The sequence below is a fragment of the Nelumbo lutea genome, chromosome 1, assembly GCF_056320005.1.
Source record: "Nelumbo lutea isolate HS-2025 chromosome 1, American lotus-T2T, whole genome shotgun sequence".
NCBI classification, from domain to species: Eukaryota; Viridiplantae; Streptophyta; class Magnoliopsida; order Proteales; family Nelumbonaceae; genus Nelumbo; species Nelumbo lutea.
Genome location: NC_142684.1, coordinates 61,115,592 through 61,232,500, shown reverse-complemented (window position 1 = coordinate 61,232,500; position 116,909 = coordinate 61,115,592). Strand labels below are relative to the sequence as shown.

Here is a 116,909-nt window from a genome sequence, read left to right as displayed (position 1 = left end):
AGAACAAGCACTTGAGAACTCTTATTCTCCTTTGTGGCCTCATCTAAGTGTTCACACCTCAGGCATCGTCCACCTCATACCCCTCCTAGTACTAACTTGACTGTCAAAGTCTCCGCCTTGGGTACCAACCCAGGGGCCTCTGACGTACTCCTCCCTCCATTCCTTGCAGGACCAGCTTACTAGTCCTCGGCCACCTCGGACCTCGAACCACTCAACAACCTCAGCTTGGGAGAAAATTTACAATGTTGCCCTTAGCCCATTTTGAACAGCAACGGTATTAGTGTTATGTTTCTGCCAGGGCAAAGTCACTTTGGAATGTTAAAATCAGCTTTGGGAGAGTGGACTTTAATCTATTGGTGATGACCTTGGCTACAATTTCATAGAACACATTGCTTAAGCCAATAGGTCTAAAACCCTTAGCTCGTTTTAGCTTTCTCAACTTTTGGGATCAAACTGAGGTAGGTAGGTATAATTGACAGATTTAAACCAATCCAATCTATCGAGGCTATGGCTTTAAAAAATGACCCAGAAACGGAACCGTTTTAGCCACCAGTTTTTGGATTGACGGTTCAACCATCCGGTTTGAACGGATGACCTGTTCTAACAACAAAAATTAAAAAATAATTAAAAATAGAAAACGGCCAAAAGCCATTAGATGGGATCAATGGGTTGATAGTTCAACCGCTCGAGTCAACGAATTATTAACCGATTAAACAGTTTTTGGCCGAGGACCGGGTTTTCCCGGGTTGAACAGTCTGACTGTCTAGATCAACAACGGTTCGAAGGCATGGTGGAGGCTAAAAAGCGATTTAGATGTTGACAGATGAGCATGTGTGATTGGTGCAGAATTACAAGTTTTTGTAATCATGAAGCTCTGTTCATATTTTATGAGATAATCTTCTTCACCAGGCCTCTTCTGTTTGTTCAAATGCATATCATTGTATCAATCGATACACGCGATACACATAGATACACGTGCAACTTCCATCTCAAAAATGCTATGACAATGCCACTGGCGCAATTCAAACCCAAGTCTTAAGGCTGCTCATGATTTGATTCGGTTCGATTTTATTTAAGTTTGCTCAACCAAACCGAAACTTTCTAGCTGATGTTTAGGCCAATCTAAACCGACCGGCCAAATGCAGAAACCGAGTTACATATGTTATTTAGATTGACTTCGGCTTAATCGGTCTGATTTAAACCGAACCAAAATTAATTTTTACAACTTTTAATGCAATCATAACTCTATTCTAGGCTGTTTATAGGCCTATTTATAGACCTATCTTTAAACTTAAACCCTACTTAAACATCATTTAAACCAAAATCAAATTATAGCCTCTATTTATAAATATACACGTGACTGGCTGTAAAATCAAGAAAGCCTTACCAAACACAACTCAAGAGCTTAAATAGTGTAAGATTTCAAACTTTGCAGCCTTTGAATTTTTATAAATATTATTTTTTTCTTTTTAACTTTTTGTATGGTAATGGTCATAAAGGAAAATCTTTAATTATGCCATTGTATGTGTTTATGTTGGTCGGGTCGGTTTTAATTCATTTTTTAAATGCATTACCTGCAACACTTCCAAAAACCGATCATCTTGCATAGAATCGGTCTGGTTTAATCAGGTTGGTCGGTTTATAAAATTGTACGAACAATCCTAATTTAGCGGTTTAAGCCACTAAGCCACCTTTACAATTTATGATGATAAACCAAATATAATAATTTTTATTATCTTTATACTAAACATGCAATCTAAAAGAATATTATATGTTTATACTAACAGTTTCAAATTAAAATTAAATAGAATAATATTAATAAATATAAATGTAATAAAAAATCTACCAATTTTATATTTATATCAAAAATTAATTTTTACTCTTAATAAATTTACACAAATAAAAATATTAATAATAGAATAAGTATTTTAGTACTTAAAATTCATATATGTATATATGTGTAGTGTGTATGTATGTATGTATGTATAATTTTAATATAGTTTTATAAATCATTAATCAATATTTTAATTCATACTAGATAATAACATATTTATTGTTTATAAAATAAAAAAATTTATTTGGAAAATATTCAACCATATAATATTAAATTTATATAAAAAATGATTTATTATTTCAAAAAATTATTAAAATAAAAATGTTAATAATATAGTAATTATTTTAGTAATTAAAAATTATGAATTTGCATATGATATGCATTTTAAAATTTTTAATATATAGATATCAAAAATATTTTGAGTTAAGATTATATATTTTATAAATTATCAGTTGATATTTTGATTTACATTTTATAATAACATGTTTATTTACAAAAGTAAATATATTGTTTATAAAACAATATTTAGTTGACTTTTATGTTAATGTTGAAGATTAAAAATAATAAAATAGAAAATAATTGATATAGTAATTAAAATATAATAATTGCATTTATTTGTGTCTTGAACTTAAATAGAATATAACATAATAATGGCTTTATGCATGTGTTAATTTGTAAATATCTATATAATATGAGTCTTGGACTCTTGATTAATGGATTATCAATAAAATTGTATGATATATATGCATCCCATTACATTAATTGTAATATATTTCTTTATATATACCATTAAAATATATATTTCTTATGCATTTATATCTTATTTATAGCTGTTTTAACTTTAAAACTAGTGTATTAAATGATGTATGTATGGAATTTGTTTGTATTTTACTAATGTATTTATGTGTTTTCATATCTTTGGTCTGTGTCTATGCATTTCCAAAGTACAACCATATCTGTATTTGTATCTAAGTTGTCTGATACGATACTTTGATCCTTAGACTAGACCAAATGTGAAACCAGAGCAGTGCCCTAGCAGGCAAAATATGCCAATCAGTTACATGTTTTAAGGAGGTTGTGGGCCTTGGGCATGACGATCCAGCCCTAATCCAATACGTCTTCATATTTAGGGATGCCAAACAATTGGGTTAAGTGATGAAATCTGCCTTGATCCAACTCTATTGTGTTGGGTTTAGGTCGATCTTAATTGGGCATCAGGTGAGGTTCGAATTGAGCTTACCTTTCACCAAGCCCAGCGGCCCCAGCCTATTCACATGGTGACATTGTATAACCAAGTCTATAAATCTAACATTTTCTAATAACAATTATGTTGTTCATGGGCTAGAGTTAGGTCAGCTTTGTTGGCATTCATATTTATGCACATGTATTTATGTATCAATAATTTTGGATTTAAATGTGAATATATAACACTCATAAAGAAATAAACCCTTGCATCTAGGAAGAAAGATTTCTCCCCAGGCTCAGACCTTGAATGCCATACCTATGGTGAAGGCGATTCATGAGAGAATCAGGCATAGTTCCATTTGACCAAGATGTGAATGCCCATGATCTAAACTCAATCCAATCTGGCCAATACCAACCCAACCTGAAGTCATTGGGTTGGGTTAGGGTAAAGGTTGGGGGTTGAACAACCCATCCTGACTTAAAGCCCTTGGGCACAGATCATCCTCGAGTTTCTGGATGGAGAGGATTTGATATAACAATGCTAAACTCAATTTCCTTACCTTTCCCTATCATCTTATCTTTCAAACCAAACACAGCCTTAATGAACACTGCTACCTAATCATAGGTCCATAGGTATGGCCTTTGTAAGTTCTAACCACTCTTCCCAACCTAGCTCCAGAGAGTTGCACCAAATGTTTCTATGATACAAGGGAGAAACCATGGAATGGACCAGCCTAGGTGCTTCATCTAATCGCACCAACTACATCTCACAGCTCGCTCACCCTACTTGCCAGTTGCCACCATAAAGGACACCAACAGAACCAGCATTACCACCCCTGATTGTCTTTACCCTTGCCATGCTCATCTTCATCTCCCTGTATCATCTTTTAGTTGCTATCTATGGATGAAGAGAAGATGAGTTCTTCCACTAGTTTGCTTTTAAGGTAGAAATCCTGAATAAGGGCATCTGAAGCTATGGAGCTACCCTTCGCTTAATCCGTACATTCTTTCATTCTCAGTTACAATTACGATCTATTTGTTTTCTTCGACATCCATCTGAAAGTGCAATAATTACATTAAGAGGTACATTAGTATTGGTGAATTTTTTTCTCCTCTAAACTCTGAATGCAAAGAATGTTGTTCTGAATTCTAAATTCTGAAAATTGTCAAATATCCATTTTAACCCCATATATGAAAATTTTTGTTTGTTTATGTAATTCAGTAAACAATAATATCAAAAATTATTATAAAGATTAACAATTATCTAATAAAAATTAATAATCATGAATAAACAATTATTGTTAATTAACAATTAATTATTAATTATTAATTATTACTAATTAATATAATAGTTAATAATGCATTCACAAATATTAATTAATAATTATTATTAATTAAAGATGAATTATAATTATTAGTAATAATTAATTGTAATTAATTAATAAAAATAATAATTAATAGCAATAATAATTATTTTTTATTTTTTATTTTTTGTAATTCAATAAATAAATAATATTAAAAAAATTTATAATCATTAATACTTATTTAATATTTAATAATTATTATTATATTATTTATGAATTAATTAATGATAGTTACTATTTATTAATTATTATAATAATAAGTAATAATCATTAATTATTATAATAATAAGTATTAATTAATTAATAATTAGTTATTAACTAACTTTTAATTATAATAATAATAACTATTATTATTGCATATGAGGCCCTTGAATTAAAAGGAATGAGAAGTGTTTTGTGTTTTAGAGGTGTCATTGGAAAAGGCCCTTACTATTGAGACCGAATCAGCCCCCCACAATGTCCCACACCACATTCCAGCCATGTATTGGGAACATCTCCCAATGATGACATCATCATTCTGGATATTATCATCGGGAGATGTTTCCAATACACTGTGGGGATGTGCTATAGGACATTGTGGGGAGCTGATTTGAATTCCTTACTATTACACAAGACCCTTTAAGAGATAACAAATAAGAGACAAGAGGAAACAATTGTAAGATTTCTCTTAAGAGGTAAGAATTAAGAGGAAAAGAAAAGGCCCTTACTATTGCACAAGGATTTCAGCCAAGGTTTAAAAATCGCAACATAGGGCCATATTAGCTGATACGTATCGTTATGACAAGAACCCAATACACAAAACATGTAACATTTATTTGTGTTGTTTCTTTTCATAGGCATCACACAGATAAAAGCCCCTTCTTAATCTATATTTAATACTGAATTTTCCCTCATTAATTTCGTTAGTTACTCTACCTAATTCAAATTCTTTCATTAATTCCGTTAATTAATGATCTCTCTCTCTTTCTCATTAATTTAGTTTTTTTTTTTTTTTTTTTGTAAAAACTACAAACTTTAGGCAATGGCAATACTTGAACCTTAGTCACTAAACTTTAACAACCATAAGTTCGTCACCAAGTCACCCCCACTTGTTTATTATGAGTATACGCATTTTATTTAAAATAAATATTCTCTTTTCTTAGTGGGTGTTTATTAATAAATAATAAATGCTAGAATTAATTATTAAATTTTATATACTAAAAAATATTAAATAAATTATATTAGTTATTTGAAAATTGATGTATATACATCTATATTTTTGTTTTTTTGTTTTTTTTCACATTTTAATTTGTTTTTTTTTTTCAAATTTTAGTTATTCCATCATTTTTCAATGGTTACTAATTGTGTCCCAATATCTCACACTTTATATAAATTATTAAATTATGATTTTTTACATCTAAATGACTTATTTAGAATCATATAAAACTTGTAATTATTATTAATAATATATTTTTTAAGATTTCTTTTAATTTCTTAACATCTTTATGTATATTTTGAGTTTTCGTTTATATCCATGTGTATCCAAAGCATATCCCAATACATCTCTTAAAATTGTTTTTTAGATTCACCTTGCATTTCCGATACTTTGAACCTTGATTTCATCCTCTTCACCGAAAGTATCGTTAACAGAGTGCTCCGTGTTGTAGTCCATATTGATCAAAATTTGAAAAATAAGCTTCTGGACCTGGTTTCAACTTTCACGTTGCATTATGAAATGCAGTTAGAGACCTTCAGTCATATTGGGGGAACCTTAAAACACTTATAAGATGGTCCTAAAGATCTTACCCATCTAAAATTGGATAATGGACGTTATATTTCAAAAGCTATAATTTGTTTATATACATAATATAAAGAAAAAATGATGAATCAAGTAGTCACCTCTCTTGTTTTGTGGCATATACCAATTGGCCTGTTGATCAGGCACCCCCTTGGCTTAATCATTTCCCTTCGTTACACCATATATCATTCTGTAAACATATCTTTCTTTCTTTCAATAGAAAATTGAAGAAACAAAAATAAGGCATTCATGGATAAGGAATTTTGTACAAGAGGTCAAACTTCAGTTGTCGTCACATTGGGTTCCTCACAGGAAGGTTTCCCGAATTAAGCGTGCAAACACCCGTGAAGATAACCGACTGAGCACCTCAGGGAGAACTCGTGCTGTGATGCCTGGCAACACCGGAAGAAGTTCTTGGATAACCTTAACAACGTTTACATTCTGCCAACACCCAAAACATAGGCACATGAATGGAACATCTTTTATATCAAGTAAAAGATAAACAATGTGCAGAAGTTCTGTTGGTTCTTCCCCACAAAAGTATGAGCTAGAACATTCATCAAATTCCCTTCAAGAATCCAAAGAAATTTTGGTCTGTGGGTTTGACCACTATGACATAGCATTAGCAACAACTGAAAATAATATATTCATAAAGGTTTCATTGAAGATGGTGTATTCAGTACTTCACAGCTAAGCAGCGAAGAATATACAAGTCTATATCAGATTAAAATTCCTTTGTTTCCTGAATGATACTGAGAAAGGAAGAAGGGTGGTAATGGATGCAAGGCAATACCTATAGAATCTAGAAATTTCCAATTTTGATTCTTGGGTCATGCATTACCAAATCACGGTTCTAATATACGACACTAACTAGATTAACATACACCAAGACCCTACTATAAATCCCTTTCCAGAAGCTATCTAAGCGAAACAAAGTTCGCCCAAGACAAAGACAAGAATATATTCAGACAAGCTTCCCTTAGTCAAACAGAGAGAAATTAAACTTTCTAATACAATAGCCAGTACCATTGGCATAAATAAGTCAACTCTGAAACAAATCGAATGTGCAAACTTTGATCTACTTCTAGACACAGAAAAAGCAAGCTTTATTGATAACATCTAAAATAATCTTTTTAATTTTCTTATGAGATTTTTTGCTGGGACTCCAATGCAAGGAAATAAATTTAAGCATACCTGATTTGATGTTGATTCTGAAGCTCCAGCAGTTAAGAATTCAACAACTTTCTGAACATTGTTCAATATAACTTTGTCCTCTTCTGTGATAGTTGGTACAAGGGTTGAAGGCTTAAGAGGACCTAGAGCAGGCATCACGCTAAATACTGGGGCTGAATTTTGCAATCCTACAGTTGCCATTATTTGAACCAACTGATCTCTTGAAATTGCATCAATCCCTTTCACAATCTGCCTCATATGCCGAAACCAACAGTTGAAGATTAGAATCATGACAAGCAATGTTGTCAAATCTTACAAGTCACAATACAAATTAAAGATTTGAATACCCTAAGGGTTTAAATTTGAACCTTATGTCTGAATCCTTCTTTTGCAAAAAAAATCTTACAATTTTTGTTTCAATCTCACAATTTGATTCATAAATCTTACATTTATATGATTCATGAGATTCAAATCAATTCAATTAAGAATTATTTCTCTATTTTGTCATTTCTTTTTTCTATTTAGTTTGTTCAAGGGAGACTAGTTTTAAAGCCCTTGTTAGAAATTGATCTATTTGGTTATTTAAGACCAGATTTCAATCAGATGTAGATTAAATAGCCACTGTGTGGATTATTTCACAAGTTTGTAAAAAAAAATAACTTATCTTATGATTTAAGATCCGTTTCAATTCAACTTTCTCCATGGTTTACAATACAATTACGATTTTCAGAACATTTTGACAAGAATTGTGTCTCAAACATCCAGTATACATATCTACAAGCAGCAACATCTTCACTCCATTACAAGAATATTAGTTAAGTTCCATACAAGAGTACCAGAATGGTGAGAGACGAAACAAGTGTTTGTGCATTCACACATGCAATATTTATACAATGAACAATGAATAGACAAAAATACCTCTGAACAAAATGAAATAATCATCTTAAAATGGTATAATTGCTTTAAAAGCATAACTTTTATCACTTTATACTGATATAATTTTAAAAAAAGTATGACCTTTTATAATTTCAAAAAATATTAACAGATATTTTCGTAAATATTTTACATCAAATCAACATGAAACTTACAATATTTCTAGAATATTTCTTATTTTTATTTTGAAGTGGTCAACATTTCAACCAAAACTGGTATTTTATACCTTGGTTTGCAAGGCTCCAAACCTCAGTCTGAGCAGCAAGGTTGATTTATGCTTTTGCAACTAGTGTATGTCAGTTTTATATACTTTGGGTCCCCTTCACTTTATGAGTGGAGGATTCCTCTTTCTCTTTAGTCTTTACTTTATTAAAATAAATTCTCTTTGATGCCGGTTGATGATCAACAAGGTAGACATAATACCTCATCTAGAAGGAATTCTCGGAAAAAGTTCCCTTTGTCAGACAACAAAAAAGCCAGAGCTGCTCTTGTTTGAACTGGCTGGACTGGCTGAGATGTTCCAGATAGAGAAGTTGGGATGATAGCACCTGTCTGGCTTTGTAAAAGGCCAAGCTCAGCCATATTGCCATTAAGGTTCTCTCCACCTCCACTTTTAGCTGCAGTTATGAAGTTCTCAAAAGCTTGCATGACATCAATGAACCTTTCAGCATCAAAAACTCCAGATTTTCCATATATTGTGTAGCGCAATGCATTCCTAAGACGCGGGGATTCATCTGTTAGGAGTCTCTGAAATGAAAAGAAAGAAAGGAAAAATGAGAATAGAATAAATCTTAACTTGGAAGTATATGGGCTAGATATAATTTAAGATTATAGACTTTGAATTTCGAGAAAAATAGCAAATATTCAATTACAATACATGTGTGAATGAAGTCTCTACTCCCATAACACAACAGTTTGGGTGTGACTCTGAGGTGCAGGTATGCATCTAAGAGTTGAACCCATGTAACCCCAAAATTTTGGGATATACCAAACTCAGCTATGAATGATCCACCAATTGACATATGGTGTGTTGGATAATAAATATTAATTCCAATCATTTAGGTTATGCTTATTATTTAGACGTATTTCATTATTAATACTAAAAAGAAAAATGTTGGAAATAAATGATGCAACAAATAAACTTGAAACATTATATTTGAATACCCAAATTGAAATAATATATTGAAACTCCAAATTTTATGAGGTTTAAAGATCTCTTCTAGAGACTGCATAAATTCAAGTTCTGGCCTGTAAGTGGAATCTTCACTTTACCAACATTAATTTACCACTAGTGCATATCCAATTGAGTGGATATGTACCCACCTTATCACACCAAGTCTTAGAAAGTAGAAATAGATTGACAGATCCTACATATCTCATGCCCATATGCAAAAAATTACATATATATGTAGGAATGTGTATAGTTGGGCCAGGCTTGGGTCAAGTTCGGGCTACCTAAGGTCTAAGCCCGGGCCCAACCCAAAAAATAAAAATGTCTGAATTCTTGGGATTAAGCCCAACCCAAGGACCAAAAGTCCAATCCCATCCCATGTAAAATTTTGGGTTGGGTCAGTTCGGGCTCGGATTGGGCCTGCCCAAGTTGTACCCCTAACTAAGAATGCTTGAAAGAGTTCCAATGTCTTTACTCAATGCACAACTCTGACATCTTGTGGCTTCTATAAGTAAACCCTAGTAGATTCTAGGTCGAAGCAGAGAAGAAGAAAAAAAAAGAGAAAGAAGAAGAGAAAGAGAGTTCGGCCAAACTAGAAGAGAGTCTAAATCACCTCTCCCCTAGCCGACCCACTTGTATTTATTCAAAATCATAGAGTTACGAGAAAGACCATTTCGTCCCTCATAAGAGATGAGACACATAACTTAAGCTCAGATACAATAGACCTTTCACTCTTAAGCAAATAAACCAGAATGACCAAAATACCCCTGACTTGAGCATTCTAACACTCCCCCTCAAGTTGGAGAGTATATCATATAGTCTCAGCTTGTTACAAATGTAATCTATTCTTCCCCGAGACAATCCCTTTGTGAAGAGATCTGCCCACTGATTTCCTGAGCTCACATGAGATGTGGTTATCACCCCACTTATTACTTTCTCTCTTACAAAGTGACAATCAACCTCAATATGCTTAGTTCTCTCATGGAAGACGGGATTGGAAGAGATGTGACCAGCAGCTTGGTTATCACAGTATAGTTTCATGGGTTTGTCAACTGAGAATCCCATCTCTTGTAGCAAGTTCTTCAGCCATACTAGTTCACATGTGGTATGGGCCATAGCCCTGTACTCTGCTTCTGCACTACTTGCCACCACTGTTTGTTTCTTGCTCTTCCAAGTTACAAGATTGCCACCAAGGAAGGTACAATACCCTGTAGTTGATCTCCTATCTGATATAGAACCAGCCCAATCAGCATCTGTGTACCCTACTATCTCAAGAGTTCCTCCATTGGTATAACAAACCACGACCTGGAGCACCCTTTAGGTACCTAACAATTCTCAGAACAGCTTCCCAGTGAGGAACCCGAGAATGTTGCATAAACTGACTCACCACACTCACAGCAAATGATATATCTGATCGGGTAATGGTCAGGTAGTTCAACTTTCCCACCAACCTTCTGTATCTTCCAGGATCATCGAACTCTTCACCTGCATCAACACTCAACTTGGCATTGAGTTCCATAGGAGTCTCTGCTGGTTTGGCACCTAACAACTGGTCGGGTAATGGTCAGGTAGTTCAACTTTCCCACCAACCTTCTGTATATTCCAGGATCATCAAACTCTTCACCTGCATCAACACTCAACTTGGCATTGAGTTCCATAGGAGTCTCTGTTGGTTTGGCACCTAACAACCATGTTTCTTAAAGTAGATCAAGAACATATTTTCTCTGACATAGGTTGATCCCATGTTTTGACCTCGCAACCTCTATTCCCAGGAAATACTTCAGCTTCCCCAGATCTTTCGTATTGAAGTGGTCCTGTAAGAATTTCTTCAACCTGTCGATTCCATTGTTGTCACTCCCAGTTATGACAATATCATCCACATACACGACTAGCAAGATTTTCTCATCCTTTGAGTTATAGCTGAACACAAAATGATCAACCTGACACTGTTTCATCCCAAAGGCTTTCACCACTTCACTGAACCTGCCAAACCAAGCACGTAGAGATTGTTTCAGTCCATAAATTGCCTTTTTGATCCTACACACCTTACCAGCCTCTCCCTGAGCAACAAACCCTGGTGGTTGCTCCATATACACTTCATCAACGAGATCACCATGTAGGAAGGCATTTTTTATGTCAAGTTGTACAAGAGGCCAATCAATCGCTCCACACTGAGAATAACCCTTAGCCACTAACCTCGCCTTCAATCGCTCCACACTGCCATCAGGAAGATACTTCACTGTGTAGACCCATTTACACCCAACAGTGTGCTTACCGGGAGGAAGAGCGGTGAGTTCCCACGTGTGATTATGTTGTAGAGCAGAGAGTTCTTCCATGGCTTGCCGCCACCCTGGGGAGGTAAGAGCTTCCTGGACAGTCTTGGGGATGGGAACATATGAGAGTAATGATATAAAATAGCAATGAGCAGTAGAAAGGTGAGCAATAGAAACATAGTGTGAAATGGGGTGAGAAGTACAAGTACGTTTACCTTTCCGCAGAGCAATAGGAAGATCAAGATCTGAGGGAGAAGGAGCAATAGCAGGATCTGTCGATAGGGGCTGAAGTGGAGGAGGGTCTGATGCACTTCTACGGGTATACACTTGAGTGATCGGCGGCCTCTCAATAGTAACAAGCATAGGATGTGCATCTGCAGTAGAAATAAGAGCTACGGGAAGGGTGTCCACAATAGGTACAGGAAGAGGAACCACTGAGGGAGAGGAAGAGACCCCAGCATCTGAGAAAAACGGAACTGATTCAAAGAAGGTGACATCAGAGCACACAAACGATTTATGGAATTTAGGGTTATAACACTTATACCCTTTCTGAGTCCTCTTAAGATGGGCAAAAACTTTTTCAAGTGAAGGGAGAGCAGACCCCCCCCCCCCCCAATATTTGTGCTCTAACAGGCTCATACTCAGCCTTCAAACCCACAAGAAACCTTGTCGCATTAAGCTGCTCATGTTGCTGTTGTTGGATTTAAACATCTGATGTTAGAGGGTGATACACATTGAGCTCATTACGGATGTTCCTCAAACTTGCATAGTACTCTTCTAAGCTTTGACTCCCTTGCTTCAAATTGAAGTACTCTTGGTACAACTGATACACCCTAGTTGTATTGTATTATCCAAAGTACAGTTTCTTAGCATGATCCCAGATTTCCTTAGTTGTATCTAGGAACATGAAGTTCAACTAACCTTTGGTTCCATGCTATTCTAGAGCCATGTCATTATCTGTGCATCTTCTTGTTCCCAGTCACTGAACCCAGGGGAATCAGAGGGAGGTTTCTCCTCTCTCACATGTTTTACCTTCCTCTTGGCCTTCAAGAACACATCCACAGATTTTTCCCATGGTACATGATTCTCACCATTCAACTTGATGGATGTCATTTGAACACTTAGATAGTCTGGAGAAAGCATGACACCTGTTTTGTTGTCATTCCCATTTTCAAATGAAGCCATCTTAATTATTTCACCTTCAAATATACAACACAACCTCACACTCTTTCACAAGACTTATCTCACTTATAACACCACCAACTCCAACTTCTTCAAATGCACATTACACACCACACACCAAGGCTGGAATCACTCAGTCATCACATCAAACACCTGGGATGCACACTGCAGAACCATTCACCATCAACACACTAAGGCTGAAATCACTTAGTCATTACATTGGACACTTGTTCTTCATACTACAGAACTGATTACACACAAGGTCTAGGAGTTCACTTTTAAATATTTAGAATCATAGATACACCAATTACCACAACACAACCACCACACTACTGCTGTCGTGAACTTCAGTAGTCGACAACTCTTCTTTCAGCACACAAATGAGGAAAAATGCAGAGAAACACTACTGATATGTATATCAGTCACACCGAGCTCCACAACAACCAACTTTTGAAGCAAAAAAAAAAAAAAAAAAACATTCATAGTCCCTTACTTGGACAAACAACAGCAGTGTTCACACCTGTCCACCTTCAGCCCTCTTCATACACTGGATAGAGGGTTTAGTATACCACTTCAACGACCACCACAACAGCGACCGGAGGCATTCTCACCTCCAGGCCCACGAAACGACAGCTCCTTTTCAGCCCCTTATCGAACCTCCACTCAGGTCAGTCGAAAAATGAAGATGAATGTGAAAGTTGGCGGCGAACCCAGAAAGAGAACAGCGGCAAGAAAGAAAGGAGGATACGACGTTACAGCTCTGATACCATGTAAGTAAACCCTAGTAGATTCTAGGTCGAAGCAGAGATGAAGAAAGAAAGGAGAAAGAAGAAGAGAAAGAGAGTTCGGCCAGACTAGAAGGGAGTCTAAATCACCTCTCCCCTAGCCGACCCACTTGTATTTATTTGTTACGAGCCCGGGAATAGGATCTCGTTACGGGTCGGTCCATGGGAAAACCTCTTGTTTTCCCTTGTTCCTCCCTGCTCTTGATGAACCTATCTTGGCGCCTTAATGGTGATTTGTCCAAGAGATCACCTAACTCTCCTTGCTCTCCTTCTTGACTGAAATTTTCAATACCTTTATTGAATAATATCAACTCCTTAAATATGAGATTACAAGAGGTAGAATCCTACTTTTAAGAGGACTCCTTGCTAATCTACTACTCTATCCTATTAGCTGATAAGAGAAGATAAGACTTCCTTAATCTATCCTACTAATAAGATAAGATAAGATAAGACCCCCTTAATCTATCCTATTAAACTGATAAGATAAGATAAGACTCCTACTAATCCATACTACTGAACTGATAAGATAAGAACACTGAATAGATAAGACTCCTACTAATCCCTGCTACTGAAAGCAGATAAGGTAAGAATACTGAATAGATAAGATAGGATGAGAACACTAAATTGCTACTGCTGAGAACACTAAATTACTGTTGCTGCTACACTAAATTACTGTTGTTGCTGCCGGCGCCCCTGGACTACGAGCTTGTCCTCAAGCAAGAATTCAGGATGGGTGTCTTGAAACACAGTCAAAGGAATCCCGGATAGGTGGAATGATTTTTCCCTCCTGGATCGGGTTCCAATGAAGAGGGTTCATCCTCAGACAGCTATAGTGAGATACCAAGATTTGACCATGCGTAGCTGCATTCTTTGTCGTGGCCAACTGCAGCCTTAAGGTACTTCTGAGATGTCTTGAACTGTAGAGTACAAAGACTGTGAAGGCCAAGCTGGTGCCACTGAACCGCATCATCTAGATCCTCTTCTATTGCCTGCTTTAGTGTGTACAGAGCTCGCTCTTCCACTTCCGTCAAATCATTATGTCCAGTTCCAAACGTTGTTGCAATTTCATGTTGAGTCTTGTGAACCATGGCAAGTCCTGCCCATGCTATCCGAAGCTCAATTGTTGTAGAGTCCCCTTCTCTGAGTATTGAAGTCATTCCATTCGCAGCCCATGAAAGTTGTTCAGTGGGATCTTGAGACCTTTCTGCATCCTTGATATGATGAAGCGCAACAGCATATCGAGTTGACATGCAATTAGGCTCCAATTTTGTTGTATTCTCCAGGCACCTTCCAGCACTTCTATGATCACCAGCCAAATAGTATGCATTAGCAAGACTCACCCAAATATGTGCAGCCCTAGGATCTTATCTGACTGCAGCTAACAAACACTCTTTTGCAACATTTGCAGCCGCAACATGAGGCATACAAGCTCCTTCACCAGCACTTGCCCCAACACCTGCAACAACTTGAAGATATGCAATCCCAAGATTCTGCAACACCTCGACGACACCAGATTCCTGCTTAATCGGGACATTCTGGGTGTTGCTAACCTGCGCTAGGGCAATGACCTGTTGCTCGCCCGACGATTCTGCCACATCTGGTCGGTGCCCGGTTGTGGTTGCAGCCCCTTCCGGGTTCCTTTCCTTGTTGGAAAAGTACAACTCCATCAAGCGCCTTAATTCTCGGACGTCGTCCTTGATCTCGCACACCTCCATGCTATTTTCCACAATCTTGAGCTCCAGATCCTGAACCCTAGTCTTCAACTGCTCAAGGTCACCCATGACGCCTTGCTCTGATACCAAGTTGTTATGGGCCCACGAATAGGATCTCGTCACGGGTCGGTCCACGGGGAAAACCTCCTATTTTCCCTTGTTCCTCCCCTTTCTTGAGGAACCTATTTTGGCGCCTTAGTGGTGTTTAAGAGATCACCAACTCTCCTCACTCTTTTCTTGACTGAAATTTTCGATACCTTTATTGAATAATATCAACTCCTTAAATAGGAGATTACAAGAGGTAGAATCCTACTTTTAGGAAGATTCCTTGCTAATTAGGAAGACTCCCTACTAATCTATCCTACTGAACTGATAAGATAAGATAAGATAAGACTCCCTTAATCTATCCTACTGAACTGATAAGATAAGATAAGACTCCCTACTAATCCATACTACTGAACTGATAGGATAAGAACACTGAATAGATAAGACTCCTACTAATCCCTGCTACTGAAAGCAGATAAGGTAAGAATACTAAATAGATAAGATAGGATGAGAACACTAAATTGCTGCTGCTGAGAACACTAAATTACTATTGCTGCTGTCGGCGCCCACATCATTATTCAAAATCATAGAGTTACAAGAAAGACCATTTTGTCCCTCATAAGAGATGGGACACATAACTTAAACTCAGATACAATAGACCTTTCACTCTTAAGCAGATAAACCAGAATGACCAAAATACCCCTGACTCGAGCATTCTAACAGCTTCAATCAGCTCCCCCTTAGTAGGGGTGATCATCGAAAACCAAAAAACCAAAAACAGAACCGAATCAAAAAAACCGAACTGATAATTCTGGTTAGCCAAACCGATCGGTTTAGTTTCAGTTTGGCATTTTTGAAAAACTGAAGGTATCGGTTCGGTTTTTCATATACTTTATATTACCTATATACTATAGATGAATATATTTGCATCATATTATAAATATATAATATAATATATTATTTATTATTTTAATATAATATTATATGTATTTCTAGTATTTTTATTATCTATTTATATATTTATTTACAATATATATTATAAATATAAAAAACTGAAAAATCGATGAACCAAACTAGTCAAAAATTGAACCGATCAACCAGTTAACCGATTGGCTTCAGTTCGGTTTTGGTTCACAACTTTCCAACAACTTGTGATACCGGTTTGGTTTGGAAAATAGGCTCATGGTTCAGTTAACCAAACCATGAACATCCCTACCCCTTAGACCTGCTACTATCATTAAAGATTCTTTGGTTTCTTTCTTTCCAAATTAACTACACCATTGTGGCATTGCCCTTACTGCCCTCCATATAATTCTCCCTCTCCTTTTTGGCTGCTTCAGAAAGTTGGGGTTGAAAAGGCTTACCACATCTTTAGGGGAGAACCCATTTGCAACCAAAGAGAGAATAGAAATAATCCCAAATAAAAGACACGATAAGACAGGAGATTAGTAAATGAGAAATGGTCTCACCACAAGCTTTGCACAATATACACACATGAGGAGAGAGGCACAAATTAGGCCTCCTCTTATGCAGCATGTCATAGGTATTAATCTTTCCAAGAAACACTTCCTAACACAAAGCTTCAATTTTGGGAGAGACAGGCTTGCATCAAATCTCTTTAACCAGAAAGTTCACCCCCAAGGAGTCAAAATGGACAAGTAGGTTAAAAAAGAAGCACAAAAAAGAAATCATCAGGGGAGGGGTGCCAACTTCTACTATCATTCAGACTTTGATCCAAGAAGATTATTTCCAGCTTGGCTAGTGAGATAACAGGGGAATCACACTCATTATACCCCAAGCCCCTCCTAAAACCAAAATCCTAGTTTATCCTAGAAGGGGATGTTGCACCAAATTCTGAAATGGGTTCAAATTTGTAGTTGGACTGAGTTCAACCTGAGGAGCATATCACCACTCCATATATCCTCCCAAAACAAAGCTTTGTTCCCACACCCCACATCAAAGAGAGTAAAGTTAAGAAAAGTTGGGGGTACTACCTCTTTTATTCCAAGGAGAGTTTGAGGAAGAAAGAGGAGTCACCTTTGCATCCCAACCATGTTCTGAGAAACCATGAATGCTTCCAATGACCATGTGCCATAACCGATCACCTTATAACTTATAAGGGAAATTTCCACAACCACTTAGCTAACAAAGCCATATTTCTTACTTATCAAAAAAAAAAAAAAAGCCACATTTCTTAGGATCAGGTTCCCAATACCTAGCCTACCTTGTTCCTTGGACTTACACACCTGTTTCCACTTCACCAAATGGTCCTTCCTTTCATCACCCGATTCTCATAAGAAGTCCCTCATCTACTTTTTTTAACTGCCTAACCTCTTTAACCAGAATGCGAAATGTGGACAAGTAGTAAATGGGCAAATTGGCAAGTGTAGATTTAATTAGGGACCTAAGAGTAATTCACCCTCTCATTGGGTAATTCCTTTTCCAAAGAGCCAACTTTTTAGCAAATATCTCCAAAATAAGTTCCAAAAGCCTTCTATTCTCAAATTGCCCCCCCCAGTGGTCCTAAGTACTCTAGTGGCCACTCTTTAACATTACAACCTAGGATTTTTGCTAATAATTGAACTTCTTACTCTCCCAAGTTAATTCCCACAATACAACTTTTCCCCCAATTCACTTTTAACTTAGAAATCCTCTAAAAGGTATTGAGTAGATCCTTTGCTCCTCAAATCTCTTTCATCACTCCCACCATAGAAAATAATTATATCATTTGCAACTTGTAAATGGATTATCAACAATCTTATTTCTACCTACCCTTCAACCCCTAATCAGATTGTCCAAGTCAGTCCTAATGGTTAATCTACTTAGAACCTCAGCAATCAATGTGAAAAGGAAAGGAGAAATAGGGTCTCCCTGTGTCAAACCTCTTTTGTTGGGAAAAAAAGTCTAGCAGCTCCCATTTATCAAGATTGAATAATGTATTGAGCTAATACATCCCTTAATCCATTTCCTCCAAAGTGCCAAGAAGGAAATACCAGTCCACCATATATTATGCCTTTTCTAGGTCCAACTTACAGATCAGACCCTTCCATCCTTTCTTCTTCTTTTCAACCACACATTCATTTGCAACTAGGATTTGATCCAAAATCTACCTCCCTTCCACAAAAGCAACTTTAAATTGTAAAATCACTGAAAGCAGAAAAATCTTCATCCTTCTATCCAAGACTTTGCAATAATTTTGTAAAGGCTACCTAGAAGACTTGTGGGTCTAAAATCCTTAGGGGTTTTGGTCCATTTCGTTTTTGGCACCAGGGCTAAGAAGGTTGCATTTGCTCCTGGAGAAATCTCCCCTTTTTGGTGAAATTCAATAAATACATCCATCAAATCCCCTTTTATTATTTCTCAACAATCCTGAAAAAAAAAAAAAAAAAGCCATAAAGAAACCATCAAGGCCAATGGCTTTAGAATACTAATTGGGCCTCTAAGACTATCCCACTCTAGCTCCTGGAGGTCTAACCTCCTTATCCTGAAGATCTATCCCAATTGAAAACTTTTACATGGTCAGTTAATATTTGCACTAAGGGCTATTCAGATTTGAAAATCGAGAGACTCAAGTAGAAGACTTTGGTAAACGGAGTATCTATTTTACACAATGTAGTCAATACTTGGTAACGAATTTTTTGGTCAAAACTCAAAAACCCACCTTTTCTTTTTAATTTGGTGATTGATATAGAACCTTACAAGCCTACAGCTAAGATGTTAGAAAGCCATATAAAACCAACTAGACATTACCAAGTACAATCTTAAATTAACAAGGCATAGTACATTTGAACTTAAACCATAAAAAACACTCATCCAGATCATTGTTTTAAAAGGCTTAAGCCTTGAGGCAAGGTGCACAGATTTTGCCTCAAGGCTTAAGCCTTTGTCAAAATGAGGCATAAGCCTCAAGCCTCAAAGCGTGAGGCAGTGCTTGACGCGTAAAAAGGCATAAGTCTCAAGTATCAATGATTATTTAGCGATTTAGTACAAAAATATATATTGTATGCATTTTTATAGTTCAAAATATATGAAAGAAGCATTTCAACAATGATGAGACATGTTAGAGCTGGCCGAATAAGGGTAGATTAGTCAATTTGTTTCTGTTAAGTTATGTGCTTATGTGGCAGTCTTAATAGAGACTTCCTGTCCCATACTTAAGTGGGGGCAGTTTAGTCTTTGTACCACTAATTAGAGACTAATCCATATTAAGGGTCGACTGATAGGGTTTAACCTATTAAGTTCGACTGTTCTCTTCATCTTCTTCTTCTTCTTCTCTTCTCCTGGTTCGGACTACTGTAGCTACAAAAATAACATGGTATCGAAGCAGGACGTTGCTCTCTAAATCTCCTCGCAGATTCGTAACCTGCTCCTTTTCTATTCGTAACCTAGGTCTGAGAACACCTCAGTACTTCTTTCTCTGTGCAGAACCAGACCTTTTTTTTTTCAAGAGAACAACTTCAGAAGTGGATGGTCGACTGATGCTCTCTATCGAAGGTTGGTTACCACCTTTTTTTTTGTGTTGCTTGTATTTCTGGGTTGAAAGCCTTCAAAATCTGTGGAGACTGATCAGAACCTAGAGAACTAGGTTGTTTGTTGCCTTGGTTCTTGGAAAAAGGTCCAAGAACAAGCTGTGTTTACAGTGGCTGAATGGTATAAGGGTTACTGCAGTGGCAGTGGTTGCTGTTTTCTTTGGACTTGTAGTGCCCTCTGAAAAGGTCAGACAGACCTGTACCATGTGTGACAGTTATGGTTGTGTAGTGGTGCTTGTGATGCTCAATCTCTATTGAGAAGCTTTAAGAGGGCTTGTATGCAGTCAGTGAGTTGCTGAATTAATGTCAGTGTGATCCATGATTTTGTGAAATCAGTAGTGGTGTGAACAAGAACAAAAGTTTGTGTACCTATCAACCGTGTTTGGGGACTATAGTGTCTGGAACATCAAACTCCTGACAGCAGTACTTGGTTGGCTACCAGGAATTCAGATTAGAAGTAGCATTGGAAGAGCATCATGCAGCAACTGGAAATGGTTGTAGTGATCAGAAACCTAGTGTGGCTATTCCCTCTGACTATCTGGGTGTGCAGATGACTCCAATTAAACTTAATGGTGAAAACTATGTACCATGGGCCAAGTCAGTGGAAGTTTTTCTCAAGGCAAAGAGGAAAGTGAAGCATGTGAAGGAAGATAAACCGCCTGCTGACTCTTCAGGGTTTGATGACTGGGAATAGGAAGATGCCCAAATCATGACATGGTTATGGAATAGTATGGAACCCAAAATAAGTGCCAACCTTATGTTCTTAGATACAGCTAAGGACATATGGGAACATGCCAAGAAGCTTTATTCTGGGCAAGATAATACCACAAGGGTATATCAGCTCAATCAGGAGTATTTCGATCTGCAGTAAGGGAATAAAACCCTAGAAGAGCACTATGCCAGTATGAAGAACCTCATAAATGAACTCAATGTCTATCATCCCCTCGCTCCAGATGTTAAGGTTCAGCAACAACAGAGGGAACAACTAGATGTCACGAGGTTCTTAGTGGGGTTGAAATCAGAATATGAACCAGTTAGGGCCAAAATATTAGGGGGCTCTAGTCTTCCTACACTTGAGGAAGTGTTTGCACGACTTCATAGGATTTCTTTGGGGCCTACAGAGAATCCCACACAGTCTGACAGATCAGCATTTGTGATAGCCAGAGGAGGTGGACGTGGTACTAAAGGGGGAGGACATGCCTCCCGAGGAAGTCATGGTGGTTCCGTATTTGGCCGTGGTGGAGGTCGTGACTCAAGGGGAGGCCGTGGTAAAGGAAAAAGTAACTCTACAAGGAAGTGTACCCATTGTGGTAGGGATAGACATTCGGTGAATTTCTGTTATGGTCTTCATTGCCCTCCTTCTACATGGGCCAATCATGTAGTAGTTGGTGAGGTTGATGTCAGTGATAACCAACAGGCAGGTCTAACTCCTACATCTACATCTGTTTCCGGGAAGGAGATGGTGAGTGTACCGCATGATGAGTATGAGCGGTTCCTCCAGACTACTTCACAGCATACTACTACCACCCTTGCCCCCTCAGGTATAGCTTGTCTATCATCCAAACCCTCTCCCTGGATTATTGACTCTACAGCCTCTGATCACATGACCAGGATTCCAGGTGTGTTCTCTTCCCTCTCTGAAACTTCCACATCTCAAACTGTTACCCTTGCCAGCGGTTCCTCTTCTCCCATCTGTGGTGTTGGTAATGTTGACACGGCTTCTCTTTCTCTATCATTTGTTCTATATGTCCCCAAGTTTCCATTCAATCTTATGCCTGTTAGTAAATTAACCAAGACTCTTAATTGCTCTATTACATTTTTCCCTTCCTTTTGTGTTTTTCAAGATATCAAGACGAGGAAGAAGATTGGTGGGGGGCATGAGGCTGGTGGATTGTATTACCTTGACGGTAGTGGATCGTCAGTTGCACTTCAGACTTCACTCACTCCTCTACAGTGGCATTGTCGACTAAGACATTCATCTCTCAAGGCACTCAAGATACTGGTTCCATCTTTGAGTCATTTGTTGTCTTTACAGTGTGAGTTGTGTCAGTATGGAAAACATCGTCATGTTCCCTTCAGTCCTAGAGTTGAAAGTCGCATGTTGAGTCCTTTTGCTTTGGTTCATTCAGATGTTTGGGGCCCGATTAAAAGTCTTATAATGGTTACAAGTATTTTGTCACTTTTATTGATGATTGTTCAATGATGACATGGATTTATTTAATGAAAGAAATGAGTGAATTATTTTCCATTTTTCAAAAATTTCATGCTGAAATACGTACACAATTTGGTGTTCCAATCAAAGATCTTCGTTCAGATAATGGTTGTGAATACTTTCTTACTTCCTTTCAACAGTATTTAGAACAGCATGGCATCATTCATCAAACTTCATGTGCATCCACTCCTCAACAAAATGGGATGGCTGAATGAAAGAACCGTCATCTCCTTGAAACTACTCGGTCTATTCTTCATCATATGAATGTTCCTAAACGTTTTTGGAGTGATGTTGTACTTACTGCATGTTTCCTTATTAATCGGATGCCCTCCTTCATTCTTCATGGCCGGTCTCCCTTCTCTATCTTGTTCTCCACCTTGTCTTCCTTTCCATTAACACCCCGTATCTTTGGCTGTGTGTGCTTTGTTCACAATCTGAGTCCTGGAATAGACAAGCTAGATGCACGCTCTATTAAGTGTGTCTTTCTTGGCTACTCTCGAACTCAAAAAGGGTACAAGTGTTACAATCCCATTACTCGGAAGTGCTATGTCTGTCCTGATGTCACCTTTTTTGAGTCTGTCCCCTTCTTCTCGGGACCTGAAGTATCCATATCATCACCTTTGCTTCCTCTTCCTCTTCCAGTCAGTGATCCTGTTTCGGGTGCTCCAGTTGGGGTTGACCCTTCACCTCCTCCAGTGCAGATCCCTATTGAACGACCACCGATCCGGCACGTGTATACTCATCGAAAGACACCGGCTCCTCCTCCAGCTTCTACCTTGTCTGCAGATCCTGTTGTCCCTGAGCCTTCAGGACTTGATCTTCCCATTGCTTTACGAAAAGGTAAACGTAGTTGTACCCTCCATCCCATTTCCAATTTTGTTTTAGTATCTCACCTTTCCGCTCCACATCGCCAGTTTGTTTCACTATTGTCATCTATTTCGATACCTAAGAATGTCCGAGAGGTTGTTAGCTCACTTGGGTGGCGGAACGCAATGGAGGAGGAACTATCTACCCTTCAGCATACTCACACGTGGGAGCTTACTACTCTTCCACCTGGTAAGCATGTTGTGGGTTGTAAATGGGTGTATACTGTTAAATACTTGCCAGATGGCAGTGTGGAGACCTCTTCAGTGGCTAAGATTGGCTCTGTCAGTGTCTTAATTTCCTTGGCAGTTATGTATGACTGGCCCTTGTTTCAACTTGACATTAAAAATGCCTTCCTTCATGGTGACCTTATGGAGGAAGTATATATGGAGCAACCACCTGGATTTATTGCTCAGGGGGAGGATGGTAAGGTGTGCAAACTGAAAAAGGCAATTTATGGGTTGAAACAATCGCCTCGTGCCTGGTTTGGGAAGTTTAGTGAAGTGGTGAAGAATTTTGGAATAAAACAATGTCAAGTTAACCACTCAGTGTTCAGCTATGATTCAGAAGCCGGAAAGATTTTATTAGTGGTTTATGTGGATGATATTGTCATAACTGGTAGTGACAAATTGGGGATCGGATAAACTAAAGGTCTTTTTGCAAAACCACTTTCAAACAAAAGACTTTGGAACATTGAAGTATTTCTTGGGTATAGAAGTTGCTAGATCAAGACAAGGTGTAAACCTGTGCCAAAGAAAATATGTTATTGATCTGTTGGATGAAACAGGACTGTTAGGTGCAAAACCGGCTGAAACTCCAATGGAACCAAATGCTAAGTTGAGCAGTGATACAGGGGAAATATTTGATCCTGGAAGGTATAGACGGCTAGTGGGGAAGTTGAACTATTTGACTATCACGAGACCAGACATCTCCTTTGCAGTCAGTGTGGTGAGCCAATTTATGCAGAACCCTCGGATACCTCACTGGGATGCAGTTCTTAGAATTGTAAGGTACCTGAAGGGAGCTCCAGGCCGTGGGATATTGTACAAACCAGGAGGAAAACTTGAAGTAATTGGATATACAAATGCAGATTGGACAGGTTATGTGTCTAATAGAAGATCTACTACAAGTACTGCACATTTCTTGGAGGAAATCTTGTGACATGGAGGAGTAAGAAGCAGACGGTTGTGGCAAGTTATGTGCTTATGTGGTAGTCTTAATAGAGACTTCCTGTCCCATACTTAAGTGGGGGCAGTTTAGTCTTTGTACCACTAATTAGAGACTAATCCATATTAAGGGTCGATTGATAGGGTTTGACCTATTAAGTTCGACTGTTCTCTTCATCTTCTTCTTCTTCTTCTTCTTCTTGTTCGGACTACTATAGCTATAGAAATAACAAGACAAATAAATAAAAAGAGTAGAAAAGAAAAACCAATAGGGGAAATCAAGTTCTATTAGTTTCTCTTAGTGTTTTAGGAGAGTTCAATGCAAAAAGGACCAATCGAGTTCTTAGTTTCTCTTGATATACCAAGTGATCTTTCTTATTATTCTAAATTTAACATCCCAAGTTTGTTTTATTTCTCATTTCTTTTCCTAATGGATTTATTTTCTTTTTAATGAGTTGTTTTTTTGCATAGATCAAATTAACTAAGTTATTTTCTTTCTTCTATACTATTGAATGACCATAAATCTAACATCTAGTTATATGGATGATTGATTCTTCATATGTTTCCTCTTCTAAATTGGTCATTTGAATTATTTGAGAACTTTGCATTTTGAAACATTGTTAGTCGATTTGTTATTATTTTATTTTATGCTTAGCTGCTGAAACTTATTACTTATAAACTTTTATTTTATGGATATTTATACATTTTATCATTCTAACCTGTTATATTTTATATTATTTTTATCAATTTATAAACTTTAATTAATTTATTCTTAAGCTTTGAGACTTAACCTTGCAACACCTTGAGGCTTACACCTCACCTTTTTGGGTCATTACGCCTCAACTACGTGTTTAGCCTCTTAAAACCGTCATCTAGATAACAAAAAACATTTATTAAGCATATGAACCAAAATAAGCACTATTTGAACCCCTTTTTTAATAAATGTTGAATTTTATTCACAAAGAGGAGGGAATGAAAAGCATCATAAAAACTTTTTTATCTTTCGAAAGACCATTTCTATGGTACTGAAAAGGTACCATACCTAAAACACTTTAACCAATCAAAACCTCATGTGTAGGGCTATCAACAGACTCCAAAAGTCCAAAACCCAATTCGACATCCAATCCTATTATCCCAGATTTGGATGTTAGAATTTGCATCCAAATAATAATCAGAGCCGAGGAGGATTTGAACCCATCCAATCCAAGTCTAATTATGAGAGAGAGAGATTATATACAATTACATAAATCTCATAACTAATACATTTAATATTTTATATTTACATAATTTTTTATATAAGTTAAAAAGTAAATAATTTTTAAGACTTTTTTCTCATTTTAAGCACAATAAGTCAGACTTGGATTTAATCTGAATCCGATCCAAGTCCTACATATCGGATTTCAGATCGGGTTTTGGATCTAACTTTTGGTAAATGGATCATATTCAGATATAGCTGTATCTGATCTGAATCTGGCCCAATTACAGCCCTACTCATGTGAATTTAAATGGAGATACCCTTGGATTGGTTCTGAATTTGTGAAGTGCCATACCTTTTTTATACCATAGCAGCACTCCTTACAAATAAGCACTATTTCAGTGACAGTGGGCCAATCAGCTTAAAGCTATTGCATGACATGTAATGTAGCAACTTTCTGTTCAAATACCCACACAACTAAATAATGAGCTCTAACAATATATATATACATATATATACATATACATATATATATATTCTGCACGAAAAAACACTAGAAACCCTTAAAAGTATCATACATTCTAGAGAAAAAAATACCTGCGCAATATATGGATAGGCTTCATCTACAATAGCAAAATCAGGGTTTCCCACTAATGCGATGCCTTCTAGCACCCCAATGGCTCTGATTATTAGTGCAAAATATGGTGGTATTCGGAATGGATAATCAAATGTTATTTGAGCTAAATCTGATGCCAATTCCTGAAAGTTTATATTTTTTGCCCCACCACCTTCAAGTGCTTGATCAAAAACTTTGGCCAGAACTGGCAAGATGGGTTCTAAATTAACACCTTCTGGAATGAAATCAAGCTTAACAAAATCTTTGACTATAGCTTCGTAGTCACGATGTATAAGGTGTGCAATTGCGTCAATCATTCCATACTTTTGATCATCAGTTAATTTTGTCACAAGGCCTGCAGTAGTGGTAGTAAGCATTAGAAAAAGTTAACCTTAAACACTAGAATATATATATATATATCAGTCCAAAAAGTACCATTTAAAGATGCATGAAATACAACATAAACTAAGTAGAAGAGAGCTCGCTTGCAGTGAATGTGAATACAAAGCAATAACAACCTATGATACCTGGATACCTGTGCATTCCTAGCATACCAGTGTCAAACATGATGCTTACAGCTTACTGGATACTACATGGACACTTCCTGACGTACTTTACTGCATTAACACTTATAAAATATGTAGAATGATTTTTTATTGTTGTTGTATAGCCCCATTTCAAATTGTGCTATTAAAAAACTATACATATCTTGAGAAATGACTTATCAAAAAATAGTCATGAGAAATGACTTATCAAAAAATGGTCACGAGAAATGACATCTAGTATAAGCATATCACATACGTGTACCCATATCCATGTCCAGGATTTTAGGAAATGGTATGTAATGCCCCTATTTCCCATATCCATGTCCGTGTCAATATCCATATCTGGGCATCATAGATGACATCTATATACAAATAAAGTAGCAATGTAATGCACATATATGACATGAAGGAGATGAAGTATAAAGATCAACAAATAAACCTAAGGCTAATAATAATGTATTTTCTATCTGGGTTATATTGCATTTAATAGATTATAGAAACTGATGATTACCATGAACAAATGATAAAATGGTACTCTGAATCAATAACAGATAACTTCATCAAAACATAATATTGAAACAAAAATACAATAAGCAAGGAGGTAGCTAGCCTCAGATAGCCAACAAAATTACATTAACCAATCCCCAAGACATTTCAGATTTTTCTGCCCCTAACCTAGCTAGCCCATCAGCCATAGAATTTGCAGTCCTTGGAGTCCAAACAAACCTAACATTTATTTCGGTAGCTTGAATCACCCTATACCAATATGTTCCCCAGATTGGATGCTCTAGGCATTTTCAGTCCCTGAAAAATGACATTCACTTTTGCTGTGGTTGAGTCTCCAATGCTTAATGGGCCCAAATATACAGCCAAAATATTGCTTTCAGAACCATAAAAACTCCCCCAATGCCTGAGGGCCCAGGACTACCTTATCATTAGCCAACTCAAAGCATTGATTATCCCTACACTACTTGGAGTTTGCAATCACAAACAGAATGGAAATATTGTCCTTTAAAGGCCTGTCATTACACCATGAATCAAGCCAAAATCTGATCCTGGAGCCACCTCCTAGCTTGTAGACAATGATTGAAATAAACAGATCCCTTTGGCTAATATCCCACCCGACCAACCAACCAACCATGGGGCTGTGTGAACGTGTTTGAATCCTAACCATTCTCACCTATCCCAAACTTAGTTTCAATTAAAACTCTCCAGATAAATCTTTGAGCATCAAAATGCCACACCCGCTTACATAGAAGGGCCTTGTTGAGGCTAATCATCTTTTTGATACCCAGTCCACCATTAGTCTTGGGTAGACAGACTCACAGACCTGGTCCGAATTTACCAATTGGATCTTATCCTCCCCTTTCCAGCCCTCCCACAGAAAATCTCTCTGAATTTTCTCAAGTCTGTTTGCCACCTTTGCCAGAATTGGGAATTGCGAGAGATAGCAAGAGGAGAGATTGGACAAAGCACTCTGAATTAAAGTAACCTTACTCCATTATGAAAGATACTTAGCTTTTCACAATGCAAGATTCCTCTCCATATGTTAATGACAGGTTCCCAAACTGTTTCTGACAAGTAGTGTGCTCCAAGAGGAAGCCCCTAATATTGGTTCAAAGGGAAGACATACCACATCCTTGCATTTCAGCCAAGACCTTTATATTGTCTACCACCCCATCTGGAACAATCAATCTCTACTTTAGATTAACCTTCAGACCTGACATAACTAGAAACCATCTAAGTATCCCCAGTACATGCACCATGCATTCACGAGTGACCTCACAAGAGAAATGGGTATCATCAGAAAACTGCAGAAATTGATTATTGGAGATCCAGGTTCGATTTCGAAGAGACCGGATATAGTCCTAACAAGGGTCCCAACAGCTATTGCAGCTGTACAATTGGAACACCTCACCATGGAGGACAAGGGAGGTGTTCCCAATGCACAGCTACAAAAGCTGTTCTGATCGGCTGTTGGGATCTGATCCGAATTCAATTTCAAAGCCTTCCCAGTATCTGCCATCTGTTGTCATTGCAACTAATTACCATGACAAATATGAAAAGAGGTGACAGAGGGTCACCCTGCCTTCAAACCGCTAGATCTTTTGAGAAAATTCATAGGAACCCCATTAACAAAAATAGAGTACTTTGGAGTGGCCCATCTTTGTCTTTTCTATCTTCCACTTATCCTAGTTCAACACCTAATCTCCCCCAATTGAAACCAAACAAGGCAAAACTTCCAAGTAAACAAAGACCTCTTTGGAGAACCCCACTGAACAACCCAGAAACAACTAACATCCTTAAAAGCTCATAGTGATTGAGAACCCATTGCTTGACCCAAATAAAGAAACTGACAATCAGTAAGTGTATGTCAGTGCTGTCAATAATCTTAGATGGGAAATCAGCTGGCCTAGTGGAAAAACAATGTGCATAACTAGACATTGAAACCATATCATGAAAAATCAGAAAATATAGCATTTATTTGTGCATACAGAATTCGGACTTGTTCACCAAGTATAGCAAGTCACCCTAACTTTCTTATTTATATCACTCATAAAATCCTGCTATGAAGCCATAAATACCAAACAATGCTAATGAATATGTAGAGAAACTGATGTGGGCCCCACAGCTGTGGAGCCACTCTGTCCGTAGGGTAGAATGTATCTTGTCTATTTGTTATGTTATTCTGTTATTTACTTTTCAGTTTTATGATGTAAACACCAAGGGCAGATATGTCCTTTCATGTAACTAGCATAACATATAAATATTAAATTGAAGTGGCAGCGGCAGATTGTTGTGAATCTGTCCTTCCTTTTCAAACCTGTGTTCTACTGCTCTCTCACTACTCTTTCTTCTTCTTCTTCACTTTCTCTTCTATTCGAACCTAAATTTTCTTATTGCTCAAGACTGATAGTAGTCTTGAACATCTTCATGGTATCAGAGCCAAGTTAGGGTTTTTCATGTGAGTCTAATACCAGCCGACCACATGAGAATCCCCTAGGACTGAAAGCTGAAAAGGAGGAGTTCGCAGACTGATTCTTGGAGATCGCCAGAGGTGCTAGCAGCTGTTGGAAACTTGCTAGGGTTGCAGAGTGTTGGTGGTTAGGAAGGATCAGAGAAGACTAGGGTCCAGGTAACCCTAGAAGGCAGCAAACTCCATAAGTAAGTTTTTTTTATTGAGTTTCAGAGACTGCAATCAGTCGAGATAGGTTGGACCTATCTAGAAGGAGAGGCCAAACTGTTTTAAGTTTGTTTCTAGGGTTTGACTGTTGGGCCGAACCCCCCCCCTCTCAGAGGTGATTAGTTTTTAGGGTTTCATATTGCCCTACAACATGTCCCACTTGTGTGGACTGCTTGGAGAGTGCAGCTGAGCACTTATTTCAGACCTACAATTGAAACCCTAATTTTGCTCTCGTAGCAGTGGGCCCCATAGTAGTGATTTCAGAAAATAGGGTCTCAGATTGACAGGCTGCCTGGTACTGTGGATGCCGATTGATTTCAAATCAGATTTGAGTTGATTTCTTGCATATACTGTGATAGGCAATCGAATTCAGATCAGATTTGGGCTAGTTTCAGATCAGATTTCAGACCTGCTTATTTTATTCTGTTTTCTGGTATAGTGGTTCCAACAGTTTGTAGCCACTGATTCTAGCAAGGGCGGCCGAACCACTCTAGGGTTTGTCTTAACTCTGCGGCAAACCCTAGTACAGGACTGAACCTTGTGATCTAATACTGTGGCAAACCCTAATAGTTATCTCCTTAACATTTATCAGTTTTAGGGTTTCATATTAACCCTAATACAAGCCTTATTCGTACAGTACTATCTGGAGTGTACGGCTGAGAATTCACTTCAAGGACTGATTAAAAACCCTAATTTTGCCAAGCATATCAGACCTACTTCTAAGCTGTTTTTCAAAGTTTTTTGGGGTTTTCGAACCCTCTTAAGGGGTTAGAGCTCTACGGACAGCTACTGTTGTGGTTGCTAGTTGATTTCAGATCAGAGTTATCCTAGTTTTGTGCACATACACTGTGAATACAGATCAGGCCTATACTGTTTTTTATTGTGATTGGTAATTCAAGTGTTGTTTTAAGACTTGCCCGAGATGGAGTTTAAAAATCAGGCAGAAGGCAGCTTTGGAAACATCAGTTATGGTAGTGTTTCTGAGATGGGTGGTCAGATTACAACCGTAAATTCAGGTACTCTAGCTTCAGCCTACCATGCCTCAGCTCCAGGTACTACTGAAACTTGTTGGGAAATAGATTCAGGTGCATCCGACCACATAACTAGCTTGCCTTCACTATTTACCACTTACCATTTGTCATCTGGTAGGGATAAAGTATCTATTGCTGATGGCTCCCTGATTCCTATTTCTAGGAAGGGGGGCATTAAGTTATCAGATACGACCTCCTTGTCTTCTGTCTTACATGTTCCTAAGCTTGATACTAACCTCATTTCAGTCAGTAGTATTACCAAACACATGAACTGCTCAGTAACCTTCTTTCCTAACCGGTGTGTTTTTCAGGACCTGGAGACGAAGAAGGTGATTGGGATTGGCCATGAGACGAATGGGATCTATTTGCTCGGGGAGAGTTCTCGTCGGGAAGAGTCCGTGGGTAAGAGGTCACTTGCTTCCCAAAGTGTGAGCTCGGTTATGCCAAAGCATAACCGATTGGGTCATTTGTCTTTTCGGTCCTTAAAGAGTCTGTTTCCTAATTTGTTTGAGTCTGTTGAGTTGTCCCAGTTGCAATGTGAAAGCTGTGAGTTTGCTAAACATTGTAGAAACTCTTATTCATTGAGTAATAAAAGGAGTAATCGTCCTTTTGATCTTGTGCATACAGATGTTTGGGGGTCATATCACATTCCTTCTATGGGTGGGTACAGATATTTTTTGTTATTTGTTGATGACCATACCCGGTTTTCTTGGGTTTATCTTATGCATTCACGAGATGAGGTTCCCGTCCTAACCCAAAACTTTCACCAAATGATCCTAACCCAGTTTGATGCCAAGATCAAAGTTCTTAGATCTGATAATGCAAAGGAATACTTTGCTAAGCCATTGGCATCTTACCTTCTTAATCATGGGGTTATCCATCAGAGCTCTTGCCCTCATACACCTCAACAGAATGGGGTTTCCGAAAGGAAGAATAGGCACATCTTGGAGGTGGCTAGAAGTCTTATGTTTACCTCCAATGTCCCTATTCGCTTCTGGGGTGATGCTATCCTCACGGCGGTATATCTTATTAATCGGATTCCGTCCCGGGTTCTTCATTTGAGATCTCCTTTTTTCCCTTCTATACCCACATGAGGAGTTGTTTTCTATTCCCCTTAAAACATTCGGTTGTACCTTCTTTGTTCAGCTTCTCGGACCCCATCACTCCAAGTTTGAACCCAAGGCCTCCAAATGCATTTTCCTTGGTTATGCACAAACTCAAAAGGGGTATTGCTGCTATGATCCTGTCTCAGGGAGGAAGTTCGTCTCCATGGATGTCACTTTTTTTGAGGAGACACCCTATTATCCTCGGGTTTCTCCTCAAAGGGAGAGCAGTGAGAGTAGAGGTTTAAGTCTTTGTCCTCAAGGGGAGAGCAGTGAGAGTAGGAATTTAAGCTTGTCAACTATCAAAGCAATGTAGAACCACATATTTTGCAAATAACAAAAGAAGTATTATTGCTTTTTGTTTTGACAGCTGTGTTTAAGTAGTTCGAACCAGTAGAGAGTAAGGGAGGAAGAAGAAGAAGGAAGAAGAAGAAGAACAGTCGAATCTAATAGCTTAAACCCTATCAGTCGACCCTAATATGAATTAGCCTCTAATTAGTTGTACAAAGCCTAAACTGCCCCCCCCCCCCCGACTTAAGTATGGGACAGGAAGTCTCTATTAAAACTGTCACATAAGCACATAACTTAACAGAAATAAAATGACTAATCTACCCTTATTCGGCTAGCTCTAACACTTTTCATTTAATACATACCAATGTTTAGGGACCTTATTCTATTGCTTGTATGGGTGGCTACAAATATTTTATTCTTTTTATTGATGACTACTCGCAGTATGCTTGACTGTATTTGATGAAAAGTCGGAATGAAATACCCTCAATTGTAAAAAACTTCTTCAGTGTGGTGGAGACCCAATTTGAGAAAAAGATTAAGATTATCAGATCTGACAATGACAAGGAATATTTCAATAAGCACTTGCAAGCTTTCCTTGAAGAGCAAGGAATAATTCACCAAAGTTTTTGTCCTTATACTCCCCAACAAAATGGGGTATCAGAAAAGTAGAAACCTGCTAAATTAAAAAATATGAAAGAAAGTAATTTCTTGAAGAGAGAAGGAAGAGAGAAGTTGAAAGAAAAGAGAGATATGATTTGGCCGCCCCCTTCACTTATTATTTATACTAAAATAAAAGAACAGTACAAAGACAACTATGCCCTTATAGGGCGGCAAAACATAAAACAGCATATATAATACTCAAAAACATAATAAAACTTGGACTCACAGAACTACTGTGGTCCCCACCTCCTATCTAACAACTAATATAAAACATCTACTCAAAAAAACATCATAAAACTAATTAATCTTCAACACTCCCCCTCAAGTTGGGAGTAAATGTCACACATTCCCAACTTGCGTAGATCATGTTCATGCATGTTCCTTTCCATCCCTTTAGTGAGAACATCAGCCAACTGCAACTCTGAAGAGACATAAGGCAAACAAACTTCTCCGGTTGCTACCCTTTCTCTTATAAAGTGTCTATCAAATTCAATGTGTTTTGTCCTATCATGCTGAATTGGATTGTGGGCAATATTGATTGCAGCCTGATTGTCACAGTATAACATCATAGGTTCCTTTGCTTTCACCCCAATTTCACTCAAAAGAGATCTAACCCAAAGAAGTTCTAAGACACCATGAGCCATAGATCTATACTCAACCTCTGCACTTGACCCTGCCACAACCGCTTGCTTCTTACTCTTCCAGGAGATCAAGTTTCCACCTACAAAGGTACACACTCCTGATGTAGACCTCCTATCATCTAAGCATCCTACCCAATCTGCATCTGTATAGGATTCTAGCTTCAAATTCTCATGATTTGAGAAAAGAATGCCTCTGTCAGGGTGCTTTTTCAAATATGCAAGTATTCTCTCAATAGCTTCCTAGTGTTGAACCCAAAGTGCATGCATAAAATGACTCACAACACTAACAGCATAAGAAATATCTAGTCGTGTCATACACAAATACAGCAGTCGGCACACCATTCTTTGATATCTCCCCACATCCTTTACCAATTCACCATCCACACCATTAATTCTATGATTTGGATCAACAAGAGTGTCTACTGCATTCTTTGATATCTCCCCACATCCTTTACCAATTCACCATCCACACCATTAATTCTATGATTTGGATCAACAAGAGTGTCTACTGGTTTGGTCCCCAACTTCCCAATCTCTCGCAGTAAGTCAAGTACATACTTTCTCTGCGAAATGAAGATCTCATGCTTGGAACTTGCAACTTCAATCCCTGAGAAGTATTTGAGCTCACCAAGATCTTTGATCTCAAATTCTTGCTGCAATGATTTTTTGAGATCATCAATCTCCTCCAGATCATTTCCTGTCACCACTATATCATCCACATACACAATCAGAATTGACACCAAAGCATCTCTCCTCTTCACAAAGAGGGTGTGATCAGATTGTTTCTGTGTGTATCCAAAACGGATGAGTGCCCCTCTGAACCTGTCAAACCAAGCCCTAGGTGATTGTTTCAGCCCATACAGAGATTTTCTTAGTCTTCACACCTTTCCTTTACCAACATTTTCATAAAAGCCTGTTGGAATGTCCATATATACCTCCTCTTGTAAGTCACCATTGAAAAAAGCATTTTTGACATCAAGCTAGAACAAGGGCTAGTGGTGCAAAGGTTTCCAAATAATCAACACCATAGGTCTGAGTATACCCTTTTGCTACCAACCTTGCCTTGTACCTCTCTATCTTGCCATCGACCTTATACTTCACTATGAATAACCATCGACATCCGACTGTCTCCTTGTCTGGGGGGAGATAAACTATTTCCCAAGTTTGGTTTTTGACCAAAGCATCCATCTCATCTTGCATGGCTATTTTCCACTCAGGTTTGGAGAGATCCCCAATAACATTCCTAGGTATAGACATAGAATCCAGGGAAGAAAGAAAAGCACGGTAGGAGGGTGATAAGGCACTGTAGGAAAGATGGTGGGAAATGCAGTGGATTGTACACTTTCTCTTCCCCTTACGAAGTGTAATGGGAAGATCAATGTCAGTGGGATCAGCTGCAACAATGGTGTTAGGGACAGAAACATTATCATCAGAAAACATAACAGGCTCAGGCTCAAGAGAAATACTCGGAACTGTATCTACCAAATCTAGAGTTTCAAAAGGACTAACAGAGAGTGGTGTGGGTCGAGGATGTGTGGAATCAACCATCATCTGTCGACGCTGATATTGCTGTGAGGCTGCCCGTAGTGGCTCAGGTAATGAAACTGGAGGTGCAGGTACTGGCTGAACTGATGGTGCAGGTGGTGTTGAACTGATATGGAGGCACCACTGAAACAAAAAGAGAAACAGATTGTGAGTTCTCCTCCCCAAAACTCTCCCCCTGAGGAGAACCACTCGAGAAGAAGAATGTGGATTCAAAAAAGGTAACATCCATAATGATAAATCTGCTCCTCGACACTGGGTCATAACAGCAATACCCCTTTTGGTTCTAAGCATACCCAAGAAAACACACATTTCTTGGCCTTAGGATCCAAATTCTTGCGATGAGGACCAAGAATTTGAATAAAAGAAACACAACCAAAAACCCTTAGAGGTATATGAAATATCTCTCCATCTGGAAAAAGAAGGCTAAATTGCACCTTAAACCCCAAATTCTGTGAAGGAACATGGTTAATCACATGTACGGCTGTAAGAATTGCATCTCCCAAGAACTGCACAGGAACTGAAGCACACACCGTAAGGCTCCTTGCCACCTCCACAATGTGTATGTTTTTCCTCTCAGCAACTCCATTATGTTGCGGTGTATATGCACAACTACTCTGATGAACTACACCATGTTCTAAGAGATACGTTGTTAGGTCCTTCTCAAAGTACTCTCTGACATTATCTGATCTAAAAGCCTTAGTTCTCACTCCAAATTGTGTGAGAACCATCTGGTGGAATTGTCGTACTAAGTTAGGAACCTCATCACGTGATCTCATCAAATATATCCAAGAATATCGTGTATAATCATCCACAAACAAGAGAAAGTAACGGAACCCTCCCATGAAAGGGATTTGATATGGCCCCCATACATCAGTGTGAACAATATTAAAATCAGTACTTCTTTTATTACTTGGTTTAAAAGACTATCTACAATGCTTTCCCAACTGACAACTCTCACACTCCAAAGTAGATAATTGAACAGACTCAAACAACTTTAGGAAAAGACATTTCAAAGAACTAAAAGAAAGATGTCCCAAGCGATTGTGCCAAAGCATAATTTGGTTTACTGACTCTGACCCACTACTACTGCTACTACTAACATGATGGCCCTGATGTCTTGGAATCTCATCCAAAAGGTAGACTCCATTCACCTCACGACCACTCCCAATCATCTTCTTTCACTCCACACTCCAAAGTAGATAATTGAACAGACTCAAACAACTTTAGGAAAAGACATTTCAAAGAACTAAAAGAAAGATGTCCCAAGCGATTGTGCCAAAGCATAATTTGGTTTACTGACTCTGACCCACTACTACTGCTACTACTAACATGATGGCCCTGATGTCTTGGAATCTCATCCAAAAGGTAGACTCCATTCACCTCACGACCACTCCCAATCATCTTCTTTCACTCCAGATCCTACAAAACACAATTACCAAGAAGAAAGGTCATAGAACAATTCAAATTTTTTATCAAAGAACTAATAGACAGTAGGTTGATATAAAGTCTAGGGATATGTAAAACAGAGGACAGAGTTATATCATTGGTCACTCTAATTGTCCCCTTCCCAGCAATGGGCATATGTGAACCATCTGGTGTAGAGACTCTGTCTCTACCAGAGCATAACTGATAGGAACTGAAAATGGTAGGGGCATTAGTCATATGCTCAGATGCTCCTGAGTCTATAATCCAGGGAGGTCCCTCCTTACTTGAAGCGGATGCAAGATTCGCAGTTGCATATGAACTACCTATATGTGCAAAGGAAGTGGTGTAGTTGGCTCCTGCATTCTGCTGCCCATTTGGAAGGCTAGAGCTGGGTGGATCTTTCTTACCCATAAGCTATCCAAACGTCTCCAATTTTGTTTTCACTACTACTACTACAATGGATTCCCAATCAGTTTGGGAGAGAGAGGCTAAAGAGTCTCATGTAGTGGCTACATTTGCATTTCCCTTCTTGTTTCTTATCCGAGCAGGCATAAGATTTGGATGAAGCTTCCAACAAGTGTCCCTGGTATGCTTACACTTCTTGCAATAATCACACACCAAGCCCTTCTTATCTTTCCTTCTAGTTTCACTACTCCCCCTATCTCCATTCGGCTTAGGTTTTGTTGTACCAACCATAGCCGACTGGTCAATCCCAGGCTGTCTCAACATTACATTCCTCCTACTCTCCTCTCTAAAGACAAAAGCATAGGCCTGAGAGAGTGTCACACCCTCCCTAGAAAGAATATGTTGCCTAGCAATGTCAAATTCAGGGTTCAGCCCTACCAAGAACTCAAAATCCCTATTCCTCTCTACCAGTTTGTGATAAGTTGTTGCATCATTTACACTTTCCCATACCACAGTTTTTAAGTGAACTATTTCCTGCCATAGGGTTTTCAGTCACCTGGTTTCATACTTATCACCTGGTTTCTTAACTGATAGTCTCTGGCTTCATTTTGCTTCTGAGAGTAGGTTTCAGTCACTCCATCCCAAATCTCCTTAGCAGTATTAGCCCATAGGAAATTTTATGCAATATGAGGTAACATAGAATTACACAGCCAAGACATTACCATGTAATTCTCTTGCGCCCATCGGGAAGAGTCTGTATCAGGTTTCTTCTCCTCCCTAGTGAGATACCCTGATTTTCCACAAGCACCAATAGCCATCTTAGCTGATTGTGCCCACTCTAAATAATTTGTGCCATCAAGTTTTACTGTATTAATGATCCCAGACCCAAAAATATAACTACTACCTCCAACACCCAGTCCCATAGTACCGGTAGATTTCATCTCGGTATTCCAACTCTCCATTTTACTTCAAATAGTTCAACAGTAAGAAAAAATAGATTGGAGACCTTCAAAAAATAATTTAATACCACACACACAGAAACCAACCCTTCTGGAAGAAGAAAACCCTAGATGGAGGGAAATCTCTCTCCTCCCCATACCTCCCAACAGAGAGAAAAGTGAATCGATCACTCTGAGAGGCCTAGAAAATTTCAGAAACCAAACCGCCCTCTTCAGAAAATCAAAAGAAAACTAACAATACCTGGGCGCCCAAGATCAAATCTAAAACAAAGAGTCCAACTTTTCTGGGACTCTTCCTCGTACTCCAGTTCTTCCTGATTTTAGTGTCGAACAATAGATCACCTTCCTAATGTCTAGATCCCACCAAAAACTCCAAGAACTGGGCAATCTATAGCAGATCGATCAGCCCTTTCCTACTTAATGCAGTCGACTGATCTAGAGCTGCATGAGAATGCTTCAAGAAACCCTAGCCGATGCTCTGATACCAAGTAGAAATATGCTGAATTAAAAAAATGAAAGAAAGTAGTTTCTTGAAGAGAGAAGGAAGAGAGAAGTTGAAGAAGAGAAGAAGAGAAATTGAAAGAAAAGAGAGCTATGATCTGGCCGCCCCCTTCATTATTATTTATACTAAAATAATAGAACAGTACAAAGACAACTATGCCCTTATAGGGTGGCAAAACATAAAACATCATTTATAACACTCAAAAAACATAACAAAATTTGGACTCACAAAACTACTGTGGTCTCCACCTCCTATCTAACAACTAACATAAAACATCTACTCAAAAAAAATCATAAAACTAATTAATCTTCAACAGGAAAGAAAAAACAGACATATTGTTGAAGTGGCAATAGGATTGTTATTCCATATGCATATTCCAACTCGATTTTGGGGAGACGCTGCTTAAACATCCATAGATCTTATTAATAGACTTCCCTCGTAGACCATTTTTTTTTTTTTGAGAAAAAGTTAACCAGATTTCATTAAATAGAACCAGGAATACATGAGCATATGTACTGAACAAAGGAAAGAGAACTTAAACAGAAAATTTTAATTTCTGTTAAGATCATTGAGAGAGAGGCCCTGAAACATCTCAGAATTAACAGCCCAAAAATTAAAACAAAAAAAATATATCTAAAATTAATTCTTCTAGAGATCTGATTTTGTTTTCAAATATGTGCATGTTTCTTTCCTCCCAAATTCCCCACAATACTGCATGTACCACAGTTTGCCAATACACTTTACATCTTCTGCTCAAGCCTGACTCATGCCACTGATTGAGGAACTCTTGAATATGCTTTGGAGAGATCCAACTATATCCAGCCAATCTTAAGAAATGCCACCAGATCTTTCAAGAAAAATTGCAATGAATGAGTAGACCCTTCATCTCCAGTGAAGAGCGAACTCCTTTTTGTATGCCTACTTATTCCTGATATTGTTGTCCCCCTCTTCCTCTCCTCTTGCTTGTGGTAGTGGTAGTGCTCCTCCTATGCATCCTCCTTTGTTTGCTCATATTCCTTGGTCTTGACACCAATGGTTTGTCAAACAGAAAAAGATGATGACTCCAGAGTTTGAATGTCCATTACAATCTAGCTTCCTAGACTTGGGTAATTTAGAACTTGAATCTCTTCTTATTTCTGATGCTTGTGTTGAATCTGTTACTGAGCTTCCTAATGTGAGTTCTGACCTTGATCTCCCTATTGCAGTTTGTAAAGCAAAAAGGACATGTGCTAAATATCCTATCAAATTACTCTTATGATACCTTATCACCCTCCTATTGTGCCTATATATCTTCCATTTCTTCTGTTTTTATCCCTCACAATGTTACCGAGGCGATGTAGTTTCCTCATTGGAAGGATACCATGAATTAGGAAATGGAGGCCCTTGAGAAAAAACAAACATGAGAAATTGTTTCTCTCTCAAAAGATAAAGCTCCTATTAGATGTAAGTAGGTTTACACTGCGAGGCATAAAGTTGATGGCTCAATTGAAAGGTATAAAGCTCGCCTTGTGGAGAAAGGGTACACTTAGTCTTATGGTATTAATTACTATGATACATTTGCTTCTGTAGCCAAGATAAACTCAATTCGAGTTATTATGTCTCTTGCTGCCCACTTTTCTTGGCCCTTGTATCAAATGGATGTTAAGAACGCCTTCCTTAATGGCCACCTTTAGGAAAAGGTTTACATGGATCTTCTTCCAAGAGTGAACATGGTTTGCCATTTGCAAAAATCCCTTTATGGCCTTAAATAATCACTTAAAGCTTGGTTTGACAGATTTAGAAAAGCAATCTTGAAAATTGGCTTCACACAACCTCAAGCTGGCCATACCTTGTTTATTAGGAGAGTCAATGGCAATGTGGCTATGTTGATAGTACATGTGAAACTGTCGATGATATTGTTTTAACAAGGGATCGACATCTTAGGAATTGTTGAATTGAAGTATTTTCTTGCTACTAAGTTTGAAATTAAGGATCTTGGAAATCTCCGATAGTTCCTAGGGATTGAGGTCGCAAGGCCAAAAAGGGGAATTTATATTTCTAAAAGGAAATATATTCTTGATTTTCTTCAGAAAGTAGGAAGATTGGATTATAAAGAAGAGACAGAAAGATATGAAGAATGGGATATCACATTATGCTTCTGTACATCGAAATTTATAGCTCTCTCTAGGAAACAAACTAGGTAACAAATCTCCCTAATTAAAGGATACAAACTAGGTAACAAATCTCCCTAATTAAAGGGAAGATAAAGCTGATTCCTAAAAAATTTGTACAGCTCACAAATCTCTCAACTACTTAAAATAGCACAAAATCAAAAATAATACATAATTACAGAAATCTTCCAACACTCCCCCTCAAGCTGGCATGAATATATCACTCATGGCAAGCTTGCTAACTAAGTTCTCATACTGTGCCCTAGGAAGCCCTTTGGTGAGAATGTCTGCTACTTGGCTCGTGGTGGGTATGTAGGACATGCATATCACACCACTATCTATCTTCTCCTTGATGAAATGTTTATCCACATCTACATGCTTTGTTCTATCATGTAGAACTGGATTATGAGCTATGGAAATAGCTGCCTTGTTATCACAATAGACTTTAATAGGTGTTGGTGTAGGAACCTTCAATTCTTCTAGGAGCCTTTTGATCCATAACACTTCACAAAAGCCATGTGCAACAGAGCGGAATTCTGCCTCTACACTACTCCTTGCTACAACACTTTGTTTTTTGCTTCTCCAGGTGACCAAATTCCCTCCTACCAAAGTGCAGTAACCTGAAGTAGATCTTCTATCATTTATATCACCTGCCCAATCTGCATCTATGTAGGCTTCGACTTGGAGATGACCCCTATTTTTGAACAAGAGTCCTTTCCCCGGAGTTCCTTTCAGATATCTCAAAATCCTGAACACAGCTTCAAAGTGAGTAGATCCAGGTGAATGCATAAACTGACTTACTACACTTACTGCAAAGGCTATGTCAGGTCTTGTGTGCAACAAATAGATTAGTCTTCCAACTAATCTTTGATAACATTCTCGATCAACCACCTCATTTACTGTTATTGCTTTTAACTTCATATTTGGGTCCATTGGAGTTTCTGCGGCTTTACAACCTGTCATCCATGTCTCCTTAAGCAAATCAAGAATGTATTTGCGTTGGTTGATAAAGATTCCCTCCTTGGACCTTGCAAACTCCATTCCGAGAAAATATTTAAGTTTTCCCAGGTCTTTAATGTCAAATTCAGCCTCAAGTTTATTCTTCAACTTGTTGATTTCAAATAAATCATCCCCAGTCATGATAATATCGTCTACATACACTATCAAAATAGCTATTTTACCTTCAGTGGAGTGCTTGAAAAATAAACTATGATCAGCTTGACTTTGTGAGAAGCCGTGCCGCCTTATTGCATTCCCAAATCGTTCAAACCAAGCTCTTGGTGATTGCTTTAGCCCATATAGGGATTTTTTTTAACCTACAAACTTTGCCTCTTCCAAGACTTTCTTCAAAACCTGGTGGTAGGTCCATATATACTTCTTCCTTTAGGTCTCCATTCAAGAATGCATTCTTGACATCGAACTGACGAAGTGGCCAGTTAAAATTAACTGCAAGGGAAAGAAGTATTCTGATAGAGTTAATTTTAGCAACAGGAGCAAAAGTCTCTTGGTAGTCTATACCATGAGTTTGGGTAAATCATTTTGCTACGAGTCTTGCTTTGTATCTCTCCACACTTCCATCAGCCTTGCACTTTACTGTAAACACCCATTTGCATCCGACTATCTTCTTGTCATGGGGTAGATCAGTAATACTCCACGTATTACTCTTTCTAAGAGCATTCATCTCTTCCATCACAGCTAACCTCCATTTCGGATCATCTAATGCTTCCTGAACAGTTCTTGGCACATACAGATTAAAAATCCTAGTCACAAATGCTTTATGAGTATGTGATAATTTCTCATATGACAAGTATTTTGCAATAGGATGTTTTGTGCAAGTTTGGGTACCTTTTCTTAATGCAATTGGAATGTCAAGATCTGAAGAAGACAGATTAGGCAAATCATTAGATAAAGACGGAATAGGGGTAGAAGAAGGATTACTCTGAGTTGTAGGATCTTCACTCGGCAAATTGGATTGGACTTCTGCTGTAGGAACAACTGGAACAGTAGTACTTTTGTGAAACTTCTTCCTGGTATAAAACTGAAGCTCAGGATGAGGATTGTGATCTGTTTGAAGTACTTCTCCCCCTGTCTCTGATAACGTAGTATCTGGCAAATTTGGATTAAGAGTACCATCACTAGGTTCCATTCTTTCAACAATTGTTTCCGAACCTTGCTTATCAGAATTAATCAAAGGTATAAATTCTTCTAGAATAGGTAAAGTTTCCCAAAAATTATCTTCCTTACTTATGTTCTCCCCCTGAAGAGAATTTTTTTGAAAGAAAGGTTGGTCCTCAACAAAGTGTACATCCATACTCTCAAAAAGGTGCCTATTTTTTCTTTCAACAATTCCATTCTGTTGTGGTGTGTCACGACAAGTTGATTGATGGATAATACCTTTTTCGGTTAGAAATGCTCCTAAGTATTTGTTAAAGTATTTAGTCCCATTATCTGATCTTAGAATACCAATTTTGGTTTGAAATTGATTTTCAGTCATTAGGAAAAATTCTTTAAATCTTTGTTCAACCTCTGATTTCCTTTCCAACAAGTAAACCCAACATACCCTTGTATGGTCATCAATAAAAGTCACAAACCATTTTTTTCCAGAAAGTGTGTTAACCTTAGATGGGCCCCAAACATCACTATGTAACAAATAAAATGGTTTTGAAGCAGAATAAGGTTTTATTGGAAATAAAGCACGATGATCTTTAGCCAAATGACAAGACTCACAATGAAGTTTTGACCAATCAACTCCTTTAAACACTTTAGGAAACAAATGTTTGAGATATGGAAAACTAGGATGTCCTAATCTTCTATGCCATGATATAACTTGATCACAGACAGGGATTGAACTCGTACAACTTAAACTATGAACTTTTTTATTACCAGTAGAGGTTTCATCAAAGTAGTAGAGTTATCTCTCTAGCAGTTCCAATCGTCTTCCCCGAGTTCTGGTCCTGAAAAACACAAGTGAAAGGAAGAAAAAGAATGGAGCAGTTAGTATCTTTCGACAATCTGCTGACAGAAAGAAGTTTGCAGGCAAGTTTTGGAACATGTAAAACAGATTTCAGAGTAATTTTTTCTGAAATTTTAATGTTTCCTTTGCCTGCAATAGATGAAAGACTACCATCAGCTATTCTCACTTTTTCAAAACCAGAACAAGGATAATAGGAACTAAATAGGTTAGAGCAACTTGTCATATGATCGGAGGCCCCTGAATCTATGATCCAAGGGCCAGATTTTCCTAGAATTGAGAATGCCAAAGAATTGCTACCTGTTTGTGCCATAGACCCGACAGGAGTATTAGGTGACGAATAAGATTTTAGAAGTTTAAGTAGATGATCTATTTGCTCTTTGCTGAATGGGGATGATTCAGCCTCGTTTGCTGTAGGTATATTCTGTCCACCAGGTTTGTTCACCCTCCAACTGGGTGGTCTCCCGTGCAGTTTGTAGCAATTTTCCCAGGTATGGCGAGGTTTCCCACAGTAGTCACAGCATAGGTTATTCTTGTCTCCAACCTGCAGATTTTGGGCTGACTTTCGACTGACTTGGGCCTTGGAAATAATCAGGGTTGACTCTTCCACAGGTCCGATTGTACCTATAGCCTTCTTTCCAAGCATCACTTGTCTCCGGCTTTCTTCTCTACGTACTTCTGCAAATACTTCACCAATTGGGGGCAGAGGGTTTCTTCCAATAATTCGGCCACGAACCTCATCAAATTCAACGTTTAAACCTGCAAGAAACTTGAAGACTCGGCCAACATTCACCATCTTCTTGTGATAATTGCAATCATCGGGTGACTTCCACTCGTAATCGTTGAATAAGTCCAGGTCCTACCAAATTCTCTTAAGAGAATTAAAATACTTAGTCACAGAGTTCTCACCTTGGCGAATATCTCTGAGTTGTAGAGATAATTCGTACACTTGGGATTGATTCTCCAAATCATAGTACATCTATGAGACATTGTCCCATAATTCCTTGGCTGTAGAATAGCAGAGATAATTTGCACCTATATCTTCAATCATGGAGTTAACCAACCGAGTCATCACCATGGAATTTTCAACATCCCAAACAGCATAGGCTGGATCCTTCACATCAGGCTTCTTCGTGTCTCCTGTGATATAGCTAATTTTCCCTCTCCCTCTGAGATGCATGCGAACAGATTGTGACCACCGGAGAAAGTTGTCACCATTTAGTCGGATTGTAGTGATCTAAATAGAGTGATTTTCAGGCAGATTCCGGACAATCTGGGGCTCAGGCTGAGAAGGTTGAGAACTGGACGTGACTTCAAACATTTTTAGGGACAGAAATGCAGAAACAAACCCTAGGTCTTTTATGCTCTGATACCATAAAGAAGAGACAGAAAGATATGAAGAATGGGATATCACATTATGCTTCTGTACATCGAAATTTATAGCTCTCTCTAGGAAACAAACTAGGTAACAAATCTCCCTAATTAAAGGATACAAACTAGGTAACAAATCTCCTTAATTAAAGGGAAGATAAAGCTGATTCCTAAAAAATTTGTACAATTCACAAATCTCTCAACTACTTAAAATAGCACAAAATCAAATATAATACATAATTACAGAAATCTTCCAACAAATTATAAACCAGTTGAAACTCCAATTGATCCCAATCATAAGTTGGAAGCTAATGATGGAGATGTTCTTCCCAACAAAGGTGTGTATCAAAGATTTGTTGTGAGTGTGGTTAGTTAATATATGCATAAGCCCAGATCTTCTCATATGTAAGTAGTGCATAGCATACTTGCCTATTTGAAGAAGTGTCCAACAAAAGGAATGTTGTATTCTGATCATGGGCATCTCAACGTTAAGGCCTATTCTAATGCTGACTAGGAAGATTCTATTGATGATAGGTGCTCTACTTCTACTTATTGTACCTTGATGGGTGGTAATGTTGTATATTGGAGAAGAAGCAATCTATTGTGGCCTGATCTAGTGTAGAGATTGAATGTAGAGCTATGGTTCATAGGGTTTTTGAATTGTTATGGTTGAAGAACTTGTTGATAGAAATGGGAGTACAAATTGATACTCCAATGATGTTATATTGTGATAACCAAGCTGCCATAAACATAGCCCCGCAGTCCTATCCAACAAGATCGTACAAAGCATGTAGAGGTTGATTGGCACTTCATTAGAGAAAGAGTTGTCAGTGGAGAAATTTGTTTACCTTTTGTGAGGTCTATAGATCAGTTTGCCAATTGTCTCACTAAAGCTGTTCCCAAGCAAAAACTTGACAATAATTTGGACAAGCTAGGCATGATAAATATCTATGCTCAGCTTGAGAGGGAATGTTGAGAGTGTAAGGGCATTTTTGTCCTTTTATACGTCTTTGTATTTGGGCACCTTGTCATGGATTTTTTTTTGTAATTTACTTATTATGTTTAAATATCAAATTTCTAGGTGTGAACAGTAGCACACCTCATTCTCTCAACAAAACACTTCTCTTCTTTTTCTTTTTCTTTTCTTTTTGTTCTCATCTCTATCACATAGTACCTTGTAACTCCACCAAATCCTACAAGCTGACTGGTAGTGAAAGAAAAGACGATTAAAACTCTCCTTGTCCAGGTTGCATAACTCACAACACTGATATGAAATCTCCAAACCTCTGTTCTACAAAGAAGCCTTGGTAAGACACTTCTCTAAGGCAGCAGCAGCAGCAGCAGCTGACCACAGAGGAAGCCCACGTTAGATGGAACCAGAGAGCGCTCTAAATCACTCTTGAGGGGAATGACTGGTTGTGGGGGCTTCTTAAAAGTTGTCATACCTCCACTGCATTCCTAAATAGAGTTTGTGATCCATCTAAACAAAAAGATATTTTCGTATTAACTCTTCAGCTAATCTTGAATAAACCACTAAACAGTGGAGAAAGTAGAAAGAAGAAAAAATAAGACATAAGAAAGAAGTTAGGAGAAGAGGAAGAAGAATGGAGAGATCTAGAAATTGTGGGACTTCAAATCTAACAGTCCTGTCAACCTAGACTCCTTTGTATCGATGGTGGTAGTTATATTACATGCTGGACCACTCTTAAATTAAAGAAAATTACAATCATACACCTGATTAAACACCTTTAACAGTACCATGACAGAAACGATAAATATGTTACTTAACATAATAGAATTAGAAGATGAAGAGAAAAATTTTTAGGCTCTATTTGCAGCACAAATCTGGACTGGATGCAAATTCTGCACTCAGTTCAGCTTTGCATATATATTTTTTTTTGTAACTAATATTTGCTACTCCTACCTTATGCAAAATTTAAACTTTTTGTCTCATTTGCATTCATTGGCAATGCAAATTTTGCATCCAAAAAACTGATGCAAAATTTGAGCCACTTTCCTTCTCTCTCATGTAAAGTGGGAACCACATAATCTTATTTCCTACTTAACTCCCCCCAAAGATACAATCTTCCTCCTACCTTCTTTCTCTTTCATATAAAGTGGGGAGCACATCATTTTACTTTCCATTTTACTGTTCAGAAACAAACAAAACAAAGTCAAACCTAAATTAAAAGTAAACCAAAATCTACACTATCCATTTGCATTCCCATGCACACCAATAGAAACAAAATTTGCACTGCAAACAAAAAGAGCCTTAGGCTCCATTTGGGAAGAGTGCAAATACAAATAATGCACAGGTCATGAAAATGAAAGCATTTGTAATTGCACTCTTCCCAAACAGAGCCTTAGGGGAAAAGAGATCAACTCAAACACGTTTACACCAATTTTGCTGATAGCCATGTGAAAATATGAACTTTCACCATATAATCATATAGATTAGATTGTTACCAAAGTCAAGTATAGCCAGCTTCCCCTCTGGAGTACGGATTAAATTCCCAGGATGTGGATCAGCATGGAAAAAGCCAGTATCAAGTAACTGCAAATCCAAATAGCAGCACCTCAATAAAATAAGCAACATATTAAGGAACTTCTGAGCAATCAAAATTAAATGACATTATTTTCACTGAAAAGTATCCCAAAGATGGAAAGTTGAAATTGAGAGGAATAAGTACCCAGTGAGAATGAGGTGTAAGATGATAATCAAGGCAAGGAGGTTCTCAACATTACCAATAAAAAAATGATCATTTAATACCAGAAAAGACTAATTTGATTGCAGTTGAGGCCTGAGGGTTCTGAAAAATACTGAAGGTTTAAGAGTAAATGGTTGAAGTAGTGGGAAAAACACTTGGAAGACTCGTGATTTCGTTCAAGAATATGGATCAGTGAAATTTTCTTGCATACTCCTTAGTAGTTCTTCGAGCTCAATTACCTTACCTTGCTTCAGAATGAACTTGATTGAAGAATATGACTCAATAAGGTAGAACAGCAGCCTAGCCCAACAATTTGGGATAAGGCTTTTTTAGGTGAGTATCTTTATGCAAATTCTTGCATGAGTGAATGAATATTGTAGTTTACCTGCTTAAGATAGCATATTACACCAACATTGACCAGTTCTCCAACATCACTTTCAGTACTCTGTGATAGCTTTTCTCCTTCTACCCATTCTGTTGTCAGAACCCTTCTTGAAGTATACTTTTGGTACGTTTTAGGTACGACTACCTGTATTACATATTTCAAGAGAATTAAATATCTATAAATTGTGTGCCATAGAAGATCAGAAACAAATTTACAAATTATTTATTCCTGGCAATGTCCTTTAACAGATTATATCTTTTTTCTTTTTTTCCCCCTTTTTCTGCTAGGAAGAGAACTTGGTCAGTAATCTGTAAAAAAAAAAAAAGAGAAAGGAGAAGAAGAAAGAAATAAGGAGAGCAAGATACAAGGAGATATTATAAATTTTTAATGGTTCTTTTTAAAAAGGAAATTGCAGAAGATTATTGAATTATTCAGAAACAGTAGTTAGCTCCAAATAAATGTGACAAATTGACACGGATCAAATGCATCTCAATCTATTCATGGCAGAATAATGTAAGACAATTAGTAGGATAGGAGTTCACCTGTGGAAGGTCCTTTCTCATCATTTCAGCAAAACGTGATCCATTTTCACCCTCATTAACATAATCAAGTTCCTCAAAAAAACGAGCAGCCCATTCATCTACTAGCCCAACAACATCAACAGAGATCTGAAAAGGTTGAGAAACAAAGAGGAGAAGACTAAGAAAAATAAGAAAAAAGGATAAAAGTAGGAAGACATTTTTTTTTTGTTTTTTTATCAGTAAAGGTAAACTTTATTAGAAGATTTTGTTAAACTTGAGGTTACAATTCTGTGGGTAAGTTACCCACATCATAGGATTATCCAGCTACAATTACACTGCAATCCCCAAACCCAGCCTTACAATTTAGCGCAAAATAATGGCTGCCTATTTGCCCCCTGTTTAGCTAAAGCATCTGCTTATTTGCCATCTTCCTACCTAAGATAAGAAGACGTAATTGGCACTACATTCTTTGTTTCATAGGCCTTTTAACTATTTATTTTATTTTAAGAAAACAAAAACAACTAGTGAAAATTGTTGAATCTAAAAAAAAATTTGAACACAAGTTACCTGAGGAAACCTTCGAAGAAACAAACCCAAGTTCCGGATGACGAAAAGATCAACTGTCACAGTCTCAAGAACAAAAGGCCGTTGTACCTTAACGGCCACTAAATCACCATTCTCTTTTAGGCGGCCCTTGTATACCTGACCCAGAGATGCTGTATAAAGACATCCCACAACAATAGGAAAAAAATATCAACAATTACCCATTTTTGCAACAAATCAAATAAATGCTAAAATCAAGTTGACCAAACACAAACAAAAAGGGAAAAAACAAATAAAAATTTCTTAGAAGTGAAGCTACCAGCAGCGATAGGGGAGGAAGAAAGTTCAGAATAGATTTCATGCCATGGCTGACCAAGCTCCTCTTTGATAAGGGACATAGCTACATCATCTGGAAATGACGGGACCTTCAAATATCACCAAGCAGTGTTTAATCAACAAAAAAAGGAAAAAAAGGTAAAGAAAGCAGTATGTCCAGTTGTCCACAAGTAAGCTATAATATAACCAATATGATGATTATTGCAGATTTTGGGTAAACGATTCTGGTAGTATACATTCCTAACAAACTAATGATAGGTCGGAAATAGATGCACTGTACCATAATGAGTACATTATCCTTTATAAGAGATTTATTTACATGCAGAATCTTTACATGGACACCTCTAATAGGGCTATGCCCCATAAGTTCACCCAACCACTTCAAAGGAAGACCTTTCAACAATAGTACCATGAAAGGTCAAGGGATTACTATAAATTTGTAGAGAACACTGATGTGGGCCCCACTGCAGTGGTCCCCACTGTGTTCGTAGGACAGCAGTATTTGTTTCAGTTATAGTAGTGTCAGTTTGAGTCAGTTTGCTAATTCAGCTGTTATTTATTTCAGTTTTATTTACTTTCTTTATTATATAAGTACCAAGGGCAGATGTGTCCTTTCATCATGTACTAAACATAAACCTATAAATATTAAGAGAGTGACGGCGGCAGATCTGTTAGAATCTGTCCCTCCTTTCAGCAACTTGTGTTCTCTTGCTTCTCTTCTATTCTCTCCCTTTTCTCTCATCTTCTTTTCTGTTTTACAAACCTAAAACCTTTTAGGATTCAAGACTGATTACAGTCTTGATCTTCTACTTGGTATTAGAGCCTATCTAGGGCTTCTCATGTGTATCTAGTCCAGCCGATCACATGAGAACTAGCTAGGGCTGGAAGCCTTGAAGAAGTTTTTCGGCAGCTGAATCTTGGAGATTACCAGGAGAGGTTCGCAGCAGTTGAAGACTTGTCGCAGCCTGCAGAGAGTTGGTAATCAGGAAGAGGCAACGAAGGTTAGGGTTCAGGTAACCCTAGAAGACAGTACACCGAAGGCAGGTAATCAGTAAGTAAGTTTGTTTCTTTACTGATTTTTAGAGATTGCAATCAGCCGAGATAGGTTGGACCCATCTAGAAAGAGGGGCCGAACTGTGTTCAAGTTTGCTCTAGGGTTTGGCTTGCCGAACTGTGATTAAGTTTGTGTCTAGGGTTTGATTGTTGGGCCGAACCCTCCTCTTCAAAGGGGATTAGTTTTTAGGGTTTCACAGAGCCTTACGACAAGTCCCACTGGTGCGGACTACTTGGAGAGTGCAGCTGAGCACTTTAGTGATTTCAGATCACTAATTTTCTTCAAACCTACAGTTGAAACCCTATTTTTGCTCTCACAGTAGTGAGCCCCACAGTAGTGGTTTCAGAGAACAGCATCTCATATTGATAGGCAATTGATTTCAGATCAGTTTTGTGTTGGTATTCCTGATCGGATCAGACCAGTTTCAGATCACATCGGTTTTGTGTTGGTATTTCTGATCGGATCATATCAGTTTCAGATCAGATCAGTTTCGGATCAGCTTTCAGACTTACTTCCTTGACTCTGTTTTCTGGTATAATTGCTCTAACAGTTTGTAGCCACTAAATCTTGATCAAAGATGGAATTCAAGGGTCAGGGAGATAGTAGTTTTGGAAACCACAGTTATAGTAATGTATCTGAAACCGGGTTTCAGATTACAACTATGAGATTTGATGGGTCAAATTATTTGGAGTGGGCACAATCAGCCATGATGGCTATTGGAGGAAGGGGAAAACTGGGTTACCTCTTGGGAGAAGTGAAAGAACCTTCCAAGGAGGACCCAATATACACCAAGTGGGTTCAAGAGAACTATTTAGTTATGGCATGGCTGTGTAATTCCATGCAGCCACATATCAGCCAAAATTACTTGTGGGCAAAGACAACCAAAGAAATATGGGATGTTGTGAAAGAAACCCATTCCCAACCCCTTAATGTTGCCAGAGCCTATGAACTGAAGTGTGAGGTGAACAGCCTTAAACAAGGAGAGAAGCCAGTTTCTGTCCACTTCTCTACCTTGAAATCCTTGTGGCATGAGAATGACCATCTGGAGACCCTTGAGTGGGAGAGTCCCAAAGATGCACAGACTCACAGAAAACAAGTTGAGACGAATAGGGTATTTGAGTTTCTGGCTGGTTTGAATTCAAAATATGACATTGTGCGACAACAGATATTGACAAGAGATAGTGTGACCCTTTCTCAAGCATACTCCTTGGTGCATAGTGAAGAGACCAGGAGGAAAGTTATGATGTAGCCTCAGCCTTCTTTCCCAGCCTTGACAGTTATTAAACCCAAGCCAGGGGGTGACTCAAAAAGGGACCGGAAGAAGGAAGATAAACGGGATCTGGTATGTGAACATTGCAAGAAACCCAAGCACACAAAAGATACTTGTTGGAAGCTACATCCTCACTTGGTCCTAGCAAAACTGAGAAATAAGAAGGGTAATGCTCATATGGCAGTGAACACTGATTCAACATCCTCATCAGGTACATCCCTGGAGACTTTAGCTGCTGTTCGGGCTGCCCTCATACAGTTGGAAAAGGAAGTTGGAAGTTCAGCTCAGCCATCCCAGTCCCCATCAGCTCCTGCTACATCTGCATTTGCACATTCAGGTACTCGAGCCTCAGCTTACCATGCTTCAGCTCCAGGTAATACTGATCACTGTTGGGTAATCGATTCAGGTGCATCTGACCATATGACTAGCTTGCCATCTTTGTTTACTTCTTATCACTTGTCCTCTGGCCGAGATAGAGTATCCATTGCTGATGGCTCTCTTGTTCCCATTTTGGGCAAGGGGGACATCAAGTTATCGGACACTATCTCTTTATCTTTTGTTTTGCATGTTCTTAAGCTTGATACCAACCTCCTTTAGTTAGTAGTATTACCAAACACATGAACTGTTCAGTAACCTTTTTCCCTGACCGATGTGTTTTTCAGGATTTGGAGACGAGGAAGGTGATTGGAACTGGCCGTGAGACGAACGGGATCTATCTGCTTGGAGAGAGTACCCGAGGGGAAGAGTCAGTGGATAAGAAGTCTTTTGTTTCCCAGTTTGTGAGTTTGGTTATGCTTTGGCATAACCGATTAGGTCATTTGTCTTTTAAGTCTTTGAAGAGTCTGTTTCCTACTTTATTTGAGTCTGTTGAGCTATCAGAGTTGAGGTGTGAGAGTTGTGAGCTTGCCAAACATTGAGGTGTGAGAGGTGTGAGAGTTGTGAGCTTCCCTTTTGATATTGTGCATACTGATGCTTGGGGGCCATATCATATCTCTTCTATGGGTGGGTACAAATATTTTCTACTGCTTGTTGATGACCATACCCGGTTTTCTTGGGTATATCTTATGCGTTCTCGGGATGAGATTCCTGCTCTGACCCAAAACTTCCATCAGATGATTCTCACTCAGTTTGGAACTAAAATCAAAGTCCTCAGATCTGATAATGCAAAAGATTACTTTGCTCAACCATTGACCTCCTACCTTCGTAGCCATGGAGTTATTCACCAGAGCACTTGCCCTTATACACCACAGCAGAACAGCTTTGCTGAAAGGAAGAATAGGCATATCTTGGAGGTGGCTAGAAGCATTATGTTTACCTCCAATGTACCTATTCGCTTCTGGGGTGATGCTATCCTCACGGCAGTTTATCTCATTAATCGAGTTCCTTCCCGGGTCCTTGATATGAGAACCCCCTTTTCCCTTCTTTACCCAGACAAGGAGTTGTTCATTGTTCCCCTTAAAACCTTTGGTTGTACCTGTTTCGTCCAGTTTCTCGGGCCTCATCATTCCAAGTTTGACCCTAAGGCCTCCAAATGCATTTTCCTTGGTTATGCACAAACTCAAAAGAGTTAATGCTGCTATGATCTGGTTTCAGGGAAACGGTTTGTCTCTATGGATGTCACCTTCTTTGAGGAGACACCCTATTATCCTAGGGTTTCTCCTCAGGGGGAGAGCAGTAAAAGTGGGGCTGTTTTGAGTTTCTTTCCTCAGGGGGAGAGCAGTGAGAGTGGAAGTGGGGCTGTTTTGAGCAGTGAGAGTGGAAGTGGGGTTGTTCCTTTACCTATTCCACTGGGTAATGAAGGTTGTAGTGGTGAGGGTGGTCAGAGGGAGCCGGAGTTGAGAGTCCATCACAGGTGATGCAGGCAGGTTGATCCTAGTCTTCGGCAGTCCCGGCCAGATCCAGTTCCTTCTGTGGCTCCAGATCCAGAGCCTACTGAGATACCTCTCGCTGTTGCCACTTCCCCTCCTGTGGATGACCTTGATCTCCCTATTGCCATTCGCAAAGGGAAACGACATTGCACCACTTCTACAGCTCACAGCATCTCACAGTTCTTATCCTATGATTGTTTATCACCATCTTACCGGTCCTATCTCACTTCCATTGCCAATGTCCCTATTCCAAGAACAGTGCAAGAAGCCTTATCGGTTCCAGAATGGAAAGATGCAATGCAAGTCGAAATGGATGCCCTGTTGAAGAATAATACCTGGACACTAGTTGACCCACCAAAAGGAAAGAAACCGGTGGGATGCAGGTGGGTATTCACTGTGAAGCATAATGTTGATGGCTCTATTGAAAGGTACAAAGCCCGGCTGGTTGCAAAGGGATTCACTCAGACTTATGGTATAGACTAGTTTGAGACCTTTGCCCCAGTAGCCAAGATGACCACCATTCGAGTTTTGTTATCCCTTGCAGCAAATCATTCTTGGCCCCTGTTTCAGATGGATGTTAAAAATGCCTTTCTGAATGGAGACTTACAAGAAGAGGTTTACATGCAGTTGCCTCCTGGATTCTATGATACAGAGACAGGTAAGAAGGTTTGCCAACTGAACAAGGCATTGTATGGTTTGAAGCAGTCACCTAGAGCCTGGTTTGATAGGTTCAGATTAGCCCTTGGAAGGTTTGGTTATGTACAGGCCCAGTCAGATCATACACTATTCATCAAAAGGATGGAGTCCTCTCTGACAATACTAGCAGTATATGTAGATGATATTGTGGTGACAGGAAATGACAGTCATGAGATTGAGTCTCTCAAGCAGCTCCTTCATCAAGAGTTTGAGGTAAAAGATCTTGGTGCACTACGGTATTTTTTGGGTATTGAGGTTGCTAGATCCAAGCAGGGGATTTTTATCTCTCAAAGAAAATATGTTCTAGATCTGTTGGCGGAAACTGGAAAGCTGGGTGTTAAGCCGGCCGATACACCCATCGAACAAAATCACAAGATTAGTGCAGAGGGTGGGGACCCTCTTGAGGACAAAGTTATGTTCCAACGGTTGGTTGGAAAGCTTCTATATCTCTGTCTCACTCGGCCGGATATCAGCTATGCAGTTAGTGTTGTCAGCCAGTACATGCACTCCCCTAGAACTTCTCATCTTCTTGCGGCAGAACGAATATTAGCATACTTGAAGAGATGCCCAGGTAGAGGTATATTACTCAAGAACAATAATCACATGAGGGTGGAAGTCTATACAGATGCCGATTGGGCTGGAAGTGTTGATGACAGAAGGTCTACCTCTGGATATTGTGCCCTTGTGGGAGGTAACCTTGTCTCTTGGAGGAGTAAGAAGCAGAGTGTTTTTTCCGCTCCAGTGCTGAAGCGGAATACAGGTCAATGGCTAATGGAGTGGCTGAGGTCACTACTTGAAGAGTTGGGTATTGACTATGAAAAGCCATTAATGTTGTATTGTAATAATCAGGCAGCTATTAATATAGCCCACAACCCAGTGCAACATGACAGAACTAAACATATCGAAGTTGATCGACATTTTGAGAAAGAGTTATATCACAAGAAGTGTCTTCCGTACATCACATCCAATATGCAGCTCGCGAATATCCTCACCAAGGCTGTACCAAGGAAGAAGTTAGAGACAGACCTATCCAAGTTGGGCATGATAGATATCTACTCCCAACTTGAGGGGGAGTGTAGAGAACACTGATGTGGGCCCCACTGCAGTGGTCCCCACTGTGTTCGTAGGACAGCAGTATTTGTGAGAAGGAAGAATCAGGTAAGCATTGACAGTAACCAATGAATGGCTTTAATAGGATCAGGAAAAGAAGAGGCAGAGTACTTTAAGATAATCTGTCTAAAGAGAAATGTCATTGCTGGAACCCTATAACAAGGAATGCATCCATACAGGACAAGGGACTCTTTTTGTTTTTCCTTTTTCTCTAGGAGGTAGTCAAAAAGGATATGGATTGAGGCATTGAAATAAGAATTTGAAAGCATGTTAATTTACTAGCTAACAGTGGGAATGGTGGTGATTAAATTCATAATTAGCACATGATAACAAATGCCTAATGACAAGCAAAAGCAACATGCATGGAAGCCGAACAAGCAGAGTATGAAAATAAAACACTCTGAGGGTTTAGCTCCTTCATTTTCTTTTGGTTTTGACCCCTTCTCTCTATTCTTCTAATATCTTCATAAAAACTCTTCCAGAAGTGGATGTCTTGATCTGATCAAAAATATCATCACATGGAACTACTATTCCTATGAAAGAATCTCTAGGTCAGGATTGCTTCAATATTTCACATCATGATGAAAATAGAAATAGAAAATTTTTCTATTTTTATGTCAGAAAAATATCATAATAGAAATTGAAATCTTCTTCACTTCTCTGCTTAGAACTTTATGCCAAAGTTTTAAAAACCAACCCCGAAACGGAACTGTAGAGAGACTGGGCCAAATGGGCCCTAGTCCTTTAGTGTCATTCTTATTAGTTCCTTCTTGTTATATTTTCTCATTGGACCTTCTTTTTTATGGGCCTTTAGCTTCTGTTTTTGTTTTTTAAGTGTATTGCTGGTGTGGATGCCTACTTAAGGGCCTCCTTGTAAATTATGTAACTTAAGTAAGTTTAATAAAAAGATTAGAGTAGGGGAAAGAGGAGATTATCAAACTCCTCTTTTCTTTCTCCTTTCTTCTCCATTTTTCCTTCTTCTTCTTTCTGTCTTCCTCTTCTTCCTTCCTTCTTTCTGCTCTAATCTAAATATTTCTGCTAATTTTATTGGTCTGAATCACATCGAACTTTATGCCAAGGTTAGCGGTTCAACCGTCCAGGTCGAATGGTTTGACCCGTAACATTAAATTTCTGAGAAATAAACCCCATATTATATTCACATTTTAATTTATAACTTTTGTTCCAGCGGATTTGATTAAAATTGATGCTTAAAAGTGGGTTCCATTAAAATTGATGCTTAAAAAAGCCTTAAAAGCCTATGTGTTAATTGTATTAGGAGATAGGGGACTAGGGGGGGAGGTCAGAGGTGAGATGTGAGAGGTGAGTCAGGTGACAGAGAAATAGCATCAAAGTGTCAGAATAATATAGGGGGGTAGGGAGGAAGAGAGAGAGAGAGAGAGGAGACATTAATATTTGATACAATAGAGGGTAGGGAGGGAACAAGGGAGGGAGAAAGAGAGAGAGTGTGACATTGATTGATAATGCCCAGCTTTTATAATGTGAAAGGAAATTTTTCAAATTGTCAATTTTACAAATAATTCATATCAACCAAAAACCCACAAACCACTGCCTGAGGAACGATTTAGCGGTTCAACTGCCAGGGTCAGCGGTTTTTTGACAGAGTCAACATTTTTTTATAAAAAGCGGTCCAACCCAAAATCGGACCCGGAACTATGACTGGTTCCTAGGTCGAACGGTCCAACCATCCGGTCCGGTCCGGTTTTAAAACAGTGTTTTATGGTATAAGTAAACTAAACCCTATTTAACATAATAACTTTACTAACAAAATTGATTCAAGTTTCATGCATATAGTCAAGACAATGTAATACATTTACCTTATCACACAGTTTTTGCAACTCAGTCATTGCTACAGGTGATAGTATATCTGGTCGAATGCTCAACGCTTGTCCAAGTTTTATATATGCTGGACCCAAAGAAGTTACAATCTCCCGTAATTCAATGGCTCGTGCAACTTCATTCTAGCACAAAAGAAGAAGAGAATATATGAAAAAAAAAATACAAATTGAATGGGCACAAACAGGAATGCGGTTGAAATAGTTAATGGCCTAATTAGTTGGGTGCATGGATTAAAAAGCACAAATTGAAATAGGAAGGAAATCTTGAAGGAGGTGAAATGCTCATATTCCACCCCCCCCCCTCACACACACAAACAAACACACAAAAATAAGTAAAGCCTTTCTACCATTGTTTTCTTTTTGTTTTTTAAGTAGCAGAAACTGTGAAGTACAAAGTTAGTGTCATCTTGTATATATGCATGTTGAGATATGGTTGCATCTGGGTTTTCTTTCAGAAAGGATATTGGAGGAAGTTTTGATATATTTGTAATTTCTGGGTTTATATCCAGAATCTTATATTGGGAGGTTATCTATAATTACAATTGTTTATATGTGGCTTGTCTAGCAAGCCAGATGGCATGGATTTATCCACCATTCGTCTCAGGTTATGGTGAGAAGGGAGAAGTTGGGGCGGCAATCAGTTCTCCAGTTATTGGCTGGGTGCTGCTGCTTCCAGATTTTCAAGGACTAAAGAAGGAAAACTTCAGTGCCAACTTTTGGTGTACTCTGAATGATTAATAGAAGTTTTTTGGTTATGCTTTTTGTACTTTGGAGTTTGATATCTTATGTTTCCTCTCCTTTTGTATTTGAGGGATGGGGTGACCACGTGTCACCTATTTTAGATGCATTTTCCTTTTTAGCGATAAAACTTTCTTCTTTATTTATCTTCAAAAAAAAAGAGGGGAGAAATGTAGAGTACGGGGTTACTGGAAACTACAGGGGTTATAGATTCCAATCCAGATCTATTCCATGCTTTCCTTTCATAATGGGTTCATGTTTCTGTGCAAGAGTATTCATGCAATTTGCCCCTTAGGATATATAGGTTTAAACGAGAGCTATTATATAATTTCAAAATTTTTATTTGTTGAAATTTATTTAAGCCATCATATGTTTTTGGCTATTGTTAAGTAGAGAAAGAAATAGGGGAGAGGGGGAGAGAGAGAGTAGACTGACCTTTAAGGACAGATATCTTTCTATTTTTCTGATGCTGTGAAGTCAAGCACCTTCTACTGTAGATGTAGGCTACCAAGCTAAACCATAAAATTTGTGTTTTTGTTCTTCTCTGGTGTGTTCTTCCATAGCCATAGTTCCAGTTATGCTTTTTTGTACCAGTTAGTTGGTCTCTAGCTTCTGCTTGTTAACTCTGTGTTACCTAGATGACTCATTCATTCCAGGTTAAGATGGTTTTAAGTTGGGGATTCGGATTCCGATGTGTCAAATACTTTGGTTGCTATTATAGTGAAGCTCAGTTGGTTTGATGTAGTATTCTGATGCTTACAGGATCTTTCTGGGCCTAAAGTTGACATTGTGAAAGACTAAAGGTGCAGCTAGATTGAGTAGAAATAAACCAACTTTGCTATTATTGTTTGGTCAGGAACATTATTCTAAGTATTAAAAAAACATGTTTATTGTAAATTTCTGAAGTGAGCCAAGAGATGGTTCGGTCATTTTTAACGTTCAGGAGCTTCAGAAAATCCGACCGATTTTAGTGTAAAAAATTGATCAGTTGGTGCTCCAGTTTCAACAGAAGGGTCTGTAGATTTTGTGCCACCTCAAAAGCACTAAATACCAGGGAATTTTTTACCTTAGATGCATCTTAAATCACGACAGTAAAGTGTTTTCTGGGTGTTGTTTAGGGACACCATTTGGATCCTCTATTTTTCTCCAGAGTTCTTATTTGACTGCAGAAGAAGACAAGGTATTAATCTAAAGTTCTGCTTGGGCTATATGGAATCAGAAGACAAGAAAATGACTGAAATGGACAGTGGGCACTAATCCGATGGTCAGTTTTTATTTTCATTGTTGATAGGTTAGTTTATGAGTTACTCATTCAGCAAAATGCCTAGAAAGTCAGCAGCTAATGAACAGGTATATTTTTTGGTGTTTTCCTTGAAAGTACTTTTGAAAAACTTCTTATGCGTACAGGAATATCTTAATCAAGCTATCAACCCAGGATATGAGTCCTCAATTGGCTGTAATGTGTTCAACAAAATGCCTAATATCCCTTCTGATTGGAACCCAGCTTTACAGAGGAAGTTTGATGGTATATGCTGAAGAAGAATCCCCAATTCCCCATGCAGAAATGGATTTAAAGTTCACAGTTGGCTCTTGGGTGGGTAGCTCCAACTGGGTGACTCAGTTCTGCTCTGCCCTGGCCTTCTGGCATGATTGGTTCCCTGTATGATAATTCATTGGACTTCTTGTCAACCTACTCTGGTTCTCCGATCTACTTTGTGATTATACAGTTGGATTTTCATGGCCAACTAAATTTTGCTATTTGGTTTACTGAATTTTATGGTGGAACCTTCTCTTTTTTTTTCTTTTTTCTTCTTTTTCTTTTTTCTTTCTTTTTTTTTTCTTTTTTCTTTTTTTTCTTTTTTCTTTCTTTTTTTTTTTTTTTTGAAAGTATCAAGAGTGAGAAACAAAAGAAGGCTTGAGGATAATAGAAGTCCTTCAAGTTAGGAGTTTCTTATCTCTCTATCCTAAGGAAATGGTGCTTGATGCCTTCATGCAGAAAGAATTTAAGTGTGTTGAAATAGAATTTTTGGAAGGGGTTGGTTCCCTTTATTGTGAAAGGGATAAATCACATTCTGTTTTTGTAAGGATGTTCAATCATCTTATGTTTGTATGATTTTTTCATTGAATACAGATTTTATTGATTAAAGAATATATTGACAGAACCATATATTTGAGCTACTACCATATCAGTTTCTTCCAACTTATGTTGCATTGATACAGGTAATGGACTATTACACAGTGTCTCTATGCGTTCATTAGTGTCACACCATAATCGGAAACATGTTGCAACGCAAAAAGGTCTTTATCCAGTTAAACAAGTCCATGCAACACAGCTAGCATCACTGAAGAAGCTTACAGATGACTAGAAGATTCATGAAAAGTTGGTTACAGGCATGGTTTAAACTTTAAAGTATTGATACACCCAAATGTATCAGCAGGGGCGTATCGATACTTTTTCAGCCACGCATTTTTTTAGTTTTTTTTCCAATTTTCATTTTTATACATGTTTTTATATTCTTTAATCAATAAAAAGTTGGGCTCCTGAAAACACTTATAAACAGGTGTATCAGATACCCAACAATACACGTGTATTGTATCAATACTTCGAACCTTGGTTACAGGGGAGGGTAAAAAATAATTTTTTTTTACTAGAGTATTTAAAGTCATAATCAATAGTAACTTATAATACAACACAGCACCAGATTAAAAATGTGATATGATATATTAAATGTAAGCTGAGAAACCACAATTTGCTAGAAGCCTAGAACATGTCAACTGTTCCAATGGAAGCATCAATAGATGAAAGCATGCAAGCATGGCATCAAACACTCACCTCTTTGACCTTGTTGTTTATCACATCCAAGAGAAGACGGGAAAGAAAACCACCAGCAACAGAGAGTAGCTGGACAATGCGTGTTGCAACAGCACGAGGCCGCTTTCCCCAGTATGAAGAAATGCTAACAGGATCATAAACCAAAGGCAAAGAATCACAGCTTTCGTCAACCTGAAAAGCAAAACTCCCTTAGCTTTACCAGAAAATTGACTCCTTGTCTAAAAGAAAAAGAACCTGGTGATCAGAAAAAATCTTTAAGATTCCCTGTTCTCACAGGAAAGCATTAAAATGATGTGCAAGAAAATCTCGCAAAGAGAGCAACCTACAGGATGTCATAGGAAATCAACTTGCCCTTTGGATCAAAGAAGAGAGTACAAAGCTTTACAGCCTCAAGGTGAGACGACACTGAGCAAAGACCTCAAGGAGGCTAAGCCCAAAACAAAGAAAACCTGTCTTCATAACAATATTACTTCAGTAAGAATGAATTCAGATCAACTCATTCCTCCCAACCCATAGTCTAGGCATGCTAATGGTTGACCTTGAAATCCATATGTACAGGTGTTCACGGTCGGTGCCATGGTTCTACCTCCCTAACAACAAGGAGTACATGTTGCTTCTCCACAGTCATCCTTTAAGCTAATTTAGTTTCACAGCAATTTCCTTAAGTAAGAAGGTAGAAGATCTAGGTAAAGAAATCACATCTCCTTTCCAATATCAGTAGTACCCAAAACACATAAAAGAACAAGACCCCAGAACTTTTTCTCAAATTCTTTCTTCAAAGTTTCAACCAAACCTAGAAATTCAGAAATAAATGCATATACCAATTCCCACTGAAGAAATAAAATGAGATCTAAACGGGAAAATAAAATAAAATAAATAAATAAATAAATCATATATCCAAAACACAGACGACACGACACAAACCTCGACTAGCCGAAGCTTAATACTGTCATCCGCAAATTGCGAATCTGTCAAATTCTGACCCCTGAGACCTCTCATAAGTATCGCCAACTGTTCATTCTCTTCCATTTGTGCTCTTACTCTCTTAATCTCCTGTGAAACATTCCCCATTTTCTGCCGATTCCCAGAATCAAAACAACAGTAAAATCAGTAACAAAGCAATAAACATTAATCCCAGAATCGTTTAATCTCAGAACTATACTCCGACATAAAATTCACTTTTCAATTCAATTTACCGTAGAAACTCCATTAACCGGCTTCGGCGGTGGAGTTCTGGAACTGGAAGGTCTGGTGTCGACCGGCTTGGGCTCAGTGGCGACAGCAACAACGAAGCTCCGTCCCCGAGACGCAGTTTTGGCGGGAAACAAGCATCGGTTATTACTGGTTCTCTTCTTTGAATGGGAAGGGCCAGTGCGAGACGTTAGTGTGCGCCGGAGCGGCTCGATTCCACAGTAGACGAGCTGAGCTGCTGCGTCCATAGCAAAACCGAAAATCCAACAATCAAAACGCCCTCTCCCTTTCTATCCGTTGAGAACTAAGCTAGAGTACAATTGCAGGAGAGAGAGAGAATGGTGAAGGTCAGTTGGTCAGAATCAGAATCTGAGAGGCTTTCAGTCGCCCTGTGAAGAGTTTTCGTTGAAAAGGTTTGGACGGTGGACATGCACGTGGCGCGATATGGTGCTGTAAAAGCTAAACTCCATTTAATTATTTAAACAAAATTGGTTATTTGTGATGAAAAACAGCAGACGTTAGATTGGGATCTATAACATACGTGTCAAAATGATGAAGGCAGTAGTATGTAATGTTCCTGGACGACCGTCGAGAAAAAGAAAATAAGGGAAACATTTGAACGTGGAGTCTCTTCAGTGATCCGGCGATTTCCAACCACATGAAAGGAATGGAGATTGCAAAGGCGTAGAATGTATATAGACCAACCATTGATTCTACAGTCTACATCAACCCTAATTCTCTGTATCCATTTGAATTCCTAAGGCTGTGTTTGGTTTAAAGGAGAAAATAGGAAAAGGAAGGAAAAGATAAAGAAATGTATACAAGATTTGTAAAGGTTTTTCTACCTTTTCTTTCAAACCAAACATAACCTTAGGGAAGGCTCAGTTTGGAAGCAGTATAAATACGAATATATAGAGTGCAAAATTATGTATTTTATATGTATTTGTACTGTACATATTTGCATTTGTATTCCTTCCAAACTGAGCCTAAGGGAAAGAGTGAAGATTTGTTCTTGTTCCTAATTTGTCAACTTTTGGAGATTATGTTATGTGCTTGCAGGGGAGAGAAAGGAGAAAAAGAGTTAAAAGCTTAGCAGTCAGCATCCACTAGACCTGTTCAGGGGCCCTGGCTTTACACAATATTAAGCTTGGGCTTCAGGCCGAGCCCATTCAAATTTTGACAAAAGCAAGTCTGGCCCATGAACAGGTTTAATACCCACTACCTAGGAAAGGCAACAACTGGCCAAAGAGGGGAAGCTACAGCTTTTGTATTCCTTTTGTTACATGATGCTCTCCAAGGACCTATTTGGGATGGTTGAAGCTTTGATTGAGCTGATTTGAGCCAATTTGAAGTGTAAAGAAGTTACTAGGTGCCATTTTGGGAGGGCTGAAGTGCAGCAGCTTCTAGCTTTCTGAGGATCCCAATAATGACAAACCATAAGCCATGTTTGGTGAAAAATCCAGAGAGTCTGTATCAGCTGTTAATCAGCTTAGTGAATCTTCAATTCAGTCCTCATAAACAAGCCCTTTAGTAGCTTCCTTCAAAATGGCTTACTGAAAGCAGCTTAATCAAAGCTCCTTGCCAAATGAGCTCTAAGTGATTGTCTGAAACGGCTTTCATACAGCAACTTCTTTGAAAGGTGCAATGTCAGCACATGAAGGCCCCTAGCCATACCATAGAGAGCCTACAGTTATATGGACTTGATCTTGCTTGTGCCTCTTTTTCTAGAGTTAATGCGAAGTGACTGTCTCAACTAAGGGTGCTACAAATCAAGCTACTACGAGCCATTCGAGCTCAGCTTGCAAAAAGTTCATTTTGTCTCAATCCAAATTGAGCCTCGAAGCAAACTTGAGCCCAATCGTTAATCCAACTAAGCTCAAATAGTATGATTTATGAAGCTCATCTCGTGAGGATTATGAGTCTAATCAAGCTTATATATAATATTTTTAATTCTGTATATGTATAATAATAATAATAAATAATAGCAAGTAGCCCCTATTTCAACCTAAAGCATGAAATAATAATATGCCATGGACATAATTCACATGAAAGAAGGTAGGCCACAATTGAGAGGACACAACTAAGGGATTAGCACCAAAATCAGCATTACTAAAAGGAGAGTGATATTAAATGCCAACCTAAGGATATATATATATATATGCTCACAAGAATGAAGTTGATATTCCATATATGCAAGTAATCTATCTATAGGTAAGATTCCCTATTCTCTAATGTTATGCATCAACAATATGGGTTTCATTTTCTCAATGTTTACTTCCTATTGTCCATGGTTGTCTTGTTGCTAGTAGAGGCATAAATCGGGTCATGCCACCCGCGGCCCGGCACATTGGCACGCGGGCTGTGCCAGGTTCGGCGTGATGGTCTACGCCGTGTTGGGCTTGTGGTTTTAGGTCCATGGGTCGGGCCGACACGACACGACCAAGTGGGTCATGTCACTCGCGGCCCATGTGCCAGCATGGCCCAGCACGGCCCATATATTTATATATAATATATTATATAAATTATAATTATATAATAATATATAGTATATAATATATTAAAAATTTTAACAATTGTTTTCAATTTTATTATACTAATTTTTTTTAATTATTGTATATATAATAAATTATATAGATCAAAATTCATATAAAATAAAATTTTAAGTTTTTTTCAATTTTTTTAAATAAATAAGCAAAAATTACTTTGGCCCGGTCCATGACCCGGCTTGGGCCAAAGCTTGTCCCATGGACCAGTCAAGCCTGCAGCACGACATGGGCCCACACGGGCTTGGGCCATGGGTCGTGCCAAGCCTACCTCCAAACTATTCACTGGAGAGGGCAGCATGGCCTGGGGGCAACACGGCACGGCCCACTTTACACCTCTAGTTGCTAGCAAGTTTTCATCAAGTGACTTACATTTTCACAAAGTACTTGATGAAGTTAATTTGAAAGGAGTAAAAAGATGCCTTTTGTTTGTATCTTACTAAAGTTTGAAACATTGAATTGTTGATATGGGACCATGCTATGCTCATCCCAACTGGCATCATGATGCCTATGTGGCATTCAACCTCTTCCTTCTATTTTGGCCCATTTGATTGTGTTATCCATTTCCTATCGAAGGATCAACGTTCTAATTTGTAGAACTAGACCTAATTTCCTTTGGGTTAAGGCCCCCACTCCATGCTATGGAAGACCTTAGCCACCCCTCATGCATTTAGGTATCAAAAGAAGAGGTGATATACAAAACTTCTTTCTTTCTTCCTTAAACTCATAAGCTAATTTTGGAGGAATCATCCATTATGATATTTTGATGCTAAGATTTTCATATATTCCAAGTATTTTAAATCACAACAAAGGGACTAAACAGCTATTTTGATAAGTTAGAAACCACTTTATTAATTCTTGAAGTGGTTTCTCTCGCATGCCACACTCACCAAAAATTGCAAACGTACTAATAAATAAATGAAGTAAAGATGGATCTTATACCATTCTTTGGCTAACAGAATAGGTTATAATACTTTTTAAGGAAGGTGGTCCAATTGGTTTGATTGAAAATGGTGGTATCATCACCATAGATGTTATGAAGAGAAGAATGGATGCCCAACTAACAAATGAAGAATTGGGTGAGAGAAGGAAGAAATGGGCTCCACCACCATAGAAGGCTAATCGTCAATAATTGTTTGAGCATTGATGTGAGAAGACTGCTTATTGAAAGAAAAACTACTCTTTCATTTTCAGTACATCAAGACTATTCAACCAACTTCAAAGGGTTGTAAAGGATTTCTCAACTTCAAAGGGTTGTAAAGGATTTCTCAATTTCAAAGGGTTGTTGTGAATGCATATATTAGTAGAAGTGATAAAGGTTTTTGCTGAAGCTTCTTGTACTTGAACCTCTTTAAATTCATCAAATACATGCAAGATGAAACCTCTTCCCTGTAACTTCTTAATTGTTGCTATCAAGTCATTTTCTTCATGCTTCATGCTTTTTGATCCAACAACTGTGGAGACTACATTAAGATATTCTTGTAAATCAGCTGGTGGAAGAAATTATTCCTTAGATTTTGTCAGGACTAAATCAGTTGCCCCTTTTATATTGCCTTCTTTTTATGTACTCTGTAGGGAGCATTTTCTCTAGAGCCAAGGGCACTTCCTAGGAGATTCTTGGTACAATCTGAACAATAGAAATGATGAGGATATCTCATGGTCAAGGCTTCTGAGATTCTTACCTATAGACAGGTAACTTGCATATATGGAATCTCAACTCTCATTCTTGTGAGCATATATATATCCCTCTCCTTTTACTAATGCTGATTTTGGTGCTAATCCCTTGGTTGTGTCCTCTCAATTGTGGCCTATCTTCTTTCTTGTGAATTATGTCCATGACATATTATTATTTCATGCTTTTAGGTTGAAGTAGGGGCCCGGGCTACTTGCTACTATTATTAAAAAAAAAGAAACTCTAAGCTAGCGGTCTTATAAACCGCCGCCTTTAACAAACAAATATACCTAAGGCAGCGGTTCTTTTGTGATCACCAACCTATATCATTTTTCTTGTATTGGATTTCTAGGATAAAACCCTAGCTACTAGATATCCCATGCAATCCCATTGATCTTGTTGCAAGTGGAAGATGGAATCATCCATATCGCCATACAATAAGATGGGATGGAGGTAATAGTGGATTTATTCAAAATTAACTTCTCTTCCAACATGTTATAACAAGTACTCTTCTAAGACTTCAAATTTTGGGCACACCTATCAACAATGAGTTTATACCAATTGGGAAAAACAGCCACGATTCCAAACATCCCCTACAAAAGTAACAGAAATTTGGGAAAACACTCATACCTGAATTTCAATCAAAGAGGGTATTTCTATAACTTCTATAAAATGGATATCTCACCTTTAGTGACCTAGTTGGATTCTAATCTGCATGATGTAGCACCACAAAGCATCCTTCTCCCTCTTCAAAACATTTACCACTTCCCCTATCTCACTCCAATCTTCTTAACCATAGAGCTTTTCATCTGCTTTGATGGGACTCCATGAAGTTGTACCTAAATGTTGAAGTGGGTAAACTTATATTCTTCCAACACCCCTATTTTCACATACATTTGAAACAAGATAAGATTGTTCAGAAAGTTTCCTGAACTTTTGTCTATGAAATTGTGTAGGTTGTGCTTCGAGGCAAAAGTCACCAAGAAGCTCCCCTCCTTGCATCACCAACTTGAAACTCCTTATGATAATCCCACCACCACCCTTAACCCTTGCAAGTACACTTTAAGGTAGTAGACCCCAATTACAATCCAACCAACCTAGGAGAGAAACTTTCATCAATCAATTTATAGTATTTTTTTTTTCATCTATCTAGCCACAAGAGTCTAGGCCCAATATGAACTTACCTGGTTTTAGTCCAAACCACTAAGTCTAGCCTATGTAAAATTTCAGTTTGGGTCGGTCAAAGTTGCACCCCTATTAGCAAGATCTATTCTAAGGTTTGCCCTTTATGGGCCAATAAGCCCAACTAGGTCCAATTTGTAGCCATGGGTTAATGTATATATTTGGGGTTTTTATTGATTCCCACGCCTCAAATTCTTATTGGTTTGTACAATAGAGAACAATGATAGATGAGGGACCTTATCAAAATACAGGGAGAAGGGTACTGAATCATGAGGGGGGGGTTTGGTGAATAAAATTAGAAAAGCTGATAAATACTCAAATTTGTCAACCAAATTTGTCAACTAAAGCACCTATTATGAATGCACATAGTACATCCGTGGTACTTTTGCTGGAAATAGTAGCATTTTTTTCTCTAGTAGTTAATGGTAATAGTTAATGCAAATTGGATATGGCATTAGATCCCATAAGCATATTCAAATAAAGAGTCACAATTCAGTTTTGGATTCTTGGGTTCACACAATAGTAAGGAACTAGTGATGCTTAATTTTTTCTTTGTAAAATAGAAGCCTAGAAGAAAAACCTATAAATTCAATTTTGCATTGATTAAACATGAATGCTACTTATCTATACTATTGTTAAAAGTGTGAATGATGGTGTGAAACTTTTGTTTCACTAAAATACCCAACTTTTGGAATTTGGACCCCCTCTAATTGTAAGAACAGAAATTTAATTTTAACAACTCATTTTCTCCTCATTGAATTCCCTCTCATTAACTCCTTTACTCAAAGTATTAATTCTCATTAATATTCATTGAATCTTCTTCTTGAATATAATACCCCTATTTTTGAATTGGTCCCTCTAATTGTGAGGGCACAAAATATAATTTGAACTACAACATTTCTCCTCATTCAATTCTCTCTCATTAATTCTTATACTTAGGGTATTAGTTCCTATTATTTCACTGGATCCTATATTGATTAACTATATTAAATAAAATGTGTAACAAAAAATAATTGTTTTTAGGGTAAAAGACTTAAACATACCATGGGTTTTCATGAATTGGACTTAAACATACCTGAGTTTTTCAAATTGACATAAGAATACCTTGTGAGCTGACCCCACTGGACTTAATTATACCCTCTTTTGATAAAACTTTAACTACTATTTGATAGACCTCTTTTAATATTTTAGAAATCCTATTGTACCCATAAAAAGAATAAACCTCCTTTCTTTTTATGTTTCTACAAGCCAATGGAACCTAATCACTTTTTTTAGTTGCATTGATTTTGATATTGAATTGTTGAGATGTGCAGGTTGTTGGGTTGCATTGGTTGTGATTTTGAGGATTTGGTTCATAGATTAGATTTTTTACCCACTCTACACTTACAAAGCAATACCATGTAACAATGTAGGAAGATACTTAATAGAGATTCCAAGCATGCCATAAACCCCAAACCTTAGCAACAATTGGTTCATCCCCATCTATAGGTCCTGAGCAAGCCACTATGAACTTACATATGCTTGATAAAGAAAAACAAGGCATCATAGACCTTGTATTTTCAAAAGTACCATCAAAATAAATAAAAATCCCACCACTCAAAACTTGAAAAGATGGAAAAGAATAATCGGCAATTGTTGGCACCTCTAGATGAGTAATTCTCATCACAATAAGAAATACATAGTGGGAATACAAGACCAAAACCATAGAAGCAAACTCATAGACTAAGAACCAGTAGTGTGCATGTGACACAAACCTTACAAATAAAAACGAAGGAGATGTTCAATATCCACCTCCAAGCAACTAAGGCCTTATTTGGCAATGTTCCGTAAGAACATTCCATGCGTTCCAGGTGTTCTCACGAAGCAAAAACACATTTGGTACAAGAAAAAAAAGGTATTATTGCGTGAGAACAACACCCAAAGAAGAATGCATTCTTTGGGAGTGAAAAATTGACACTTCCAAAGAACGTGTGGTTCTCACGGTGTTAATCTCTATTAACGAATACGTGTTAATGATTCCCACGTGAGAGAAGGGATATTTTGGGTATTTCACACTAAATGATAGAAAGAAGCCTTACCAAAAGTTTTCATTCGACAATGAACTCCTCCAACTTGCTTTTACAAATCTCAAAGGAAGGAAGGACTCCCTTGGTTCCAACCGAACAACGAACAAATGGTAGAAAGCACTGACAACATTTCCGGCCAGGAACACGTCAATAGGTATGTTGTCTTGTCACCATACCTAGTTTTGTATCGTGTGCTTTGCTTTAAACTCACCTTTTCTCTGGCCAGATTCACTTGAAATCATTTTTGCTCCCATTTGAAAGATGAGCCTTAAACAAGCAAGCACACGAAAATGATTTCATTTGGATAGACCAATTCATACCCTATGACGGTGGCAAACATGTTGAAGTGCGAAAAGAACCAATTGCATGAAATAGGGATCGATTTGTAGCCATTATTGCTTGCGGGTGTTGTGGCATCATGGCATGTTGGGCTTTTGTTTTATTGCTTGTATGTTTTGTTTTGATCCTCAAGTGATCAAGGATTAGGTGGTGACAACATGAAGACATTGTTATGACAATGACGTGTGTTTTTTATTGTTAATTTTAAACTTAATGTGGGTGGATTTGCAAAACTAATGTTAAGAAATAGTTTCATTACCTAAACGATATTTCTGTTCTTGTAGAACAAAAATTCATTCTCAAAGAATAATTTGCCAAGCGTATCAGTTACTCCTGAAGAGCAAGAAATAAAATTCTTGTTCTAGAACATGAATTTCTAAAAGAGCAAGAACATATGGGAATATTGCCAAACATGGACCAAAGAATATAACAATTAAGTGTTAAATCCATTCCATCCTTGCATAAGATAAAGAATAGATCTACAATAAAATTTGTACAAACGAGTTAAGATGAAAATGGGCAAGTGAAGGTTGGATGGAGATGAAAGCCAGGGTTTCATTTCTTTTTTCTTATTTCATCTTCTCTTTGGTTTTCTTTGAAAATTTGAAAATTGATGAAGGGCAAAAAAGCATTTTAATTGATTCCATCAAATCTAACACCTAGAAGGTATACCTAAGTCTGTTTTGAAAAACTCAGGATATGTTTAAGTCAATTTATGAAAACTTAGGGTATGTTTAAGTCTTTTATCCTTGTATTTATTGATGATAGGAATAAAATACAAAATTGAAACCAACCAAAAAATGAAGTTGTTTTATTGTTTGGTGACAAGTTAACAATTTAACCTTTTGGATCAAATGTGTCAACCCTAGATTCCATAATTAAATAATATTATAATAATAAAAATTAAAAAGATTAAAACATACAAAATTATAAAAAATACAAAAAAAAAGGTTAGATATTTGATTTTAAAACGTGATTTAGGACCAATATTGGACATATCTATGGAACCATGGCTATGGCTGCAAAATGGAGTGAATTTAAATCCAACTTGGATTCAAATTTGATCCATTTATGTTGAACTCAGATATCCATTTAGCCATATATAATAAGGTTGAGTCATATATGAAAAGAAACATGGTTTGTTTATTAACTAGAGATTTTGTTCAGATATTGCTGCATCTAATCCTCTAATATATAACATTTTTAGTTTCAAAATTCTTTAGAATCAATTTGGATTTGAGTTTTATATAAAATTACTTTCATTTATAATACATTTTTATTTTATATTTAATTTTATAAATTTATGCCAAGTTTATATTGATTTGTTGATATTCTTAATTTCTTATTTCATATTGAGCCATATATATATATATATATATAATAAGTCAACTTTGAGTTTGTGTTTTACATATCTTCTTAGATAATTGATTGAATTTGGATATCTTGGTTTTTATTTTTATTGGATAGTATCCAAATCCAATTTGATCCATGATCCATTTGCAGCTCTACCCATGGACCGGGCTTGGGTCTAATATTTACTTATGAGAAAGTTGAGCTTGAGCTTAGTAGGGCTTAAGCAGAGAAAATACTAGCTTTTATAGCTGTTTTATTGGTTGTGGGATCAACCATTTTGCTCCATGTCAGCTATAAAGTGTATATGGTCCATGATCACTCAATCTCTCAATTGCATTCTATGGCTGATGCCAAGCAAAATGATTGGAGTTTAAATCAGCCCCCCACAACATCCCACAGCACATCTCCGCCGTGTATTGGGAACATCTCCCGATGATGACATCATTATTTCTGATATTATCATCAGGAGATGTTCCCAATACACGGCGAGGATGTGCTGTGGGACATTATTGGGAGGCTGATTTTATCTCAAATGATTGATCCCACAACTAGTAAAACAGCTATAATGTTAAACTAATATCGGTTTAAGCTTGGCTACATAAAACATAACCTATTTACAAACCACTACTTACAATCACAAGCACAAAAAAGAAAAAAATCACAAATTAATATTTTTTGGCAAAATAAATCACTGCATTAAAAGTAAATTAAAGCATAAATCAAATTTATATAGATAAACAAATTTTCCTTGTCTAAATAACATCATCATCATCTAAGCCTTCTCACAGTCATATGGAGTTGACTACATGAATTGTTAAATTATGAACTCTGAAATCATTTCTTACTAAGGTTCAAAGTATTGATGTACACCAATAAGCCAGATGGGATGTATTGGGTGTTTTGACCCTACATTCCCCTTTTCTTTATTTTATTTTTTCAAAACATGTTCAAAGGGTCAGTATAAGGCTCCTCTACCCCCTGAAACAGGTCAAAATATCAAAACATATAAAGTTGACATATCAGTGACAGAACGAGCGGCTAGCCCTTCTAGCCCTTCTAGCCGTTTCAACTTGCAACGGATTTCTTCCATGCATGTAATCAAACTATCTTAGTTTTATTGCTCTCATTTTATATTTTTATCACCTATTGGAACTAATCTAAACATGCTTAAACAATCTAAGTGTTAAGACATCATCATCTAAACCTTGTCCCAATTATATGGGACTAGCCTCATAAAACTTATTTTGCCATTTTGTTTAGTGTCATGTATTATTGTTAAAACATGGGCCCTTAAATAATTTCATATTATTTCACTTCAACCCTTATTCTTTCGATCAAATTAAGACATTAATGCTGTGTTTGGTTTGAATGAAAAAGTAGGAAAAGGAAGGAAATCTATATAAAGTTTGTAAAGGTTTTACTATCTTTTCCTTCGATCCCTACCTTTTCTTTTCCTTCAAACCAAACATAGCTAAGGAGTTGTTTAATATTGTGGCTTAATAAATTGCTTGTGGAGTGTTTCAATTCATTGGACCCCATTATGACATGGTTGAATATGATGTATGAATTGATCCATGAAATTTAAGCGTGGACTATAAATGGACTATGATGTGAAAGAGTTTTGACCAATTCATTGGACCCCAATCAAAACTCTTAAATTACTATATGATCCAATTCAATCTGCTTTATAATATGGATTGAACCGAGCTATGTCTCAATGCTATTTCTAAACGAGCAACAGTATTCAATGTACAAAAGAAGTAGGTATTCAAATTAAAAAATGGTTGAAAGATATATAGAGGGCTAAAATTAAGGATTTGTTTGGTTGGGCAGAATGGGAATGGCCATTCCGTGCCTCTTCCTTGGGAATGAAATCCCATTCTTGCTGATTTTAATTCTTATTCCTATCTGAACCAAACAAACTATGAGAATGGATCATTCTGATTCCGATTCTAGAAGATTTTGATTTTGATTCCAATTTCAACTACAAACCAAAGGGACCCTAATACCAATAAATGCAGGATTTTGCCGAAATGCAGGATTTTGTATTTTCAAAAACAAAACCAACTCCCTCAACAACAAAATCACATGTGTTAATGAACATCTAAATTAATTAAAGAAATGCTTCATGGAAAAGTATCCCAAATGCTTACGAACTATGATGAAGTTTTGAATTTTGGCAAGCATTTTCATGATCAGTTGGAAATGAAATCCAAGGATGAGCCTTGAAGTTGATCTAAAAAGAGCATACCCAACTCAACATCTGACTCTTATACAGCATTTCATGCCTAATTGAAAAGTGGATTCTCTTTTTTCCTTTTTCTTTAAAAAAAGAAAAAGAGAAGAAAAAGCTTTCATTTCATCCTTGGCTTGCGTCAATCTCATTCTTGATTCCCAAGTCACTGATTAGTTCTCCAATTTCTATTTTTATCAAATAAATAAATAAAACCAAAGAATAATATATCACAAAATATTTATTTATTTTCACAAAATAATAAAGATAATTTATCAAAAAAAAAAAGAGAAATGGGGGTATTAAAGGGATGTGTGGGTCCCTTTTGCTGGTCAGTGGCCTCACAAGTCACAGCACTGAATGCAGAACCAAAGCTAATTCCCTATTGTCCATTCTCTGAAGATGTCGTTTTTGGTGCCGATTTGTGTATTTAAACGTGCCCTAATCCATCTCACGCAGCCGTTTGCAAGCGTGTTATGGGGTTGGTTTGTTTGGATTCTTCGAGTCAAGTATCAGCTGCTGAGGTTTTAGCCCCTACCTGCTTTCTTGTAGCTATGCTGCCAGGGTTTTAGGGTTTCCCCCCATTTCCTCTTCTTCTGCTTCGCCTCCCAAGAACGGCCTGTAGCCCCACCCTCATTCAGAACCCTTCTCCATCGGAGCCATGGATAGATACCAGAGGGTCGAGAAGCCGAGGCCCGAGTCGACCATCAACGAGAATGAGATTCGGATCACCACACAGGGTCCGATAAGGAACTACATCAGCTATGCAACCAGTCTTATCCAAGTAATGCCTCCTTTCTCCCAACCCTTTGAACTTTCTGTAGAGTTCACGTTTTTTCTGTTACATTGATGATTGATGATAACCATCTATGTTATTGTTTCTCAATGTAGTATTTTTGGTTCTCTTTGATGGGTTTTGGAGGTTTGTCATATCTATATCAGTTGCCTTTTGTTAATAGATTGCAATGGTTGGATGATGGGGACCCTTGTTTTGGTTCTGATCTGTTGTTTTGCTTGTTAGTTCGTCTTCTGTTTCTCTGTTTGTAGGCGTATATGCATGTATCTATGTGTGCATGACGATCTCTCTATTCATTCTATATTAGCTTATTCGCTTATTGGGTTTCTACACAGGGCAGAGTTATTTTGGTTGGTAATGGTAATATTCTCATTGACTGGAAGAGATAAAGCTGTTTTTTTTTTTTTTTCTCATTTTCTTTACTGGATACCTCTGTTCCCATTCTAATCACATTTTCTCTCTCTTTATTTTAAATTATAATCTGATTTGAGTATTTTTAGAATGCTTGTTGGTAGTTATGCGTATCCTATGTGTTCAGATTTTTTTTTTCCCTTCTGAAACATCCTCATTTCGTTTTTGACTTGTGATTTATTTCTTTTTTTAGAGGCATTTAATTGAAGGGCATGTGATTTAAAACCTTTTATTATCTTAAATTTCATAGAGGGATGGGGTTTCTTTGACATCGTGATGAGTGCAATTTGACCACACCTTTGTGTTCATGTGCTTGTTTTCTTGTTATACAAATCTTGAAAGAACTAATAGAGGTCTTGCTTCCATTAAAATGTTTAGATCCAAGGATAATGCTCATTTCATTTAATTTTTTGGAGTGTGGAACTGAAAATGTATACCAGCTATTCATCCAAAATCTATCTATTTGTTGTTGAATATATTCTGTACTAAAAGTCATGAAAAGGAGAATAGAAGCTATATACCTTCCTTGAAATGCTATATCTTTATTTACTTTTGTATTGATATCCCTTTGTTTCCCACCTCAAGGAGTTTTCTTTCAACTCATTTCTCATCATCAAGGAATAAAATATCAATGGGATATTCCCTGTACTGGGCATATTGATATGACCAATACACCCAATACCTGAAAGTGGGTATCAGTGTGTATTAATATGACAGCTCCTTTTTTTTACTTTTTATTTTAACAGCATGAGGTATGCTCTCTATCATCCCAAACAGCCAAAGTTTCAAAATTCTTTGTGTATCGGGGTATCCAAGCATTTTAGGGTCCACCGATACGGACATGGAGCATATTATATTGATACTTTGATCTTTGGAAAAATGGTAAAAAAGGTCAAACATTTTAGGTTAAGAAACATAAGCAATACGGGCCCAATTTGTGGTGACCCCAGTTTAACTTGTTGTATCATTGTATGTCATGTTAAGAATAACAGATGGTTCATATTCTTTCAAACATTGATTATTGGTATAAGAAATCTAGTGGTATGCTTGATGCTGAGAGCATCTTTTTCTTTGCAAAATATAGATGTTTCCTGTTTCATACTGCATGATGCAATTATTTGTTTATGCAGCAATTGTAGCTTTTCACCATTCCACTGGTATCTTACATCGCATACCTAAACTTTTGCTTTTTCCTTTGCATGTTATCATTTTTTTTAACGTTTTTTTTTGTTTTCCTAGGTGAATGGGGGTAACCCTCCCCAAACCCCCCAAACCTGGTGAAGGTGGGATTTGGCCCTCTAAATTTATTGCCTCATCTAAATTGGAGGAATTTATATGCCTTGCACAAGAGTCCAGTTTTGGGATGAATTTGTCTTCCACTGTATCATTGGAAATGGAGAAATATGAATTCTTCTAGGAGTATGAATTGCTCCTAAATGAGTATCTTCTGGGTCCTTGTTAATATGGTCCTTAAATGAAACACTTGAACTATGGATGCTTGCATTTTCTTGATTTCTTCTTCTTGAAAGGGTCTTCTGTCTTCAGCACTGGAAAATGATAGATCATCATTTTACTTTTACTGTATATTTCTACCCACTTTCTTGTGAGACATTAGAAAAGACTCAATGGAAGTCTTTAGGGAATTCCATTAGAGTGGAAAGAGTAACAAGGTCATGTATGTTTATAACTTAATATTTGTGATAAAAATTTATACAAGGTATAAACCCCAAAGGCTTCAGACAAGTCAGTTTGGGAAGGAGTCTATAGAGAAATATTGCCCAAGTACTGTCAAAAGAATTAGGTGTAAAGAACGAGTATGAAAAACATGAGAAAGCCTTGTGTCCATACTAGGAAGACTTCTAAGGACATGAAAAACATGAAAAGGCTGCTAACAGAATTTGGACTAGATGTTAATTGCAAACAAAGTATGAAAACATGAAAAAAGTTAGAAGGCCACTAAGAAATAGAAGTTAAGAAGAAAACACCTTATGATACAAGCTTTGGGGAAGATAACAATCATGTTGATTGGAGGTTCTTGGAATCCAGCCAGTTTTGGGGGAAATATGCAGAAAGTAGGATGACTTTACCCAATTTTGGTCCAGGCCATCCAGGGGTCTTTGTGGGGACGGATTGGAACTGGGTATGGACATTGCCTTCAGCATTTTCTTGTATTAAGTGGCTTCTTTAAGAGTTGAGCCTTTGTTCTCATGCTTGTCAGCCTGAGTTTTTGCCATTGACCAAGAAATGGCCCCTGGGATTGTACCAAGCAAGAAATTAGAAAGGGGAGTAGGAAGAACCAAAGGTAGAACTCAAAGTCCTCTCTTTGTTCTTCGTCAGTTCATCCATTTCATATTGACGTTTAGTTGCTGTGTCAAATTTTGCAAAATGCTGACATTTATTTTGTTGATTTATTTTGTGAGCATGTCCACATACACAGAAACCACAAATAGACACATAAGGCAAGGATGAAAAGCTTAAGAGATCGAGATGGGGATATGGGTATTTTGGGCTTTCTCATGGTTATGATAAATGTTTCTGCTAATAAAGTTGTACTAGATATACTGTCCTTTCCTCTCCATTTGAAATCATACGATACATTATATTAATTAGAATGTCTATGTATTCAGGATAAACGGGTGAAGGAGATTGTTCTGAAAGCAATGGGACAAGCAATCAGCAAGACAGTGGCCATTGCAGAGATTATAAAGGTTGGTTTGGCTATTTTATGACTTATTGTTTCCCTATGTCTCAATTGTGTAACTGTAAGACAGATTGATACTCAGTCATTTTCATACAAAAACAGAAGAGAATCCCTGGATTACATCAAGAAACTGCCATTAGCTCAACAAGCATAACTGATGTTTGGGAGCCCATTGAGGAGGGTCTTGTACCGTACGTCTCTATTTTGTCCTTTTTGTCTCCAAATATATTCAATATGATATGCTTGTGATACCACTGGATATAATTGTAATATGCAGGTTGGAGATGACTCGCCATGTTTCAATGATTTCAATCTCTTTGTCAACAAGGGAGCTAAACAAGAATTCTCCTGGGTAAGTCTAGCTGTTCTCAACATTTCTGGGTTAAGATTACCCTGATAACACTATATGCTGTGACCAACTTGAGTCATCCTTAATTCTAGCTCTCTCTCTCTCTCTCTTAGTCCCCAAACTTCACTCCTGGTGGAGGGGCGGTCAACGACTGATAAATTTTATTAATAAGCATACGCAGAAAGAAACCTATGGGGGGGGGGAGGTGTGTAGATGCCTTGCCCCTCTGGAGAAACTATACACTAGATATCCAGCAAAAGGAAAAAAAAGTCTACACATTACTAGCAAGCAAGGCAGGACACCACTCAGTGATTTAAAAGGCGCGCCTAGGTGCATTTTAGGCTAGGCATCTCGCCCAAGTCCAAGGCACATCACTTTCAAAAGGTGCATGCCTGGTGTGCCTAGGCGTGCGCCTTGTCTCAGGCGTGTGCCTTTTAAAAATTGTACTCTTTTTTTCTTTTTTTTTTTTGAACCTAGCGGAGAACCCCCTATTTGCTAATGTTGTTCATTTATTCATCTTAATAAAATATCTTCTTAAAAGGCAAATAGAATTATAAATCATTATTTTTGTGTGAGAATTAAGAATTTAAGACCCTAACATGGACTTGTTTGGGCTTACCTCGAGGGGCGTGGCACAAAGGCGACTCGTAGAATTAGGAATGTAATATGTTTTACATCACATTAGCTACTTGAAGTAATGCAATTGAAGAAAAAAAGAGATTGTGGGCTTTATGTGCTTGAAAATGTTTTATATGTTTGATTTTATTTTTAAATTTTCATTTGAATATGCTTTACATGTTATGTTTATGTATTTTAAGATAACCATTAATTTTAGAAATTAAGTTTATATTTCTTATTAATATCATGTTTAATATTTTTGCATTTTTTGAATTTTTTGACATTTTTTTTTGATTTTTTAGCAATTTTTTTGTATTTTTGTGCTTTTAAAAAGGCGCGTGCCTCGTCTCGGGTGCAAATTGGCCCTGGCGCCTTGCGCTTTTAAAACACTGACACCACTCAAGAAAGAAACAACTAACCAACTCTAAGAAAAGATATGCCAGATCCATCATCAGCAACCAATTGCCTTATATGCACAGGAAGACACAGAAAGTTATCAAATACGCATTGCCTTGAGCATCACATGCCAAGTTTGCCAAGCTATCCGCAATGTTGGCTTTTCTAGTTGATTCTTTTAGACATTGTTCTTTAGGGATAAACTTGAGAGGAAGCTGTGTTTTAATAGGTACCAAGCTCCATTACATGTAGAGCAGCTAAAGCCACAATACCAGTATCAGCAACAGCACCAACCGAGACAAACACCTGCTCCAGTTGCAGATCCTAATGAAGGTATACATCAACTAGTGGTTGGAAATGTTGGTTATCTAAAATTTGAGTATGGGTTTTCTGGATGAGTCCTGTTGCAAAGGTATCTATATGATCCAGGGACCTCACAGGCATGATTAGCTATCTCATCCATCCATACTGATGGAAGAAGGGAATGCTTTTTGTATGTTAGTATGTATTCTGGATGATCTTTTTATACAGCGAACCTTGTTAAAATTATAACATACTTTTTGACCATGTGATATTTAGGTTCATATGGCCGGGGAAGAGGTCGTGGTAGAGGAAGAGGGAGGGGCTGGGGAAGAGGTGGATATGGCAACAATCAAGGTATTATATATGCTGCTGTTGTTTTTGTTCTGCATCTTTTGCTTCCTCATCTGTGCAGTGAACCTTTTCTTTTTTTTTCTTCTCTTGATAGAAAATGGCGGATATTGGAACTGGGGTTGGGGAGGTGGACGAGGCAGAGGTTGGGGCTATCATGGTAAGCAGCGTATAGTTTAACCTATCTGTTGTAGAGAAAAATGCATGTGAAAAGTTAATGATTTGCACACTGGTATGAATGTTTACACCACCAACCATGGAAACAAATAAATAGAAAAAGATAGATGCTATTTATAAAAAAAAGATGCCTTGCATAATCGTCACTACCCTTCCTAGCTCTCTCATGTTGCCATTATCAGCAGCCATCTTTCCTCCTTTTTCCTATGCTTTCTCTCTCTCTCATGTTCCCAATCACATCTCCCTCCTAAAATTTCTCCTATACTATTCCCCACCTAAAGCTTCCTCCTAATCTATCTCACATTGCCTAATAAACCAACTAATTCTAAGTTTCTAACATGTCTTGCCCTTTACCTCTTCCTCTCTTTATATCTATATCTATTTCTACCTCTCTTCACCTTCCATATGCATGCATTTTATTTTTCATCAATGTATTAAAATATTAAAGATAAAACTTAAATATTGAAATAAGATGAGTGAAAAATATCTAAAATAAGGGAAAAATAAATAATACAATAAGACAAATAATAAAAGTAAAGTAATAAATAAATTAATTAAAAATTTAATATAGTTATAATTAATTTTTTAATATTGTAATTATAAATTTTTTCTCCATGAGACGGTTTTGGCCCCATACATCATTATTTGTATTGACACTGAAACACTATTGTGTTTGCTTAGCGAACACTAGAAAGAAGATGACTCTAATGGATTGGAAAAGTGATGAGCTTAATTTATCTGTCTTGGTTTACCAAAGTTGTTATATAGAGTTTTAGAAAATATATCTTGAAAATAAATATTAGGAACACTATTAATTAAAATTTCAATAGAATATTTTTCTGTTATATTTTGAAAAAAATTCTGTTAAATTCACTAAAAATTGTCTATAAATTATGTGAAAATTTCATAGCTAATTTACTAAAAATATTTTCTGTGAACATGAATTCTCTCCTATGTCTTATATCTCTATTGTAACGAATTTACTTTTTTGAAGCATTACATGGTAGATCAAATGGATCATGTTGTTTTCCTTGCATTGTCAGTTCTCTAAAATGAGCCAGGGGGCCTAAAATTCGCTATGCATCAAGCCTATGAAGGTCATGGGTTGGGCTATTCAAATGCCTGAAAACCGTCCAGTTCACTAGCTTCAATTATCAATTCACATTGAACTGCACTGGTTTTATCAGTTTGACCTGGTTATGCAATTTTGAAAACAGAGAGAGTAGGGTCAGGTTATTTGAATACGGGAAAAGTAACCAATTCATACTACTCTGGACTGATTTGGTTTTATTGGTTTGTTGCAATTTTGAAACAAAAGGAGCAAATAAGGGAAATTTTCACTAAAAACATAAGTTGTTAATTGTAAAATAACATAGAAAAATGATGGAAGATAATGGAAAAGAAAATTTTAACAAATTTGTTAATAAACAGAAAAAAAACTACAAAATAAGGGAAAGTTTCTAAAATATAAAATAACAAAAAAAGAAAAATATTTTTTTAATTAGCTGATAAAATACGAGAATTTCACTAAAAATAACAGAAAATTTTAACATATTATAAGTAATATTTGTGGAGAAAATATTAAAAATTAGAAAGTATTAGAAAAATAAAAATAAGGGAAAGTTAAAAATCAGCAGCTTACTTTACATGATTAACTTATTAAGTAAATCATTAATTAAAATAAGTTAAATAACGTAGTTTTATGAACGTACTCAAATTAGTAAAGTAACTTTATTTTGATGTAATTGTATTTTACCTTAATGAATTAATTTCATTTATCAAAAAAAATATTTTACCTTAATTGCATTAATTAAAACTCTTATATAGTTTGTCGTCTACAAAACCCCCTCATATTTGAGTTTGCATGGGCTCCCCACTGAGTGCTTCCCACATGTGCCAGCACCCCACATGAACATCCAATCGTGCAGTGGGAACATCTCACCATATTTGTAGTGCAATTTCCTAAATGCCCTTGTTAATTATTAAAGTCAATGAATAAAAATTTAAAATTAATTGAAAAGTTTAAATCATGAAATTCCTTCAATTTCAATTTTTGTTCACAATGTCCATGCATTGTTGTTGGTTGTTTAAACATCTTTCTTTTGATAGGTGCTGGATATGAAAGAGGCAGAGGTGGCAGAGGCTATTATGGTCGTGGCCGGGGAAGGATGGGTGGCCGGATGGGTGGCCGTGGGAGGGGTGGTTACCAATCCTAAATGGGGGTATGGTGTTTGCTCTTGCTAAATGCTTGCCTTGGCATCATAATATGGAAACTATTCGAGGACTGGATTTTGGAGCATGAGATTGTAGCTTATGCTCATGAGTTGTTGAAGCAGTTATTTTGTCCTTGTTCTCTATGGTATGAACGCGGGCGGTCTTCCTTTAGGTTTTTGTTGGTTTTATTCAGCCAAGAGCAAGAGTCATTGCTGTAATTTGTTTTCACTCTGCTTCCTCTACATTGTATCTATATCTCATTTTTCTTAGTGTATCTATTTTCTAAGCCTCTTGTCCCACAGTTCTTGTTTTATTTGAAGCCGAATTGCTAAATTTGCATGTGTTAAGATGTTTCCATTGGACCAACCATGACAATTAGCAAGGTATTCTGCTCTAACTAGCTCCACTGTGTTCTTGATCAGAGGTGCATAGACGGCTGGTGCATCCGGCAAGGGATTTGTTCTGCTTTGCATTGGAGATTAGTTAGAGCGTGCCATCAGCAGCAGTGCAGTAGGGTGGTCCTTGGGAGGAACGAGACTGTTTTACTGGTTGTGGGAGAGTTGTTCTCAAGCTTGTCCAACCTAGAATAGAGATTGAAGGGGGTTCTTCCAGCCTTTCGTCTTGCTGTTTTAGTGGTTTTGGGAGAGATTTTCTCGGACCTGATGGTTGTCGCCCTTGTGGGCGTGGCAAACAAATAGGCTGGAGCCTAGGGGTTTAGCTTTGAAAGGTTAGACCAGTCCATATTTCAAATCAGAATAAGTTGAATTCTTCAACCCTATACAGTTAATTCTCTTGAAAATTTCAAACAGAGCTTAAATTTAAGCCTGGCATCATCAAATTGGTTCGTTAAGGGATTCTGGATTCACTTATATTCACTTTGGTTGGTTGTTTGACACAGATTTGGAGACGCATTCCAAGGATGAAATGAATCTAAATCGACAGATTTATCGGTTTAAAAGGAATGCTGATCAAAACATAGCGAGATTCTGAATACTTTGGTTCGTTTTAACGCTGTTTCTTCACTTTTAATTGTCACAAACGGCACCAGTGGACTGGAACTGGTGCAAGAAACCAAGAACACTTGAAGCCGAATGCATCAATATTACAAGTCTTCGATAAAGTTCAGGCTGCAATATCGTGCATTAGGTTACTGTAGCGAAATAAATCATTAAATGTAACTTTATCAACTGGTCAAACCTAGTCTCAAACCAGTCCAAACTATTACGTGCTCCGTATCTCCATCTAACATCTTCCAGTTAATGGGCTAAAAAAAAACAAGGGGCCAGTGGGCCTAATTGTCTTCAGAGCTGGTTCAGCTGCTTTGATGCGCTTCAGATAAGCTTATCTAAAGAGAGGTTGGAGGAGAAAGCCAAAAAAAAAGACTGACTCAAGTCGATTTGGGTTCTCTGGGTTATGCACCAAGCATAGCTTAGAGCCCGTTTCGGAGGGCTTCTGTGTTCTGATTGAGGCCATTACAGAGAAGTGACGTGGTTGAGCATGCATGTTCTGAATAAACTACTTGGAGTAATTTCACTCAACAGTCGTAAAAAATGGCGTTCGGAATCTGTATGTCTGCATACTGGATTTTTATCAAACAACTTCTGTATTTTTCATCTTGAAATGCCAGAAGCCACCGTGTGAAATCCCGCCCAAATGGGCACTTAAAGGCTGTAGAGGCCCACCTTGAAAAGACATAAGCTGCTGTGCTTCATTGATCCCAAATGGGCACTATAACCCCACTGTTCAAAATATAATGTTTAGGAAGAGTTGTGTACTTATGTCACATCACTTAGGCCCCTTATGGTTCGTGGGAACAGGGTTCTAGTATCAGAATTGAGATGGGTTATTCCGATTCCAACTGTTTGGTTGGGCGGAATTGGAATCCCATTCCCATTCCCATTCCTGCTGGAATGACATTCTCCCATTTGAGGGAATGTCCATTCCCTGCTTCTTTCTTTGGGAATGAAATCACTCCAATTTTCATTCCCGTTCCTGTCTGAACCAAACAGATGATTCCAAAGAACTTCAATTCCGATTCCTATTCCAACTGCGAACCAAATGGACCCCTAATAACATATAAAACAAATGAAATTCACCAGTAACCAGTTGTTAGTATTTTGAGTAATGGTGGCTTGAAAAACTAATACTTAGGATTGATATGATATTTTAATCCTTGACTATATATATAACACTGACGTCCAAATATAAGAAGTTTCGTTCCATTTGGAGAGAACAAGATGTCAAAGCTTCAGTCATTTAGAAAACCTTGATCTATATATAATTATTGAAATACTTTCTCCTTGTACTTGTACTTTTGGAATTACTTGTACAAACAATTCGGCGCAGAAATGTAATGACTTCAAAGGTAGAGAGAAAAAAAAAAAAAAACGTTTATTAGATCAACTAAGGGACCAATCTGGCCGAAATTGAAGTTAGTTTAATAGGATAAGAAGATACGATTTTCTTCATTTCCTGACCTCATTGTTCTGCAGGAAATACAAATGAATGAATGATCCACCATTTTTTAGTACTTCTGACATTGACTTGCCACTCATTTAAATTACTGTTTACATGTAAACAATAATACAAAATCCTTTTCATTGATCTTCTTCTTGGCTTCATTATCTTCAACGAATTCGAGTCACATCCAAGGCACATAATTAAGGGTATAACCGAAATTTTAAATTTGACCCGGAGGGCTTTGTTTGTTTGCAATGCAATTTTATTTGTAGTAATAGAAATGCATGAAAATATATAAATCAGGAGAGGGTAAATTCTGATTCACTTTTGCTTGGAGTTTTTAATTTTATTATGATTTTAAGTTTTAATTATCTCATTTACACTGCAAACAAACAAAAAAAAAAGAGTAAAATTTAAAATCAGAAGTAAATCAGAATTTGCATTCAACTCATTTGTACTCCCATGGTTTTACACTAATACAAGTGAAATTGCATTGCAAACAAACTAGGTCAACATGAAAAAAACCCCACATCTTCTAGCAATATTTTTATTTTAATAACTTGAGAAGACTTTTTGGTAAGAAGAATCGTCATTTGCACTTTAGGCTGCATTTGGAAACAATGCAAATAGAGTGTAAATCCTGGTTCAGGGTAAATTTGGACTCTAGTTCACTTTTGGGTGTGTTTGGAAATATTACATTTTTGCATTGACAAATGACAGACCAATGCATATTTACATTGATAATAAGATGCAAAAGTACATCAATAAAAAAGAAGTAAATTTGCATTCAAGTGGGCTTTTGATAAAAAAAAGGCATATGCTTTATTGGAATTCCTGTTTGCATCCATTACAACTAAAAGCCTGTTTGGTAAGAAGGTAAATTTCTCAGTACAAAACTAACCCAACTTTGCAATTTATATGAACCGTTTTACACTCTACATATTTGCATTTACAATTATTTGCATCGTTTCCAAACACAGCCTTAGGCTCAGTTTGGAAGGAATACAAATACGCAGAGTGCAAAACCTTGTATTTTATATTATTTTGTATGTATTTATATTGTACATATTTGTATTTATACTCTTTCCAAACGGAGCCTTCCTTCCAAATGGAGCTTTGCATTTGGGGAGAGTACAAATACAAATATGTCTGGCTCAGAAAATGAAAAGTTGGTTTACCTTTTATATTCATAATTTTGTCTTCTTGCCAAATGATTTTAAGTTGTGACAGGTACAAACACTAAACATGCATTTGCACTAGGGATCAATTTGGGAAGAATACTAATCCAAACGTGTACAATGCAAATACAAGGTTTAGAAATATAATATACAATGTTTTGAATTGTACATATACATATTTGTACAGTTTGAGAAAAATGCAAATACAAATACAAAGTTTAGAAGTATTATATACAAGACTTTACATTGAACTTTCTAATTGCACTGTCCATGATATGACGCATATCCAGATTCTTGATTTAACTCTGCCCTAAAACCATGTTATAACAAAAGCGAATTCCATGATATGATGCAGTAGACAATTCCTGGGTCACAAGCTTGGACCTGATCATAATTGGGTCCAACCCAGGTTCATAAATTTAAGATCCTATAAAAACTGGGTCCAATTATGGACCCGGTTAGTGCACATTATATGAATTTTTGAAATATATAAAGGGAAGGAAGTAAATCCTCTTTTTATATCTAATTGTATAATGTTTTTAAATGAAGTTTTTTGTCACTCAACAGTCATCATGAGCCCGCTCAAATTGCTGTCCTAACTAGAAGAATATAGGTCTGTGATTGGATGAATTGTAAGTTTTTTTTTCCACTATTTATTTAAAAGTTTTGATTTATTGATTGGATTTATAAGATTAAAATATTTGATCAACTATTGGTTGTAAGCATTGATATTATTAAAGGAAAAAGAGAAAAAAGAAGATACTAGTCAGCCTCACGTATGGAGATTATGAGCATGTGTTTTTTGATCAATGATCTTTATGCTGTGTTTGGTTGCAGTGCAAAATTATTTGCACTAGTACAAATGCATGGGAGTTCAGATGTAAAAAAATGTAAATTCTTGTTTAATTTTGCTTTAGATTTTATTTTATTCTGCTTCATGTCTTAATTTATTTCATTTGTATTGCAATCAAACAAAATAAGTTAAAAGTTGAAACAAGAATAGGTCAAAATTTACACTCAAATAATTTTGCACTGCCATGGTTTTGCATTAGTGCAAATTTATTTGTATTGCAACCAAACACAGCCTTAGGCTCAGTTTGGGAAAAGTGCAGATACAAGGTTTTGCACTGTATGGCACTCTTTCCAAACTGAGCCCTAGTTTGGGAAGAGTATAAAGACAAAAATGTACAGTACAAATACAAGGTTTAGAAATTCCATATACAAGGTTTTGCACTGAATATATTTGTACTTACACTCTTCCCAGTACTCATATGTAGATTTGTTTGATTGGAAGGATGTAAATCTTGTTTGGTTTTATACTTCATAGCATCTTTGGTTGTGATGGGTGCAAACACGAATCTCAATGTTAGAATCAACTTAATTTATATTGGCCAACTTTGAGTGCAAAGCTTGCTTCCACTTTATTTCAAATGCAAATACAGTTGATAGAACAGATTTGCTTTCATTTTCATTATACAAACATATTTTTTCTAAGGCTACATTTAGAAATGATGCAAATAGAGTGTAAATGCATATATGCAGAGTGCATTTTGGTTTATATAAATGCAAAGTTGGGTTAGTTTTGCATTGACAAATTTATTTTCTTACCAGACAACTTTTAAAGTAATGGATACAAAAACAAATCCCAATAAAGTAATATACCTTTTATAAGAAAAGCCCACTTTGAATGCAAATTTACTTTTTTTTGATGTAAAGTTACACCTCATTTTCGATATAAATGTCTTGGAAATTGTGTTTTTTGTCATTACCGATGCATAAATACATTCTTGCCAAACACTAGAAAAACGGAACCAGAATGCATATTTGAACGGAATTGACATTTACACTCTATTTGCACCGTTTCCAAGCACAGCCTAAAAACCTGCAAAACTGAACTGGAGTGTTAAATTTGCTCCAATTATACATTTGCGCTCTTACCAAACACAACCCTAATTCCAACAACCCAATGAACTGGTTTTGTGCAAAATCCCACTTGTTGAGTGTTGGCCATTATAAAACTACAATAATGGGTTTTTTCAAAACTAACCTGTGCATCAAATGGGTTCACTGCTAGTTCTATCTAAAACAAAGTTCATGGTTTCCTAGTTCCTTAGTTTGTTTGGTTTGAATTTTGAGTACAAATTCACAAGTTGCAACTTCTGTAAAACCTTCTCATTAAAAAAAAAATGAAACAAGCTGGTCGTCATATATATATATATATATATATATATATATATAGATCAGCTAAAAAAATATTATTCAGTTGTAAAATTGACCTGGGACGAAATCTAAGACTTTCTTTTCCCTGTTTCTTTAGTTTTTTTTTTTTTGTGAGGTTCTGAGCAAATGGATTCATAGGTTAAGCTACCTTGATTTGCATACTGTCTACATGTAAAACATTCATAATTTTCAAACAATATATAATATAATTTTTTTATTAATTCCTTTGCTTTTTATTCGCTACCTTTTTTTCTTTTCTTTTCTTTTTTAATTTTTATTTTTATTTTGGAATGAAATCAAAATATGGATTAACAACCTTTGGGGTACATCACAACCTTGTTAATGAATCACATTTTCTTTGGGTTGGGCCTAGGACAACACAACATGGGCCATTGCACAGTTAAGTTTAGATAAGAAACTACAAAAAAAACAAAAAAAAAAACAAAAAAAACAAAACTAGATACATTATTGTACGTAAGTATGGACAGGGAGTTCACATCTGCACCCCACAAGGGGGCGTCCCACAACACATCCCCGTGCCGTGTATTGGGAACACCTCCCGATGATGACACCATCAGTTCTGGTACTATCATCGGGAGATGTTCCTAATACACGTCGGGGATGCTGTGGGACATTGTGGGGCGCAGATCTGAACTCATAGACAGGCTGCATTATTTGGGCGTAGGGGTCTCAATTGGACTGGATTTGGTCCAATCCGATCCAGTTCAATGTGAATCTATTGCAAATGGACCAGGTGCAATCCAATCAAATGAATATTTTGTACCATTTTGGACCTATCAAATTCAATGTTTGGACTGTCCAATCTATTCAAAATTGTTTTAGTTTAGAATGGTTTCAACCTAAATTTGGTCCATTGACACCTATACTTTTATCTTATATCAATAGACCAGATATTGGCTTAATACAACCCAATTCAATATAAATTTATTACGAACGGACTAGATCCAATCTAATCTAATAAATATTTTAGACTGAATTCATCCAATCCAATATGTTTTATTGGTCCATCCAAATTGATTTTAAACCGAATAAAGTCCAATCTAAAATCATTCCATTCACACTCTTATTTGGGCCTACCCAAATTATAATTAACAAGTATTTCTTTACGTTCACATAATATAGTGACAATCATTTGAATTTGTTACCAATTTTTTGAGTTATTGATTATATGAGTGATATGTAAATATTTATATATAGGAAAAGCATTTCACATCAATACATGATACGATGGCACGCACATGCATTTTTTGTGTATATAAACTTGGGCTGGCTCACGATGTGGAACAATGTCTCAGTTTAGGCTGAGCCTTGGTCCCTTTAATAATGGGTTTGGCTTAAGAGTGTATCGGTTTGTATGCATTTTTTTTTAAGTTTTATTTATTTATTTTTTAAATTAATTCAGAGAGGTTGGTTTAAGTCTTGACTATTCTTTGAATCATGGCCCGACCCGATACAATTCCTGTAAAAACATATCGGAAAGACCCTAATACGATATGTATTAGCCGATATGGGCCAATACATAACGATATTTTGAACCTTGATTTGACCTCAGTCCAGCCTACCAAATGCGCTCTTAATATTACCTTTGAAATGGTTCACTGATGGAGTGGAATTTGGTATCATATTATGTTCTATGTGGAGAGCAGTTCCTTCTTCACAATTCCAATGTTTTCAATGGACCGATTAATCCATTACCTGCCAAGTTTTTTTGGGTTTGCGTCACTTCTAAATTGTTTACTTGCAAAAAACTGAGTTCGGATCTTTCTCTCACAGAGCACTACATGTTCTGGCCGTACATCGGAAATATCTCACATACTTATATGTTATTATTCATAGGGGATATTTCTAATAACACGGTGGGATGCGTTGTGAGGTTGGTGAGGTATGCTCTGTGAGGAGTAAATCCCGATTCCAAAGAAAAATGTTGATTCAATCGACAATGTGATGACTTGGCCAGTTGAACCTTTAAACCATTTGATTGACTCAATAGTTACAGGTTAGATACTAATTCTCTCCATATGCCATTTTTTTTTGTATTTTTGTTTATATACATCATAAATAATAATTATTCTCATCTATCACACTTTCTTTTTTCAAAGTATGATGAATATATAATATTAGATATGTCCATTTTTCTAAGAAAATTCTATAATTTTATCTATTTTGTATTTTTATTATGTAACTTGTGATGCGGTAGATTGAATCATTTGACCCAAATGTTTGAACCGCTGATAGCCAGCCACCGGATAGAAAAATGATTCTGTTTTGGTTTTTAAAACAGTGGACAATCAGCACTAGTATTGTACTGGGTTAGTACAATACTAGCTATATATTCCAACTGTTTTTTTTTTTTCCTAGAGCAAACACAGCACGAGATACAAAATTTGAATGATCCACTTCAACAAAGTTGCAGAAAACAAAACATTTAAAATAATTTAATTTGGTCATCAGAAAACAAAACATCAAAGTCGAAGAAAATTTCCTTCAAAAAGCGTTTAGATTGGTTGATTGATACCTAGTTATTAATTTCGACCTTGGTTTCTTCTAGCCTTGACTTCTTGCTCACGTTGAGTTATTATTTACATGTGATGAAGAAGAAATAACATCCTTTCATTCTTTCTTTCATTGATGAAGACTCTTCCTCTCTCCTTCATTTAGTCTTCCTAGATTTAATTCTTTCTTATTCACATTTGAAAACTACATGACTTGGTCGGTATATTTAATATGAACATCATCACCCGAAATGGCAATAGCATATCTTAGACCAGCTGAGACTCTTAGTCTGTGTTTGGTTTGAAGGAAAAAATAGGGAAAGGAAGGAAAAGTTAAGAAAACCTTAACAAATTTTGTATAGATTAATTTCCCTATTTTTTCCTTCTTTTCCCTACCTTTTTCTTCAAACCAAACATAGTCTTAGTTTGATACTGCCAACTTTCATATCCATGACTCCTTGGTGAGAAAAAACTGCACTTTGGAAGAACCCAATGGGCGATTCTCTTTAAACAAATTGATTTTCCTCCCTTCTACTAGGGCTGTGTCTTGGGTTGGCTCGAGTTATAAAATTTTATGTTGTTTTAGGTTCAAGTCCATTCAAAATTTGATTAAGTCCAACCCAAGTCTGCCCAAGTTGCACCCACTAACAATCTCCAATATTTTGAAAACTGATCCAGAACGGGAACCCATTTTGCCACCGGTTTCCAGGTCAGCATTCGGCCATATATCTGGTCTGAATGGATCAGCCCATTACAATTTAAAAAAATAATTAAAATAAAAATCAGCCAAAACTGTTGCTTGAATCGAATGGATCAATGGTTAAATCAACTGCCCAGGTCTGTGGATCGCTGATCAAATTAACAGTTTTTTTGCAACCGAACGATTCAAGAGTGAAACAAAACCGATTATCTGGCTGGTTTCCAGGCTGAATGGTCTGACTATCTAGGTCAATGACAGTTCGAAAACCATGATCTCCTCTTTAAGCCCAGAAGCTGGTTTCTATTCCCTTTTTCTTTTGTTGTCATGACAATATGGGTAATTAATCCGAAACCTTACCACAAGCTCACTCAAATTAGAGAGCATATATCTCTTATATGAAAGGCCCTTCATACAATCAAACATATTAAAAACATAAGAACACTTACCACAAGCTCCCTCATTACCAAGAATACATGATAAGATATTCCATCACCTTGGAGTTTGAAGTTGACTTGAAGTCTTTATCATAGGTTGCATTTGGTAATAGTGCAAAATGCATATGTATCCAAGTGAATATGGCTTTGGTTTGGTTTTGCACAACTAAAATTTGTATTGTATTTGGTTGTGATGGATAATGACAAAATTTCAAGATTAGAAATTGGAACCTATCTATTTTAATTACATTAATCAAATTTGAACACAAAATTTGCTTCCGAATTTATTCCCATCTTGATTACAGAGTGCCAGAAAAAATAAATTTACCTTCATTTTCATTTTAGGCTCAGTTTGGAAGGAATACAAATACAAATATGTACAATGCAAATGCAAACAAAATACAATGACATGGTTCACATAGAATAAGTTTTTTTCCTCTTTTTTACTTCATCCACAATATGGTATTCTGATTTCAGTGATTTCTAGAATCGATTTGAAATAATACCGATCTCCAAAAAATTATATTCCCCAAATTTTAGTATCAACCAATTTTACTATATGAGTTCCACTTTTTTTATTGATTTTTTGTTCATTAATGTATGAGACCTAAAAAAAAGATTAGAATGAACCTACAGTGAAGAATGCACATGCACTGATGATGATTTTTTTGATTCATGAAACTATTTGGAATCAAAATAACTCTATGCGGCCCAAGTTTTAAGGGAATTTAAACCAGTTCATGTTGGCAAACACCCCCTTTAGGATGGAATAGCGAAAATTAATTCCATGTGGGAGTTCAATTATTTGAAAAGCGCTTAGGCTGAATTTGGGAAGAGTGTAAATGCAAATATATTTAGTGCAAAACTTAGGGATGGCAATGGGGTGGGTTCGAGGAGGGTTTTCTAAATTCTAGGCCCTACTCTCTTCCCTAAACCTCTCAACCCATACCTCCTCCAAAACCCTTAAGAGGTTGGATTTTGAGAATCCAGACCCTCCCCACACATGGAAATGCAAAACCCTCCCTGTCCCTACCCCACATTCAGAAGGTGGGTTGGGTTTAGAATTCCACATAATTTCCCATTATTTCCTATTAAATATAAGCAATACATAATTAAAATAACATAAATAAATAAAAAAATTCCAATTATTTGATTAAGACATGCGAAAACACATAATATCAATTATCCTTCACATAAAATTCAAAATATTATTAAATTCAACACCTAATACATAAAGTTTATATGTTTTCAAACAATATGCGGGTTGGGGAGGGTCAGGTTTATCCTAATACCATACCTATCCGTCCGTACAGGTTGTAGAATCCCAAAACCAATCCCCACCCCAAAACATGCCCTATTGGGGAGTGTAGGGGTGGGTACCCATTGGGTAGGGCAGAAATTGCCATCCCCAGCAAAACCTTATAAATGGTATTTTAAACTTGTATTTGTACTCTTCGCAAATTGAACCTTAGGCTGCGTTTGGAAATGATGCAAATAAGTGTGAATGCAAATATGTAGAGTGCAAAATGGTTCCTATAAATTGCAAAATTGGGTTAGTTTTGTAATGACAAATTTACCTTCTTACCAAACAGGCTTTTAGCTGTAATGGATGCAAATAAGAATTCCAATAAAACATATGCTTTTTTGTTTTATCAAAATCCCACTTGAATGCAAATTTACTTCTTTTTTATTGATGTGCTTTTACATCTTATTATCAATGTAAATATGCATTGATCAATCATTTGTCAATGCATAAATGAAATGTTGCCAAACATAGGCAAAAGTTAACTAGAGTGCAAATTTACCCTTGTGAACATTGGGAAAATTCCCCTGGCAGTTCACTTCATGACCGGATATATGGAGTTGCCACCCACCAGAATACATAACTGGGAGTGATGGGCCTCCCAGATTTAAATTTCACAAAACTTTCAGAATTAACAACTCCATATCAATCGTCTAGGGTAAGGCTAATTTGGGTAATGTTGATAGAGAGAGGGAAGGGGTTAGGCACCCCTTTCTCTAGTCAGTGTGAATGCCAAATCCCTCTTTGTTTTGTGTTCGAATTTGAGCTGAGAATCTACTTTCTCTAGCAACTAAGAAGGATATGAATAACACTCCTCTCCACTTTCAGACCAACCCCTTTTGGATGCAAGGTTCTAAGCAAAAGGATAGGAAACCCCACCACTTTTCTATCAAAACCCTCACATCCGGAGTTGGTTAGTTGGTTGGACGTGTTGATGGAGCATGCCAATCCCTTCAGATACCGGAAAGCACAAATGTTCTCGCACTGACAAGGATAAGGTACGGAGGATGCAATCAGAAGATAAAGAAAAAAAGAAAAAAATAAAGCTAGAAAAGAAACTAAACCAAAGCGAATGTAAATGTCTGAGTGTGAGGTAAGGTTGTTACCTCGATGTAGCCTTAGAATGTTGAATGCTGTTGGGTTGTTAGGAGATTTATAGGAAATTAATCGCTTAAGATCGGACTGCACATTCTTGGTTCATTCGGTGAAGCAAGGAAGTTGTTTTGACTGACACAATCTGGGAACGCTGTTGTTGGCTGGGTTTAAACCCACCATTGTAACTTATTGCAGCGACGAGAGAGAGAGAAGTGGTGGAAGGGACTGCCATCGCCATTGTTCAGGTGTCACATGGTTGGGGGAGGTGAACAACAAATCTTCAATGGGAGAATATGGGAGAGGAAGAAATGTGAGGGAGGTAGTGAAGAATGCCGCCACTACTACGAGCTGCAATGGCGGTTTGGGTGGGATGACAATGGGGAAAAATGAGGGCAGCAACCAGTGGAATAGAGAAGAAGAAGAAGAAGAAGAAGAAGAAGAAGAAGAAGAAGGGAGATAGAGGTGGGGAGGGAGAGGAACTCGGTAGTTAGTTGTCGCCATTGGTTCACCACCGCTCTGTTGAGAGGAAGGGGAAGGTGAAGAGTCCCTCCTTCAAATTGAAAATTTAGGGTTGTATTTATAATAGTGGTAATGGTAGTTTTTTAATTTTGGGGTTTTGAGGGGTATTTTTGTAAATTTGAGAAAATGTGTCAAACCGGGTCTTCTGGTTCAATGGTAGGGATTTTTGGGCCAAATATTGAGGGTTGAGATGGGTTTGACTGCAGAGTGGGGTCGTGCATGTGCGGACCAATGAGATCGGTTGAAATGAAGTCTTTTAAGTAGAAGGGTAAATGAGGGTATCCCTGGCTAAAATTTTACAAGGTGGGGTTTTTGGACATTCTGAGTTGATCGATGGGGTCAGATTGGGCCAAATGGGCCCAGTTCTGGAAGGTCTGGAAATGGCTTGATTTGGTTAATCTAAGGGTTGAAAACATAAACTTTGTGTGATTGAGGGGTAAACAAGTTTTGTTTTGGATGAAATTTCAGAGGGTAGGGTTTTTGGGTAATCTAAGGTGATTGGTAAGGTTAGATTGGGCCAAATGGTCTCGGATCAGGTGGATTTGGAATCTGGTAATTTTGCAGCCTTGAAATGGAATATTGGTATTGATTGAGAGTAAATGAAGGTGTTTTGGGCTAAAATTTTATAGGTGGGTATTTTAGGGTATCCATGATCTGGTGGTAATGTATGATTGGTTGAGGGGGGTCAAGTTCATAGAAATTTAGGTCAACGGGATATTTCAGAACGGAAACTTTGTTTGATGGTCGGATAAATGGGGAAATCTAGGGTTGAAACTTTATGGGTAGATGTTTTGATGTATTTGGAGTTCAATGGTGTGGTTTGATCGGCTCGAATGTGTTAAGATCAAGGGAGTCTAGGTTCCAAGTGTTTAGGCCAAACGAGAAGTGTTGGAATAAAATCTTAGTTTAATGAGGCGGTAAGTATAGGAATCTTGAGTTGAGATTTCATGGTTAGGTGTTTTGGGTGGTCTTGGGTCTGATGGTTGTGTCTGATCTAATGGTGGAGGTATAAGTGGGGGTTGACGGGGCCATCGAATAGGTATCAAGCAGGTTTAACGATGGATCTGAGGGCTCTTGGGGTGAGATTCAGGATTTTTGGGTGTTTTGGAGAGATCAAAAGTATTTTATCGAGAATTTGGGGTGAATTGGAGGTTTAGGCGGCAAACTAAACAAAAATTGGCAGCTGACAACCCTGAACTGGGATTTACACTCCATTTGCATCTTTTCCAAATGCAGACTTAGGGATTGTTTGGTAAAAGATGAATTGGCTGAACTGAAAAGCTTGCTTTGTCTTTTATTGAATATGTTTTAAAGGAGGTTGTGAGCTCCTTAATGGATAAGGCTCAATTTAGATGGATTCCCATGCTCTTTGAGTATTTTATTACTTAATTATTATATCCATTAAAAGACAAAGCAATGGCTCATTTGGTTTACGAGAATAGGGGTTTGGAATTGGAACTAGAATGGGCCATTCTGATTCCAACTGTTTGATCAGGCAGAATCAGAATCCTATTCCCATTTGTGGTGGAATGGCCATTATCGGCCCCACCCTTCCCCTCTCCTTGGGATTGAAATCCTATTCCAGCTGATTTCAATTCTCATTCCGATTTCTATCTGAACTAAACAGACTATAAAAATAGACCATTCCAATTCTGATTCCAACTAAAATTGTTAAACTTCGGCTGTTAAGTATGCAACGTTCACTTAGTGACAAAGAACATTTCACACTCAAACTTTTTGCAAATTTAATGGGTTTGAAGTTTATATACTGCCCACTGCGTTGAAGTTTTGAGATGACTTGCAACTACCTCCTACACGCTTTGCATTTTGACCTTCAAACCCATTAAATATCATCTAGCAAGAATAAGTTCTATTTGGACTTCTCATGCTTATAAAAGTCAACAATTTTGAATTGCTAGAATTTCGGGGTTAAATTCCAATTAAATCATTACATGAAAAATCAATTAATCAGACTATATGAAACCCTCAATAATTATAATTTGTAGATATTTTCCATTACCAAATATAAAGGCCATTTTCTTACAAGGCAAATAAATTAAAACTAGTAAATTGCCAAAACAATGAACAAGCTCATTACAACAGATGGTTGAACTGGTTGACTTGGGAATCATCAATCAGGCAACTAGATTCTTTTTCACCCTAAAACCGCTTCTGGGGTAAAAATCATTGATTTGGTCTTTTCACCCTAAACCCACTGACCCAGGTAATGGAACCATCCACCTGAATAACGGTTAATTTTTAGCTATTTTTTATTTTAATTATTATTATTTATTATTTTCTATTTTTTAAGCTAAAATGGGCCATTCGTTCAAATAAGACGGTCAGACCGTTTAACATGAAGTCGGTCCCCAAAACAGTTCTGTGTCCGTTCAACATGGGAACCAGTCCCCAAAACAGTTGTGTCCGTTCGGACCATTTGATTTCTTGTATTATCTTTAAAGCTTTCAAAGAGTTTAATACTATATATATATATGTGTGTGTATTTGTTTCCTTGGATGAAGAAAGCTAGAAAGACAGTTGTTAGGAATCCTTAGCAATTAATTTTAGCTTACGTTTGGTTTGAAGGAAAAGGTAGGAAAAAGAAAGGAAAGGGAGCAAAACCTATACAAGGTTTGTAAAGGTTTCCCTACCTTTCTCTACTTTTTCATTCAAACCATAGAGTAGTTTGTTGGTGTTGGGTACAAATTATATGCATGGATAATAAAGAATGTTGAACCTAATAATAAGCATGTGTCAATTTCTGGGTTACTCTCTTCATGGCTTGGAGCTTGGAGCTTGGAAGTCTACACAGACCATCTGGAGAAACATTTTCTGTGGTAGAAGCTGTTCCAACAATGCTCATAAGTTCAATCACTTTGACTTGTTCTTAGTCTACCTTGCAAGATAAGGCTTAAAATTAAATGTTTTGATTCTTGTTAGGACTTTTAGATGTCAGTCTGATCCTATAGAATTGGAAATTAGAACAAATTGACTTCTTGACTTCTTGTAAAAGTATGAAGATCAACACACCATTAAGGAATGCCTCGAGAGGTTTTACCAAAAATTTCCCAATATCTTTTTTTTTGGTTTAAGGAACATAACAAAAACAAACTCTTCAAAAGCATGAATGTTAGATAAGAATTTTTTACTTGATTTTTGGCCCAATTAATCCTTAGGAGCGGGACTCAATTAAATGGGGCTCTGTCCTATTCTTCAGATCCCAGCTTTTTGTTGTTTTTGTACATTATCCCAAGTTTACACACGCTAATGGACCCCTGTTCATATTTATCTTCCGTTTTCCTATCTTTGATATCCAGCCTTTCCCTACTTGGTACAATATTGGAGTTATTTTTTTTTCTTGAACTTTCAAATGACCCTTCAATATCTTATTATTTTCTTTAAAAAATTAAGGAAAGGTGATCATAAAGAAGATTTTTGTTTTATATATGGTGGAAAAAAGTGACAATAGAACCTCTCTTTACAAGTACTGAAAGAGATAATTTGAATCAATGAAGTGATTAGATATATATTTAGTACCACAACAAGCTATATTAATGGCTAAAGTTTCAGTTTCATTTTCCATATATATTTTTTATGTTTTAGAAATCAGAGTTTCTCAGTTTCAAGAGACTATACATTGTTAATTGTAGAGGTTTTGATTATCAACATGTTTTCCACAATGGTACATATAAGCTTGTTCAAGTGATTCAATTGGTTTAGATTTAAATTTGCAATTCAGCATGTCCAACCTTTCAAGCAACCTGGTTCTTCAGTACTGGAAATAGGCTTATGTAATTCATGCCTTGTATTAATTAAACATAGAATGATTGTTAAACATTATATAGGGCAGACTTAGATGGGGCAACGCCACTTTTTATTGAAGTTCTTCTCAGTTTCACACAGAATAATCAGTAGTTCTTAATTTTCAAATTCATCTACTGTGGAATTTTAATTCCAATGATTTCTGAAATTGGAATCTTTCAAATCCTTGAGAACTTATTCTCAAACATGTAATTTCTGGGATAAATTATTTAAAATAATCCTGGTTTCCAAAAGAGAGTATTCCTCCAATTTTAATATCAACTCTTTGATTTTTTTTTTTTTAATGAGGCAACTAATTTTACTCTATGTGATTCACTCTCTTTGTTGATGTTTTATTTATTAATGTATGACTCCTTTTTAAGAAGATTATAATCAACCCACATTGATGAGTTGAATAAAATCATGATTATTCCTCTGATTCACTAAAACCACTGAAATAAAAATAACTCTATATATGGGGCCCAATTTCATAGATCAGTTCATGTGGCAAATACCCTCCTTTATTATATATGGATGAAATGGTGAAAATGCTATTGGGGAGTTCAATTAAATCATTTAAGTTATGTTTGGTTTGAAGGAAAAAGTAGGGAAAGGAAGGGAAATGTGGAAAAATCTTTATAAATATTGTATAAGTTTTTCTAAAGAACATTTCACACCCAAACATATTGAATGCACAACAAACCCCCTTGAAATTGGGGAGATGGCTTGCAACTATTTCCTCCACAAGTACACATCTCCGCCCCACAAACTCTCATATGATCACATTCCTGCCTGTGATATCATTGGTTCTGATACTATATATCATGGGGAGATGTTTCTAATACACGGTGGGAATGTGCTGTGGGATGTTATGGGGCATCGATGTGATCTCCTCCTCCACACATTGCATTTTGACGTTCATACCCATTAAATATCATATATATACATATATATATATATATATATATATATATATATATATATATATATCTGAAACCTATAAAATGATATTAGAAGAATAATTTCTATCTGGACTTTTCATCTCGACACATTGCATTTTGAAGAATAAAGGCACAACCGCACAAGGCGTTATGGTTGAACTGGCAGCTGAAATGGTTATGGTTATTACTTATTAGAGACTACCTGGGTCTAAGAAATGTTGATTTGGTCGAACCTTCTTATTTTTCTTATCCTTCTCTACATTTTTATTCAAATGAGCTAAATGGTGGAATCAAACAATTGGATCACTCAACCCATGACTTAGCCATCAAAACGGTTCTATGTCGGTCTGATTCTGAGAGCAATTATATTTGGGGAGACGAGTTTGGCTGGTTGAGGAGGTGAACTGTCACAACCTATATTATTTGACAGGTATTTAGAAGATGAAGACTCATATATTTGATTGTTCAAAGCTAAAGAGGTCTTTTGCCTGTGCTGAAGAATCATTCAACCTAAAAGCTTAAGGTATTTGGTAAGGTTCCTTAATAGGTTTTTATTCTTTAACCACAAAAGCGCATCGGGCTTAAAGTGTGGAAGCACAAGCTCACTCATACCTTGTACATAAATTTAATTAATTATAATGAAGGTGATGATCGAACACTAGACCATTGGTCAAACAGATTCTGGTTTCATCTCAAAGAACTTTTAAACTTAAAAGCTTAAGTTATTAGATGAGGTCTCTGAATAGGATTTTATTCTCTAGCATCTTAAATAACTAGTGAGAAAGAGAATAGTTAGAAGTTAATTTTAGGTAACGTCTCAAATGATCCTTTTGAAGATTAATAAAAATTAAAATTTTATTAAAAAGGAAAAAAAAAGGTATGGAATATATACAAGGAACGAACACAAGTGATAAATCCTTCTACTATGAACGACTGACTATATGTACAAAAGCATGCATTCTTGACTTGATTTTTGGCCAAATTAATCTTCAAGGTGGGATCCATTGATAATGAAACAGATGGTAACAGGTATATGGGGCTCTGTCCACACCAGTTTTTGTTGCTTTAGTACATTGAATAAGGATATTTCTTCACATATAGCAGCTAAGAGAGCTCTTAATTTCAATGATCTTTCCTTAAATTTGGTTGCTTGAATGAAGTAATGTAAGTACTGAACCTTGAAATGAAAGTTTTCCATTTGGCTTAGAAAATAGAGATCAAAGTTAATGCACATAATACTTAATAGTCATAATGAAATCCAAAATCCAATATAATCCTTCTTTTACCTTTAAATTCAAAATTGTAGAAAAGTACAGCAAATTAAAGTTTTCTCCATTTGATTGCATGTTTGAAATGAGCAACGCTGTTGCATTGAAAATTGATAATGATGATATTCATTATATCTGATGATTTAACCTGATCTGACTTCATTAACCCAATTTGTGGTTTGGACTATTGAAGAGTTATTTGAGAGAACAAAGAGATATTATAAACTGATACTTTTTTAGGGTAGGCAGGTCCATAGTTTCTTGTTGACCACTACTAGTTTATCTTAGATCATTTTTGGGAGTGCTTAAGTTAAAAGTAAGTGCTTAAAAACAAGTGTTTATTCAAATAAGCATTTATTTGTATTTGGTAACCAATTTTTTCAAGTGTTTATTTTTTGAAATAGCACTTATTTTATATTAGGCATTTGACGGTCGTTTTCTCCAATAAGCACTTGTGACTATTTTGTCTTTTATTTTTTTTTTCAAATTTTCAAAAATATACCTTTTGAAAGCACTTTTAAGAAAGTACTTTATGAAAGCATTTTTATAAAAAATATTTTTACGAAAGCACTTTTATGAAAGCATTTTTATGAAAGTATTTTATGAAAGCACATTTATAAAAGCACTATTGTAAAAGTGCTTTGTAAAAATGCTTTCATAAAAGTGCTTTCATAAAATTACTTTTATAAAATTCAACCAGGGATAATTTTTAAGTGGTATTTTAAAATTCAACTAGGAATAATTTTGGAAGAAAAAAATTGAATAAATGCTTATTATATAAGCACTTGAAAAAAGCTGGAAATTAATTTGGACTTAAAAATAAGTTCTTATTTTTAAAATAAATACTTATTTTGAATTTATTCCCTAAATACCAATAAGTGCTTAATGGCCCAAATAAACACTTATTTTAAACAATCACTTGTTTTAAAAATTCCCAAACATGGCCTAATCTTATAACTTAATTTCACATTATTTAATACATGCATAATTCAACAAAAACTGGAAGAACACATGAACATGCTGACTGAGTCACTTTTCCTCAAGCATTAATTGATGCTTTAAATTCTTTTCATATTAATTCATTCACTACTTCAACTGATTGCCATTGGTGGAATTTAAACTGGTTAGTTCATGTCAGCCCCATTCAGTAATAAAGGTAGGAGAGAACCTTGAAAAGTAGTTTCAAGTGGGAAAAGAGGACTGAAATAGATCGGGTGGTCGGAATCTCCTCCATGTGTAAGGGATGATAAATTAATTAATTATTTATCAACTGCAGTCTGCAACTATTCAATGAGTCAACTGCCAAAACTCCCACGAAAACTGGAAAACATCCCCATATCTCTCGGTCTATCTACTGATCAAGAACTCAATCATGATCAAGTCAACAGATAAAAAATGGGAAAATCATCAAATCAATTTCCTCATCAATTAGCCAATAAATAATAAAGGTAATTATAAAATAAAGGGAAGCATTGTTGGCACAAGGAAAGCCTCAAAATGAAGGGAAGCATTGTTGGCACAATTTCCATCACAAAATGATGTTTTTAGATGAATGGTCTATGTAAACTTTTCTTCTAGTGGAATTTGAATTTAGAACATATCCTTGTAATTTGTTAGAAAGCAATTTGATTTAGCTTCCCATGCATCAATATGGAATAATAATACTGAAATTAATGTAGGACCCCATAAAAAGAACTTTTGGACCCATTTTTGTTTTTGCTAAAGTAGTAATTAGGCCCTCCTAATTAATGATGCGATTTGAGCAAATTTCCATCAGAAGTTTTTGGACCTTCTTGCAAGGAAAACTAAATGAAAACATGTCAAAGAAATTAATGAATGAAATTAAGAATTGTTTATACACTTTGCATCAAAACAAGGAAAAAAAGGGTTTTCTAGATAGAATGCTAATTAACTATATATATATATATATGGGTTTATTATATTTTTGTCTAATTAAATTCTAATCATCTGCCAACTGACAAAAGAAAATTAAGTAAAAAACTGCAAACTACATAATGAAGTAGATAGCAACCATCTAAATTAATTTCCTAATAACCCCTTCTATTTTTTTTTTCTTTCCCCCCACCCACCATCTGCATCTAGCTATTGACGTACGTGTTCATTAATAACCCTGCTTAATTAGCTTAGAATTCCACATGCCACGGAGTTGTGGTTCATCTCTTTACACGTTTGCAGTTGACCCACTAGAGAGAGAGAGAGCATGGATGACCATATCAATTCAAGTACTTTTCTTTGAGTGGTTATATTAATTAAATGCACACAATGAATAGCTGAAAGTATTAAATATTCATTTTAATTAATATATGAGGGTTTTTGTTTGTCTTTTAGGGGTATTATTGAAAAACAAAATGTTGTATGATTGCACTTTAGATTGTGTTTGAAAACGATGTAAATAAGTGTGAATGCAAATTTGTAGAGTGTAAAAAGGTTCATATAAATTGTAAAGTTGGGTTAGTTTTGCAGTGACAAATTTACCTTCTTACCAAACAGACTTTTAGCTGTAATGGATGTAAACATGAATTTCAATAAAGCATATGTTTCTTTTTTTTTGTTTTTGTTGTTTTTATCAAAGGCTCACTTGAATGCAAATTTACTTCTTTTTTATTGATGTACTTTTATATCTTATTATCAATGTAAATATGCATTGGTCTATCATTTATCAATTTATAAATGTAATGTTGACAAACACAAACAAAAATGAGTCAGAATACAAATTTACCCTGAACCGGGATTCACACTCCATTTGCGTTGTTTCAAAACACAGCCTTAAGAGATAAGAGATAAGAATAAATGAACAACCATTAAATTTGGTACCTGACTATAATTACATTAAAATGTATATTATTATTGGTGAACTTTTTTTTTCCTAAAATTATTAAATATTCATTTTAATTCATATATGAGGGTTTTTGTTTGTCTTTTAGGGGTATTATTGAAAAACAAAATGTTATATGATTGCACTTTAGATTGTGTTTGAAAATGATGTAAATAAGTGTGAATGCAAATTTGTAGTGTAAAAAGGTTCATATAAATTGCAAAGTTGGGTTAGTTTTGCAGTGACAAATTTACCTTCTTACCAAAGAGACTTTTAGCTGTAATGGATGCAAACATGAATTTCAATAAAGCACATGTTTCTTTTTTTTTTTTTGTTTTTGTTGTTTTTATCAAAGGCTCACTTAAATGCAAATTTACTTCTTTTTTATTGATGTACTTTTATATCTTATTATCAATGTAAATATGCATTGGTCTGTCATTTATCAATGCATAAATGTAATGTTGACAAACACAAACAAAAATGAATCAGAATACAAATTTACCCTGAACCGGGGTTTACACTCCATTTGCGTTGTTTCAAAACACAGCCTTAAGAGATAAGAGATAAGAATAAATGAACAACCATTAAATTTGGTACCTGACTATAATTACATTAAAATGTATATTATTATTGGTGAATTTTTTTTCCCTAAAATTATTAAATATTCATTTTAATTCATATATGAGGGTTTTTGTTTGTCTTTTAGGGGTATTATTGAAAAGCAAAATGTTGTATGATTGCACTTTAGATTGTGTTTGAAAATGATGTAAATAAGTGTGAATGCAAATTTGTAGAGTGTAAAAAGGTTCATATAAATTGCAAAGTTGGGTTAGTTTTGCAGTGACAAATTTACCTTCTTACCAAAGAGACTTTTAGCTGTAATGGATGCAAACATGAATTTCAATAAAGCATATGTTTCTTTTTTTTTTTGTTTTTGTTGTTTTTATCAAAGGCTCACTTGAATGCAAATTTACTTCTTTTTTATTGATGTACTTTTATATCTTATTATCAATGTAAATATGCATTGGTCTGTCATTTATCAATGCATAAATGTAATGTTGACAAACACAAACAAAAATGAATCAGAATACAAATTTACCCTGAACCGGGATTTACACTCCATTTGCATTGTTTCAAAACAATGCAAATTTGGTACCTGACTTTTGTAAGGAAACTTCAGAGGTTGTTATTAATCAGAGAAAACTCAAACTTCAGAGGTTCACATTTTCTCTTGACTTTTATAAGGAAGTACAATCCCTACTTCATTTCATGGTTCAATAAAAGTCTTGATTTCTTGCCTTCAAAAAAAATAATGACCTTTCCAAAAAAAAAAAAGAGCAATTACTCAATAATATTCTGTTGAGAGTTTGTTCATCAACTCTCTGAAGCATTTTGAATTTTCACTGCTCAGAACTCAGAAGAAGAATCTACCATCTCAGGGTTTCAGAAATGTCAACATGGCTCTTTACCGCCCTTCATTGACTGCCAACGAGAGAGTCTGTTCCAGAGTTCCTCTATTCAAACAAAGAAACTTCAAGTACAAATTGAACCGTCAGCATCAATGAACCAGTCCCACCCATTTAATTAATTATCAAATGCTAGAAGCTGCATGGGTTTGGATCTCCATCTTTGATATGTTAGACTGTTCCCTACAAGAGATGATCCCAGAGCAACAATTAAAGTCTTGATTGGATCAGACTGTTCTCCTCTGCTTGACACTGGTTTCATGTAGATACATCTGCATGATCAAATGGCTTTTACCCATCTTAAATTAATGATCAGTATATTGTGAATACATGGGCCTCTTGTCTTAGAGTTTGGAGCTGTATAGATATTGATAATGATTCTCTTAATAGAGCTCACCACCCAACACAGTTTGTTTAGCATCCATCCGGCCATGGCCACAAGTTCTGGAGTTTCTTGATGACTCTATTATTGTTAATTATTTACTTTCTTATTCTAAAGATTATTCCAAGGATTGACCATTCAGTACTATTGGATGAATGGATGTTGAATAATAGATCAAACGTAGAGAACTAAGTATGTCATAGCCCTAGAATTCAGCTTCTCATTTTTTAACACATGTTCGTTATCTGTTTATCTCAGTCTGAACATGGCATTTGTCCTTTCATGAAATGTCCAGGTTCACTGAAGATAATAGGCCCAGTTGAATCTGGCTGCTTTTGAGGCCAGGTTAATAACTTAAGTAGTCAATGTTCCAATTTGTATATCATATGTGCTATGTGAAATACTAAACTAATTAAAAGCATACTAATGATGCCACACTCCAACTAACTAAGTTCTCTTAATATATATTTTGTTATGACCAATTAGCCATCTGTTCATTAATTAATTAATACCTATTGGAAGTGATAACAAAATTTGTATATTTTGTTTTTCTGTGTATATATATATTTTCCTTCAAGAAGAAAAAAATGGTTGCTTATGCAAGAACAAGTAGTCCTATTTTAGAGAACACGTTTAGGGTTTTGTGGGTTCGAGATTCGCCGAAGCTTCATTTTTGTGCAAGAATATATAATTTATAGCAGGCTAGTCTGAAATTTGATGCAAATGCCACTTGCATAGGACATGAATGAAAAAGAAAAAATAGTATTAATTAGTTTGTGTAGAAAGTAGATACAAACCCTAATTGGTTGTTTAAGATATTATTTAGCTTTGGAGAACATTATCTTACTATAATCATATATTATAACGTTGACCTTAGCAAATTGATCAGAACTTTGCTTCAGTTTTTTGCACTTCTAACCCTATAAATGTGGACATGTATGTCTCTCTGGTGTCTAATTAAGTACTTATTCCTGCAGTAAATAATCATCTTGATCATCTATCACTAGTGATCAAATTTTCATTCAATGGTAATTTTGACAGATATATATATATATACTCCTAGAAGTTAATTGAATGGTCTACATGACCCCTACTTTTAGTTGGCTATTTGAGCCTAGCTCATCAAGACAGTATAAGGTTTAAGTTCGAGTCAAAAGTTCAATTCGAGTCAAAAGTTCATAAGCTTGATTTCGGTTCAAACTAGAGATTTGAGTTCGGCTCAAAAGTTCATAAGCTTGAGTTCGAGCTTGGCTGGGCTGTGTTGATACATGGGTCATAGGCATCATGACACAAACCCGTAGACCTGAAACTCCAGGCCCAATACGACCCTGACCATCGTGTTGGGCTTGGCACGACCCACGTGCCATCATGCTGTGTCATGCCATACTGGCCCAAATTTGGGCCAGGCCATGGCGAGCCACGGACAGCACGACCTGATTTATACCTCTAAGTCAAGCATTTCATGAACCAAACTCGAATGACTCATAAAAAAGGTTGACTCGTTGCCACTCCTACATGATTCCCATATTGGACCGACTAGCATATTCAATCATAAGAGGTCCCCATTGGCAAGGAAGATTTTGTAGATACATAAGATAATATCTTTTTAATTTACAATTACCTGTATCAATCTTAAATGTGTAAGCTAATTAAGGATTTCATCATGGTATTAGTCAAGAAAGCTCATTTGAATTGGGAACAATTGAAGGTAAGTTTCTAACTTAAAAAAATGTATTTTATTTTTAGCCTTAGGAAAATAAAACCAAGTGATAAAAAAGCCTTCTATTTTATATATATCTTCTGGTGTTTTAAAATTCAAACCAGAGCTTATGACCATTGAAGCAGGTGATGGAGAGGTTTAACGGTTCAAATCTCATCAGCATGCCGGTCAAAACTATAAGGGAAAATTATGTGATGGCTTAAAGTTTTAAATATCGAATTACCCCCAAAAAGGTGATTCACTTTATTTAAGACAACAAAAGGCAAGTTGGGTTGAACATAAACATCCCCTATGACATCATTGATTGCTTTTTCATTGTTCACTTTACACATTCAGTATGTGAAAGGAGGTTTAAGTATTTTTCACAAAAGTATCTAAATCACCCGTCGTGATTTCATAAGCAAAACGTGTAAAATTCTAGAAATTGAAATGTGGGGGAGAGAGAGAGCAATGGTTTTAAAACATGCACACACAAGATTAAGAAAAAGGGAAAAACAAAAAAAATTTGAAGCTAAAATAATTTTTTTTGTTAAAATGAAAAGAAAAAAGGGAAGAAGATACATGAGATAGGTTTCTAAAAATAATATTTTTGTGTTTACAAACACAATTGTTTCACTGTGAACTAATCGAGTAGGAATTCTTGCAAAGATGAAATCTAAATCTCTCACGAATCTAAAAATTAAGGAAAAAAAGGAAAAGAAAAAAAAGAAATTAATTATATAGCAAGCACTGATTAATATTAATATGTTTGGAGAAATTACAATGGGGGAATTGAGAGATGAAACTGGTATAGTAAATTTAGAGGAATCAAAACTACAAGAAGTTTATTGGTAATAAAAGTAAATAATCTTCAATTGGAGCCACATTAGAATTGTAAGAACCATGATTTTCGAACGGCAGTTGATTAGGATAGTTGGACCGTTTGGCCCGGAAATCAATTCCATTTTACCTCAAACCCGATTCCTAGCAAAAAATTATTGAATTGATCAATGACCGACTGACCCAAGCGGTTGAACTGTTGAACAAACCATTCATTTGAACCAGATGATTAAACCGTCGACCTAAAAACCGATGCCAGGATAAGAACCACCATCTCTCTAGCTCACGTGGACCTTCCCAGAAGGTTGTAGTTGGTAACTAGTTTGTAAAGTCCGAGATTGAATTCAAATCCCACCTTCACAACTAATGACTAATAACTAACCTAGTTGTTTATCTGAACAAGACAAACAAGTATCAGGCTTCATAATCTACAAGATGTAAAAGATATCGCTAGATTATACACTTGACCAACAACTTTGATTTGTTCCATGGTTTGACTAATGGTTTTGTTGAAAAAGAATGATTTTTTAGGTGTATGCTTTGTAAGGCTGTGTTTGATTGCAATGCAAATAAATTTGTATTAATGCAAAATCATGACAGTGCAAATAATTTAATTGAGTGTAAATTTTGACCCATTTTTGTTTCAAATTGTAACTTATTTTTTTATTGCAATACAAATGAAGTGAATTAAAACATAAAGCAGAATAAAGTAAAACCCCAGATAAAATTAAATGAGAATTTGTATTTTTTTTTTCATTTGCACTCTCATGCATTTGTGATAGTGCAAATAAAACTGCACTGCAACCAAATACAGCCAAAATAAACCACTTTTATACTGTTCTATGGTTCAACTAGTACTACCTGATTCAATTTAGTACAAGTACTCAAGCCTTAATTTTAGCATTGCACCTTGTATTCTTTAATGTACTTTCTGCTTTCCTAGGTTGCACCTTAAGGTTCATTTGAGAAGCTCATCAATTTACTTTTTACCTAATCGCGCGAATAATATAGCAGCTTTCCCAAAGTACTTCCATACTTCCATGGGAAGTATAACCTAATGGAGGAAATCAAGAGCCAAGATAGAAAGATTTTCCTATACCCTAGCAAGAGCTGCAAAATCCATTTTCTGCAAACTGGTGATTAGGTTCAGTCTTTTTTGATCAAGTGGGTAAGTGGATATATGAAAACTTTTGGATATAAGACACCAGCCTCAACATGATAAATAAGATTCATGGTGTTTGAGGCATGTTTGTCTTGTGCTTATAGTAAAAATTCATTAGACAGGGTTCCTTGTACCTTTGAAGTTTTATATTAATTAGGGTTTGCTAGAAACCTACTTTTATAATTAATTAGGAGTAATAAATTATTGCTACCATATTGCAAAGGCAAGGACAAAACTGTCTCTCTCCCAAGAACAAAACATGTGCTAAGCTTGAAAATATTGTAAGTTTTTTACAAACCTTATACAAGATACCAACAAGTTTGAACCATTCAATGGTTTGACATGAAGGCCAAAAATTTGGTTTTACTCAAAATTGAAGGTTTTCTTTTTCTTTTTTTATTACATGCATTTTGGAAATTTAGGGATTCACTTATATATTAATCCATATATAAGCTCCTTTAATTGACTATTCAATGTTCAAAATCCTGCCCTTCTCAAACCCTATTTCAGCCTAAAACTCACCATGATGAATTTTCAACATTTCTCTTAAACTCACCACAACTTTTCAAAATGTCTAAAACTCACCATGTCGGTAAGTTTTTATTTTCCAAAACTCACATTCCTTTTAGGCACCGTTAATGCTTCTTAACAGAGGTGTCCATGCCAGCACAAATAACAAATTTCATGACCAAATTACCCTTGAATGGTGAGTTGTTAGAGGAAAAGTGGTATTTTTTCAGTTTTCAATTTTCTTGTTTTTTGAATTTTTAGTGTTTTGTTATAATTTCCAATGATTTTTATAATTTTTGTTTTTTTACATTTTTCTATTTTCTACAATCTATAAATTTTCCTGTATTTTATTTATTTATTTGCAATTTCTGTATTGTTCTATAATTTTTGATGTTTTTTCTACAATTTTCATTTTCTGATTTTGCATGTTCTAAAAAAGTACTCTATATAATAATCAAGTGATCTAGAAAAAAATGCTTAATCTGGCCATTTAATTTGTTCATCATATATTGCTATTATTTGCTACCTTTCCTTTTTTTTTTTTCTATTCTTTTACAGTCTAAATGGAAGCAATAAAATATATATCTAATTGAGCAATCAATTAGGTTGCTTAATTTTGAGTACTAGTTCTATTTATCAACATTTTTTCCTGCCAAAACATGAAACCAACAGTATGTCTAAAAATTTGGTAGTCTCATTAAAGTGAAAATCATGCAAAATTTGATGATAAATTTAAATTTGTAAAAATTTAATAAATATAATTAAGTTGTTGGGTGTAACACATGACTAACAGCACTAAGGTAATATATCTTTATATAGGAATTAATGAAGCTATACTGAGCTCATGATTTTTTATATTAACAGTTGGAAAGATATTTTCACTTCCATTTTCAGCAAAAAGTATATAATAATAACTATAAATGTAATTAAGCAAATTACAAATAAATACCCTATACTTAAAGAAGTGGTAACACTCAACCCCCAAACTTTATTTGCTACAAAGGCCCTCCTGAATTTCTATATTTTAATTCGGGTTGATGGTGAAAGTAAAATTACTTGATTGCCTATTCAATATTTTATGTGCTGACAACAACAAATATCAAAGTGATGATGAAAATAACCATTTTAATATAAAAGAAACGTATAAAAGTTAGATTTTAGAAATACTAATATGAAAGGACAAAATTGTCTCATGAATTATTAATAATATAAAGGTTAATTTGAAAATTTAAAGATATTTAAAGAAATATTTCTGATAGAGTGCCAAAATTGAAGCAAAATGTAGGAATAATATATTATTCCTAACCATAAATAAGGTTTTAAATTCAGAAATCAGAACTACCCTAGATTTGAAATGGAATTTTGGGTATACTTTTTTTTTTCAATGAAAAAAATATTATTTTTTATTAATAGTTGATTCTATATAGCATAACTATATAATTTATCTTTTTAATTTTTACAAAAAAAAATCTGAAATTTTGGAATATGAGTTGCACTTAAGGAGAGCCGTCGGATTGGAAATGAGTGATTGGGTCATAAATGCAGTAGATTCCAGTATTCCACTCCAGTAAAATACTGTCAGAGGAAATTCCATTCTTATCAGGAACGCACGTGCGAAGAGCCAAGCGGTAGGCCGGTAGCCACCTGAAATAGGAAGAAGTCACACGCGTCAAAAGAGTCTACGTGGCTGGAGGAGTTAGTCGGTAGCTTTTGGGTGAGCTGAGCTGGAGAGAGAAAATCCCAAATAAGTCGAAACTGGACGCTGTTTCGTCCAGATTCATTTTTCCCCATTTCCCTCTATATATTACACCCCCTCTCTCTCTCTCTCTCTCCAGAGCTTCCTTTAATTTCTCTCTCTGGAGCCTCCAGCTCCCGATTCGACGTTCCACCGCGCCCGAAGTTACAGTAGAGAGAGAGAGAGAGTGCGCTTTAGGAGAGAGAAAGAGTCCGGTAGGGAGAAGAATGCAAGGAGGAGGGAATTCGAAGATGATGAGTCCGAGGAAAGGAGAGAAGGATACTTTCCACGTTATTCACAAGGTTCCCTCCGGTGACGGTCCTTATGTTCGAGCTAAGCACGCTCAGGTATGGAGATTGGAGATTTAATGACCCTGTCTGTTTTTCTCTTGCAATATTTTTCATTCGATCTGAGTTCACAACCGGTTGAATCGATTTTCCTGTGTTGAAATCTGCAGAGTACAGAGATCAATGTTTTCTTCCATTCTTCTAATATTGTTTTTTTTTTCAGATTTTTCTCTTCGTTCCTGTCGTGATTTTTAGAATTATTCCCTGAGTTTTTCGAAAAACAGAGAAAAATAGAGATCAAGAAAAGATGAAAATGGAGTTTTCACGGTAAATTCCGCGAAAAAGAAAACAGTTTTCAGATTCTCCTTTCAACTCATTCGTCAATCTGGGCGGTTCATGTGGTGGACGAGTGTGCTGGCTGGGGACCACTGAAGGCAGATCCAAGTGATCTGGATCGTTAGATCTGTATTATCAGGCTTATCTACTAGGTGGCCCACTTTACTCACTCAAATGAAGGATCTCTCTCTCTCTCTCTCTCTCTCTCTCTCTCTCTCTCTCTTGTCGTTAATTTCATTTCCGGTGATTTTGGCGGATTCTGGAGTTGTTGACCGACTCGTCCAAGACTCGGCGTCCCGGCCGGTCGACGTATCCCCTCAGCTCAGTTTTCTTCGGATCTCATTCTCAAAACTTCAATTCAATTTTACCTTGTACCGTCCGTCAATCTCTTCTTGACCACTTCTCTCTGCTCATCATTCCTTTCATCTTTTGCCACTGTTGCCCCCCGTTTTTGTATTATATTACTAAATAGCCCGATAAGAACAGCGTAGATTCCTGCATATCGGCGCACGAAGCACAAAACAGGATTAAACAGAAAGAACGACGATTAGACGCCCATGGTTCACGAACTGGTACGCAGAAATTTAGAATGGGAGAAAGAACAGTTCTTGTGATATCCTTCTCCGGGTAAACTGTACAATTCTATGGGCATCAATGGTCTGAAATGAAAGAGAGACGACGAAACAAAAGTCTCCAACATCTGCGTTTTGATCTTGATGCAACCCAGCAGATCGCATTCGGTGATTTTTCTCAACGTGGGTGGTGGGATAGGAGATCTATGTGTCTGCTTACGTGTTTTGGACGATACGCAGTTTGTCAAAGGCTTTATTTTCTTCTTTTGTTTTTTTTCTCTTCTTCGTACCAATCTGAATTAATCTCTTGCATTCACTGGTCTTCTATTTTCCAGCCGTCTAATTTCCGTAGAAACTGGATTTAGAATGCATTAATTGATACCTGTTCTAATTGATTCTCTGCTTGCTTTTTCAGCTAATCGAGAAAGACCCAGAAGCAGCAATAGTTTTGTTCTGGAAAGCGATTAATGCCGGAGATAGAGTAGACAGTGCTCTCAAGGACATGGCAGTGGTGATGAAGCAGCAAGATAGGGCTGAAGAAGCTATAGAAGCTATTAAATCCTTCAGAGATCGTTGTTCCAAGCAAGCCCAAGAATCACTCGACAACGTTCTCATTGACTTATACAAGGTTTTTACCTGAATCTCCAATGCATGTGATCTGATAATTAATAGCTTTGCCATGCACAATAATCCGCTCTGATTTTCTACGAACTGAACCCACTTCTCGATGTGTATGATCTGCCAACTTTAAATCGATTACATCTTTCACTAATGGTCATCACGATAATGATATTTGCAGAAGTGCGGGAAAGTAGACGAGCAGATTGAGCTGCTGAAGCGGAAGCTTCGGATGATTTACCTTGGAGAGGCCTTCAATGGCAAGCCCACCAAGACTGCCCGTTCCCATGGCAAGAAATTTCAGGTGTCCATCAAGCAAGAGACATCCAGAATACTGGTATACCTGCAGCTAGCTTAAATTCCTTACCAGTAACTAATTAATTAATACTAGATCTCAAACTTGCTTCAATTCAAACACCTGATCATGTGTTAGTAATCTTCTCCTTCCAATTTAACTAACCATGCATATACGTACACTGTACACAGGGTAATCTCGGTTGGGCCTACATGCAGAAAACAAACTACATTGCAGCTGAGGTGGTATATAGAAAAGCCCAGCTGATAGACCCTGATGCCAACAAAGCCTGCAATTTGGGCCTCTGCCTAATCAAGCAGGCTCGATATGATGAGGCCAGGTCTATTCTAGAAGATGTTCTTCAAGGTAGACTACCAGGATCAGACGAGATTAAGTCAAGAAACCGTGCAGAGGAACTGCTGCAGGAACTGGAAGCACAACAGTCAGCCTTTTTGTTATCAACACCTTTGGGCCGCCGGGTGGAGGAGCTGCTGCAAGATCTGGAGTCATCGCAGCCAGCAGTCTCATTATTTTCAACTCCTTCAGATTTCAATATAGAAGATGACTTCCTGGAAGGGCTAGACAAGATGATGAACGAGTGGGCTCCATCTAGATCAAGGAGGCTGCCCATCTTTGAAGAGATCTCTTCATATAGGAATCAGTTAGCTTGTTGAATTAATTCTTGTTTAATTTCTTTTCTCTTTCTTTTGATTTTGTGTGTATGTTCGGTTGGGGGGAGAGAGGAATGGATAGATCATTTTAGGTAGGGGTGCCTGTGTAAATATCAGGCATGTTGAGATACATAACTGTTTATACAATGTATAATCAAACATGCAGGGTACCCCCTTGTTCTTGTCGTAAGACTCCTGAACAAATAAAGGTAAGATGGTTATGGGTTTGGATTGACCTCACCCATCAAAAGCTCTAAACTTTGATTTTCCTTGGACAGTTTGTGTATTTTTTTTTTGTTTAATTCTACCTCTATGCAGTGTGCAGGATTCAATAGATCAAAAGGCTAGTGATGTTGTTCAGCCAAAAGAAATAAAGTAATAGAGGATGAAACAAATCAATTTTGGAAGAGATTTGAGCATTAATTTCAAAGTTACTAAAATATATGAGAGAAGAAACTAATGGCACAAGGAGAAATCAATGGCTGCATTAGATTTAAAAGTTGGAAATATATGATTTCCAAATTTATAGCTTCTAATCAGCTGTTATGTTCTTAGGGGATCTCTCATTTCTTAGAAAATCTGCAATTAGTAGTGTGCTATTCTGTTTAGAACATTGTTAGTAATTGAATTTCTGTTTTTAGGAGCTTCTCGAATTCTAATTTGGAGTACGTAATCTGCTGCATTTTTAGTAATTGCATGGTAAATTTCGGTTTCAGTTAAAGCTTTGAAGAGTTATATATACATGCACATGTATGGTCCTGAACAAGAGAAATGAAGGAGAATTATGTTAATGAATTTTGTTCTTTCCTTATAATTGTTCTTTTTCTTCTCTTGAAATTAGTGTTTGAAGAATCATATAATTTCTTATTTTCTCTGTTATTTTTTGGTAGTTTTTGCGCTAGTATGGAAAAACCAACAACTATTCTCTAGATTTTAACCTAGATCTAGATTTAAAACATACTTTGTTGAATTCTTGAAGTTTAAGGCAAATTAAGGTTGTCCATTGAATTTGCCTTCTATACTTTTTCTAGTCCCTATATTATCACCAGTGTGCTCAACACCCCCCTCTAGTTCAATTATTAGTTAGGTTGGTCAAACTAGAAGTCAGTCCTAGCTAGTAATCCACCTGGTTGAACCATCAAACCCCTTGACCATTCATTGGGTCATAGGTTAGACATTAAATCTTTTTTTTTTTTTTTTTGGTATTTTGTACATTGTGTGTTTAGCTAATTTAATCATTAATAACAAAATCTTCATTTATCATACTTACTTTTATTTAATATAATATAATATGATAAATATTATGATACCACAAACATGGAAATTTTTTTATTTGAGTTTTTGTATGTATGCATGTTTGTAATATAAGCATGTATTATTTATATAGATATCATATATAATTACATAAAACTTACAATTAATAATTTCAATATTTTGTATTTATATAAATTTATAAAACTTTTCAATTTTTTCTTTACTTTATAGACACAAATTATAAAAGAGATATGGATTAAATCCAAATCCGATCCAAGTTTGATATATTGGATTAGAATTTGAATTGCTAATGTGGACCTAACCCTTTTTTATATGAAATATAGATTGATGCTATGTTAGTCATTTATTTTTTATAGAGATATCCATGGGTCCTTTCATAAAATATTAGATTAATTAATATAAAGTTAAGTTTGGGGAGAATCAATAATAATATAAAATATATTGGTTAAGAATGAGCCAGCCAAATAATATAAAAACTATGTATATATGTAATTAATTTTCTTTTAATATTTCTTTATTTTAAATCACAGGGACAAGGCTTAGATGTTGATGATGATAATATTGTTCTTATTATCTTCTAAAATGAGATTTTGGTTCATTAATGTAGGCTCCAAAATGGCAATTAACCTTGATCTCCCTCAACACGCACACACAAACAGAGATCCATGTTTCAAAATATGCATGAAAATCCTAATTAAGCAGGGGTTTTGGCTTGTTTGAACACAAAATGTTTAATGAAAACTTGGACCAACTTGACAGTGGTCTTATGAACACAAAATGTTCATAAGGGTAATTTTAACTGTAAAAAAAGAGATAAATCATTAAAATAAGGAATGTCATGCAGCCTTAATGTCGTTGAGATGTTACAAACGCTTTCATTTATTATGTTTATTCATTCTTTTGAGGGGGCAAAACACTTGTATAAAACTTCTTTTATTTTCTTATGATGTCAAGTTCGAAGAGAATCAAGGAAAAAATAGTCTTTCACTGAAAGAATGATTGATTTTTAAGATAATAATTAGTACTTTAATAATGTAAATAAGTATTGAATATCAAGGTATTAATGGGAATTTTGATGCATCCATTCAATCCAATGGGAAAGAATTGATAGGTTGTATTGTATGAGAATTGTTATAAGGTTCAGTTTGGGAAGAATATAAACACAAATATGTTCAGTACCGGGATTACAAATACCATATGTAAGGTTCACATATTTGTATTTGCACTCTTCTCAAGCCAAGGCTCCATTTGGGAAGAGCATAACAAACGTTGATTCAATGCATTTATGCACTTTGGTTGAGATCGGATTTGCTACTCACAGATCACATCTCACACCAACCTCATAGTGCATCGCGGCTGTGCATTGAGAGCATCTTTTCATGAACGATAACATCAAGTCCAGGAGATGTTAACAATGCATGGCTGCGATGTGCTATGAGGTTGGTGTTAGGCACACTCTATGAGGAGCAAATCTGAATTCACTTTGGTTAAGTCTTGCATCCCTTTAACAACAGTACATTTATTATGTACTGAAAATGGCAACAATTACAAATTTCAAGACATATACATTTAAAATAAGAACTAAGTTTGCATTCAAAATGAATGGGGTAAAATATTTAAACATACCCCGAGTTTTTATAAATTGACTTAAAAACGTACCTTGAGTTTTTCAAATAGACTTAAATATACCTTGTGGGTTAACCTTTTGGGACAAAAACATACCTTTCATAATTGAAACTTCTTCCATTTAAAATTTCTAAAATCCTATTTTTCTCTTCTATGCATATGCATGAGACCTAACTTCACATTCATCTCCTCTCTCATGAATACTTGTGATGTGGGGTTTGTTTATGTTGGTCCTTCTAGAGAAGTATTGGATGCCTTCCACATAAAGATCAATATGGTCTAACCTAATGGTATTCCTCATTAATGCCGTATCCAAAGCGTATCTCGATACGTATCTTAAAATTGCCTTCCTGATACACTAGACGTATCCGATACTTTGAACTTTGATAAAAGACTCTTACTCTGCAATCATCAATAATTAGCTCAAATCTTGTTTTCCACTTCCATGGAAGCTGCTTTGTATGCCCAATAGATTCCTAGGTTTCCATCAAATTAACAAAATTTGAAAGATTTTTTCCCAATATACCCGCTACCAACATGAGTTTGGAAAACTTAGGA

The 116,909-nt window shown here is 36.5% G+C and overlaps 3 protein-coding genes across 5 annotated transcripts; 2 read left to right on the top strand and 1 right to left on the bottom strand.

Moving 5' to 3' along the window:
- Nucleotides 1-6,178: 6,178 nt before the first annotated feature.
- On the bottom strand, nt 6,179-62,358 carry LOC148874820 (Protein kinase superfamily protein). The gene is made up of 13 exons (XM_088964306.1): nt 61,914-62,358; nt 61,642-61,791; nt 60,718-60,888; nt 57,126-57,269; nt 49,276-49,381; nt 48,981-49,129; nt 48,435-48,560; nt 47,893-48,036; nt 47,266-47,353; nt 25,998-26,371; nt 8,690-9,013; nt 7,355-7,582; nt 6,179-6,601 (listed from the first exon to the last, which is right to left on the bottom strand). Exons 1-13 carry the CDS (start codon nt 62,154-62,156, stop codon nt 6,467-6,469), a joined length of 2,382 nt encoding a protein of 793 aa, XP_088820432.1. The 5' UTR covers nt 62,157-62,358; the 3' UTR covers nt 6,179-6,466.
- Nucleotides 62,359-73,446: 11,088 nt separating this feature from the next.
- On the top strand, nt 73,447-81,895 carry LOC148874819 (uncharacterized). The gene is made up of 8 exons (XM_088964462.1): nt 73,447-74,080; nt 77,131-77,211; nt 77,307-77,395; nt 77,482-77,556; nt 78,797-78,900; nt 79,147-79,224; nt 79,316-79,378; nt 81,505-81,895. Exons 1-8 carry the CDS (start codon nt 73,958-73,960, stop codon nt 81,609-81,611), a joined length of 720 nt encoding a protein of 239 aa, XP_088820588.1. The 5' UTR covers nt 73,447-73,957; the 3' UTR covers nt 81,612-81,895.
- Nucleotides 81,896-110,760: 28,865 nt separating this feature from the next.
- On the top strand, nt 110,761-113,708 carry LOC148874818 (protein SULFUR DEFICIENCY-INDUCED 1-like). 3 transcript variants are annotated; one of them, XM_088942211.1, is made up of 5 exons: nt 110,766-111,018; nt 111,182-112,049; nt 112,282-112,494; nt 112,666-112,821; nt 112,971-113,708. In XM_088942211.1, exons 2-5 carry the CDS (start codon nt 112,011-112,013, stop codon nt 113,451-113,453), a joined length of 891 nt encoding a protein of 296 aa, XP_088798337.1. In that variant the 5' UTR covers nt 110,766-111,018; nt 111,182-112,010; the 3' UTR covers nt 113,454-113,708. The 3 variants fall into 3 exon arrangements, with proteins under 3 accessions (XP_088798339.1, XP_088798337.1, XP_088798338.1); XM_088942212.1 differs by having other exon boundaries at nt 110,770-111,018; nt 111,182-112,034; XM_088942213.1 differs by lacking the exon at nt 111,182-112,049 and having other exon boundaries at nt 110,761-111,018.
- Nucleotides 113,709-116,909: the final 3,201 nt, after the last annotated feature.

Bases quoted from the DNA above. Each gene is read 5' to 3' on its own strand.
- LOC148874820 (XM_088964306.1), bottom strand. From the start codon at position 62,156: ATGGACGCAGCAGCTCAGCTCGTCTACTGTGGAATCGAGCCGCTCCGG. The intron at 48,561-48,980 runs GTAACTTGTGTT...CAACCTTTTCAG, and splicing joins TTCTTCGAAGGTTTCCTCAG to ATCTCTGTTGATGTTGTTGG. The intron at 9,014-25,997 runs GTATTTTTTTCT...TTTTCATTTCAG, and splicing joins CCTATCCATATATTGCGCAG to AGACTCCTAACAGATGAATC.
- LOC148874819 (XM_088964462.1), top strand. From the start codon at position 73,958: ATGGATAGATACCAGAGGGTCGAGAAGCCGAGGCCCGAGTCGACCATC. The intron at 74,081-77,130 runs GTAATGCCTCCT...CTATGTATTCAG, and splicing joins ATGCAACCAGTCTTATCCAA to GATAAACGGGTGAAGGAGAT. The intron at 77,396-77,481 runs GTACGTCTCTAT...TGTAATATGCAG, and splicing joins ATTGAGGAGGGTCTTGTACC to GTTGGAGATGACTCGCCATG.
- LOC148874818 (XM_088942213.1), top strand. From the start codon at position 110,899: ATGCAAGGAGGAGGGAATTCGAAGATGATGAGTCCGAGGAAAGGAGAG. The intron at 111,019-112,281 runs GTATGGAGATTG...TTGCTTTTTCAG, and splicing joins TTCGAGCTAAGCACGCTCAG to CTAATCGAGAAAGACCCAGA. The intron at 112,495-112,665 runs GTTTTTACCTGA...TGATATTTGCAG, and splicing joins TTCTCATTGACTTATACAAG to AAGTGCGGGAAAGTAGACGA.